The 144,179-nt window shown below is 38.1% G+C and overlaps 1 long non-coding RNA gene across 1 annotated transcript; it reads left to right on the forward strand.

Moving 5' to 3' along the window:
* The first annotated feature begins 22,639 nt into the window (after window positions 1-22,639).
* On the forward strand, window positions 22,640-107,983 carry LOC112656107 (uncharacterized). Its single transcript, XR_007404906.1, has 4 exons — window positions 22,640-22,703; window positions 25,078-25,124; window positions 46,431-46,511; window positions 107,708-107,983. It is a non-coding gene; the product is annotated as an uncharacterized LOC112656107 (long non-coding RNA).
* Window positions 107,984-144,179: the final 36,196 nt, after the last annotated feature.

Genomic DNA, 144,179 nt, shown 5'->3' on the forward strand with positions numbered 1-144,179 from the left:
TTTAAAAGATTTTATTTATTCATGAGAAACGCAGACAGAGGCAGAAACATAGGCAGAAGGAGAAGCAGGCTCCCCCACAAGGAGCCTGATGTGGGACTTGATCCCAGGACTCCGGGATCACAACCTCAGCTAAAGGCAGATGCTCAACCACTGAACCACACAAGCATCCCTGTTACCTGGACTTTAAATAAAAACTTAATGGGGCACCTGGCTCGCTCAGTCGGTGGAGAGCTTAGGACTCTTGATCTCCACGTCATGAATTCAAGCCCCATATTGGGCATATAGCTTACTTAAGACAAACAAACCCTTAAGCACACAGAATATAGTATATAATAAACAACATACAGGAAAAATTGCTCTTCAAGTGGCTGCTTAGGCTATAGGGACACCCATACTGGCTTGAGCTGTATACCTTTGATTCCATATCAGGAATCCGTGAAGCCAAATGTCTATGTCCTTTCTCTGTCTCTCATGTAAGAATAAGAATTTCTGGCCAGAATTTCTTCTTCCTTAAATTCCCATCAGAATAGGAATGACCGGCCTGAGATCTTTGCCATTAACTTCACTGAGAATCTTTCCACGATAAAAAGACACTCTTCACCTCCCACCCCCAGCCCCCACATAAGGCTAGAAATATGATAGATTCAGTTAATCTTCAACAGGCAATTTCAGACGTTTTAGATCCACTTCTACCGTGTGATTAATTGCTTCAATGTTTGGCAAGTATTAAACGGGAGAGTTTCTGGGGCGGAAGTCGGGTGCAGGCTGCAGCTGGCCCGCTGTTTGTTACTGCTCAGGCCCAGCCTCTGCTCTCCCTCAACAAAGCACAGCTGCTTCGTGTCTGTCACAATCAATGGGATGACATTTCCCAACTGGTAATTACCAAAAGGATTCCTGTTGATGCCTTTTGGAACTGCCAATCTGGAAGGTAGCTCTTGGCTCCTGCTGAGTACAGTATGTCTGCAGTTGGGCTTTTTATCTCCATTTTCATACTGGAACTGAAAGAAAGGTTTGTGTGGAGACTTGCAGCTTACTCCCTAGCACACCTCTTCCTTCCCCTCACCTGTCTACATGTTAAGAATATCACAGAAGGTTCTCAAATCCTCTGCATACGCAGGATAAGACTGGTCTAGGAGTCAACTAGGAAAAAAGGTGCTGAAGAAGCATGAACAAAAGCACTAATGTGAGTTGTAAATTAAAGTTTTTACCCCCTTTTCACCCCCCAAACAGAAAAGCATACAATTGGTTATTTTCTGGGTCCATAAATGAGAGTCTTCCTCATGGTTTGGTGTTCACTGAAGAGAAGAATTCAGAATTCACTGGATACAGGAATCTAGGAAAAACACTCTCTTCACATAATATGTACAGTCTTTCAGGCACCAGGATGCTGTTTAGTAGGTAATTTTTAAAGGAAAATAAATAAGGCTGTGGCCAGGTGGTTCTACAGGAGGGATCAATCTGTAAACATGTATCAGAGAGGATTACATTTACTCCTTCCTTCCGTTGATTCATGGCAGGGGTGCTATATGCCAGGCTTTCTGTTAGGTGCTGAGAACTGGAGCAGTGCCATGGAGGTGGGGATAGCACTGATGCTATTCAGATAGCATACCACATTGAAGTTGAGAGACTCTCTCCTTCTACCTGTACTATTCTTACCAATCCTGGGCTCATAAAGTCCTAGATTCTCAAACATATACTAGTTTCCTTACTTTTATCATATTTTGGTGAGGTAGTTATGGCCTCTGAGCCTTGGAGTTAAAAAAAAAATAAAGCACATTGAATGTAATTGGATTAGAGGACTCAGGCACATGAGTGTGGCTAAGATGGACAGGCAATGAGAAATTGAGGGCAGAGTAGAAATTTAAAATGGTAAAAAAAAAATTCATGAAAAGGAAGAAAAACAAAGACTAACTTAGTACAGATTTATTGTTCAAAGATTGAGGTAGTTTGAGAAGAGTGCCAAGACCAAAAGCAGATTGGTGGCTGCCAGGGGCTGGCGGTAGTGGAGAATGGGTACCACTGTTAATGGGTTAGAGTTTCTTTTTGAACTGAGAAAAATGTTCTAAAATTAGATAGTGATGGTTACACAACTCTGAATATACTAAAACTCACTGAATTGTATACTTGAAAGGGGTGAAATTTAAAGTATATCTATATCTATAGTATATCTATACATAAACTATATCTCAAACCTGTTATTAAAAAAAAAAAAGGCACTGATTCAAGCTTGACTAAGATCAAGTGCCATCTTTCTGTGAGGTAGGAACCTAAATAAGTGTTCCTGCAACAGACAGTCTTACTTCTGAATCCCTGGTAAACTTAGTTTCTCCACAGGAGGAACGTACCCAAGTAAATTTCACCCAAGTATATATTTTAAGGGGGAAACTTTATAGCTTAGGCAATGGTGGAAGGTGAGAGAATATCAATTATGAGAACTGTCAATATGGTAGAATTGATATTATAAATATTTGTGTATCTAAAATGAATACAAGAAACAAGCCAAAAACTGATATGTGGGAAAGCTATTTACCTTTGCTGTTCAAGATAGTAGCGTCTAGTCACACAAGGCTAAAAGTTTGAGCTAATTAAATTTAATCAAATAAATTTAAGTTCAGTTTTTTGGTCACACTAGTCATGTTTCAAGTGCTCAGTAGACTCATGTAACTAGTGGCTACAAGGTAGATATAGATGTTCCACTGGAGAGCTCTGCTCTAGGTGTTAGGTGGTGTGGTGCTGTATCTGCACAACATGCCACAGTTTGCCTTCACAGGATAACCTAGAACAAAGTCTCTTTCTCAAGAATCTGCATTGACAGTCCATTGAAACCTAGGTTCGTCCCATTGAAAATGTGAAGCCTCATTGCATCATTCATGGCTTCAATCAGCAGCAAGCCGAGCTTCCTCAGAATCCTTAGGTTAGCACTCTTGAAGCTTAGATTTTATTCTGAAATCTACATGAAATTTCTTTGTAGTGTTTCAGATATTTATTTCACTTTTTATGCCTTTTTTTTAGGTACATAGTTTAAAAAGCTGATATAGATATTTGACAAACACTCATGGCTACATCCCAAATATTTACCTCCCAGAACCTTACTTACTCTTGGGCAAATAATGTCTTTGTTTTCTTTGTCCTAATTTCCTGGCCTATCAAATGGAATTTTTACTTTCCTTCATTGTGGCATTATAAAATTAAGATTTGGGGATTATCTTTATAAGGTGCCACAAAGAAGAGAACGGTGTAAGGTAAATAATTATTATAAGATTTCTTTTAAAAATTATCTTTATTGACAGTAATATTAGGTAATACCCGAAAAAATACATAAAGGAGAAATCAAAAAGCCACCTGTTAAGATACCTCTCAGAGGGAAATGTTCTGAACATTTGGTTATAGTTGTTCATCTTCGCTTTATACTATATATACAGTTTCACAGAATTGGAAGTGTATTGCCTATACCTTTGATTTCTAGTCCTAAGCTTAGCCAGCTTCACTGTAGAATTGTGGTTAACAACATCAACCCTGGTGCCCTCACTGCCTGTCTACAATGGCCAGCTGTGCACCTTACTAGCTATATAACCTTGGTCAAATCACTTAATTGCTCTTTGTTTCAGTGCCTTGAATTCTATGATGGGGATAATAATAGTGCCTAACTCTCAAGGTAGTTGTGAGGTTCAAATGAGTTAACGTGAGTAAAGCACATGTAATGATGCATGGCAGACAGCATTTGCTATGGTTACTACAAATAGGACTGGTTTTAGCCACTATTTGAGCTTTGCAGGACTGAAGTCCCTCTTGAAAATTTCCTCTGCACTCAAGGGTTCCTGAGGTCTCCCAGGGGAAACCATCCAGTCTGTCCATTCCAGTCTGTGAGTAGAATCTACCACAGTTTTTCTCACTCTGCCTGCCTTCAGTTCTCTGCTCTTAAAATGGCTCTAGGTCTCTTGACTGTTAGTAGTGATTAGGATACATAAGAATCCAGAGCCATGCTAAATATGCTGCTTACCAATTCTTCCAAAGCCAGTACTCTTAGAGGGTACCAGACTGTTGGAGTTTTCGTGTAAAAATGGGAAGGCCCCTTCCGATTCTGTGTTGTAGAACCCAACTGTACTCCAAAGGGGCTGGCTTTTGTTTTGTTTCTATTCTATAGAGTAGATGATCATAAATCCAAAATTTCTTTCTTGCTAATACTGGTATTCTTTCAGGATTCATAGTAATAACTTATAGAAATTTAAGTCCCTCTCCTGTGAAAGGGTATGGAAGGAATGCAAAAAAGTGGGTGGAGAAGGGAGGGAGTAAAATCTTGTCTCATCTCTCACAACTCCTCACTTACGTAGAAGTTTAAGCTCCATGAAGATAGGTATTTGTCCACTGTCTCCTATAATACCATAAAATCTTAGGCCCATAAAAACTCATTAGAGATATTAAAATATATTATTTCCAATGTTAGAAGAAGAAGAAAAGAAAGTAATACTTACAAAGTAACTATATGCTAGAAACTCTGAATATGTGACCTCTTACAGCTTTATAGTGAACTCTCAGGGGGCACCTACTATTCTCATTTTCGTACAGATGAAGTAACTGAGTCTAAGAAAATTTAAGCAGTTCCCCAGGTCCCACCATGAGTAGGTGACAAAAATCTGGGTTCTCCTTCAGATCTGTGTAATAGACCCCAAGTAATTCTCAAAGGACAGAGCAATAATTTGACCATGGACAAAATTCAGTTTTACTTAATTGAATTTATTCTTAGGTTAGAATAAATTTAGGTTCATTTCTATTAGGAAGAACATCTATTACTTAGTAAAAAAAAAAAAAAGAAAAAAAAGGTTTGGTAAAAACATTTCTCATCTGCCCTTGTTATCAAATAATTCTTAAACTGCATTTAGGCAAAGCACATAAATATACCTTGAAATATGAATTTTAAAATTCAACTAAACAATTCGAGTTATAGTCAACCTATACTTACATTTTATTTTAGAAGTTTTAAAGGGATTCCCAAATGTGTATTTCCACACTTTTGGTTCTCATCTAGCAGAGGAATAGAGGTGGTGGTTGAGTTTCTCTAAGACCATTTTTCAAGCATTCTTTTGAGTTTCTCTCTTAGGCTCTTTATTAAAGCTAGTTTAACTTTAGCCAAGTCCTTATTTTCTAAGGGGCACCATTTTCTCTCCTGCTGCCACTGTGGATTACTTTGGAAAAATGTGTTTGAACAAGGAGCCATGCTATCTTTCTACTTGAGCATTTGAGCTCCCCGGTTGCTTAGGACCATTCACATCTTTCCAGGCTTCAGACTCAATGGAATCTTCATGAAAAAGTGAAACACAGTGAAATAAATCATGAGAAGGTCTGTTTACTTTAGGTCAGATATTGAACTTCTGATATGTGGTCATTAAGGTGAGTGGAAGTAAACATCCTCTTTAACTATCCAGGATAAAGAAAGTTCACAATAATTTCTTTTGTTCCTTATCTCTGTTTCTCAATGAAGTGTCACCAAATGGCAGTTGCTGGAATGCAGCCATTTCCTCTGCAAGGTATTCATCGGCAGATCTATGTCAGTTGATTTTTAGATCTAGCTTTCCTGTTGTTTCACCGTGATGAAATAACAAGTGGTAACTTATTTAATCAATAGAGTCTGCTTTCTTAATATACTTCAGGTGTAATAGAAGCTAGCCTCATATAACTGACCTGGTGTATTTGCCTTCCATTTTTTCTCATACCAGTGACCCTTTAGTCAACAGAGTTCCACTTTCCTGTGAAAATCATGAGACTGAGTTGAGATGATCTCATCGGCTTGGTTTATGACATTGCTTATTTGGTAGATTTTATTAGACTTTTTCCAAAAGCACATTGCTCCTGTCAGATCTAAATATCTTACAATATTGGTAAGGTACCTTTAATATTTCAAGATAAACTATTAACTAGTTTTAACAAATATTGACCTCGCCATAACAGGTTGACTGGTTTGCGAAACTGGTGGCAACTGCTAGAGATAAAAGGAACAGTACAAAGAATTAGAAGCCCACATACAGCAAGCCCTATATCTAGACTCAATATAATGACTAGGGAGAAAGTTTACATAAGCATTACTACGGCATGCTTGGAAGTTTCTTTGATATGACATTAATTAGACCAACCTCTGGTGATAACATGACTCTTTTTGGTTGCTGAAGGCATATTGTATGCTGCATATTAACAGAAACAACTGGCTTACAAAAATAAATATGTGGCTATTGAGTATACAATCCGATAAACTCCTCAAATAAGAACATTCTCTCTCTAGGTAAAATGTGTTGTTAATCAATGTAATTGTTCCCATAAATTCATTTCATGACATAATTACTTTTATTTATAATACTTCCATAATAGCTTTTAACAGTTTTATTAGATACATTAATTCTCTAGATCTCCACTGAACACATACCATGTGAAAGGCAGTATGCCAGGAACTATGGATAGAACAGTGTGTTAGATACAATTTTATCTTTGAGGCATTTAATCTAGTTTAGGAGAAAGACAGCAGTGCATTATGATAAACACCAAAATTGAGTTATAATCAAGGTGATATGGGAATATTAAGGAGAAAAATATTAACTCTTCTGGGCAGACTAATCTGGGTAGATTTTTCAAAGGACATTTGCTACCCTTCACCCCCAGCTGTAACCCACATGAGGTTTAAGTCAAAAATTTCCAAAGATAGCCTTCCTCTTCACTGATATATTCTTATATCCCTCCCTACTGCACTCATCAGAATCTTGAAGATAGTGATAGATTGCAGGTATACTTAAAATTTAAAAGAGGGGCACCTGAGTGGCTCAGTGATTGAGCATCTGCCTTTGGCTCAGGTTGTGATTCTGGGGTTCTGGGATCGAGTCTCATATCGGGCTCCCCAGAGGGGGCCCACATCTCTGCCTCTCTCTCTCTGTGTGTCTCTCATGGATAAATAAAATCTTTAACAAAAATAAATAAAATTTTTAAAAAAGATACCAAATCTCCTTTATTTATAGAGAATGGAACTATTTTTTTTTCTTTTTAAAAATAGTACAGCTTTGGTATCTAGCCAAGTGCACCTAGTGGGATGTCATGTCATGGAACAGGTAGTAGGGAGGGGAGAAGAGAGTTCCAAGGATTCCTGCAGAAATATTTCCAGGCACTTTTCCTTTTATCTGGTTTTTAAAAAACAGATATATTTGTCATTGTATCGGGTGAATTTAGGGCAAAAGTCTGGGAAACTCTGGTAAGAACCTCCTCAACTATTTTTGCCAAGACTTTCTGTAAGGCTTTCCAGGCCGCTGTATTGTTTTCACTAATGGTCTGTGGTTAATTCCTAAGAAAGCCAAATATAAATGTACTAAAATCCAGCAAAACAAGCCAAAGTCCTAAAATTCAACCTAATAGTGTAACAATGGTGGTTCTACTTAAGCAAATACTGAGGATAAAAAAAATTATTTATGTTAAGCCAAACCACACCAACTATCTAAGGGGTAGTAGCACAATGGAATGATCCTCATGGAATAGCTGTTCAGGATATCAGCCCCACATAGTTCTATATTCCCTACTGACCACAGGAAGTTACTGTAATGATTTCTAGGATAGTTAATGAAAGATCGTTATTTGCCTAATCTTCAGAAATATAAAGGCAATTCATTGGGTCTATGTAGTAGGACTCCTTGAAAAGAGTTAATCTGTCCATAATTTGACACAGAAGGATTTTATAATGTAAATTTCAAATATCATGAAGCCATGTGTATCAAATATCAACACATTTTAAAATCCTGAAGTGTTTCTTTGCTTCCAGAGACATCTTTAAAAAAAAAAAAAAAAAAAAAAAAAAGCTTTATTGAGGTGTATCTTACAAACAAAATTTTCACCTGTCATAAGTATAAATTGAAAAAATTTTAGTAAATTTGTAGGATTTTGCACCCATCACCACCATCCAGTTTCAGAACCATTCTGTCATGTTCAGGAGTTCCCTTGTGTCTAAGGAAGAACCCATTCCCACTTCCAGTTCTAGGCAATTACTAATCTGCATTCTCTCTAAATTTGCCTTTACCAAACCTGTCCTATAAATGGAATCCTGCAATGTATAGTTTTCTGTGTCTACTTTCTTTAACACAGTGTAATTAATGTATTGTGGTGCCATTCATGTTCTAGGCAGCATGTATTGTAGTTCATCTTTGCTGTATAGTATTCCATTTAATGGAATTGTACATGTATGGAATCTCATGCAAGGGATGTATGTACATTTTGTTTATCGTAGTATAACTGACACTAACATTGTGTTACCTTTTCCAATTCTCAGTGTCTCTTCTCTCAGAGAAACACTAGAGTGTCTTCTTAATGGCAGGAAAACAAAACAAAACAAAAACCCTGAGGGTCTCATTTACTGTTTGCATTCTTGGAAAGGTTAGGATTTATAATAGTTAAATGTATATTGGTTATTTGTGTCACTTTTCCCCTCTTCTTGGCTTTGAATCTTTGAATCATGGAGACAGTGAATCTCTTTAAATTCCATGCTTAAGGGCAGCTCCGGTAGTTCAGCGGTTTAGCGCCGCCTTCTGTCCAGGGTGTGATCCTGGAGACCTGGGATCGAGTCCCATGTTGGGTTGCCTGCTTGGAGCCTGCTTCTCTCTCTGCCTGTGTCTCTGCCTCTCTCTCTCTCTCTGTGTGTGTCTCTCATGAATAAATAAATAAAATCTTAAAAAAAATTCTATGCTTAAAATTTGTGTGAATATTTTTTTCTGGAGAGAGCGTCTAGAGCCATAATCAGATTCTTAAGTGGTCTGTTCCCTGAAACAATTTAAGAGCCAGTCTTACTCTTCCATTTGGTTTCATTCTTGACCCATTTTCCTTATTACTGTATATAAACTTTCTTTGGAAAACATTTGCTTTCACGGCTTTATGACTTCAACTACCAAAAGATAGAGCCTGGATAGTAATAAAATTTTCTCATCTAAATTATGGCAGTTTTAAGTGTATTTTGAATTATAAGGAAGCCTCCTTTTCTAAGCATAAACTGGGAGTTTGGAAGTTTGTGTTACTTATTTTGTGTCCCTTCTCAGTCTATCTTCAGCCTTAAATTTTCCCAATTCAAAAGGTTAGGCAAGCTGGAAACTCATCTTGCCATTTTCTCTCTGGGACTCTATCACCTGTCATCATTTACATCTGTCCCACTGAGGCTGGAACCCACAGCACCTTCCCCAACACTTGCCCCCATGTGTTTACAGTAAATGATACCCTTTTTAATTTTTTTCTTTTTTTAAAAAAATTTAATTACAGTATAGTTAACATAGTGTTATATTAGTTTCAGGTGTACAGTATAGTGATTCAACAATTCATTACTTGGTGCTCATCATGATAAATATACTCTTTTTTTTTTTAAGATTTATTTATTTATTCATGAGAGAGAGAGAGAGGCAGAGACACAGGCTGAGAGAGAGAGAAGGAGGCTCCACTCAGGGACCCTGATGTGAGACTGGATCCCAGGACTCTGGGATCACACCCGGAGCCAAAGGCAGATGCTCAACTGCTGAGCCACCTAGGTGTCCTGATAAGTGTACACTTAATCCCTTCACCTATTTCACCTCCCCGACCCCATCCACCTCTTCTGTAGTAACCAACAACTTGTTCTCTAGAGTTGATTCTGTTTTGTGGTTTTCTTTTAAATTCCACAGATGAATAGAATCATGGTTATTGTCTTTTTGTGGCTTATGTTGCTTAGCATTATATTCTCCAGTTCCATCCATGTTATTGCAAATGGCAAGATTTCGCTCTTTTTTATGGCTAAATAATATTCAGTGTCTGTTAGACATCTATGTTTTTTTTTTTTTTGAGACATGTCTGTTCATGTCTTTTGTTCATTCTTGATTGTTTTGTGGTATCTTGTATAAGTTCTTTATTCTATTTAGGATAATAACCCTTTATTGGATAAGTCATTTGCAAATTATCTTCTCCTAGTTACTCAGTTGTCTTTTATTCTTGTTGACTATTTCATTTGCTGTGTAGAAGCTTTTTATTTTTGCCTTTGTTTCCTTGCTCCAGGAGACCTATCTAAAAAATACTGCTATGGCTGATGTCAAGAAATTACTACTTATGCTCTCTTCAACAATTTTTATAGTTTCAGGTCTCACATTTAGGTCTTTAATCCAGTTCAAGTTTATTTTTGTGACTATGTGAGAAAGTGGTCCAGTTTCATACTTTTACATGTAGCTGTCCAGTTTTCCTAACAGCAGTTGTTGAAAATACTTTTTCTATTGTATATTCTTGCCTCCTTTGTCAAAGATTAATTGACTATATAATTGTGGGTTTATTTCTGGACTCTATTCTATTGATCTATGTGTCTATTTTTGTGCTGGTACAATATTGTTTTGATTATCTCAGCTTTATAGTATATCTTGGAATCTGGGATTGTGATATCTCCAATTTTGTTCTAATAAGATTGCTTGGCTGTCTGGGATCTCCTGTGTTTCCATACACATTTTAGGATGACTTGTTCTATGGAAAAAATGCTGTTGATATTTTGATAGGGATTGCATTAAACCTGTAGATTGCTTTGGGTAGTATGGACATCATAACAAGATTTGTTCTAATCCATGAGCATGAAATATCTTTCAATTTCTCTGTGTCATTTTCAATTTCTTTCCTGAATGTTTTATAGTTTACAGAGTACAGATCTCTTCACTTCCTTGGTTAAGTTTATTCCTAGGTATTTTATGACTTTTGGCGTGATTGTAAATGGGATAGTTTTCTTAATTTCTCTTTCTGTTGCTTCATTTAGTATATAGTAATGAAACAGATGCCTGAATCCTGATTTTTGTGTCTTGTGGCATTATTGAATTCCTTTATCAGGTCTAGTAGTTTTTTTGGTGGAGTCTTTAGGGTTTTTTATATATATTATTATATCCTCTGCTAAGAGTGAAAGTTTTAATTCTTCCCTAGCAATTCGGATGCCTTTTATTTTTTCTGGTCTGATTGCCCTGGCTAGGACTTTCAGTATTATGTTGAATAAAAGTAAGGAGAGTGGACATCCTTGTTTTATACCTGATTTTAGTGGGGGGAAAGCTCTCAGTGTTTCCTCATTGAGTTTGATGTTCTCTGTGGGTTTTCCCTTGATGGCCATTATTATGTTGGGGGATGTTCCCTCTAAATCTACTTTGTTGAGGGTTCTTATTATGAATGGATGTTATACTTTGTCATGTGTTTTTTTTTTAAATCTATTGAAATGATTATACAGTTTTTCTTTACCTTATTAATGTGATATATTCATGTTTGATTTGCTAATATTGAAACACCCTTGTATTCTCTGACTAAACCCCACTTGATTGTGGTGAATGATTTTTTAAAATGTATTGTTGGATTCACTGCACTATTTTGTTGAGGATTTTTTCGATATTGTAAAGGATTTTTGGATCTATTTTCATCAGAGATATTGGCCTGTAGATCTCTTTTTGGAGTATCTCCATCTGGCTTTGGTATTAGGGTCATGCTGACCCCATAGAATGAATTTGGAAGTTTTTCATCCTCTATTTTTTTTGGGGGGGGGGGAGGAGAATACTTTGAGAAGAATAGGTATTAACTCTTCTTTAAATATTTTTAGTAGAACTCACCTGTGAAGCCATCTGGTCCTGGACTTTTGTTTTTTGGGAGTTTTTTGCTTACTGATTCAATTTCATTGTTGGTAATTGGTCTATTTCAGTTTTCTATTTCTTCTTGATTAAATTTGGGGGGTTATGAGTTTCTATGAATTCTTTTTTGTTCAGTTTAAATGACACCATTTTTAAATGCATAGTTGGGTATTCGAGTGGAGAGATGAATCCCCACTTGCAGGTAATACATTCATTAGTATTTTTCTTGGGTCTACCAATAGCTCTAACTTTTCTCTATCTACTAGACTCTTACCTATAGATGTTTTTCTTTAAGGGTCCTAGGAAAATGGTCTTAGGGTGTGGCATTTGATAAGGATGCTTGTTTAGGAATCTTTAGTGGTGAACTTGGAAAAGAATTATTTCCCATTTCGAGCTTTGGTAACTTTCTCAGATTGCAAGAAAAAGCAGTCTTCAGTCCTATGAGTTTTCTGAGAAGTAGGAACATCATGACTACTGATTCAGTCAACCCAAAATCATTTTTAGAGGCCCTAATTTTAACAGTTCCATGCAGGGAATGTATGAAAACATTAAGGGGAGAAGAAACAAAGTCAACACACTTCTACCATCTGTATGTTATTACTGATGTCTGTATTAACACTCAAGTGTCAACCTATTTCCCAAACTCCAGACCTGACCCAGTGCCTAGCTCCATCTGCATGTTCTTTAAAAGCTTTATGCACTACATGTCTCTAGATGAACAACTTGCCTCTCCAAACTCCTCCTCCTTCTGTGTGTGCCATCTTAATGAGTGGATCTGACACCCAGATCAGCTCCCAGTTCCTTCTTCTTACTCTCTAACATTTAATCGTTAGTAAGGTCAGTTAATATCTGTCCTTTCTGGTTCCTCCTCTGCATCCCTACTGCCACTCCCTTATTTTGTGTTCTCCTTCTCTCTTGCTTAGATTTCTGTAGGAGTATTTCAGCTGATCTTGCCACTGCCAGACCCGCTGCCATCTATCCATCCCCATTCTGCTGCCAGTGTGATCCCCTGATTCAAAACCTTTGCTGCTTCCTATTGGCCAGGATAAAGCCTATATCCTGATTTATAGAGCATTCTTCACAGTGCTGACGTAGGTTCTCTTTTTGGCTTCTCTGTGCCATTTCTCACCATGCACTGAGTTCCAGCTAATCCAAATGTCTCTCCTGTTTCCCAAATGCCATTTCCTTTTCATCTATCCATACTTTTGGAAAGGCTAAGAAACTAACAGTAGATTGTCCTCTTGTCTCTTCTCTGGGTTTAGAATGCTCCCCATGCTCAGCCCTTCATCCTGCCCTTTTCTTTTGCCAGACTACTTCTTATCCCACAAGTCCCTGTCTAGCTGCTCTCCCTTTTATACCACCCTTGCTCCCATTCTGAGGAAAAGTCAGAATTTCTTCTAGCTACATACCTCCAGTTCCCTTTATCTTGTGGATATTGTGTATATTTTAATCTCAATCACTATGTGGGCTCTTGGAGCCATGGCATTTTATAGACCCAATGGTTAATACAGTGCCTGGCATACAGTAGATTTTCAATAAATGAATAAGGAAGTTTGCCAAGACTGTGGTAATCTTATAGCTTGCCTTGCTCATTCTTACTAATGAGGAAATTGAGACCCAGTGGAATTTGGAGAGTTGCATAATTTAAGGCAAATTCTGGAATAGAACCAAGGTGTTTGGCTTAGTTGAATGCTCCTTCAGCATCGGCAAAATTAATTCGACAGATCTAAGGAAAGAATCTTTAGTTTTAGTGATAAAATGTAACTCAGTAAGATAAGGAGATGTTTTGGTGGGAAAAGAAAGAAAAGTTTGTTTTATTTCAGAGGTTATCATGTTATTTGATTAACTTTTGTAGCCAATGCAGAAGAGTATGAAGATAGTTAAAAGGTAGCAAGAATTGCAAGCCCGGAGAATGATCCTAATGAAGAAATGACAGCACTTTGCCTAAACTCATCAGTTAATGCTGGTTAGCTTAGAAAGGTTTCTTCTCTTAAACTCTAAAATAAGTAAGATGTGGAAACTTCACAGACCCCTAGGGATCAGAGCTTGGCTAAGGGACTGGCAGTGAGAGGAACAGGAAAGCAGTATTTCTTTTGAAAGGGAGCCAAACACATGTTTCATTATTCTGGGTTCCCTGTTTGAGGCAAGTGATTTGATTGAAAATATTCAGTTGTAGAAAGGAGCTGTAGTTTTTGTTTATATTTTCATGAAATCTTTAAATACAATAAACTAAAAGTCTGGAAAGAAGAATCAAAATTCATGTTTTATTTTCAAAAGATGTCTAGAGTTGGGGTGCACATTGTGGAACAGAAGAGATAGAATTTAGGATGTTTCTTTTATTCATAGTAAAAACAACTACAAATGAGAGTAATTTGGTAGGGAAGTGATCACTATAATACATTTCTTTGTACAGAATGTTTTTACCTCACCGTGCTAAATTAAAAAAGATACAGATTATCTGGCTAAAATATAGACTATATTTGAGAGGTGGATTTTAGGAATTAAAAATGAAAGCACACATATTTGGGCGAATGATCAATTTCAGCACCATTAGCACATTTGCTGATAGAGAGGAGCAGGGAGATGGTGAATTTGTATTGGCAACCAGCTGCTGCTCTGAGGGCAAAAGGAAGAGAGCCACAGGGGATCCATACTGGGGCTGGAGGTGGTGGGAGGACAAAGCTGACACCACAGAAGAAGGTTGAGGCAGGTCTGTGTTACCTTGAGTGGAAAGAAGAGATGCTAATCTGCTTCCAACAAGAAGGATGACAAGATTGGAAACAGTGGAGAAATGCTTACAAAAACTATATGAAATAATTTCCAAGGTTATAGAAGAATAGACATGAAGAATAGAAACTTGCTATACTTTCTACTGTATATTTAGCAGATAGAGATAGAAGAATTAGGGTTAATTTTTTGGTCTCATATAGAGCTAAAATTCTTATTATTTATTTTCTAAGATTGTCACCTAAATTCTAGGGCAATTTCTGTCTCCATCACTTCTCAGACAGCTGCTCTTAGCAATGAAGTTGGTTCTACCGATACCTATGTCAAGTAAGCTCACTGGGTTTGGGGACCATCTCTTTCTCTTTGGTCAGTCCATTGCTTCCACTGACTTTGTTTAGCTATCTTATTGCTCATCAGTCTCATTTTTGCCCCTTTTCATGGTCTGGAACTTTCACCCTCTTTTTTTCCTGCTCTCCACCCACAATCTAAATTTATTCACTTTATTCCATTTCTTTAGGACCATATTTTTACTTTTTAAGAGACTAGCCTGGGTCTGACAAAATAATCAGTTTGTGATGTTACCCATCCCAGAAAATACATTGTTTGAAACATGGCCTTTTGGAAATAGGAGTGACTCTAGGATTGTAGGCTCAGGTATCATGGAGTTATGGAGGTGTGGGTGCTATGGGACCGGAATCTGGGGAAATGTTAGAGGAATGAGAGGCCTTACTGAACCATTTTTAAAATGCAAAATTCTAATTAAGAATTATAATATGTGTGAAGAGTTTCTGGGTACCCTGTATGGAAAGTCCTAGTCAAATCCTAAATATTAGCATTCCTGTCATTATAGAGTCCCAGAGCAGGGAGGTACTGAGGAATTTGCAACCAAATATCCTCCTCCAGGCCCTTTAGCACCTTCTAAAGATTTCATAAATCAGGGAATATGCAACGGTTTGCTGAAGGGATAAGTGTTTGAGAGGTGATGAAGTTTACTCAGAGAACTTAGAGTTCAGTTTTATTTGAACTAAAGCTGTGAATGGACCTACAGTGCTGAGGATCCTTCTGGGCCTGTTTAAATAGTAGCTCCAATTCCCTTCTTGAGCAGCTTTGCATGTTAGCCAGTGAGTGCTACAAATACTGATCTGTACTGCATGGGGCCCTGTCCTGGGTCAGGGCATGGTGCAAACGCCTTGCAACCTAATCCTTCAAGCACCAACTCAAGGCACAAGCCTGCCATGAAGTTTTTCTTGACAACTTCTGGTCCTTCCCTTCTTTGAACTCCTGTGTGTTTTTTAGTGTTGCACTATTAATTGAACCTTTCATGTCTGTATAGCAGGATGGGGAATTTTGTTCACCAGAAATTCTGGGCACTGCTACTGCTTGGGAGAATGACATTTCCAGCAGCTGCCTGGTGAGGTCAGGCATGAGGGGAGGGTGAGTGAAGGCAGGGTGTAAATTGGCTCCAGGAGGGGAGGGCAGGAAGATTGGGAATGCTGCATGGGGTGAAGGGAACTCCCTGGATGAGAAAGAGTGGGAGAGTGTGTAAGTGGGTTCTCTTACCATGGGCTTTTTGAGAAGAGAAACAAAAGGATATCTAAAATCATTCAGCAAGGTATTATTTTTTTGGCGAGGTCCTAAAAATCCATAGTTAATATCTAGCTTAGTCTTAAGAGTTGCTCTAGTCTTCTTGTTCATTTGTTGTTCATGTGCAACATTCAATACATATTTATTGAGTAACTTTTATGAGCCAGGTACTGTTCTAGGGCTAGAGATTTAGCGAATAAGACTAACATTCTGGTGAGGAGACAGACAATAAATAACAGATAAATAGAAATGGATGAGATAATATTATTAGATCTATGAGGAAAATAGAACAGGCGAATTTAGAAATTCCAGCTTTTATGTGGGTTTCATGTGTGTGGCTTATTCTTCCAAAGTAGATGTGAACTGCCCAGGACTATGCCTTCACACCTTGATATCCTCCATTATTCTCATGAACTACCTTATGCCTTTGTAGATAGTTAATATTTCAAATATATTAATCCAAGAATAGTATTCTATAATGAGATAACTGTGTTTTTATTGCAACATTGAATATATTCCCTATGCTGTACTTTTTCATCTTCATGACTTATTTATTTTACAACTGGAGGTTTGTACCTCTTAATCTCCTTTATCCATTTCATTTATCCCTTGCTTACCTCCCTCTGGAAACCACCATTTTGTTCTCTATATTTTACAGTCCTTTTTTTTGTTTCTTAGTTTGCCCATTTGTTTAGTTCAGATTCCACATATAAGTCAAATCATGTGGTATTTGTCTTTCTCTGACTTCTTTCATTTAGCATAACATTCTTTTTAGTTCCATCCATGGTGTTGCAAATGGCAAGATCTCATTTTTTCTTTTTTTTTGGGGGGGGGGACTGAATAATGTTCTGTTGTGTGTATACACATACATATGTGTACATATACATACACACACATATATATGCACACACATATAGTACATCTACTTTATCCATCTACTGATGGACACTTGGGTTGCTTCCATATCTTGGCTATTATAAATAATGCAATAAACATAGGGATGTGTATATTTTTGAATTGATGTTTTTGTTTTCTTCAGGTAAAAACTCAGTAGTGGAATTATTGAATCGTATGATTAACTTACTGTCAAACTCCCATTCAATTTTCCACAGTGACTGTGCCAATTCATAGTCCCACCAACAGTGCATAAAGGTTCCCTTTTTTCTACATCCTCACAAACACTTGTTATTTCTTGTCTTTTTGATTCTAGCCATTCTGACAAATGTAATCTCATTGTGGTTTTGATTTGTTTCCTTGATGATTAGTGATGTTGAGCCATCTGTGTCTATTGGCCATCTGTATGTCTTTGGAAAAACGTTTTAAGATCTTCTACACATTTTTCAGTCAGTTATTTTTTTTTGATAGCTACATGCAAGAAAATGAAACTGGACAACTTTATTACACCATACACAAAAAATAAGCTTAAAAATAAGCTTACGATTGAAGGCCTAAATGTAAAACCTGAAACCTTAAAACTCCTACAGGAAAACATAGGCAATAATTTATTTGACATCGCCCTGAGCAACGTTTTTCTAGGTATGTCTCCTTGAGCAAGGGAAAAAAGAGTGAGCATAAACTGAGAACACCAAAATGAAAAGCTTTGGCACAGTGAAGGCAACCATCAACAAAATGAAAAAGCAACTTACTAAATGGAGAAGATATTTGCAAATGATACATTTGATAAGGGGTTAATATTCCAAAACATATAAAGAACTTATACAACTCAACATCAAAAATACCCCCAAAATAATCCCAGACATTTGGTTTTGTTGGGTTACTTAAACTTACTTGGGTGATTTTCATACTTTGAAGTCTGTAGTTACCTCTGTAGAGTAAAAACTTAAAATATGCACAAAAAGTTGATAAGATTACAGTGGAAACTAAGTCAATGGTTCGTTGATTTCGGGCTGATAATTATTAAGAGACCCTCGTAAGTGTTCTTCATAACAAGTATTGTGAAAGGAACACTAAATTTTGTATATTATGGCTCTTTCTATTTCTACAATATTGACAAAATGAGCACAGTGATCAAAGCAAACTACCTCTGACATTTAGGGAAAAGGATTGACCATTAGTCTTTTGGATTTACCTATCAGGTAAAGTTGGACACAAAGTAACTAGTAAGACAATGGTTCAGAAAGGAAATGCAAATTCACTGGTTTGGTATTCTTCTAGTCAGGGCTATGGGATGCTAGGTTAGAGCATGAGTTTTACACCTGGGAAAGTAATCACCTTATTGGAAAATTACTATGACACAATTTGGGAAGGAAGTAAACCATGAGGCAGGATGGAGTTGCCTGGAGCTAGTCTATAGAGAGCCCACTCAAAGGGGCCAATGCTACATAAGGACACAGGTGAGCAGGAGGTACAGATAAAGGTCCAGAGTAGAGGAACAATGGTCACTGCAAGGTTCCATGGGCTGTGGTGAAGGATGCAAGGCTTTGGTCTCTAGGGTTTCCTGGAAGCCCAATTTTAGGGGGAATTCCCTGTGAGATTACAGATTATTCAGAAGCAAGTCTAATTTTTCCATAAAGGTAAGCTATTGAATAGGGTTTCCTCTTTGGATTTACTTTAGGTGACTCAACAATGTATAGGATAGCAACAAAGCCACAAACCCTGAGGCTTCTAATTCTCTGAAAGCAGTAAGAGCTTGTGGCAGATTGCCTGGCACCATCTACTCTGCTTTTTCCACCCTTTTCTGGTCTCATATGGCCTGTCTTCAACTGGATATGTCCCATAATGACCTCACACTCAACATCTCCAAGGCCGATCTTATCTTCTACCTTTCCTTTGTTGGTTTATGATAACATTCTTTTCTAAGCTACATGAATTAGAAAACAATGGAGCTTTTAAACCTTTTCTTCATGTTTTGCTACATGTGGTACACAGTGCAAACCCAACTGCTCATACATTTAAAACATCTCATATCTTCCTTATTTAAGAGCAGCAGCTGTTAAGCAGGATATTAGCTCGTTTCTACATTTCTACCTAAGCCTGATAACTAAAGTTCTTTTTTTTTTTTTTAACATCTTCTAAGTTTCTTTCATTATATTTCTTTTACTTCCCATTTCTGAACCCGACACTTTCCCATTTGGGAAATAAATACACACTATCCCAATGATACTTAAGATTCTCTTTTCTCTTCTGGTTACAGATCATAGTCCTATTCTTTGCATGCTAGATACTTTTTGACTAAGTGCCAAATATTGTGAATTTTACAATGTTGGGTGCTAGATTTTTTTTTTTTTTGTACTTTAACTATTTCTGGGTGTTGCTCTGGGGTGCAATTAAGTTGGTTGGCATCAGTTTGATCCTTTTGAGGCTTGTTTTTAAGCATTCTTAGGCAGGTCCAGAGTGGCCTGTAGTCTGTGTCTAATTTGGCACCACTACTAAGGCAATACCCTTCTGTATTCTCCTCAAGGCTCCTTGTATCATGAAGTCTTTCTACTCTGGCTGGTGGGAGTAGCAACTCCTTCTAGCCCTGTGTGAGCTCTGGGAATTATTACTCCTTCTTTAGGTGGTTCTGGCTTCAGTATTTTCCTCACATGCCATTCAATACTCAAGGAAGGAAGCCCTCCATAGACTTCTGAGCTTGCTTTCTGTATACCCCCCTCTGCATACTCTGCCCTGCTAATTCTAGTTGCCATGATTTTCAACTGTCTTCAACTCAGGGAGACTGTCAAACTCCATTTGGGTCTCTCTCTCTCTCTTTCTCTTTCTCGGTCACACTTGAAGACACTCAGCCACACTGGAAGACACTCTGTCAGTCACACTGGAAAACATTCTCTCAGCCACACTGGAAAACTCTCTCTATACCTGAAACAGAAGTGAATTGTGGGCCTTAGCCTGTTTACTTTCTCTCAAAGATCACTGTCCTATAGCCTGAAGTCAAAAAGTGTTTCATATATATTTGCCTGCTTTTCCTTTTTTTTTTTTTTTTTCCTTTTTACAAGTAGAGCAGGTGGGAAAATCTAAATCCTCTTATTGTCATGACTAGATGATGAGAGGTGGAAGTCAGTATCTCTATGATCAGGCCATACTTTACCTAGCTATCCTTATCTTCTACTGTTTTTGTTTTTTTTTTTTCCAGTTTGAATTATCTTTTAGTTGAATACTTACACCAGCATGATCAACCATCTATATCCATGGATGGTTAAAAAAGTGTCCGTTTTGTCTTGTTTATGTGCTATACTATAATATCTACAAGAGCTGTACAAATTCTAGACATAGTAGTATCCATACTTGAAAAAGCATATTTGTCCTTTAAAATGTAGAATGAAACCAATTTTCTCTTCACTTTGTAAGATGAATGATAGATGCTGAGTGAAAATGAGTCTCTATACATAGTTCTCTATTTAAAAAAAATTTTTTTTAAAGACTTTTAATTTGAGATAGAGCAAGAGAGAGTGCACATGCACGAGTGAGGGGAGGGGTAGAGGGAAGAGGGAAGGGGAGAAGCAGGCTCTTCACTAAGCAGGGAACCTGTTGCAGGGCTCAATCCCAGGACCGTGGGACCATGACCCAAGCCAAAGGTAGATGCTTAACCCAGGTGTTCCCACAGCTCTCTTTAGTATCTCTCTGTATCCTACCTATTCCTTCATTTAGCAGTAGATGCTTGCTAAACAGGGTCCAAAGGGAATGATCAGAAACCCTCTTGTGGACCTCAGAATGTTCAATATGTGTTCATTCTAGTCCTAATGGTGATTGAAGTTTCTTATAATTGGAATGTTAAACTTGCCATAATTCATATTAAGTTGTATTATAAGACTTAAGATCCATTCTCAGTTCTACAGTTAACTAAGGGCTTAGGGTGATAACAATCCAATCTCTGAGGTTTACATTTCCAGACTCAAGGAGAATTTTCTTAAAGTACAGATAAATTGAGCAGATTTTGTTCTTGCATGTTTAAACATACACTGGGGAGGGGGGGGAACCTAAGAACAATGAAAAATAACTTTTTGTAAAATTCTGAATCTTAAATTCTTTGCATGAATCATAATTGAGATCGCTTAAGATAAATTCTTTTTAGTTGACCAGAATTTTTTTTCTTGATTTTATGGTATATAAATCTTTGTGCTATAAAATATCTGTAATTATAACTTAACAAGAAACCATCAAATGTTCTTGATATAAGTAGGTCTTATTCAAACAAAAGAATAAGAAACTTTTGAAGTAGAGAAATTTGATTACATGACCTGAAAACTGTCCCACTACCAGTGTTTACCATTTTGAATGTTGACAATGAAGTTTCAAGACTGTTAGTCCTAATTTTGAGTGCAATTGAAATGTTATTTTCCTGCTTCCAAATGAATGTAGAGTTGACTCCTAACTTTTTGGTCACTTTCAATAATGCAAACTCTTCTAGACAATTTTAATTACCAAGAATCCAAGTTCAAAAATATGTATTTAATTGCACTGGGATTAGAAGGCATGGTTACCTCACTCTCTATTTTCATGCCTAGTGCCTTTACTCCATTCCCTTGGTCACTGGACTGACTTTTCTAGCATTAATTGTTGGGGGAGGGAGAGGGAAGAGGTAGAAGGGGCAGAAAGGATCTTTCTTGAATGTCTTTGACATGACAAAGGTTTACTTTGACCAAGGCAGATCTCATGATGCTTGGTTCTTTGAAGACCTCTCTTCATTCCCCATTGTCGCATTGGATCCTATTCATGAGTTTCACTGATGTGGATGAATGCATCTTCTGTCATGATCACCTAGGATTCCCCTGTCATTCCCTGAGAATTCTAGCAGTTTCTCCAGTAGCTTTCTGCTGCTGTCTTTGTTCTTGTTTTTGTTTTTTTCTCCCCTCCAGGGAGCTCTCTTATGCAAGATCTAAGATGACTTTGCCACTTGCTTGCTCATGACATTTAGTGTATGAAAAATGCACATCTGAGACTCTCTGTCCTTAGGAATGATACTATGTTTCAAATGATGGCTTGGACTCTGTTGCCCTAGTCAAACTCTTGTCCTTTAGATCACTCAGTTGAGTCAGACAACCAGTCTTCTCTGTCCCTTAAACTTCAGGGGACATAGTTCAAGCTCTCTGAATGGTCTTCTCAAAGTCCTTATAATTAGCCCTGAGGTTAGAAGACCATACCATTCTCCCATTCCATTCTCAAAGTGGGGGTGGATGAAGACTCAGCAAAACTACAATTGTCTCTAAAGAAATTCTCTTTCTAATTTCCAATTCCTTTCAGCTCTTCAATTTTACCCTTTTATAGTGGGTTTGAGGGGTCAATGTCACAATCAGTTTTTTTAAGCCACTTTCTTTGCCAATTCTGCATAAGTGATATTGAATTATATTTTTGAATGTCAGAGTAGTTGGCACTTCTATTAAGACCTCAGTTGAAACAGAGACCAAAATAGTTTTGTGTTAAAACTCTTCTATATTTATGTTTTAAGATGTGTCAGCTTGTCCAGACAAAAAGAAAAATATACTCCAAAGGAACTCTTAAGAAATGACATTAAATGTTCAGTTTTACATTTTTAATATGTATATAAGCAAATTTTGTGTTTTTTAAAAAGTTTATTTTCTGATTAATTTAGATATTTTTTAGGATTCATTCTAAGAATGGAATCTTAATTTATGGCATTGTGTTTGTAGGAAATATGGTCAGAGGACCAATTAAATTGTCATTTTTTCCCCCCAGAAAATTCCACTGTTGGTATGGTACTCAAAAGTAGAAACAATGGAGAATACACCTACCTCAAAATATGGAGTTCCAGAACTTCTAAAGGAGACATGCATGAGACTAGCATCTTCTTGGGAGGATAAGGTTATTCCTCTTGAGTGCTCTTTCCCATAAATATGGAACCAAAGACTTCTTCATACCTTCTTAAGTTCCTATATTTGGCCCTTTTTAGAATGTAAAACGGTTGTGTATCTTTCATGAAAAGCCTTTATTCTCTGTGGCCTAAGTCCTATCTGAATTCAGCACAGTGAGTCAGCAGGTGACCACCAGGGGGCAGCTATATACAGCCTTTGGGCTTAATTTTGCAGGCACTGGGGAATTATGGAAGGTTTCAGAGCAGAGGAGTGACCTAGTGAAAGTTTGTGTTGGGAAGTTTAATTTGGTAGCCAGGGTGAAGGGGAAAGGATTATCCCAGAAAGTCTGATCTGAGACCATCGCTGTAATTTGAAGTAAAGAGGGGCAGCAGTGGCATTAAGGTAGGACTAGGAATGGAAAAAAAATTCCAGAATGTTCATTCCTTTTATTATTTTTTTAAAGATTTTATTTACTTGAGAGAGAGAGAGAGAGAAAGCACGTGCACGTGCCTGACTGAGTATCCATGAAGGGGGTAGGGAAAAGGAAAGGGAGAAAACCTGAAGCTGATCCTTGGCCAATCTGGGAGCCAGAGGTAGGACTTGATCATGACTAGCAGAAAGCAAGAGTCAGGGGCTTAACCGCCACCCAGGCGCCCCCAGAATGTTCATTCTTAATTAAAGTCAGAACCACATGACTGACTGGATATGGAAGAAGAAAATAGAGAACAAGTCTGCTTAGAGGATGTTAATTTTGAAAATGGAAATAAAGCTGCTTAGCTATATTCCCTGCCCTCTCCCCACTATGTATAATCAATTTCATTTTCATATAGAATTATAAAAACTTTTCAATGAAAATTTTAAGAATAACCTCAAAAGAGGCTTTTTGGAATATTAGACATTTCAGTCCCTGGTGGTTTCTGGAGATTTTGGAGGCAATTGTCGGTTGGCCTCTTTTCTTGGAAGGGAAAAAAATTAGAGTAAGAAACCATGGTGTTACTCTTTATTGTTAGACTTTTTTTTTTTTCTTCATTAAAATGGTAGATGTTTGGAGAAATAATGCCTGACTCTATCTCTCTGAATGGAGGGCAAGCCAATGGAAAATTGTGTTGTGGGAGGATATTACCTCAGAAGAGCTTTGTATTAGTACACATGTCCACATTACTTCCCAAAGCATACAGTCTCACCTTATTAATGAGTATTAAGAGAAAAGATCTCCCCCAAATATAAATACCCCAAATGTATCTGAGGGGGAGATCCCAGTGTAGTGCATGTTATGTATATTATACACTGTATTCTTAAAGCACACTAGAGAAAAGAAAATATTATCAAAATCATAAGGAATAGAGGATACTATAATTACCAAAAAAAAAAAAAAAAAAAAAAAAGAAAAAGAAAAATCCACATACACATGGACTCATGTAGTTCAAACCTGTGTTGTTCTAGAGTCAGCTATACTCCCACAGTTTTGGTTGTAGTGAAAGTGGAAAAGACAAAATGCTCCAATAAACACAATAAGTTTTGAGGTTTGCCACTGGGGAATCCGTATCAATAGTTTTGATATAGAATTCTATGTACCATGCCAGGCCTTCTAAATTATGTAGTTAATTTCAGCAAACAGGAACTCAGGATAAAGATTCTCAAAAGTGTGATCCTGGTTTCTCTGTTTCTGCTCTCTGGAGTTCTGGGTCACCTGGTCTGGATCTTTACTACATTAGGCGACTGCACATTTGGTATCCATTGGAGTCACTCATATGGTGGCACTTACCCTCCTTGGATTGTCTAGATGGCCCTTTGGTACCTTAAAGGTGTCCATCACTTATGACTCATCCCACACAGAGATGCCTTTTCCTTTTCATAGCTTCAAAATATACTCAGACTGATTATTTCTCACCTACCCAGTGCTACTACCATTGACAAGCCACCATAGTATATTACCTGGATTTCTAGAATTGCATTTTATGCAATTCTATGCATCTACCTGTTCAGTCTGTTTTTCAACATTGGAGCTAGCAATCCTGATGATCCATTCGTGTTACTTCTTAGCTGAAAATTCTGCAGTGGCTCCTAATTTCACCCTTAATCAAAGACTGAGTCCTTATAAAGAACTGGAGTTCTCTGCTACCTCATCTCCTGTGTTTCACACTTCACTCACTGCACTTCACTCACACTTAGAATATTCCAGACATGGCAAAATGCCTTCATTTCTTCAAGTCCTCTGGAGATTTAGGAGAAAATGAGGCCAACCCTGGCTGCCCTGTTTTAATTGCAAACTTTTCTTCCCACCAATTCTGATTACCTTTTCTTGTTTCACATCCCCACCCCCCCCACACACACAATTCTCTATATAATTCTAATGTACTATGTAATTATGTTTTCTTTTTTAGATCTCTTCCTCTCTCTCTCTCTCTGCTAGAATATGTGCTCTGCAAAGGTAGGGATCTTTATCTGTTTTATTCACAAATGTATTGCATTTGTTTAAAGTGGGGTCCAGAGCAGTACCTAGAAAAGAACAGTAGATAATAAAGGAACTGTGCATTTTTCATTATTTGTGAAACTTGAGTAGGGCCTAAGAATTAAATATAGGCATGTATCTCTTATTTTTATGATATTGAGATTACATAGAAGAATGTCCTTGTTTGTAGGAGAATAAACACTAATGTATTCAAGGGTCATGAAACCTCCATTAACAAATGACTTAAATTGACTTATACAGTTTTAGCAACATTTCAGTAAGTTGAGACTATTTCAAAATAAAAAGTGCTTTTAAAAGTGTTTTTCTGGGGATCCCTGGGTGGCTCAGCAGTTTAGTGCCTGCCTTCAGCCCAGGATGTGATCCTGGAGACCTGGGACGGAGGCCCACGTCAGGCTTCCTGCATGGAGCCTGCTTCTCTCACTGCCTGTGTCTCTGCCTCTTTCTGTCTCATGAATAAATAAAAATCTTAAAAAAAAAAAAAAAAGTGTTTTTCTGAGGTGATGTGGAGGTAAAGATGAGTGGTATGCAGGAAGGGAAAGGAGATTCCACACAGAATTGCTTGGGTTCCTAGCAATAGGTCTTTAAAAAAAAAAAAATCATTTATTATTTATTTATTTATTTATTCATTCATTCATTCATTCATTCATTCATTCATTCATTCATGAGAGACAGAGATGTGGAGACACAGGCAGAGGGAGTAGCAGGCTCTATGCAAGGAGCCCGATGTAGGACTCCATCCCAGACCCTGGGATCAGGCCCTGAGCTGAAGGCAGATGCTCAACTGCTGAGCCACCCAGGTATCCTGCAATATGTCTTTATTTGGGATTTAGCACCTAGTTCTCTGGGTTGGGGAGTGTCTCCTCGAACTGCTTAGGTTAAGAGTTTTTAGTTCACCACAGAACTTTCACCTTTCTGTAGTGCATAGGACACAGGAGGCTGGGCCAGCATAGGTTCAAGTACAACCTGCCCTTGTGTCTGGAATCAGCACTTTTGTGCTTCTCATCCCCCTGGTATTGAGTCTGAGCCACTCTGATTATTTTAGGTCCCTGGTTACTCTCTGACTTTCACCAAGATTCTCCATGTACCTCTCCATCTATCATATATGCTGGAAAACACCATGCAAACTCCTTCCTTCTAGTCCTTGCACACTGGAATGCTTCCCTCTTCCTGCCAGATATCCAAAGAGCTCACCTCTTATCTTTCACATGTTTTGCCATCTTCTCATATTTAAAATTCCTCCTCCCTGGTTCTCCTATCTTCCTTTCTTTGATTATCACTAACACATGATCTTATTCACTTGTTTATTTTCTCTCTCCTGAAGAAAATGTCAGGTGTAGGAAAACAGGGTTTTTTTTTTTTTTTTTTTTTTTTTAAATTGATGTTATTTTGTTACTGATGTAAGCTCAGGTTATGGAATAGTACTTAGCACACCCCCAGGTACTTGGTAAATTTTCTGCAGATGAATTAAACAAATATATCCCCCATTGTGGATAGGATTCAATGAGTTGTAGAGTGTATGGGGAATGGTTTGGGACTGACCTCACCCTGTGGCCACTTAGCCAGAACCCCCTGTTTATATTTAATAAATGGGAAGCATCTGTTTTCCAAAACAACAATATTCTTTTCAGTTCCGTCAAGGATAGTGAGATTGTCTGGAGTAGGTTATCCCCACAGAAAATTTTCATTTTTATTCAAGTGTGCAAATAGTTTCTGTAAACATAGGTTGTAACAGGGATATTTGTGTTTCTGGAAGGGGAGGAAGAAACATTTTCTTTTTGATAGGATCCAAAGTCAGTTATTTCTCAAAACGTAGTGACTCGAAACACAACATTTATTTTGTTTATGAATCTGCAATTCGGTAGAGCTCAATGGAGACAATTTGTGTCTCTCCTCTTGGTATCAGCTGGGGCAGGTTCATAGTTTTCTGAAATTTTATCTGTTTTATGCTTTATCAAAAAGGAAAGGGACCAAGTGGTACTTACCGGCTAATGGGTAACATCAGCATATGCTGCAGTTAAGAAGCAGAGCCCTCTGGAATTACCAGTTTAGATTTGGCAGCATGTTTTGAAAGAATAAAATAATAAGGAGTACTCATGTTTGTGGTAAACTGTTCTATAAGTGGGTATCTAATATGAAAGGAGAAATATATAAAAGGAGGTCTACAGTTAGAAAATTCTAGAAGTTTGTTATTCTATTGTAGCCTAAAAGTTTAAACCCCTTGGAAAGATTCTAAAATAGGAAGATTTCAAGTTGGGAGGAAACATGGCAGGGGAAAATAAGCAAGGAAAATGTTCTGGTCATCTATCCATGCATAGTAAACTCTCAAAACTTAGTGACTTAAAGGAACCATTTCCTACACCCTCCTCCAATAATGTAGATTGGTAATTTGGGAATGGATCCAGACAGTGTAATCAAGGCCAACTCAGGCTGCAAAATCCACTTCCAAGATGGCCTCTTTAGGCACATTTTTGGCACCTCTGTGATCCTTGTCCTTTCTCTCCCCACGGTGTCCCAACTGGTAGGGCCTCTGCTGATGACTTATGCTTCTCACAACTTTTCACAACTTCTCATAACAATTTCTTACAAATTTTAAGATGCTCAGATATTTTACTTGGTGGCTTAGGGCCCTCAGAGAACATGTTCCAATGGACCCTGACAGAAGCTTCAAGAAGAAGTCACAGTATGTCACCTATGCTGTATTCTATAGATCAGGCAAGTCACTAACACCAGTCAAGACTCAGTGGGAAAAGTAGCTAAGAATTTGTAGACTCCTCTAACCTTACAGTCTGCCTTTTGGCCACAAGTTACTTACATTTCCCTGAAACACACAAAGCATTCATGTGTCCCAAAGCCCCCCAATTTCATTTTTTTTTTCCTTTTTCAGCATTGAAGCATTTTCTTTTTCAGCATTTTCTTTTTCAGCTTGAAGTCTGGGATCTGATCAGTTAAATCAGGTCCAGATGTAAGTTTCTCAGATGAAGTTTGAGTACAATTCTGAAGACTTACGAGCCAGAGATGAATTTTTCCCTCTCCCCAACACACAACATAAAATGGTAGAACTAGGTGGGAGAACCCCAATAAACACTAGTTCAAAAAAGACGAAAGCAGAATCCTATAAACACTTACTGGTTTGTAGCAATGATGAAATCCATTGGGGCATGTGTTGTCACCTCCTTGATTAGGGCCCCTTGATTGGTCTTGCCCCTTGAGAATGATTCTCTCTGGCTACTTGCTCTGCCCTCTGGACTCTTGGTTCTGCCACTGAGTCATGCTTCCTTTTCTATGAGAAATGGTCCTTGCTTCCAGCTGACTAGTTTACTTAGCCGGCTCTTCCCCCAAAGAAATTCAAAGGTTCAAAGGCCTCTTTTCATTTTGTAATTTCAGTTCAAACTAATATGATTCCTTTAAAAAGTTTGTGGGTTTGTGTGTATCAAATTATAATCCACTCTATTGGTTCAAAGCCAGACCACACTTTCTGAAATAGGTGTTTTGTTTGTTTTTAAACCTCGGATGAGGAGTCTGGATGCTTGGAGAAAACATCCTTAATATTTTTAGAGTACATTTGTCTAGGAGAGAGGATCTGAGAAACAGGACCTTATGATTTTTAGAAGCCCGAGTATACACATCTTTCAGTAATTCTTAGCCATATTCTGATATGATTATCATTAAGGTGATGCTTTACTGGTAGTGTTTGAGATTTAGTATTTACCTGGAGACCATTTCTTATTTTGAGAGCATATTGCTAACGAGAAAAACTAAGATTGGGCAGCCCCCGTGGCCGAGTGGTTTAGCGCCACCTTCAGCCCAGGGTGTGATCCTGGAGACACTGGATCGAGTCCCACGTCAGGCTCCCTGCATGGAGCCTGCTTCTCTCTCTGCCTGTGCCTCTGCCTGTGTGTGTGTGTGTGTGTGTGTGTGTGTGTGTGAGAATAAGTGAATAAATAAACAAAATTAAAAAAAAAAAAACCTAGGACTTAAAAACTCTTATTTTTAAATCCAGTGAGTCCTGGTTTCTTTCTTCTCAGTTCTGTTTGAAAGCTGAACAATTTTTTTAAAAAATTCTCTTGAGTGTTATCCCCACAGCTATAATGAGCTGATTGTCACTTTTAGCATTTTATCTGGAAATCTCTTTAGATAAATCCTTCAGTTCATTAGGGTTTTTTTTTTTTTTTTGCTTGTTGCAAATTAGAGGGGAGGAGACCCGTATTACCAAATCTTCAACCACTACACAATAGAGTGTACTCTTTTCTCCAGCCTCTGGTCACAATTTCCTCATAGTCCTTCAAGCCCAATAAACCCTTTCCAACTTTCTGCTCAACGCTGGGTCCACCAGCCAATGTTCCAGGTTTTAGGTTTTTGTTTATGACATCCCATTTCAGGTACCAAATTCTATTTTGTTTAATGCTACAAAACTACACTGACGCCTGATGACTTAGAACAACCGTTTCATTTTCCTAAGTATTTTCTGATCTAGGAATCCAAACATGGCTCAGTGGCCAGTTTGTTTCTGATCCATTTGCAGCATTAGCTGAGGCATTTAGAGCCAGTGAATCCACTTAAGTGGGTTCTTCACTCACATATTCAAGTGCTTCTTGGCCTCTTTCTCTTTCCATGTGCTGTCTCCAGGATTTCTCCATGTGGCTTGATCTTCTTATATCGTAATGATCTCAAGGTAGTCAGACTTTTTATATGGTGGCTCAGGGCTCCCACATAGTGTTCAAAGAGATCTGGGAAGAAGTTTCAAGTTTACATTTTCATCTAGTCTCTGAAGTGCCAGAATAACCTATCTACTATGTTCTACTGATCAATCAACACACCAAGCCCAGCCCAGACTCCAAGAGAGGGGAGTTAGACTGGAACTCTCAATGGGAAGAATAGTAGCGAATTTGCTGCCTCAAGAATTTAGGTGTTGAGAGGTGTTGGTGGTCAATTAGATTTTAGGATTTTATTCATGTTAAAAGTATTCAGGCATTATTTACCTTTTATCACCTGTCCTTGAATATGTTTTTATGTTGTGTTGAAAAACCTACTTTCAGGAATTTGAGGGGTCAATGAGGGACTAGAGTCTGCTATAGAGTTTTTAAAGCTATCAGAATTTATGTATGTATTCATTAGTTTTGCTCTAACACTAAATTTAAACGAAGGGAAATTGGGTCATCAAAATATCCAAATCAATTACCACATTTGTTGAATATTCCCAGGCACTGAGACACTGGATATTTGCTTAGCTGACTGATGAATCTTATGGAGTGTCTGGCTTTTCTTGAATTTCAGAGAAATAAAGGATTTATATCTTAACCCACAGATACTGTGTATGTAGGGAAATGAAGCCAAAAAGAGCAGAAATAACCACAATCTTATATGGCTCTGGTTTAATAGAGAAAAATGCATGGAGAGCTTACACTTTGGTCTTTGTTCCCACAGTCTGGCTAGTGTCATTTCTGCAACTCCCTGCTGATATAGGAGGAAATAGGATCTAGGACCCCTGATAATGAAGACCCTTTGGGAAAGCAAGAAAACTCCTATTCAAAATCCCCATTCTACATATTTCTGACATTGTTTTGATCTTAAAAATTTTCCTAAAATAAAAAGGAAATAAGATAAAGTTACTTTTCCAGAACTTCAAGACACACTTAAAATTATATATTTAAAGGGAACTTTCAAGACACATTTCTAATTATAATGAGAATTATGAGATACATTTCTAACTGTCATCAATAATTAGAATTACACAAAATTTTTTTTCTAGTGGGCTTGTGAGATGTCAGATCTTTCTGAAAAAAATTGATATACTTGTGTATGCATATTAAAACTTCTAAACATGTTAAAGAAGCATAAAAGCAACTTGTTCACCAGGCCAATTTTTTTTTTCTGCCTTAACATCTTGCATAGCCAGTTGGATCTTAATCTTACCACAGTCTAGCTTTTGCCATTTCCCCAGAAGCCTGATGACTATTGGCACTAAGGTTTGGTTCTCAGGCTTAGAGTAGACAGACACACCACTGCCCGCACACACACAACTGATGGGCTAATAAGACAATGACTTGATAACATGCATATGCTCCTTGCTCTCTGGATACGAGCTCGGGCAAGTATCAGTTATGACAGATTTGGCCCCTTATCCAAGTTAGGTTAAATCAAGCCAAATATCGCTGGCAATTTTCTCCTATGAGTAAGATATTTCTTATGAAGTAGCTAGCTTCTGATTTGGAAATAATGATTTTAAAAACCAATGAATTTCTGTATACATACTGAGTAGTAATGATCAGCGAATTGTCAAAGCCTTTGAAGGTGCTGTTAGTTTGGAAGCTGGACAGTAATCCAGACAAAAAAAAAATATGGTCATAAAAATATAGTTTAGAGAAGGAAATCAAGAAGTTTATTTTACTAAGGAGAAAAGAGGATAGTTGATAAAATTCTGATTAATAACGTATTGCTACTAATGTGTGAGAAAGTAAGGTGGTCACAGACCATACCAAACTCTAAAGAAGTTCTGTGCAGGGTCCAGTGTTGTCCATGTTAAATTGTTTTATGTGTTCCATCTCCCACCACTTCTGGTATGGGAAGAATATATCTGGGTGATATCTAGAATTTGAAGTTGGAAAATCCTTACTGATCTAGTAAGTATAAAATGCCTTGTTGATTGCGCTTGGAAATAGCTACTGAGTTCTATCATTTCACCCAGCTTAGTTTTTGACTAATCCATGTTGCCAAGCTGAAACCTACTGTTTTTGTTCTTCAAGTACATTTTGGGTGTCAGTGATTTTATGGTTAATCAATAAACCCCTGCCTTATGCTAGGAGTCAGGGCTACATGAATAGAAAGGTCTTCCCTCAGGGATCTTACTCTCTAGAGGCGAACAGTAAACAAAATGTTAAAGTATAATGAAATTAGTAGTAAAATAAGGGTATTAAGGTGCTATGGGAGTATGGAAAAGAGAAGATAAAACTCCACTTTGAGGATCAAGGACAATTTCACAGAGGAGGTAATATTTGAATTGGAATTTAAACATTACTTGGAATCTCCAGGCAAAATAGAAGGTCATACTCTAAATAGAGTAAATATGGACATTGGAATGGAAGTTTAAAGAATCCTGTGTTCCAATCTTGTTTTCAATACCAGATAAGACCTCCATTGTGTGTGGGGGGGGTAGATGAGGGGGGCGAGGAGAAATGTTGTAGGTTTGATTTTCCTGGGAAGTAGCAGAGAGAATAGATGCTGGTCAGTGGAGAGAATTATCCCAAAAGACATCAGTGGGAATGTATAATTGAAGGATGAGGTCAAGTGGAGTCAGACTAGTGTGAGAGGAAAATAGGATTAGTCTCTATTCTAAATATAAGTGTAAAATTAGATATTAAGAGAAAATGGACCAAGGAAGAAGGCCAAAGATTCAGCAATGAACAGAGGGAAGTTGGGGTATTGGATGAAGAGTTAGAGGTAAGGAATAAGGAAACCAGTGGATAAAGCTTGAGTGTTTCAGAGTAACACAATGAGAGCAGGAATCTGCTTTCTGTTCACACCCTAAGCAGGCAGCCAGGCTCTAGGTAGTTACCTACAGGAGCTACATATTTGGAAGACCTAAAGGATACCTTTTTGTATGGATGAAATTTGAGAGCATGTAGTAGAGAAATGTGGCCAGAGAGGTAGACAGTAACAAAACTGTGAAGTCCTTCTAGTTCATAAGGAGTTTGAAATTTCTCTGAAGGTACTTAGAAGACACTGAAAGATTTTGAGCAGGGAGATTTGCATTTAAGAAAATTTTCTGGTAGCAGTGTCCAGGATGAATTAGGGTATAGGCAGTGAAGTGGAATGTAAGGGGATTAAATAGAAGACTATATCAATAATTCTGATGCAAGATTATAAGGACCTAAAAGGCAATGGCAATAGGGACAGTGAGAAAGAGGAGTATTTGAAAGATATTTAGGTACCAAAATAGACCTATTATATAAATGATCTTATGTAAGAAGGGAGAGAAAATGGAAGATTGACACTAATTTTCAGTATTCAGCCTGAGAGGCATTTTAGTCAAAGTGTATTAACTACTTATAACAACTTCAGAATTTCAGTGTGGGTAACCTAATAAGTGTTTATTTTTTACCATGCATTTTTATAAGGTGCGGGTGTCACTGTTCCATACAGTCACTCAGGGAACCAAACTACTTCCATTTCATGGCTACACACTCCCACAGGGCCTCAGAATCCTTCTCTAATACTTGGTCCAGCTTGTGGATACAGAAAAACAGTGTGGAAGATTGTAAGGAGATTGTTAGTATCTAGACAAGGAAATTATATGTATCATTTCTGTTCTATTCCTATTAGTCCAGACTGATTCATATGGCTACACTTAAGTGCAAAGGATCCTGGGAAATATAGCTTGGGTGTCCGGGAGAAGAAATTGAACTTTGCTGAAGATACCAGCACAGTCTGCCTTTCTAACCACCAACTGTATTTTTCACTATTCCTTTCTTGCATAGGAGACCTCTCTTTTGCAAGTGAGTCAACCTAAAGTTCCATCTAGTAATTCATTCTGATCAAAGCGCACTCTCCCAGGTGATTTACAGTGAGAGATGTAATGCCTCATTAGTTTGGTGACTTATGATCTAAAATAGCAAATTTTCTACCCTCCCTCTCCCATACACTGGTGCAACATAGGCACCATAAACATTTCCATTAAGAAATAGACAAATGGTTAATACATAGTCACTGGTGTATAGCAACTCAAATTCACTGGGTAGATATTATGAAATGTTTCCCATTCTGGAGATAGAGGCATTTCCTTAATAAGTCCCAGTTCTGTTCTCTTGGAGAAATTCCCTGGTTCTGTCCTCTGCGAGATGGTTGCCTGTCCATATCTTCCTTAACCACATCTGAAGTAGATGTTGGAGAGTATGTCTTGAAGGAGACATGGCTTTCACTGCTCATTCTTACTTGAGGGATGTCTTAGAACAGATTTGCAATTTCTTTTTTTTTTATTTTTATTATTTTTTTAATTTATTTTTTATTGGTGTTCAATTTACTAACATATAGAATAACCCCCAATGCCGTCACCCATTCACTCCCACCAGATTTGCAATTTCTTTGTCAGTATAGTTCCCTCAGAGTAGTAGGCTACTGATCTTAGTATTTCCAGTCAGTTTCATATGCCAATAACCATACCCTTTCTTAGTTCTTTTCTACACTAGTTCTCATATTTGCTTTTATTTTTCCTTTTAAAATGATTTTCTCTCACATTTCTCACTGAACATAACAGAGGCAACCTGAGGCTGAGACAGTAAACATGGGTTGGAGTTTAGGACCCTTAACCAATCTTTGCTATAAAGTTGAGTTATTTTGTTTGGGTAGTATTACTGGATTTTTTTTTTCTTGAAGCGTTTCTCAATATTTTATTATTAAAGGTTTAGTAGCCATAAATTTTTCTAAACTTCTATGCTATCTTCTATTTTTGCTTGAAACAAGCCAATTCTTTTTAAAGTGCATCACTTTCTTATAATACCTTGCCTAACGAAGACAGTAGCAGGTAACACAGGATATTCTGATTCTTTCTAGCTACTTCTAGATCTTGAGATTTTGTTGTCATGTGGAAGATAGGCAACAGTTTTATTGTTTTGCAATTGTGTGATCCAATATGTCACTATCTTTTTTTTTTTTTTTTTGAACTTATGTCAGCTGTTTCTTTACTGCTTGGTTTCCAATCAGTAAGCCAATGCCATGCCTTTTTGGTGTTTATCAGAATTCCTCACTTAAGATAACATTTTAATTGGGCAGGCAACCCTGTGTAAAATCTCTCAACTCAATGCCTCAAAACAGAAGTTTAGTTCTTGCTCATGTGTCAGTTTAGTAAGAGCCTGCCATAGGGAAGGACTCTATTTAAAGCAGTCATTCAGGTATCCATGCTGCTTCCTTTTAGTGCTTCTGCCTTCCTAGAGCTTGAATCTTTCATGGGGTTCTATGCATCTGGCTGTCAGACTAAGGAAGAGCAAGAATATATAAGATTAAAATCTGGAAGTGACATAAATCATTTTAGTTCAGATACTATTGATAGTCAGTCATATGGCCATACCTAACTGGAAGGAGAAAAAGAAAACAGGATTTGCTGCATCAGACTAGAAGATGACTAGGGGATACTATATACTCTGATAAGAAATACTGGGTGCATCAGGTTTAGATATATATTTGGGGGAGAAGAGTGAGTTAGGGAGTGAGTTAGGTTTGATTAAGAGAGACCTCTGATTCTTCCAGTGGGACCATATAAAAAGTATTATAAACCTCAATATGGAGCTCACATTAAAGGTATAATTTTTAGAAGTAGATGTGGTAGTGATTTACATATAGATTACTAATCTATACACCTAACATAATTTAGCCATGTCTGTTGCTTCTAAACTTCCCACTTTTTCTTACTTTGATACTACTTCTCTGCCCACAATGCTTTTTTTTTTCCATTTTATGTTTTCTCTTCTTTTTCTTTCACATTTTTACTCTTTTTTTTTCTCACTTTCCCCTTTACTCTTTATATTCTGCTAATACTCTTTATTTGAAGTGCCTAAAGGTCTACATTTTAACAACTAGAATTTTAAACAACAGAAGTTTTAAATTAAGTACACCAATAAAAATAAATGCATTAATTTTAGAATGAGTATTTAATAGTAATCTAGAAAAGCCATAGGCATTGATTATTACCACATGTATTTATATTTGAATTGACAAAACATTTTCTCAAGGAAGCTGGGTAGCAACTCAGAATTTCATTTTTCTAAACATCTCATATTGATATTTTTCCAAGTTGGTATCTAATACAGTTAATCTCTAGAGGTTTTCAGTTTGCTCTGACTGTAGCAGATGTTTGTGTATTTTCCTTCTCTCTCATTGCAAGAGAGATACAAGAAGCTTGCATTTGATTTTGTCTACTTAGTAAGCAGTTACAGACATTAATTCCAACTAGAATACTTGGTTTTTAGAAGTGACTCATGGTAAGCTATAAGTAGTTATATGTATTGTACTCCTGTGCCTATGAAAGGAACAAAAAGGACAATTAGAATGGGGAAGAAAGATATTTAAGGGGGTCATTGGTAATGCCAAGAATTTGTATCTAAATGAGCTATGGCATGGATATTAAATCATCATGTGCAGTTTATAATAGCAGTGAGGAAAGAACAATTTGGCCGGCAAATGGAAAGAAATTCTATTAGAAATTTCACTCATGAAGTTGATGTGAGGAATTGGTGTGTATGTTGTTTCACCAGCTGAAGGACCTGAGATGGAAGCCCTAGAAATAGTCCATTTTGGAGTGTTTAGAATTATGAGAATCTTCAGATTATGAAAATCCTTTTTTGGTGTACTTTTTGTCCCCCCTTACTTTATGTTAGGGCCTTTATGGTATTACTTGGAAGAGTTGAAGCTGGATTCCTCTCATAGTGTTCTAAGTCTAACCTAAAAGACCAACAGATTTTTCTTACTCCATTGCATTTTCTGAAGCACCAGTAAAAAGAGATGAACCAAGTTAAAACTTTTGTCATGTGATGAAATTTTAAGAAAGTTACTTGATATATGTGACTCCTTTTAGCAGTATGGATGGATTACAGGTTCTAAAAAATCCTCACACTGAGAAATATGTAGATAAACAGCACTAACAGCAAAAATACTTTTACACCTATTGCTTACATCATAAAGAAGAGAAACCCCCAAGGTGCCCACATAAAAGGAAAGCAAATATAGTAAGCATAAATTAGCTGAAACAAGAATGGTAGGTAGAAGAAACAGCTTGAACTGCCTTGGAAGAAAAGTCAAAATCAAGGAATTAGAGTTTGAATATTAATGGACATGAGAGAAAAGGGGAGAAACCATGTGGATCTGGAAGGGGATCAGCTGAATTTAAGACCTTAACATAATCCTGGGCCTCTTGAAGGGACTACATCCTCAGTGAAAAATGTGGCCATTTAAAAAATAAAAAAAAAAATTAAAATCTACTTGCTCAAAGCAAAAAATTTATGTCTCCAACTAGGCTCTCAAGAGAATTATGTTATATTTCCAGTGTAATTCACAAACTCTAAGCTCTAAAGATCATTTCAGATAGAAAGGGTAATCTTTCTATCCAGTAGACAAATACAAGCCTCTTTACTGAAAAGTATCCTAGACTCAGACTTCTATAGATTTCTACAAATTAAAATAAAAAAATAAATTACCAAAACAAGAGGAGGAAACAAGTGACAAGAGTTAGGAAAAATAGTATATTTATGCCTTCAAGGACTTTAGATACTGGAATGATCTGAAAGATAATATAAAACAATTATGTATGACATTAAGTAAATAAAAGATGAAATTGGAAAAAAATCTGATACTATTAAAATAAAATATGGAAATAAGATCATTGAAATTATGATTAATTTCTATTTTTTGGTAATGACTAAGATAATTTTACCAATAGTCACTGGGTGCAAAGGAGCAACAATAACACTTCAGTGTTCTTAGAACGTAAGTAATCGAAGGCAGAAATAGAAGGCAGAAAACAATAGAATGACATATTCTGAGTGCTGAAAGAAAATATAATGCCATCTAGAATTCTATATTTAATGGAAATATTCTGTAAAAAAAAAAAAAAAAAGGTGGATTAAAGAAATTTTCAGACAAAATCTGAGGGAATTCTTCACCATATCTTGAACGCCAAAGAAATAATAAAGGATATTCTTTGGGAAGAAAAAAAAATAGGGGTGTATAAAATTAAAAAAGGTTAAACATTTGATAAATGTAAACAAATGTTACTGTGAAAGAACAAATACTGTCTTAAGGGGTTAGGATGTATCTAGAATTATAAAATGAAAAAGTACAGAAGTCAGGAGAAGGTGAATGTAATGAAAGAATCTTAAGGTTCTTCCATCATAAAAATACTAATTTATAGACATTGACAAGGGAAGTTTGAATTTTGTAATCTCTAGGACAACTGGAAACTAAGATTCATAAAAGTGTGTAAAGTATAAAGCTGATGGAAGAAAAAATGGGATTAAAATATAAACTACCACCAGGGGCACATGGGGGGGTAGGGGGGTGTGTGTTCAAATATACCTCTTATCCACCAGGGGGCACCTGGCATCCTGGCTTATAGAATTCCTTTCTACTCCATGAGGCAGTACCACCAGATCCTGGTGAATGCTCCAGTAGTATCAGACAAACCAAGAAAACCAACTAACGCTGAAAAGGCCCTTAAAATCAAACTAGTGTTGGAATCACAGTACATAAAAATAGGCCAAGACTCATATGCTAAACCTGGATGGGGTGACTACTTTCTAAAATAAATGCTGTAAGCAATATTCAGTCTAGTGCATTAGACAAAATGTCCATTATACAATAAAAAAAATTACCTGTTCTTGCAAGAACCAAAAAACAAAAAAACCCACCCAACAACCACAACTTGAAAAAGTCAATCAATTAATGCTGACACTAAGATGAATTAGAGACCTTCCAGACAATGACAAAGACCCAATATTTGTATCCTTGCAATCTCAGAAAAGGACAGCATGTGGCTGAAAGACTATTTGAAAAAATAATAGCTAAAATTTTCAAAATTTGGTGAAAGATACAGACTTGTAGATCCAAGAAGCTGAGCAAATCTCAAACAGTAAAATCCCAAAGAAATTTATCCCAAGACACTTCATACTTAAACTTCTGAAAACTAAAAACAAATTTTAAAACCGCCAAAAGGAAATAGTGCATTACCTATAAGATAATACCAATTTGAACAATGGCCGATTTCTTTTTTGCAACCATAGAAGTTTTTTGTTTTTTTTTTTTTAAGATTTTATTTATTTATCCATAAGAGACACAGAGGCAGAGACATAGGCAGAGGGAGAAGCAGACTCCATGCAGGAAACCCAATGTGGGACTCGATCCCCGGACCCGGGATCACTCCCTGAGCCAAAGGCAGATGCTCAACTGTTGAGTCACCCAGGCAGCCCCATGGAGGTCTTAAGGGGCATGACATTTTTTTCTTTTTTATATTTTATATTTAAATTGTCACAAATAAGTTTCACTGAAGATTTAAAATAAGTTATTTCCTATCCTTCCAGACCAAGGTCTAAACCAGTATTTATTGAATACCTAAGTGCTGTGTCTTTAGACAAAAGCCAGGAGGGAAAGGAGGCTCTGGAAGAAGAGACTTGCAGGGGTCACCCAACTGGGAGTTGGGGACTGTCCCAGTCAGGGCTGACCCTGGGTCTTCTGGACTCCAGAGGTGGCTCTCTGTACCTGAGCACTTCCATGGGAGGAACTCAGGTATGAAGTCAGGGATCTAGACTCCCTCCCAGCTTCATACAGCATCAACTGTGACCCAGGTGAAGTCCCCTCTCCCTGAGCCTGTTTCCCCATGTGTGCAATGAGGATGGGGCTGGCCAGATCTTGAGGGTGTTGCAGTTCAATTCCTCTAGTCCCTATCTAGTCTAGTCCTCTGGCACACACCTACCTGAGTGGTCTGTTTCACCCACCTGCTGGACTTCAGAAATGACTCTGGCTTGGCTCTCAGACCCACAACAGTCCCTATCTAGTCTAGTCCTCTGGCACACACCTACCTGAGTGGTCTGTTTCACCCACCTGCTGGACTTCAGAAATGACTCTGGCTTGGCTCTCAGACCCACAACATTTTTCAATTGCTGAAAGAAAAGAACTGTCAATTATGAGTTCTATATCTAGTAAAATTATCTTTTAGGAAGAAAAAGAAATAAAAATACTTTCAGAAGGAAAGCTAAATGAATCTGTTGTTATAGACTTGCCCCTAAGGATTAGCTAAAGGAAGTTCTTCAAATAGAAAGGAAATGATAAAAGAAGAAATCTTGGAACACCATGAATGAAGACGGAATAACAAAAACAGAAATGTGTAATATAGACTGTCCTTTCTCTCATGAATTTTATGAATTCTACTTGGTTAAACCAAAAATTCTAATATCATCCAATACCAAGGATGATACTTAAAAGCAAGTAAAGTGGAGCCCTAAATAGAAGTTGCCACACTTCACACAAAGTAGTAAAATGTTGGTATCAGTATACTGTTACATGTGAATATTATAGTATCCAGAGCAACCACTTCAAAAGCTACACAATGTAATACGTTTATAAACACCAAAAATAGTCTTAACATGTAAACATGTCTACTACTTAACATGTAGTAAAGATGTCAATTCTTTCTATATTGATCTATAGGTTTGGTGTAGTTCCTATTGAAGCTCCATCAAATGTTTTGTGTAGATACAAACTAAAGTTCATATGGAAAGGGATAGAAGAATAAAGAGTGTGTGTGTGTGGGCGGGGGGGGGCAGGCCGGGGTGGGGAGAGGGGGGCGGGAAACTACCCAATATTAAAGCTTGTTATATGGTTACTGTGGTCAAAGACTGTGATATTGGTGGAAGGACCTGATCCACAGATCATTGGAACAGACTAGAAAAGCCAGAAATAAAGCAATACAAAGGTGCAAAATGAAGCATTAGAAGAAGGATAGCCATTTTATTTTTAAAGTGGCAAAAGTTTAGAAATGGAGAGCAGATTAATGGTGGCTAGGAATTAAGGATGGAGGTAGGGGCAATGTGGATGATCTTTGTAGTGCTGAACTGTTCATTATTTTGATTATAGTGAACATATAAGTTGATATGAGTGATAAAATTATATAGAACTTAATACACATACACACAAGCACAAATGTGGAAATTTGAATAAAATTGGATCATATCAATGTCAATATGCTGGTTGTGATATTTATACTATAGTTTTGCAATATAGTCTTTAGAGAATATATAGTCTTTAGAGAAAACTGGGAAAAGTGTAGGACCTTTTACATTTTTACATTTCTTACAACTGCAGGTGAATGTATGATTATCTCAATAAATACCTGAACTGAAAAAAATCAAAAAGAAGAATAGGAAAAGAAATAAAGAAGATATAGGTCAAATAAAAAGTCTAACAATGTAGGTTTAACCCCAAGACATGAGCGATTGTGTTAAATGTAAACAGACAAAATACTTCAGTAAGAAGACAAAGATTATTATGCTAGATTTTAAAAATCTGTGGCTAAATGGAGACATACTTCAGAATATGAAAAATTTGAAAGTAAAAAAAGAAAGTGACATGTCATTAGAAGACAACTTATTTTTTAAAACTAATATCTGTATTGTATAGTAGTATACATATGTTAGGTGTGAAACATTCTCAGAGCCAAAAAGGAATTTTATAAAGCTTATCAGGAAGATACAAAAATTTCAAATTTACTTAATCTTCATCATTTCTGGCTTTTTAAATATATCTTGAAGAACAAAGTGAGAGGATTTCCTTTGTCAAGACTATAATAATTAAGACAGTATGTCATTTTCTTAAATATACACAGACAGATGAATGGTACAGATAGATTTGAGACCCAAACATATAGATAACTCGATTTTATAAAGATGGCATCCTTATAGGGATATTTCCTGTAGGGAACAATGGACTTATTAATAAATTATATTGGGCTTGCTGATGTCTATATAAAAACATACTTGGCACTAACAGGATATACAAATATCAGTCCTGAATGGATTAATAAACCTAAGTATGGATAAGGCATAAAATTTCTATTAGCTGATTTGGAAAATCTCTTCAAGTCATTCAAGTTGTATTGCTGCAACTTAACAAATACCCTAAATAACAAATAACAAAAGTTGTCAAGTTTAGTGTGTGTGAAATTAACATAGAAAAATGAATTCCATTTCTGTGCACTAGCAACATATAGAAAGGTGTAACTTAAAATCATCTACACAAATTTATTTGTAGAATCAAAATTCAAGAACTAATAAGATTTTTCATAGAAGTTGACACAGTAATCTTAGATAAATATGAAATAAAACAAAAATAGCCAAGACTGAACAATAATGGGAGATGATTTAAAGATATCAAGGTTATTATGAAGCTATACCAACTTATAAATGTAATATTAAAACAGATATTAGAAAGTGACCCATTTATATCTAGAAATTTGTTATATAATGAGCAAAACACTAGAGCAGCAGAGAAAGATAAACTTTTCAATAAACTGTACTGGGATTTTTGGTTACCCATATGGAAAAAAATGAAATTAAATTGATATTTCACACTATACTAAAAACTTTATTCCAGATGTTTTAAATACATTAATGTAAAAAACAAAACTAAAAAATTTTAGAAGGAAATATAGGAGAATAGTTTTATGACCTCACGATAGGGAAATATTTCTTAAACATGACACAGAAAGGAAAAACCATAAAGGAAAAGATCTATAATTCACCTCTACTTAAATTAAAAACATCTGTTCATCAAAGGATATCATTAAAAAAGGACAAAAATACCACAATCTGGGGAAAGTATTTGCAAGCATAAAGCCAACAAAGGATTTGGGTCCAGAAAAGATAATCACCTGTAAGTTAACTCATTAGAAAATGTGGGTAAGACACAGATAAACTTTACTTACAAGAAGAAACACAAGTGACCGACAAATATATGAATATATACCTCATCGGTAATATGAAATGCAAAATTAAAACTACAATGAAGTATTTTCCATCCTCTAGATTGGCAAACATTAAGACATTGGACAATGTCATGTTTGTTAATCTCTTATATGCAACTGATGGATGTGTAAATTGGTACAATCACTTTGGACAACAATTTGGTATTATGAACTATTGGCTCATGGCCTGGGAATGAGCTTCTATGAAACATTCTCAAAACTCTTGCACATTTTCACTGTTATAGCAGCCTTAGTTGTATTCACAAACTGGAAGCAACACAAGTAATTCCTTTGCAGAGAATGGATAAAGTGCAATAGCATAGAATTATTTATGGCAGTAAATATTAACGAGTTATAGCTAGCTACTCATGTCAACATGAATTCAATTCAGGGACATAATGTTGGATAAAAGACAGTAAATTATAGAAGATAGTACCAATTAAGTGCAGAAACATATTCACCAACATATGGTTTAAGATGCATACTATGTTGTGGATAGTTAACACACAATTCAGTATTTACTTTGGAATGATGAGTTAAATATCATAGGAAGGAGAACCCAGGAGCTTCACTAGTGAAATATCATTGGATTTCTTAAGCAGAGTAGTAGATAATGGGTGTTCATTTTTTTATTGTTCATAATACATGTATACATTTTATGTAGTATGTATTGTACATAAAATGAATAAAAGAAGTGATTGGTAATTTCAAATCTGAGGTAATACAGTGTCCCTTGCCCCATAACATTTCATCTTCCGTTTGCTCTACAAACGTAATGTGAAGAAAACTCAATGTGTGGTAATGCCTCCTATGTTGACTTGATGATATTTATATTGCAAGGCCATATAAAGGTCCCATTCTGTAGACCATGAATATGGTATTTGATGATATAAGAATTGAAGATGGTGAATGGGCTGGGCCACCATTCATCACTGTTCCCTGTTTGCCTGATAGTGTTAATAATTCAAAGCCATTAATCTCCAATTTCTCATAGGGATTGGACACAGACTCAGGTTCTTTCTGTAGGTAGCCATTGCCAACAGACCCAAATTAGCTCTCAAGTTGAAACTCACTTTCACATTACTAGACCACTGAGTCTAGTATATCATTGTGAATGAAGTTACAGGAAGGAAAAATCTGAAAGAAAGAAAAAAAAAACATTTTATGTAAAAGTAAACAAACTTGCATATGGTATAGTATATTTGTGCTTTTGACAAATACATAAATGGATGCATCGCCCATAACACGTACAGATTACAACCTTTCCATCACCCTGGAGAGCTCCTCTATGCCACTTTAGTCAATTTACTCACTTTTCTGGTGTTTTGTTGTTGTTGTTGTTATTTTCATAGAACAGCTTTATTTGTGGGAGAACTTCATATATATGGAATCTCATAAGACATATTCCTTTGTGACTGGCTTCTTCCACTTAGGGTGTTGGACATGAGATCCACCCATGCTGTTATTTATCACAAGCTCACTCTTTTTTCTTGCAGAGTAATATTCATAAAAATACCACACATGGTTTATTTTTTTGTTGATAGACATTTGAGTCAATTCCAGTTTGAGCTTTTTATAAATAAAGCTATTATGTTCATTCATACAAAGAAAACCAGTACTGAATGTTCATATGTTTTCACTCTAAGGTAATTATCTAGAATGGGGATGGGTGGGTAGAAGGTACATATGTGCTTAACGTTATGGGACACTGACAATTTTCTAAACTGGTTCCATTATATGTGCATCCCCTCACCCCCATCTCCCCAACACAAACTACGAAAATTCTCATGTTTCACAATCTCATTCACAGTTGATATTGTCAGAGTTTCTAATTTAACCATTTTAGTGTTGTGTAATGGTAGCTCCTCCCTCAATTTAATATTCAGTAGCTCATTTAATATGCATTTCCCTGATGAGAAATTATGTTGAGTACCTTTTTATGTGCCTGTTGGTCAATTGTATATCTTCTTTTGTGAAGAGTCTAAGTCCTTTGACAATTTTTATTGACAAGTCTTTTGTCAAGATATGTTTTGTGAATATTTTCTCTCAGTGGTTGGCTATCCATTTTCTTGATGACTTTTTTTTAAAATTTTTTATTTATTTATGATAATCACACAGAGAGAGAGAGAGAGAGAGAGAGGCAGAGACATAGGCAGAGCGAGAAGCAGGCCGGGAGCCCAAAGTGGGATTCGATCCTGGGTCTCCAGGATCGGGCCCTGGGCCAAAGGCAGGCACCAAACCGCTGCGCCACCCAGGGATCCCTTCTTGATGACTTTTGATAGAGTTTTTAACTTTGAGGTTTAATGTACTCATACTTTCTTTTATGATTATTTTATTCTATCTAGGAAAAGTAGTCTATGACAAAGTTATGAAAAATCAAATATTTTATTTTGGAAGATTTACAGTTTTGTCTTTGTCTATTGTCCATCTAAATTAATTTTTGCATTGTGAAGTGATGGTCAAGATTTATTTTTCCCATATGAGTAGTCAGAAAAGATTCTTTTCCCCCATTGAATCACCTTGACCTTTTGTTGAAAAGCACTTGACTGTATAATTGAGTCTACTTCTAAAGCCTCCATTCTGCTTCAGGGAGATCTGTGTGTCCTATCCCCAAACCCACATCTTTATTATCGTAGCTGTAGCATAAGCCCTTCTCCTCTGTTCTTCTACTTGAAAATTATTTTTGGTATTTTAGGGTCTTTGTATTCCCATTTAAGTTTTGAATTACCTTGTAACATTCTACTTAAAAAGGCTGTCAGAATTTTTATTTGAATAGGCATAAATGTATAGATAAACTTAGGGAAATTGGCACCATGCTAATATTGAATTTTGCAATCCATGAACATGGTTTATCTTTGCATTTATGTTCACTTTCTCCAATTTCTCTGAGAAATGCTTTTTATATTTTTAGTGTAGAGGTCTTGAAGTTTTTAGTAAATTTATTCCTAAGTATTGTTTTTAAAGTACACTTATGAATAGCATAGTTTTTAAAGTTTATATCTTCCAATTGTTTTTAGAATAGAGAAATGCAATTGATTTTTTTTAATGTCCTTGTATCTTGTGACCTTGCTAAATTTAATTTTGGGGTATGATATATGTTTTGTAGACCTCTTAGGATTTTCTACATAAGTAATTATTGTCAATAAATACAGGGTTTTTGTTCTTGTTTTTTATTTGACTTATTACATTTTAAACTTTAATGTTGAAAAGAAGTGGTGATGGCAGATATTTCTCCATATCTCAGGGGGGAAGGCATTTAATGTATACCTGCTAACTATGATGTTAACTATAGGTTTTCTGTGAGAGTTCTTTATCATATCGAGAAAGCTTCTATTGAAGGTTGCTGAGACTTTTTGTCAAGAATGGATTTTGAATTTTGTCAGATGCTTACTCTGTATATTTCTGATCATATTTTTTTTTCATGTTTAGTCTGTTGATACAGTAAAATACAGTGATTATATACTGAATGTTGAACCAACCTTACATTACTGTAATGAATCTCCACTTGCTCATGATGTATTATCCATTTTATATATTCATGGATTTCATTTACTAATATTTTGTGAATATTCAGACTGGCCTACACAAGTTGTGAAGTGTTTTCTTTCTTTTCTGAAGGATTTTGTGTGGGATTACTATTATTGTGTCCTCAGATGTTTGACAGCCTTCACCAGTAAATCCATGAAGATCTTTCTATTCCTTTTCTTTTGCTCAATTATTTATGAGGTTTTTTTCCTCCCTTCCTCTACTCCCTTTCTGACAATCAGACTTTGAAGTTCTCAAGATAATAAGATTACAGCTTTCTACTTGAGTTCTAGCCTCCCCAGGACAAATGGGCAAGAGACAACGTAAGTGAAAAGCCATATAAAGGTACATTTTACCTTGTGTACTTCTCTTTGAGTTTCCAATCCTCTCCCATCATTTTATTCTGCTTTCACTCTTCACTGTCTCCAAATAGTGTTTTTTATATTTATATATTATTGAGAGTTTACAATTATCTGGGAAAAGCTTAGTCCATTATAAACTACTCCCTTTTTGAAAGTTGAACCAATTTGTATCATAAAAATCCTCCTAAAGCTTACCTATCATCAGGAGTAGCTTGTTTCACGAAGTAGTGAGCTAACTGAATCTGAAATATCCAAACCTATCACATGGTTATTTAGACATAGAGTACACAGTACATAGTGCTAATAAAAATGAGTTTCAGATCAGATGAAACTGGACTGGAGGTACTTATCACTTCAAATTGTGTCTGAAGGTCTGAATATTTCATTCTTACAATCAGCAAAATACTTAAGTTCTCGTCAGAGAATGTAACCTTGACCTCACTGCCACTAAAAGTTATTTTAGAAGTTGTATTTATGTATTTTTTTTAAATGGTACACAGTCCACACATACCTTCATGGGTCATTTGAAAGTACACCAGGGACAGTATAGTGTTGAGTACAGGTTATGGGATTTCATTACCCAGGTTTGAACATGAACTCTACTGCTTTCTGCCTAGGTAATCTGGGGCAAAGTACTTAAACTCCCTGTACTTCAGTTCTCTAATTTATAAAGTAAGGATGAGAATAATAATCCTCAGAATTGTTATACTCAATGTGTAATACATGGTAAATGCTGGGAAAGTCTCTGGCACATAGAAATGATTAAAAATGTCGCCTATTATAACCAGAGACCTCAGCTCCTGAACCCAATTATGTTCTTGTTTCATAGATGTGGTTTCCATTATGGTATTGCTATGCAGTAAGGCTCACTAAAGAAAGTCTTATAAACTTCTTATGAGTGGGTAGTGATATTATCTCCATTTTATAGATGAAGAAACAGATGCTTAGAGAGGTTTGTCGTTTGTCCAGGGCTGTTTTATCAGTAATAAGCCCTCATACCCAAACCTGCATACCCAGACCTGTTAACCACTCGGCTCTGTTTTATTTGGCCTGATCAACCTCAAGCATGAGCGAGCATAGACTGGCTTGTTATGCAACTACAAGTAATAGTTATACTCCATTTTTGTGGTTCACATTTATGTCCTTATGACTTTGGGGGATGTGCTTAGCTCTTATGCTCAGCTTTTTTTAATGGGATTTAATGGGGTTTCAGTGAGCTAATGTTAGCATAAACTCACTTTGACAGGTAGAAAATAAAATTATTATTACTTTTATCACTATCATTACTGCTCCTGATAATTAATAACTGCGGTGATTGTGATACTAGTAGAATCATATGGCTGGAAAGCCTCATGAAAGGACATTTAATTTATCTCTTCCATTCAGATGGGATTTATCTAACTTCTCCCAGTCTTCCCCATCTCCTGTCTTAAGCATTCATGATGTCAGATGACCTACTGCTCCGGTTTTCCCAGGAGTTATGAGTTTCTCTAGTTGGGATTTTCATTGCTAAACCTTGGAACAAGTTGGTGACCCTATAAATGAACCCTAACCTATCCTGAAGAGTTTTTGCCTTCTTCCTTTGCTCTATCTACTGGGTGGTGACAACTGGTTACCATTTTTAAAAATAACAACCCTTGGGGTGACCTGGGTGGCTCAGTTGGTTAAGTGTCTGACTCTTGATTTTGGCTCAGGTCATGATCTCAGGGTTGTGAGATCAAGCCCTGCATTGGGCTCTGTGCTGGGCATGGAGATTGCTTAAGATTCTCTCCCCCTCTCCCTCTGCCCTTCCACTGCTTTTTCTATCTCAAAAAAGAAAAAAAAATAAATGAAAGGTGGTAGTTTTATTACTATTTTATTATCTGAACACTGTTGCCATATCATTTTCCTCCCTCTTTCCCCATTTGGCCAACCAACAGGTTTTTACAGAGGACTTATTTCACCTGGTATATTGTACTCATTTCTGAGTGATGTAAATGATACAGGGTGCTACTCTACTGCCCTGCAGGAGGCAAATAAGTTGGTTCCAGTTTCTTTTACCTTTGCCCATAGGCCTTGTTTCCTACCTCTTTAATTATATGTATTGATTTGCTTTGAATATTGTGCAAATTGACCATGCCTCTTGTAATTGGTGGAAACCAGAAATATGCACAATACTTAACTTTTAGGTGCTATTCCATTCTGGATAGAATAAGATCTCATAGGAGCCATGAGGACCCTACTTCTATTTTCATATTCATGTGTCATCTCTGCTTTGAAGTCATCTTAAATCATCACCACACCATAGCAGATTCTGGTTTGTCTAGAAGCTCTTGATGTCACTGCCAGTGGAGCTAATCTAATAATTTTTCATCACAAGGAGCAGGATTGCCCATCGACTACTCTGCTTTGTATTAATCTCAGTGGTTTGAAATACAAAAATTATACTTGACCTGGTGTTTACAAATCATTTTCACAATAAAAATGAACTGCATATTTTTCATAATTCTAACCATCAACTAACTTTCTCCAAATGCCATCTGCCTTTTATTAAATTGCATTTGGACTACTTTCTCTAGAAAAAAAAAATTCTTCCCTTGCCAATTACCCTACTACACATATTAGTGGAGGAATTCAAGCCCATGTCATAGTGACCTTATTTCTTGACTTGAATCTTTTCACATTTAAACAGAGAAAATATTTCCTTAAAACAGGTGTTTAGAAATATCTGGGGAACTCTAATAGCTTACAAAGAAATGAGTTCACTTTGTGCCTCTTTCTTAGGCCCTGGAAATACTTAACCATTTAGCATTTTGTTTTTGAAAAACAGTATCATTTATGGTCTAGACACCACAGACAGCTGTTCAAATTTAATTTAAATGGGCCCTGTTTCTGCCATATTTTTTTTAGCACATCTAGCTAAATCTCTGAATAATCTTGGCTTGAGTCATTAAACAGGAATTAGAAACTCCAATTGTTGATTTTCTTTTAAGGTACATACCAATGAGAAATTTTCTACAAATTTTGATTATTAGTTTTAAGCCAATAACTTTCAATTGTTCTTTCTATGGCAGCTAGTCAGCATGCCAGTATTTAGGGAAAATTACTAATAAATGTGTTAAATGAAGTTTATTTTTTAAAGGTATTAATTAATTAATTAATTTATGATAGTCACACAGAGAGAGAGAGAGAGAGGGGCAGAGACATAGGCAGAGGGAGAAGCAGGCTCCATGCACCGGGAGCCTGACGTGGGATTCGATCCCGGGTCTCTAGGATCGCGCCCGGGGCCAAAGGCAGGCGCCAAACCGCTGCGCCATCCAGGGATCCCTAAATGGAAGTATATCTTGAAATATAATCTCTTTTAAAAATAAAGATTTGGATTTCTCTCCTCTCTGTTGACCACATTGTATATTGCCACATCAGAAAGTATAGCTGCTTTCATGTTTGAGGAAACTAGATCATTTGAACTATGAACACATATAAACACATTGTTTTTTATTCTGTTCTCATTCATGCATATTTGTGTAAGTTTCATTAGGCTCGTCAATATTATTAAAGTCTAGAAGTTTTATGGGATCCCTGGGTGGCGCAGCGGTTTGGCGCCTGCCTTTGGCCCAGGGCGCGATCCTGGAGACCCGGGATCGAATCCCACATCGGGCTCCCGGTGCATGGAGCCTGCTTCTCCCTCTGCCTGTGTCTCTGCCTCTCTCTCTCTGTGTGTGTGTGTGTGTGTGACTATCATAAATAAATAAAAATTTAAAAAAAAAGTCTAGAAGTTTTTCCTAACTGTGGGTCACTAGTTAATTCATCAAAGGTATAGTAAAAATTTGGATGTATTGCTTTAGCATATAACCATGAATGTTTGAATGATATTACATTTCAGAACTATTTTTAGATTAATTTATATTTGCCTCCAAAGCATTGGGAACTGTAACATTATACATGTATTTTATATATTTGGGTCAAGGCTTAAAACTGCCACCTTTTTCCTTAGTATAAGAGATGAGAGGCAATGCATTGCTTTGCAATGCTAGCACATGTTTTGTTTTGAAATAGTTGTTTTTACCAGGAATGAGGTGTTTTGTATCTTCTATGCATTGACGGGGAAATTCTCTACCTCTGATGTCACTAGATTTTTCCCCCTCATGGTTTTTGCTCCTCATTGTGGGGAGCCAAGTAATTAATTCTAACCATTGTGATCAGTTTCATGCATTTGCAGTAATACTCCCCTTTTTATTTTGAAATGTCAAAACTTACAGTGAAATTTACCCTTTTCATTGTATAGTTCTGAGTTTTGATAGATGCATACAGTAATATAACCACCACCACAGTAAAAATATAGAACAGTTCTAATACCCTACCATTTATTTTAAAGGTGTAATCTGAAAGAAGTTTAGCACCTCATACATTCAGTTCAGGTATACTTGGGCTGACTGGGTCAGGTGAGTAAACAAGGAAAAACCCAAAGGATTAATCTATCCATTTTCTTACTATAATAATCATGTGGTTATAATGATGTTATGTAATGATGGTTACAAATCACTATGTTAAGCACTTATAAGCATACTGCATTCAACCTTTTTGATAATCCAAGAGCTATCACCTATTTTTCTGTGTGTGATACAGAATACAGGGAGATTGCATAACATTCCCTCTCCAATGTGGCCAGAAGGTGGTGGAGGTGGTGTTGCCACCTATCTGATTATTAAATGTATGTTCTCAAGCCAGGATGTTATCTTCCTGACTTTCACAGTATCAGTGGCATTTAAAGGACCTGATCTTTCTTTGTTGTTTCTGATCTATTGTCATGAACAATTGATAACATACTGAATTACACTGAAATTAATACTAATTCATTGATTCAAACTCTATTTATTGGATGCTTACAATATAGTAAGCACTGAGTATATAGCAATGAATAAAAGACAAAATCTCTGCCCATTTAGAACTTTATTCTAGACAATAAACATATGGTATGTATATGAAATATATACTGCTATGGAGAAAGAAAGATGGAGAAGAAATATTGAAGAGATGTGTCCAATTTTATCATGTTGGTCACCAAAAAGCTTACATCAGAGTAAATACTCAGAGGAAGAGGGGCATCTTAAACTATTTGGATATCTGGGGGCAAGAAAGTTTCATATAGTGGGATTGACGAGTGTAAAGGCCCTGAGTCATGTTTGTGTTTGACTTGCCTAGAGAACAGAATGTGGGAGAGAAGGAGTCTTATCACAATTGCTCTAGCTCTTCTGAAAATTGATTAAAAGGGGGCAGCATAGGAGCAGGCCTATGAAGGCTTTGCAATTGTTGAGAGATGATGGTGGCTCAGATAAGGTGTTGGTGGAGGGGGTGGTGAGAAGTGTCAGGATTTGGGATATATTTTGAAAGTAGAATCCTTCTGCTAATGGATTGGATATGCAACAAATCTAGAAATTAATGATGAATCCAAGGGTTTGCGTCTAAGTAAAAAATTCAACAATTGTGTTAGTTTGAATTCTAGGAAAAAAGCAGTTTGTATTTTAGAAGCAGCTAAAAGGAATGAAAATTTTGATATTCTATTTTATTGGCATGGTTTTAAAATATTTAAAATCTTAATATTCAGGGCAGCCTGGGTGGCTCAGCAATTTAGCACCGCCTTCAGTCCAGGGCATGATCCTGGAGACCCAGGATCAAGTCCCATGTCAGGCTCCCTACATGGAGCCTGCTTCTCCCTCTGCCTATGTCTCTGCCTCTTTCTCTCTGTGTGTCTCTCATGAATAAATAAAATCTTAAAAAATAAAATCTTAATCTTCATAACTAGTGCTAATCTATAATAAATACATCATTTGATATCACCTTTCTCTGTTATGGATAGACATATATAAAAAACTTCATGTAAGTAGATTGCAAGCTGAAAAACACTTTTTGGTGCTTGAAGATTTTACCTCCAGATTCTCTTAACACAATACATGTTTCTCCTGGTCAGGCCTGACTACTTATTCAGTGGTTTAATTTCTCAACTAAATGGAGTTTTTTTGTATCTGAAGCTATGAAAAGGTTTTTTGACCATAACCAAAGAAATGGACAATTTAGAGAGCTTCATTGTCCTAACAGATTAGGGCATATCTTACTTAATTTATAAGCACTCGGAAATGATAGTACATATGAATAACACTCTGGCTTTGAAATAAAATTTAATGGAATTGAGTTATCATTTAAAGTAATGAAATATTTTACATCTGGACTCTATCTCAACACATGCTTTAGAATTTCTGAAAGAGCATGCTCTTGACTTCGCTTATCACTGCAACTCCTTTACCAAGTTGCCCTGCGAATGCCAAAATCTTCCTAAAACATCATTCTCATTATTCCCTTCCCTTCCCTTAAGAACCAAGATTCAAGTCCAAACTTATTTTTTTGGCATTTATGATCATGAATTATTTGTTTCCTTCAAATTTTTATTTAAATTCTAGTTGGCTCATTATTTTTATTAATCTATTTTCTCTATCCCACTCTTTCTACTTTCTAATACTTCATCCACTCTAGTCAAGACAAGCTCACTCTAGTTGGCCTCATACATACATGCACCATGGCTTTTGCCTTGCTCAGTGTTCTCTCTCATGGCCTATGCACTCTAAGCTATTCAAATAATGTGTGCTTTTTTTTTATTCAGTCAACAGTTATTTATCAAATACTCGTCAGGTGCAGGGAGCAACATGAGCTTCTATATGATGTGTGTGTCTTTTGGCAAGTTTTGTTTCTGGAACCATTCTCATTATGTGTCCTCCACCCCATAGCAATTCTCTCAGTAATGCCACCTCCCCTTCAGGCTGAATGATACTGTGCTCAGGGAACTGCAACTATGGTACCTATGAAATTTATTATGATCTTTTACAGCCACCTACACTTGTGAATGTAAAGCCAGGTCTTTTTAAGCTAGCTCTAATAACAATAACAATTTAGTAACAAGCACATTTCAAACACAAATTATGTACGAAGTTCTATTCTAATCACTTTACGTATATTAACCTGGTGAATGCTCATGACATAATATATTAGCCCAAATACAGTGATGAAGCATTGAAAAGCTATTATAAAGTTATAACCTCCAAACTTGGTTAGTATAGTTCACTGGGGGCAATCTACTTGCTTAACCCATTGTTGGATGCCATGGGGACTGACTCGTTTATAAGCATTATTGCTATAGTGATCTTAGCTCTCTTCTGTGTGTCATCCAGAAGTTTCATCAGCAGGCCTTCAGTATCTCACCTCTATCAGATAAAACCCTTAAAAGACCAGCAATGGGGATCCTGGGTGGTTCAGTGGATTAGCCCCTGCCTTCAGCCCAGGGCGTGATCCTGGAGTCCCAGGATTGAGTCCCACGTCGGGCTCCCTGCATGGAGCCTGCTTCTCCCTCTGCCTGTGTCTCTGCCTCTCTCTCTCTGTCTCTCCCCGTGTCTCTCATGAATGAATAAATAAAATCTTAAAAAAAAAAAAAAAAAAAAAGACCAGCAATGGAATAAGCCTAGTGGCAAACCTCTAGAGACTTCTCTTCAGTTGCAATGAGGGAATCACTTAAGCCTTGTGGAATTAATATTTTAGCTTGTGAAGATTTTCTAAGTGCTCTGTATTAGGCTTCTCTAGAGAAATATGTTTCTATACACACACACACATATATACTTGTGCATATACATGTATATACATATACATATATATGGAGATTTATTATAGGAGTTGGCTTATGAGGTTATTAATGCTGAGTAGGCCCTCAGTCTTGCTATCTGCAAGCTGGAAAACCAGGAAAGATCATCGTATAATTCAGTTCAAATCTGAAGGCCCTGGAACTAGAGGCTTGCCCAAGGTTGTGAGAAGTTGGATGTCCCAATTTAGGCAGAGTGCAAATTCTCCCTTCCTCTGCCTTTTTGTTTTATTCAGGCTCTCTGGGGCTGGGGTGGGGGCTGGGTAGGATCATGTGCACCTGCATTGGTGAAAGTGATCTTCTTCACTCAGGCTGGTGATTGAAATGCTACTCTCTTCCAGAAACACCTTCACAGACACATCCAGAAATGGTTTACTACCTATCTGACTACCCCCTATTCTGGTCAAGTTGACACATGGAATTCACCATCACTAGTCCATCCCTTGTCAGGTTGGCACTCATACCCACCTCCTTAAGCCGCACTTAATCTCTAAGAAAAGACATTAAGGTGGTCATAGTTCCACCTAACATAATACAACTATCCTGTGCACAACCCAAAACACACTAATTCCTTCCTTAGGAGAGGAAGTAAGGTCCCTGAGTGAAATTTACTCCTTTCCTAAACTTTTGCAGGGTCCAATTTTAATTTCTAGAGACCCCCTTTTCAGAGTCATTCACCAGACTCTGATCTTTCTGTACCCTTCCAACTCCCTGTGACTCCTGTTGTTCCTTTTCACAGTTCTATGATCACAATTGCACATTCTTATCACATAGAACCATATTTCTTCTGGACATAGATTAAGGCAGGATTCAGGATGGTGGGAGAGATACCAATAATATTAAGACACTGCAGGACACCAGTCAGGTTCTTAGTGGTAAGCAACGAGACACTTATTAAGGATCTTGGTTAGCTCATAAAGTCACTGGAAGGGCTGCAAAACCATCCATGAGGAGGTGGCTGCTCTCACTCCTCTAATCACCAGACGTGACAGTTTGCAGTACAGCTGCTTCGGCATCAGGAATTTGCTACTATAGGCATTGCCAGGGAGAGAGAATGTGAACTCCCCAGACCTTTGCTCTCCTGTGTCCCAGTTCCGGAATCTAAGTCTGGTGCTTTGATTGGCAGAGTCAAGGTTACATACTTCACCCTGGGGGCAAAGGAGGAGGAGGCTGGGGAAATAAGTATCCAACATATTCAGCTCCTTGTGATCTTGGATCTCAGCCAAGACTGAAGAAACGGGGCATTCTTTCCCCAAACATATAAAAGAGTTGGGATTCATCTATTTTACGTGACAGATGTCCACTACAGACAGTAAAAAGACAGAAAAAAAGAAATCCCAGCTACAACATCTCCTTTGTTTGGGATCATCTATGTAAGTGAAAGCAGTCAGCCCATAAACCTTGATACCCTCTGCAGTTATCACTGAGCTTGAGCACCACCCATGGTATTCAAATGTAGAATGTGAAATGTGGAAAATCTGTTACCTGTCTGAAGTTACACATTTGGGGGATTGCAGAATCAAGACTCTGCACTCAAGTCTCTGTTAAAAAAATCTGTGATTTTTCCAGTGTACTCTTCTGAGAGATGCTTTCATATATAGACAGATACATATGTGGATATTGGCACTGTTAACCTAACAGTTTTGAACATCTACAAAGCACTAATAATTTCATTTAAATCATTTAATTTTGCCAACCTTTACAGATTGGCTCATTTTATAGGATTTTTAAAAAATATATTTATTTATTCATGAGAGACACAGAGGCAGAGACATAGGCCGAGGGAGAAGCAGGCTCCATGCAGGAAGCCTGATGTGGGACTCGATCCCTGAACCAAAGGCAGATGCTCAACCACTGAGCTACCCAGGTGTCCCTCATTTTATAGGATTATGAGAAAACTGAGAGTCAGTGGTAAATCACTCATGGGCACACTAAGTAAGTGAAAGATGCAGCATATACTTTTATGCTTCTGTGCTTTTTAAAATTAATACTTTTACAACTTTTTCCATCTGATCAGTTATATCTTGAAGTGTTATTTCATCCTAAAAGGAATGTGTCAAAATTCTAAAATTTTAAATTTTTTTCCAAACATTTTAACATGTGGTTGTACATGAAATTTGAAAACTATTTTAGAAGATAATCTCTACTCTTATTTAAAAGTATAAGTTTATTATTTGATACATATATTTAATTGCAAAAAGAATAAATGCATGGAATAAAAAACCAAATATATAGAGTAGAGAGTGAAAATTCCTGCTCTCTGGAAAGATAATGACAAAATCATTCTGGGTTCAAATAATCTGGGGATTATTTGATTTATTTAATTATATGTTTATAAAGGCCCTATTTCTCTATATGTAAACTTTAGGCATTACATCCCTTCATAAAATAGGGAGAATTTGGCTATTTTCTCCCACCTTTTCCTCTTCACTATGTTTTTGTTATATTTGCTCCAAATTAGATTTCCTTTATAACTTAGCATAATAACCTTTGAAACTTCTACTTCTCAGTCCTTTAACTTCAATTTGCTCATTCTCTTACATTTTACCCAGATTTTCCAGATCTTTATGTCTCATAGCTGTATCTTTTTACATTGCTAATGTTTACAAATGCTCCATTTTCCTCTTACTTATTTAATAGGTCTTAAGTAATCCTTACTCCCAAGGTGGAGCTTGAACTCATGGCCAAGATCAAAAGTCACACACTCCTCTGACTGAGCCAGCCAGGCACCCTGCTCTGTATTATTTAGTGTTCTGTGCCTGGATAGTAGGTTTATTTTTAAAATTGAAAAACAATAAATGTTTGCTATTGTTGTTCAGACTATAAAGAAAGGAACAAATTGTTACAGAACTTGTACCACTCAAAGGTCAATGTTAAATGGCTTCTCTCCTACTTCACTAAATGCTCTAAATCATTTCACAGTTAAGTTTGCCTTGGAGATAGAGCATGATTTTCTTGTTTTAGCTGGTTTCCTTTCTTTCCCCTCTTGTGGAGCCTCTGAATTTTTTTTTTCTGTGCTAAGAAACAACTCTTTCACCTCTTTACTACTTCTACATATTAATTATTTCAATGAATTGACTTTCCTTCTGAAGACCCACCTCTTGGTTGTAACTGACTTGCTGTGAGGGAGAAAGCAACAAGATGGAGCTTCTCCCCACCCTAAATATCAACCTGAGAGGAATTTTACCCCTGGGGATGACCTCCACACTAGCATTCCCCTGGGGATGATACAATTTCTGTAGTAAACTCACCTCTGTTTTAGTGCCAGCGCAAACACTCCTGCTCTCAGGTTCCTGCACGCATGGAGAGGAGGTGAGCACAGAGGTGAGCTGGCCCAGCTGTTTCTAGACTCCTCTGTTAGTAGCACATTGATTACGGCCTCCCATTCTTGCTTTCTAAATTGGCCCCACCTGCACTGACAAGAGGAAAGATTCTCACATCTGCTTGGTCTTTTTCTGGACTTTAGCTTCTACTCTGGCTAACTAGAAATAAGATTCCCATATGTTATCTCTTTTCTGGTAATTTGTGATTTCTCTGGTATGCCAATGAGATTTCCGCCCTCTTTCAGTACTGTGATGAATATATTCCCTTTTATACATCTTTACTAACATTTCCCTGGGATTTTGAGAAAATAGTTAACTTATCTAGCAGGTTTGTTATCTTGAACCAAAAAAATCCTCTACTTCTGTTTTTTTGTTTTGTTTTGTTTTGTTTTGTTTTTTTAATTAAGGCACACTCTTTGAGACTTAAAGAAAAAGTTATAGTAAGTATGCTTTGAATATGGATTCAGGAATGGGCATAAGTATTTTACAAAGGGTTTCAAATATTATTTAGCCAAAATGTAAACCTAAAGGGATAATTTCAATAACTTGAATGTTTGCTCAACTCAACTACCTCATTCTTCAAAGATTCCAGGTATATGTAGCATCGTTGAATTTTATGATGATTTATTTTGTCTTAGAATTTGGAAGGTATTTTGTCTTTCTGGATTTTAATTGTCATGTCTGCGTAATCATCTGTCTTTCTTGGATCCCTGGGGTGGATTTATTTATATGTATCCTGCTTGGGATTAAATATGATCTTGAAATCTTATGATTCATGTCTTTTCATAAATCCTGAAAGATTCTATTTCTGTCTCATTATTGCCTGACATTCTTTTTTCTTTTTTATTTATTTATTTATTCATTCATTCATGGGAGACACACACACAGAGGCAGAGACACAGGCAGAGGGAGAAGCAGGCTCCCTGCAGGGAGCTGGATGTGGGACTTGATCCTGGGTCTCCAGGATCAAGCCCTGGGCTGAAGGTGGCGCTAAACCGCTGAACCACCCGGGCTGCCCCTTTCTTGTTTTGAAAATAACATAAGACATATTTTGGATTTTCTCATTCTGTCTCTGGGTCTCCTACTTTTCATCTACTGTCTGTGCAAGAAGAGTAATTTCTTAAGCTATATCTATCACCACTAATGTTCTCTTAAGCTGGGTCACATCTATGTTAAACCCATTCATTTGGTTTTACCTTTCAACAGAGTTGGTGTTTTTTTTTTTGTTTGTTTGTTTGTTTCTGCAACTTCCATTTGGTTCTTTTACACCATTATACACCATTACTCTGTCTAAGTCTGTCATTTTTAATGTTTTTGAGTCTCTCTATTATGTGTTTAATCAACTTCAACATACTCCTTTCCTAGTGTATATCAGAGTTCTATTTGGATTTTATGAGAGTGATATTCCTGGTAATGCTGCTGGGTTTGCTGTTTCTTGTTCACATGAATTGTTCTGCATTCTGTAATTGTGGATTGTGACTTCATAATAAGCAGGGCTTCATCTGTGAGAATCCCTGTCTGAAGGCCTGTCCTTCTAGAAGAGTTTTGAGTTTGCTTTCACCAGGCATCTCAAGTTTATTACTGACTTTGTGTTAATAATTTTTTATGTTAATTTCTCATTCTAGGATTCCCAAACACCATGAATATTATAATTTCAAATCCCACACCCATGGGAGTTATTACCCCATAATGAGGAATTCTCAGGGGAGATTATTTTTCTAATCCAGAGTCTGGATGGAGATAGCCATGGTTTCTTGTGGTCTTCTTGTGTTATTGGGTGGATTATTATTTTCTAGCTGCGAGAAGGATCATAGTCTTTTGGGTGTCCTGAGGTTATGAGGTTCTTACAAATTCTTGCTCCTTGTAAGCCCAGGCCGTACTTTCTGTCGGCAAAGTAGGCATTAGAATTCAGACTCTAAAAAATGGAGATGAACATGAGGGTAGTTTCAGTTTGAAAAGTTACCACTTTGGTTTTCAACTCTTTCTCCAGGCTTTTGGGTATGTCAAAGCTCCACCTGTTTCCTTACAAATTTGCCTTGTGTTTTTAAGGATGCAGGTAGTTTTTAGTCAGAATTTCTAGGTGTTTTGCAATTGGAGATTTTCTCTCTTTTTTGAAGATTGTCTTTTCTGGCATTTTTTAGGAAAAGGAAGTTAGTTACTTTTTTAAAAATTACATAAAAATCATAGTTTCAAAAGAATAGTTTTCCTTCTAAAGCTGTTTTAGTCTTGTCATTTTCATGTCCTCTCTTTTTTTGAATGAAAATTGTATTCTGAAGAAGAAATGAACAGCAAAATATCAAATTTGGAATCATGACTGTTTCAGTAGTTTTAATGGTGATGCATTCTTGGCAAAATGTCCTGTTATTTCAATTGTGAATTGCTTTAATAAATACCTTCCCTATAGAAGAAGACAACCACATTTTTTAAAAACAAGGCATATTTTCTTACAGTAATTTTTAAAGATTTTATTTATTTATTTATTTATTTATTTATTTATTCATTCATTCATTCATTCATTCATGAGAGACACAGAGAGGCAGAGACATAGGCAGAGGGAGAAGCAGGCTCCTCACAAGCAGCCCGATGCAGGAGACTTGATCCCAGAACCCTGGGATCATGACCTGAGCCAAAATCAGACACTCCACCATTGAGCCATCCAGATGCCCCTACAATAACATTTTTAACAACTTTATTGAGCTATAACCAACACACAAGAAGCTACACATGCCTAAAATATATATAATTTAATATGTTTTTGACATATACATGCACTGCAACCATCATCTTAAGATAGTGAACATTTTCATCATCCCTAGAGTTTTCTTGCCTGCCTTTGTAATCTCTCCTTGCAACCCCTTCCTATGACACCCCTCTGTGTCCAGGCAACTCTTGATCTGCTTATTGGTACTATAGATTAGTATGGATTTTCTAAGGTTAAATAAGTGGATGCAGTTAATACTCTTTTATGTCTCTCTGTCTTTCATTCAGTACAGTTATTTTGAGATTTGTCTGTGTCCTTCTGTGTATCAATAGTTTATTCTTTATATTGACGAGTGCTATAATATACTAACGTATCACAATTTCTTACCCATGTACCTGTTGATGAGCATTGGAGGTGTTTGCAGTTTGGGGTTCCAAAAATAAGAGAGCTATAGACATTTATGTATAAATCTTTGTAAGAATATACAGAGATAACAAGCATGTCCATTGGTTGTAAAGTGTGGAAAAAAAGGAGTCAAGGATGGCTTGAAGATTTTTGGTCTGAGTAACAGCAATGATGTATTTCCCATGGACTGAAAAGAAAAAAGTTGCAGGAAGGACAAGTTTTACTGTGGATGGGTTTGATTTTTTTTTCTTTTCTTTTTTCTTTTTTTCTATAGAATCCAGTAGTTTGGATTTTGACATACTGAGTTCAAGAAGTAAATTACAAATCTAGATAGAGATAAGGAATAAGTTCTTGGATAATTGAATCTGATCAGTGTTAGCATGGTCTATTTTTCTTTACTTTTAATCCATCTGTGTCTTTATATTTAAGGGGAATTTCTTGTAGACAAAATATAGTTGTATCCTGTGTTCTTTTTATGATACACTTTGATAATCTGTATTGTAGTTGGTGCATTTTAGAGCATTGATGTTCAAAGTGCTTCTTAATATAGTTCGGTTAACACTACCATGTTCACTACTGTTTTCTATTTGTTGCTGTTGTTCTTTTTTTCTGTTCTTCCATTCTTTTTCTACTTTTTGTGGTTTTAATTGTGCATTTTATGATTCCATTTTCTCTCCTTCCTTCACATATCAATTATACTTTTTATAGTGGTTGCCCTTAGCATTTGCAATACATATTAGAGCTAATCTAAGTGAACTTTTAAATAACGTTGAGCAGTGTGAATACTTTATAATTATAAAAAAATCTTAATTCCTCTCTTATTCTTTGCATCATTGCTATTACTTATTTCACTTATATATAAGCACACATTAATGTATACACATGAGATATATACATAAGCATGTATAATCAAATACATTGTTGGTATTGTAGCAGACTTCTATCTGTTAGAACAATTAATAAGTTTTTATTTTATCTCACTTATTCCTTCTTTGATGCTTTTATTACTTTATGTAGATCTGAGTTTCTGGCCTAGATAACTTTCTTTCTCTCTAAAGAACTTTAACATTTCCTGTAAGTCGGGTCAGCTGGTAACAAATTCTCTCAATTTTTGTCTGAAAAAGTCTTTATTTCTCCTTTCCATTTGAAGAAAAATTTCACAGGGTACAGGATTCTAGGTTGGTGGGGTTTTTTTTTTTTTAATTTTCTCTCAATATTTTAACACTTTATCTCAATATTTTAACATTTAATATGTTAAACATATTTAACTTCCCACTCTCTTGCTTATATGGTTTATGAAGAGAAGTTGGATATACTTTTTTGATCCTCTCTACATGTGTTTTTTAAATCCTGGCTTCTTTTAGGATTTCTTTTTTTTTATCTTTGATTTTCTGTAGCTTGAAAACAAGATGGCTAGGAATAAGAGTTTTTTTGGTTGTTTTGTTTGGAGTTTTTTTTTTTTTTTTTCAAATATTATGTTTGGTATCCAGGTACTCATGTATTTATGGTTTGTTATCTGACATTGACTTGAGGGAATTTTCAGTCATTGTTTTAAATACTGCTTCTCTCCCTTTCTTGCCTCCCCTTCTGGTATTCCCTTTATATAACAGCTTTTGTAGTTGTCCCTTAGGGTTTGCATATACTTTTTCTTTTCTTTTTTTCCCCCAGTCTTTACTATTATTTCAGTTTTTGAAAATTCTATTGATGTATCCTCCAGCTCAGATTCCTTTCTTAGTGTGTCTGGTCTCCTAATAAGCCCACTAAAGGCACTCATTTCTTTTACAGTGTTTATTTCTAACATATCTTTTGGGTTCCTTCTTAGGATTTCCTTCTCTCTGCTTACATTGCCCATCTGTCCTCTCATGCTGTTTACCCATTAGAGACCTCAGTGTATTAATCAGAGTTGTTTTTAAATTCCTGGTCTTGATAATTCTAGCATCCCTACCATGTCTGGTTCTGATGTTTGCTCTGTCTGCAGATTGTGTGTGTGTGTGTGTGTGTGTGTGTTTCTCTTTTGGTATGCTTTGTAATTTCTTCTTGATAGCTAGACATGATGTAGTGGGTAAAACGAACTGTTGCAAATAGGCTTTAGAAATGTGGTGGTGGGGTGTAGCAGGCAGGGAAGCATTTCCAGAATCCCATGATTAGTTCTCAGTGTTCTGTAAGCCTGTGTCTCTGGACTGTAAGCTTCATGAGTGTTTCTCACTTTTTAAAAATCTCCTCTCAGGCAGGAAAGAATGGCTACAGTGGGTTAAAGTTTGGTATTACCCTTTCTCCAGCTCACTTAGATTCTGATAACACCCCAGCTGATTAGGCTCTGGTTAAATAGTTTCCTCTGAGGGTAGGCCTTGTTAAGAACAAAGTACTCTAGCAGTAGTTTAAAAATTGTTTCTCCCTCTCCCCTGCTGGATGCCTGAAGGGATTTTTGTCTGATATTTACTGTATCAGCCTGGTTGAGCTCCAGTTGGTAAATCTCACAATGCTGTAGGCTCCCTCATCCTCATGATTGGATCCTCTCCGAGGTTTTAACACTCAGTGTTCTCCATACTGAGCTCTAGCAGTTTGTCAATTATGGTTTAGGTGTCCATACCCTCTACCAGTTCCTGGAGATGAACCCTGGTCTAGTAAGAAGTAAGTCTCTGTATTTGCCTGTTTCTCCAATCTTCAGGGGAGTGGCTCTGCCTTTTATCCTGTCCTGTCACAGATTTGAGATAGTTGTTGATTTTTTAGTCTGCCCAACTTTTTACTTATTGTTAGGATGGAGTGGTGACTTCCAAGCTCCTTAGATGCAGAATCAGTAAATGGAAGTCTGATGACTGAGTCTGAAGCTCACGAGTGAGGTCTAATCTTGAAATATGAAGTTGAAATGTCAGAATGTTATTTAAATGGTGGTAGGTGGAATAATGTCCCTCAAAGATGTCCACATCCTAATCCCCTATGAATATATTAGCTTGTGTGGAAAAGGGAACTTTGCAGGTGTTATTAAGTTAGGGATCTTGAGATTGGGCTCACAAGGACAATTCAGGGCAATCTGCCATTGTAATCACATGTATCCTTATAAAAGGCCAGAGTCAGAGAGAGGAAGAGTTGGAAAGGGAAAAACTGGAAGATGCGATGCTGCCAGCTTTGCAGATGGAGGAAGGAACCATGAAGCAAGGAATGCTGACAGCCTCTAGAAGATAGAAAAGGCAAGGAAATAGATTTTTGCCTGGAACCTCCAGAGGGAATACAGCTCTGCTGACACCTTGATTTTTGGCCAGTGAGCCTTCTGATCTCCACAATGGTTAAGATAACTGTTAATTTATGCTAGTAAGTTTGTGGTACTTTGTTAGGATACTAATAGGAAACTGTTGGCTGGATGATATCACCTGGAGAGTGCGTGACAGCTGCTAAATATCATTAGAATGTTCCTGTTCTTACCTTTTATCTAGACTGCTTTGTTCCTTTTGATCTCACTGGATATAGAAACTACATAGGCCCAATTCAATTCTCACTTCAAATCACTTTCTGCCCTGTCAGGATGGAATGGATGCAGGATTTGCTCCCTATGACCTTCTGGCCTTAGATCCAAAGGCTTTTCTTTACTTAATCTCCAGGATTTTGAATTGTGTGTCTTGATCATCAAGTCTACCACTTGATCTCCAGCTGTGTGGGTACTTTTAAGACTTCTAGCAACTTCGACCTTGTTTTTGTCACTGTAGTTCCTCAACTTCTTGCTTGTTAGTTTTTGAGTTCTTTTGGAGACTGGATATGGTCCTCTTTGCTTCCCTTTCTGGTTTTGAGACTCTTGCCTATACTCAACTATATATGGCTTTCAGGGATTTGCTCTTTCATTTAGTCAACATAGCATGCCCACAGATAGTGTAAAATGCGGGAAATAAAATTAGTCCCCTAGGCACACCTAGGTTTGAAGGAAGAGTCTATGCTTTTTGTTAGGATATTACCCGGACTCTTGATTTCTCAGCCTCGTGAAAGTCGATTTGCCTCCCATGAAAGTTGACAACAACTCTCCCCAGCTAAACTGAGGAAGAGTTAATGCCTTACCTGCCAGTCCCAACCCAGATCTCCCACTGCCACTGTTCTGGCAAGTGAACCTGTTTTAGCTGCTACCCATGTCTGTCTACCTTTGTAAACCTTTCACCTATATTGAAACACTTTAGCTAAATGTGTTTTAGAACATTTACATTTATATTATCATTTTGATGATCAGCAGAAGAGTAAAACTTCAATTCTTTCTCTTGTCAATGGAATTGAAAAGTGTACATCAAGACATTAAAAAAAGAAAAACCCTTCAATCCTTTGCTGGGAAGCTCTAGCATCTTCCATCAAACCAAGCAGTCAATGAACAAAAAAGTATGCCAATAAGAATGCTATGGTTTCAAAATGTTGCCATTGTGCCTGAGAAAATTATTTCTGCAAACTGCTCCATTCATTAGTTCTGATTTCATTCCGGATCAAAGTCCTGGCTTTCCACTGAAGACAGAAACCCAAGAGGAGCCCAAGCCAGTGAATCAGCAATACAGCCCCCTCACATCCCCAGGAGTTTAGTGGCAGGAGGCTAAATGTGAAACTTCTATAATGAAAAGTAGCAGCAGAATTGTTATTTTTATTCAACCTTTACATAACTGGAGAATTCTCAGCCCCCAGATCCAGGCTGTTTCTGAGTATGGCAGGCCTCCAAGGAGAACTTTCACACGTCCGTGGTTCTGGTAAGGCTGGATAATGTCCCTCAAGGTTGTCTCTGATTTCCTCAATGGGCCACTGCTGACCTCACCATGAATCCTGGGGAGAAGTCCGGCCCAGTAGAAGGCAGGTAAATGCTCAGGGCTTTGGGGGACAGCCTAGCTTTACTGCGGTCTCCACAGCAGGTTGAAAGTGATCTCTGAGTTTGGTCCCATGTCAGTAGTTCCTCTAACACAGCTGGTGAGGTGCTGGAGACCACAGAGCCCCCAGAAGCGCAACCACTCATGTTTTAGGGGGGAGTATACTGCTCCTCAGACCACCTCTGCCATAAGGACACACAAAGATGAATGGCCAGCCCGAATGACAGGGCCACTTCTCTCTGCAAGCTGCATACAGAGCGCTTTGTGTTCCTGACGATTGCAATACTTCCCTTCTGGCAGAGGCAAGCTGGCTTCTCTGGGGCTGCGGAAAGTAACGCTTGTTTCTGAATTGGTTAGAGTTCAATCTCAATTATGTCTGGGAACAGCACACGTTCCTTTCCCCCTTCTCTATGACTGCAGTGTTAATTTTCAAGTAAACTTGTGCAAGTTACTTTCAAGTTGAGATCGCCACACAACATTGACATTCATTGGGCACTGCCTTCGGAGCCTTCCTGGCAGCGGAGCCACAGAGGTGTCACCCCTAGGCCGGGGGCTCGGGGGCTCGGAGGCTCACTCTTTCCAGACTTCACGTACCACCCTCGACTGAGGCTGGAAGACGTTATTTGAACAGGATCACATTCAAATCTGCCTCTCCTCCTCCCACACCAAGCCTGATTTCCCTTTTTCCCTACGTGGGATAAAACCGGAACCCCAGACCAAGTCCAAGAAGGAGAAGAAAGCTGATATAATTGCATTCGTTTGCCATTTAATATATGTGCTGCCGAAGCGAGCACCATTTGTTTGCCATTTCAAAGTGACTTTTATTAGGCGCACAGCCGGCTCCGGAGATTTCCACCAGGTAGCATGCCCACCAGCCGCAAAGCAAGAGTAATCTCTCTTGTACAATTTCAAGTTCTACTCTTGTGGCTTTTTTTTAAAGCCTCGGTATTTCAGCTGACCCTGTTTCTGAATTCCTTTACGTGGCTCCAATGTCTTATGTGGATCTTGATGAAGAAATGAATGCTGTGCACTTTTTTTTTTTCCTCCCTCCCCAGTGGCACACAACAGCTTCCGACGTGAGGTGCACCTGTTTCTACTATCTGCACATACTCAGCCGGGGCGTATTGCCGAGGCTGCCCATGCAGCTGTTGTTTTGTCATTAAAAAATACAACTGTATTCATGTAGGTTTAAGCCTCGTGAACTCTGTAACTTGGACTTGTTAAAGGGAGGCAATAAGACTCTGTCTGGACTGCTGATAATAGGTTAGATAAAGATCCCACACTGACCCTCAAGCAGCAGTGTTTATAATAATGGAAGGAAAAAAAAAATAATGGAAGGAAGTCTCCCCAGCAATATACAGTCCGGCAGACAGCAGATGCGGACCATGCGAAATTAATGATTAACTGCATGCCAGGGTGTTTGTCAGGGAACAGTACTGCTCTTTAAGGGGCTTACATAGTCTATGAAAGAAATTAGCTCATGAGAGGGACTCATAAGGATAAAAGAGAAAACTTAAGTAGAGGCTTGACATATCCTGCTTTTCTCACAGGGCAAAAAGTTAAACATAATGGTCTCCTTTTTACAGTGTGAAGTTCTGACTCTGAAGTTGGGGCAGATCATCCACTTGTTAAAACAAGACAAGAACATTCCTGTTGCTCCTTCAAGGGGGAGAGGGACGGTGTGCACTCGCATTGAACTCTAAGTGTAACCAGAAAGAAGGGGGGAAATTATCCAACAATTATCTCAGACACAGAAGACCGTGAAACCAAAAATATTAGGAAAGTGACAGCAAAGTAGTAAATATGACTAGACCTTCATAATTCATGATCCCTTGGGATTAAAGGGGCTTGAAAATGCCCAGAAATTCTCGTCAACATTTACAGGTAAAAGTAAAGGTAAATATTAGGTAAGTATTAGCAGCCTTGGAATTCACTGAAGACATGTTGCAAGGAATATAATCTCCCAAGATATCTAATTAAAATGAATTTCATAATGTCAGTTTCTTCACACTACTTGAATTTTCATATGGAATCCCAGTGATGGTTCAGCAGATTAAAGATAATAGGAACCCAAGAACTTCTGTGACCAATATCAATCTTGGAATGTTTGTTTGGCTGAAGGACCCTTGGCGTCCCTGTGCCTCAGCCAGCCCCGAGGTCCCTCCACAATGTCTCTTCTCTGCTCCAGCAGCACATCTTTGCAAAGACAAAATTTTATCCCAAAGTTTTGAATGACTCGCTCGTAGAATTTAGTGTCTGGTACCTTTTGTTTCCTTTTGAGTTAGGGCTAAGGCCAGTGGAATTCTGTATAGAGAAATTGGGAGTAGGAGTAGGAAAACATGTTAAAAGTAGCTCATAAAAGAGGAGGAGGAGGAAACTCCAGGTTTTGTCTTTGCAAAGTCCTCCTGTAGACTGACTTAGGTTTCCTTCTTGGACTTTGTTTCCTCCTGCCTGCACCCCTATCCTGCCTCTTCCATCCAGAAACCCTGGTTTATTTGCTGTTTCTTTATATGTTTTCTACTTCACGAAGTTCCTGACATTAATCATTCCAACACAGTTCTCTCTCTTTTCTGAGTTTGATTTTTCTTCTCTTTATTATGTCATTTAATTAGTTCATTCTCACATAGTGTCTTTTGTTTTTAAAACATTTTAAGGTCCTTGAGAACAGGGAATATATACACATAAATCACCACACACACGCACATACATGTGTTTAATATATATACATATATACGTGTGCTTAATATATATTCTCAAATTGTTCCCTAATATGCCAATTGTATTTCAACAAATTTGTGTTATGTATGTTTATAACACAAATCCATTGCAAATTATTTTTTACACATACACACTGATATATCAGGCATAGACCTGGACGTGATGAAACAGATGATTGCTTAAACCTGAAGAACACATGTTTATTATTTTTAATCCAGTTTACTTCCTCTTTGCATTTTAGATGGTATAGTTCTCTTCATATAAGAATGAAATAGCCACATTGTAGCTCCCGAGACCACTTCCTTTCCTACCAAGTGTCATTTGCCCTGGCTAAGCCACTTTGGTCCTCGAATTTTTTTTTTTTTTTTCCTCCCAGGTCTGGTGCAATTCCTCACTATCTATGCTAGTGTGGAAGGACATGGGACTGGACACTTTTTAAATGTTATGTACATTGAATTTCCTTTCTTTGTGTCTACAACTGACAGCTGTCCTCATACTATTTGAATGTGAAAGTGGCAGATTAACTTTAGATATATATCTATATCTGTAGATATAGATATAGATATCTTATTTACTTATATTAGAGAGTGAGAGAGTGCAAGCAGGGGGAGGGACAGGGAAAAAAGGGAGAGAATCCCCAAGCAGCCTCCTTGCTAAGTGAAGCCCAGTGACTCTTGTGGCTCCATTCCAGGACCCAAGATCATGACCTGAACCAAAATCAAGAGTCAGACACTTAAGCAACTGAGCCACTTGGGTGCCCCAATGTAAAATTTTTATTCTGACAGATGCCTGGGTGGCTCAGTGGTTGAGTGTCTGCCTTGGGCTCAGGGAGTGATCCTGGGGTACTGGGATTAAGTCTTGCATTGAGCTCCCGCAGGAAGCCTGCTTCTCCCTCTGCCTATGTCTCTGCCTCTCTCTCTGTCTCTCATGAATAAATAAGCAAAATCTTTAAAAAAAAAAAAAAAAAAAGAAAAGTTTTTATCCTGAGCATTTCAATAAAGAGTCCAGGTTGTCTCTTCAGGGACAGTTATGGGGTCTGGGCTCTTGATAGTGTATCTGCCAAAATGCCACTATCAGGAAAATAGTAGCAGGCCAGCATGTCTACAGAGGAGTTGGCAAACCAGAAACGTATGTCTGAAGATAATAGGAACTGGATTATATAAAATTCCTAGATGTTCGAATTTTATATAATCCAGTAAACTTATTAGAAGTTGGGGCACAAACTTCAAACTGTAAGTAAGGATGTTAAAAAATAAAAAGTAATGACAATTTCACATAAAAATGTCCAAAATAAAGGATAATCCTTAAAATTCAACACATCTCAGTGTATGAAAAAAATATTCATGTTATTTTTAGTTTCCTTATTTTCCTAAAACCTCTACGAACTTCAATACTGGCCATCACTAGTTGATGGTTTGGTATTAGGAATCTCTAGCTTAGACCAAGTGGAAGAGGTTTAAAACCAAATTTCTTCTCGTTACCTCTCCGGTTGGGAGAGTGGGCTCTGTTTTCTTTTGGTATTTTTGTTCATGGCCTAGTAAACATTTGAGGAGAAAAGCCCTCAGGATAGATTTGGGAAGAGAAAGGGCTCAAACATGTGCAAGGAAAAGTAGGAGACTCTTTAAGAGTGGCCATGGTGGGCAGCCCGGGTGGCTCAGTGGTTTAGCATTGCCTTCAGCCCAGGACCTAATCCTGGAGTCCCACATCAGGCTCCCAGCATGGAGCCTGCTTCTCCCTCTGCTTCTCCTTCTGTTTCTCCCTCTGCTTATGTCTCTGCCTCTCTCTCTGTGTCTCTCATGAATAAATAAATAAAATCTTAAAAAAAAAAGAAGAGTGGCCATGGTATAGTTTGAATGTACTCAATTTTGCTAACTAAATCTATGCTTTCTCAGGAGTGTCTGTGCTATACAAACTCATGCATGTTCATAGAAAGTTATAATATCAGATTTGCATGGGTTTGGCTCATACACACAATGAACAGAGATAGTTGATAGATATTTAATGTATGTATTTTGTATATTCCTATGTTCAGATTGTTCAGATTTCTATATTTGCTATAATGTTTTTGCTGGACAAAATTATGTATGTGCAAACATGGGATTTCTGTTATACTCAAGGTATTCCCTAATTTATCAATAATGTGGCAAAAAAAATTGTGTTTTCACAACATAGTGTAGCAGAACTGTATATGTAGATTTCAGAACAATGACAAGTTCAACAAACATTGGATATAACTTTAAGTGAACTCTACCTCTATGCAAACTAGATATCAAACGGAGTGAGTGTCTCCAATTCTTCACTTCTATACACAATAGTCTTAAACCCCTAATTGTATAACTTGGAGAAAGGCTAAGCCTCCTTGATATTTCCACGTCCTTGGTCTGGTGGGCCTCTTAGGTTCTAGGGTTTTGAATTCTCAATTTCTGTGCTGTACTCATTCACTCAGGTGCAAGACTCAAAAAGCCCTCAGCAATATCACAAAAAGCATTGGCTTTATATCTAGTCAGTGCAGGGTACCAGCAGAAAGAGGGATGGGTGTATGGTCAGAGTACTGAACCAATTAGCTCCCTCTCTGCAGTAACCAGGGCTGGCTATGTCCTTGGGAGAAGTCATAGTTCCTAAAGGACAGTCCTCTCCAAACAATGTGCTGTTAAGACCCACCTCATCTGCGCTTTGAGCCAGAATTGTGATGGCTACACTAGAACTAGCCCTGAGTAATTTCTTGGTCTCCTACACCTTCCTTGTTCATTTGTTAAACTTCCCAGGTTCCAATTTGTGTAAGTGCCATCTATTTCTTACTGCAACCATGACTTGTATACCTGGGTACAAATTCTGCATGTTTAACTTTAAGCAATTTCCTTAATCTGCCTGGCTTCAGTTACCACTTACAGTTGCTGTGAGAATTAGATTGGAATAGAATGATGGAGAAATCAGTACAGTGAAAAGAACATAATAGTCCGTGATTGAAAACTATTATTGTGATTGTTACTTTTTTTAATCACTTCTTTCTCATTCCTTTGTATTAAATCTGAGCAACAAATAACCTTGTTTGGGCAACGATCTGAAGGTTGAATTCAAGATAACAGAAGTAGGGTTTTTCCTTTCAGATTAAATAGCTTCACAAAGTTTACTCCTTGCTACCATTTCATTAACGGAAGTTAAACACTGATTGTGAAGAATTACGTAGAATCCTCTCCCACTGAGAGATTCCTCAATGGGCCACCTGTCATGAATCTTAGGGCATCTCCCTCAGAGAGGCCTTTCTTATTCGGGAGGGCAAATAGTACTATAATTTTACAGGAGAGAAGTTGGAATTAATATTTACATTGAGCATTACATGTAGAACAACTTTTAAATTTGAATGCGACCTTTCTGTTTTTATGACCTTCTTTTAGGCCACTTCTTTGAATTTGATAGTTTTTTTTTTTTTTTCATTCAGAATTTTTCCTCTCGCAGTATCTAGCTTCTATCTTTCCTCTTTTTTTCTACTCAGATTCTCTTCATTTCCCTGACTTCCTAGTTTCAACTCTTTGCCTCTTTATATTTCTGGATCTTACTCCTAAACTTACAACCCAAAACACAGTCAACACAAGGCAGAGGACCCATCTCTGTTGAGCAGCCGGCAGAGTTTCAGGTGGCAAACTGTTTTGCTGACATACATTCCTCTCCCTACCTCCTGCGGACTTTAATCACTTTTCACAGCAACCCGTTCGCCTGTGAGGGATCATTGCACAGGGCAGGTAGTGGAGTCCGTATAGCTTTGGGCAGGCTCTCTCACTGGTTAGTATTTGAGATAATCTCAGGCAGCTACAGTGGCTGGGGAAGATCAAAGGTATTTTGACTGCCTGAGGTCAAGATCACTCTTGCTTTGGTTCTAAAGCTATGCCTGCAGATACTGCTTTCTCTCCCAGAAACTTTTAGCAAAAGATACGGTGTGGAAACAAAATGTTAAAGGCAGCTTCTAAGTCCCACAAATTCAGTTCCCTATACTCTTCTTCTGAGATAATTTGTATGTCATGGCTTGAGGTTTACAGTACCTCTTGACCAGTCCTTCCCTTCCACCTGTGAACCACTTTATTTGTACCTTTCTGGATAGAGGAAATGAGCAAGTCACCCTCTAATTAATCCTATACCTGACTCCTCACTTTAACCCACCCAAGCTTTACCCGCAGGTGGCATGGATTAGCTTGGACTATGTTTAAAAATTAAAAATTAAAAATTAATACCTCCTGCTCAGTAAGTTCTTGGACTTTTCACCACAGGTAAATACAAAAGAAACCCCCTTCATATTGTAGACAAAAACTAAGGGAGAAATAGCACTGTCCATGTAGTTCAGTGCTACAGTGTGCTGGAAAAGAAGATGGGGAGAACTAAAATGATTCAGGTTGTCTTAAGCATCTTTGAATTGTAAGTAAAACATTCTAAACAAAGTAGCTTAAGCGAGAAAGGAGAATTACAGGGATAACGGCACACATATTAATGGAGTTTCAAGGCAAGGAACAGTTGAGTCCTAATGGAGACAGAACAAGGACCTACGAAAGAGAGCCAATGAATTTTCTACCTTTAGTTTCTTGGTTCTACTTCTGTGTACAAATCTACTCCCTGCTCCTGTCTCTGCCCATGGGCTTTCTCTCCTCCTCCAAGACGTGGTAAATCAATGTTATTCAACAAATTACTGCGGTGATAAATATAGTCTATATCTGCATTGTTTAATATGGTAGCCACTAGCTAGAGGTGGCTGATGAGCACTTGAAATAAGTCTGGGGTGAAAAAGAATCTGAATTTTTAATTTCAATGAATTTAAACATTAAAGGTTTACATGTGGCTAGTCTCTACCATTTTAGGCAGCAACACAGTGAAAGATAACTCTCCAGTAGTGTCTGCATTTGCATATCCTCAATATGAGCCACTAGCAAAGACTAACAATCTTAAATCCCAATTCCAGCTTCCCAAGAGAGAAACATTGACTGGCCAAACTTGTATTAGCTACCATCCCTGGTTCAACCAGCTTTCCCAGAGGGATAGGCATATATACTACCAATATGTAGCCAGGGCCAACCGTGATATAGGGAGAAGAGGATATAATTCTTAGAGGAAGATGATCATGTTAACTTTCTACACTGATTAATTTTCAAATCCCCTTTACTGACCAATGCAAAATAGACTTAAGATTCTTGTTTCTGCAAAAACAAATTTGTGCTTTCAGTAACATCAGGGAGGTAGGTAAGTGGGAACAAATAAAAACTTGAGAATAATTCAGAAATCAGAAATCCATTTCTGGAGGCATTGCCCTCTCTTTAGTTTTCTCTTTTACAGGCAATTTAGTTTGAGAGAGTAATAGAATACTTGACTAGCACCTATCTAGGAGCACAGGAATATTATGGACTATTATTTTCCTTTTATTTTTTTCTGCTGTCAAAATTTATCTCTAGTCTTTAACCAGTGGAACAGATAGAAGAGGCCACATAGCTTTGCAACACTTGACCCTGAGATGGAGCCTTCTGCCCTGAGGTTAAGCAACCTTTCTAGTAGGGATAGATGAGGAGTGCCAAGTATAGTCTAAGGTCAAATCTCTAACATTTCTTCGGTGGTGCCCTTTGTTTAGTCTAAGTACTTTGGCCCTGTCTATCTGACCACCTCATCTGTCCTGATCTTTGAGAACTGTTGGTTCACTAAAGTCTTAGTTATTGACATCTGACTTATTATAGCCTCGAGCTTTGCTCTATCGCTTTCCAACCTTGCATGCTCCTTGATCCCAGTTTTTAAATCCCTTTCCCAAACTCTAGCATACTGTGGTCCATATCAGGCATGGTTCCTGATTACTCAGATTTTCTGTCTTCATGATCTTCCTTGAAGGTACCAGCCTGATGAGTTCCATTGTCTGGCATGACAGGTGTGCTCTTTAGCAAATGTTTTCAGTTGAGCGTGTTTCCTACCTTTTTGTTAAAAAGCACATGTATGTGGTGCACTGGTACTTCAACTAGTGAAAAAAAACCTATGTTCTAACAACCTTCCTTAAATATTGCCAGAAACTTTATACACTGGATTGGAATAATAATAAAGCAATAGGACTTGCATTCCTATTTTCAAGAAAAATTTTTCCAAAATAGGGCCCAGAGGATGGCTGCATTTTCTTTTAATGTCTATTTTAGACCCATTTTCTGATTATTTTTATTTCATAGGCCAATGTACTATTTGACCCTGAAATTATTATTGATTTGTGCCCAGACATGTGGCATTACATGTTTGTATGTAGTTTTTATCCTACAGAGATGCAACTGATTTGGGTCTGGTAAAAAGATATATAATGGTTTATTGCCTTGTAGGACATTAATCAGTTTTATGTCACACTAGTTTACACTGATACTCATTTTTGTATTTAAGGAAATAATAGTTCCTTAAAATGTTTTTGGAAACAACTTTACCACCTACTGGTGTCCTCATTAATTAATGAGTTGAATAAATTGTGCCCATGTTCATTGCATATTTGAGTCAATTCTCAAGTTATGAAAATTTTGCCAATGCACATGAGATAAAAAGTTTCAGAGTACTAAAATAGTATTAGAAGCAAAATCAAATGCGAATCTTGTAGGGGGAGGAAGAGGAGCTGCGCTGAAAATAGTGAGGTTGAAAGGAGAGAACGGATAGGCATTGAGTCAGGGAAGAACATACCAGAAAGAAAACTTTAGACAGAACCTGGAGCTCCAATAAGTACACAAGAGTTTCCTGGGCCAATTCTCCTCCTCACCCTGCCACCAAGAAGTCATGGAGGAATAGTCTTATGATTTGCAGAAATATATATATTGTATATACATATATATAATAAAAAATAGAAAACTATCTCTTATGTCTGAAGTTTTCTTTATAGGAAGCATAAACTTCAATACATTAAAAAACATGACATTTCCCCCCCATTGTTGCTTAGGGCAATACCCTGAAACTAGTTACACTAAGGTTTTCTTTGACTAGCTGATGTAAAGTGATAGTTTTAGAGGAAACTAGAGTGGGATGAGGAGGGGTGGGCATCAAAGAGAAGAAGAGGCAGAAGTTGGAGGAACAGAAGGCAGTCTGTGTAATGATTTATCTTCAAATATTTATTTTCAAAAGTATTTTCATTTCTTTTTAAAATAGAGACTTCATTATTGAAAGTTTATACCTAAATAATTCATTAAATGAGGTGTTGTTACAACTTTTTCCCTTCTCTCAAAGATAATAATGCTAGTGCCAGGGGATCCAACATCTAGTCACATCAACCATTTGCAAACTGTGTGGTTGGCCAGAGTCAGTATATTCTTTCTTTATCCAGCTATTTTTAAGAATGAGTATAACCATCTATTTTAACTTCTGAGTCAGATTCTATTTAAACATCACACTTTTAATTCTGGTTTTTATCTAACTTGTGAAGGAGAATGCCATATTAATAAAACAAGATAAGTGATCTCACTTTGAAAAAAGAGTTTTCACTTTGTAAATTCCTAATGTGAATTCTCTTAGTAGGGATTTTCCCCAAAATATTTAAAATATGAATTTATTAAGGGAGGAGAGGAGAGTTCTAGATACATACCTGCTATGTAATTTGAAGTACTACAGAAACCTTTCTACCTCTATCAGGATAATAAGATGAAGAGCCCCTATTTCATGTTAGCTGGCATCTTCAGTTTCTGGAATGGCACCAAGAAATAGCTATAATGAAAAGAGTAGACTTTTTGCTTTTTTTCCTCCCCTGCATTCCTCTCTCTTTTTTTTCTTTTCTTTTCAGGATGTGTTATTGCATAGACAGGTCCAGTGCTCTGTGTTGGGGCAAAAATGATTTATTCCTGTTTGGGAGAGGACTCTTCTGGGGATTGACTACTCACCCCCAGCCAAGGTAGAAATTGTAAAGTAGTATCTATCTTGCTTCAGTCCAGGTGCTGAGATAATGGCCAGGAGTCTGTCACTTAAATTATTATTCAGATTTATGTTCCTAAGAGGCTCTGGGCAGATACCCTAGAAGGCTAGTCTGTGAACTTTGGATGGCAGCTACTTTGAGAGGGTTCTGAGGGACTCTGGAGCATGCATGGGAAGACCACTCTGCTTGGTCTTTTCCCTCAGAACTATGAAAAATGGGACTCACAGATGCCTGGAGAAACTGCTTAGAAACCACTAGAAACTGTTCACATGGAGTGTGGAGATTGTTGACTGTTGTTATATCCCTCAATGAGGAGAAGCAATAAATTTCTCGTCCAGAAATCTAGTTGCATGGGGTCTCCAAATTACAACAAAGATTTTTCCTTCTCCCAGTGTAACCGGAAACTTAGCCATCAGATTCTTGGCAGGAAAGAAGTCGAGTTAAGTGTGACGACAGACTGAGAAGCTTCAAGCTCCGTTGGTAAAGCAAGTAGGGGGAAAGGCAAGAAAAGCACTTCCTTAACCTCCACCCAGATTGTAAATGTATTTTTGTGACTTTGAAATAGGTTGTGTTCAAGCTTTTTGGCAAAATGACAAAAATGAGATTTTTCAAATCTTTCTTTACATTTCACAGATATGAATGGTACCAGACCTACCATTTAAAACAAAACAAAACCCCAAAACACAGTTGAGCTACTAGCCTGTAGTGTTTTTTTTTTTTTTTTTTTTAATCATTAATAGGTTCTTTCCAAGACAGGAAATCAACAAGAGAGAAAATTTATAGCTAGTCTAAGTAAAAGAATGCTGTTCTGAGCCCTGGATTTTCTTTTCTGCTTTTAAATATCCCCATTTGTCTTCACATTTTCTTTTCCAAACCCCTCCCCATCCCATTCCATGCGGTAGATGCTTAATATGCTAACACTTAGGAGAACAGAAGGCTTTCTCCAGGGAGAGTCACAGAGCTGTTCTGTGTGACTGCCAGAACCACCGACCTGAACTCTCTCTGCACTGCCAGGATGCAGTCTGTCTCCAGTCCCTCAGCAGACGAGAGGCCCAGGGGCACCTAGGATTAGCTTTCTCCTTCCAGAATTGGAAGATGGCTTCAAAGATTGAGGGAATTCTCCAGAGAGATTTTTTTAATAAGGTTATCTATAGAGGTGACCATTTGAAAAAGACACTGTCTAGAGACATACATTTTTGTTAGCAGTTCCTCTATTCACTCTAGACCCTCATTCTGTTAAAGCATTTTTCTTCGAAAAAGTTGTTTCTTCTAATATGCCTTTTAGTAGTATGCACTGAGATGATTAAAATAGGGCTCTGGTCTTATAATTATATGAGTCATGATACATAATTATGTGAGAAAACTTTAAAAAGGAAAGATAAAATATTTGTCTATTCTGGTCACAGAGACAGAAGGGGATATTATGGACCTCAAGAACTTTTTTTATTCATTCTTTTTAATTTAAAAATAAAAGAATTGAGATTTTTCAAGCAATGAAATTGGCAAAGATTACTTTTATATCATATCTGCTAGTATGAGCAGGGGACAAGGCAATTGGCATTTTAAACATTACTCCTAGTATAAATTTTTGGAAGACAATTAAAATACACAATTTACAGATGAGATGACAGGATATCTGGGGTTTGGTTTAAAACTGACTAATAGGATGTGGTTAGAGGGAAGTCGAGTAGGAAGAATAAAACAAGGTCAACTTGTATTAATAATCGTGGAAGTTCACTAATGAATAAATGTGAATACGTTACACTATTCCCTCTAATTTGTATATGTTTAAATTTTCATAATTTAAAAAGAAAAAAACACCCATGTCTTTTCATTTATCTGTTTATTCGTTAAATGCATTTCTCTGTACCAGGCATAGTTCTAAGTGCTGGGGATACAGTAAGGAACAAATTTATCTCTGCTCTCAATGAACTTAATTCTAGAGGCAAGGAAAAGGGCTATAAAGACATAAAAAATGAACATAAAATATAGCAAGTGGTGATCACTGCTATAAAAACAGGAGCAAGTTAAGGGAGTGTTGAGGTGAGACTAGTGTGCTTTTCAAGACAAGGTCCTTATGGGAAGCTTAAGCAAAGAAATAGAGAAACCCAGGAAGCAATCTCCATGAATATCTGGCAGAAAAGTATTTCAGCAACGTTCTGGGAAGAAGAAACAGTAAATGAAAAGGCTGTGAGGTGAGAGCATGCTCGGTGTGCTTAAGAACTACCAACGACAATCTGTGATGGTGAGAGGGGTGTGAGATTAGAGAGATAACCAGAGACAAGATGATTTAGGGCCTTGCAAATCATTGGAAAGCTATTGGCATCATTCTGAATGAGATGGAAAGCCATTAGAGTTTTGAGCTGTTGGGGGACAGCATCTAGCTGTTCTAGGAGTCTGTTGGAGATGGGGCAAGCAAGAGTGAAAATAGACCAGAGGCAATCTCTCATCAAGGTGAGAAATTATGCTGAAGAGAGCTGTTGAGAAGCCATTTAATTTCTGGACATTTTGATGGCAGAGTCAGTGGATTTCCTGATAGATTGAATATGTAGTATGGGAGAGAAAAAGATGACTCCAAAGTATTTTGGCCTGAGAAATCAGACCCCATCACTTCTGTTAGGGAGTCGAAAATCAGAGTATAGCTTTTGACTCCCTGAAACATTTAAGAGCCTACTGTTGAATGGAAGCCTTACCAATGATGGTTGATTAACACATATTTTATATGTTATATGTATTATATACTTACTATTATAATAATGTAAGTTAGAGAAAATGTTTGAAAAAAAGCCTAGGAGAAAATACCTTTACAGTATTGTACTGTATTTATTGCAATATATCTGCATGTAAGTGGACCACAATTAAAACTCCTGGTGTTCAAGAGTGAGCTGATTGAATGTGGAGGTAGTTGCTATAGAGAAGATAGTTAAGGCCATGGAACTAAAGGAAATCACCAGAAGCAAGTGTCAACAGAAGAGAAAAGGTCCTTCAAAGACTGGGATACTTACAATTTCAGTGTTAAATGTTAAGGAAAGTGAGGAAGAAGCAGCACAGGAGGGTGGAGAACCACAAATAATGTCCCTAAGGTGAAGTGACCAGATTGCTTCAAGAAGTAAGGACAGATTCATTGGGCCAAGTGCTGCTCCTGAGGCAAGGAAAATGAGGACTGAAGTCTGCCTCGGCTTTGGCCCTGTGGGAGGCCACTGTGAACATGGCTGTTCACAACAGTGGTGGAACAGAAGTGTGATTGGAGTTTTTTAAGATAGAAAAGGAGACAGCGGTGACAAGAAGTAATGACAACTCATGTAAGGAATTTTGCAGTAAAAGAGGTGGCCCAGCAGTGTGGCAGGGAACTCATGGCATGTCCGGTTCAGGAAACTTGGGCTTTTAATAAATGGACTGCTTACAACAGTTTGGATAGGGAGTAGGGAAACCACAAAGGCTAGTGCATTATTGTAGGGCTATTTCTTCCCTGTCACTTCTGATGAGGTAAGAGGAGGGAGCCATTACCAGAACCTGGAGAGAGAAAGGGAGAAGAGCTCTATGGGGTGGGCTGACCGACCAGAGTTGAGATACTCAGCTGAGAGATGCAGCTAGTCTGAGGCCAACCTTCCAGGTAAAGGAGAAGTCAAAGGAGTAAGTATGCCAACTTCTCCCTCCTCTCTTTCCCTCCATTCGTTCTCTTGCTCTATGCCTCAGTGCTGGAACCAAACCCAAAGCAATAAGCCCTAGGAATTTGTCAAGGAAGTCCATGCAGATCCCTTTGCTGAGATGAGAGAGTCAGGGAATGGGTCTGGAGAATTAAAAGGAAGATATCCAGCATAAAGATCAGAAATGAACCAGTAACTGGAGGGAAAACCTAGAGTTAAGAGAATTAGAATTGATAATACCAGAAATTCCACTCCCAGGAATTTCTCCTAAAGATATAATAAAGGACAGACAAAAGCTTTAACTATAAATTTAAAAGCTAGGATCACCAATAGCATAAAACGGAAATCCTGTAAAAATTAATCTACTCAATGGAATACTATGTGTAGTTAAAAGTAATCTTGTAGATTATAGATTAACATAAAAATAGTGATAATTGAAATAAATATAGTTATTTCCAAAATGCATTAGGTACATTATTATCCCAATTTTTTTTCAAAGAAAAATACATCTGTTTACCTGGAAACAAAACTAGAAGCATTAATTTATACTGAAAATTTTTTCTCATGTTCTTCACTGCATAGACTTCATTATGTCTGACTTTTCATCAATTTGAATGTACTTCCCTCCTTAAGAAACACTTAGTTCTCATCCCACATTGACCTACTCCTGCTTCTTGCTCCTACGAATTCTGCAGATGTGTTGTATTTTTTGAAGTTGATCTCCAAAGCATCTATGTGGGGCCCTGATAACACGTTCCGCTTTGGCTCCATTTCTTACACTAAACTTCATGTACTCAAATGTCTGGTTGCCACACATCCTTCCCACAAGAGTTGTGAAATTCCAGTTCTATGCTGAGAAAGTAGAAACATGCTTTAGTCACATGCATTATTGCTGATGCTAGGATACTAGTAGATATTAATGATAGGTCAAAGGTTGAGCTTGAGAGAGCCTAGCACCCGAGCAGAATATTGTTGCAGTCGAACCCATTTGTGGACACTGGGTAGATGGTGGATGTATAGGTAGATGGTAATTGTGATGAAACTGCATCAATTATTAATAATTATCAGTTCACTAGACAGCATTTATTGAGCAGCTACTCTGAGCTGAAAGCTAGTTTGGCAATTGTGTGGAAAGAATACAGGAAGTGGTCTTTGTACTTAAAGAACTTATTTAGTTGGTGGTACAATGAATCCATGAGCCAATAAGAATAATAAGATAAAATTAAATGTAAAATTATTTCTTACAGTCCATAAATTCTATGCATTTTAGAGGAAATGGAGAGGGTGGTATTGATGAGGAGTGTGCTACAAAGATTTTGATCTAAACTTGGAGGGAGGAGTGGGGTTTGAAAAAGTGTTGGGAAGGATTCAGGGTGGGGGAGAACTAAACAACCAAGGACTTTGGGGACTGAACTAAAAGGTTCAAGGAGCAAATAAGGGCAGAGATGATGGCAGATAAAAATTTTTTTTCTTTTTTTTTTTTAATAAACTCAAACTTTCCCAAGTTAAGGAAAAAAAAAAAAACAACTTTACATTCTTGAGCCAATTGACTGTAACATGACATGAGGATTAACTTCTTTAAAAATCTTTGGAGAAAGGCAACCACTTGGTAGGGAGGTGATTTAGTTTAACAGGTCATTAAACAGGTTAGGAAACATGAATTTTAGTCTCTGTAATGACTCTCTTTTGATATCAAGACCTTCAGCCACTCTGACCTTACATAAGGGAAGGCGTACGTATCAACTGTTTCCTGTCTGCTGGGCCTCTTCTCTATCTTCTATCATTTTGTTCTCATACAAACCCTCAGAGTTATTTTGGCTTTTGTTTTGTTTTTTGATCTATGTTATGCAAATGAGGAAACTGAGACTCAGAGAAATCAAGAAACTTACTCAAGCTTATGTCACTAGAAGTGGTAGGGTTGTGATTCCAACTGAAGCTACCTGACTCGGTGACACCACAATGTCTCAGACTGCTCTGGTTTCAGAACGTCAAGGCATCCCATAGCCATGCAAGGAAAACACATCCAGGGAGGTTTACATAAATTCCACTCTTCTAACCTTGTCGATTTCTGTTTTTCCATCTTGTGATAAGGCAAGATTTAATCATAACATAACTGCATGTTTCACAAGAACACGCCTTGAAAACTGAAGTATCTGTTTTCAAATAGCACTGAAATTCTAGAGGCCAATATGTTTTCTAAGAGTGAAAAGTTCTTGGCCCAGTACCCAAGCACAAGAGTCTCCTGCTATGTGCCTCCATGGAAACAGGCCAGAGATGTCCACAGCTACGCAGCAGAGGAATGTAGCCCTTGGAGAGATAGTCGGGGATGGTGCTCAGCAACAGGAGGAAATGGCTACATTTCAGTAACCTGCAGGACTTGGAATTCACAGGAAATGATTTCTTCCCTTGTGGGAGCTAAGGAATCCAGTAAATCTGAGTGCCTGTCAGAGAAGCAGCCACCACTAGGCTTGCTGATTACATTTGCAGTTAAAACCAAAAAAACCCCACTCGTGATATTTCTGACTTTGAAAATTATATCTTACAGGGATCTTTGCTAATGCCTCCTCTACAGGGCAGATTTACTCTTCACTGAAAATCCCTGTAGCCCACAGAGATAAGCCTCTTGTGTAGATGCAAAGCAATGACTTTTCCCCCAAAACGTGGGTAGAATGGGACTTTGGTGTGTTAATCAATTTCTACAAAGTCCAATCTGCCTGGAAGCTTGGGTAATTCCTAACAATGCTACCCTTTACCTCTGATTCACAGAAAACCATTCACGTTACTTTTGAGGTTTTAAGCCTAGTGTCTGATTGGTTTCCCCGATGGGGCTATGGTTTGGTTAAGAGCACTGCATTCTTAAGTCAACTGAAAGGCTGACTATTTAGCGACCCAGGAGATGTGGGTGCAGATTCTTGAAAGTTCTTCATGAACCAATGCTGGTTCCTCAGGAGGCGCATTCAGCTGGGAAGTCACTGTGGCCCTTTCTTTTTCCTTTGCCGGACCTGGAATTTTAGAAGTCTCTGATGTGTGGAACAGGGGAAAAAGCACTTGGTAAAAGTCTTTAAAAAACATATGTCTGTTGTACACACACCCACCTCCAAAGAGGCCCTGCAAAAAAGTCAGACTAGAAATGATGATTTAATGCAGCTCCTTTAGTCTGCAGATCCATCCTCTTCTATTCCACAATGGGAATCTCCACCAAATAAGAACGGTAATATAATTGAATATTTGGCCAAATTTCAGATTTCAGAGTGAAACCCTCTACGTTATTCCCATGCTTCCTGTTAACGTTTAATAGGAAAAGTAAGCAGGTAAGCAGGCTGCACATTTGGACTCAGACGGAGCTTGCTCTATAGCTTCGGAACCACGCTAGGCTTCTCTTTTTATCTCCCCTTCAACCGACTCCATGTGAAGCACCTTTCTCTCCATCGTCCTCTCCATCTTTCTTTGCTCTGCTCTCACCTTCTACTTTATTCCTCCTTCCCTTCCTTCTTTCTTCCCTTGTATCTCTTTCTACTTCTTCTCTTTCCATCCCTCCTCCCTTCTCTCAAAAACAAATGACAAACACAGATAGACTCAAAACCCTAGAATATTCATTGTACTGAGGGACACAATGGCCTCCAACCAGTTTGACATCAAGTTTAGTTCAGCCTTCTTTGGTTATCTGCCTTCTGAGCAGGGCAGGGCCCAGCCCATTTCCAGTAGGTTCTTGCCTTTAGACTGCTTTTCTAAAATTACTTACATAGCAATGGAATTAGAAACAATTTAAACTACTGTCATGGACTATTATCTCCATGCACAGTTTTTTGTTTTGTATTTTTTATACCAAAGTATAGTTGACACACAATATTACATTAATTTCAGGTGTACAGTCTAGTGATTGGACGAGTCTGTACATTATGCTATGCTCACCACAAGTGTAGCTACCATCTGTCATTACACAATGCTCTTATGATACTATTGATTATATTCCCTACATTGTACTTTTTATACTTATGATTTATTCATTCTGTAACTAGAAGCTTGTATCTTCCACTCCCCTTCACCCATTTTGCTTATCTCCCTTTACCTTCTTCCCCTCTGGCAACTATCAGTTTGTTCTCCATATTTATGGGTCTATTTTTATTCATTTGTTTTAGATTTCACATATACGTGAAATGATATTTGTCTTTCTCAGTCTGACTTCTTTCACCTAGCATAAAACCCTCTAGGTCCATCCATGTTGTTGCAAATGATAAAATCTCATTCCTTTTTATGGTTGGGTAATATTCCATTGTGTGTTGCATCTGCAACATATATCTGTATATATGTGCACATATATACACATGCCACATCTACCTTAACCATTCATCTCTTGATGGACACTTGGATTGCTTCCATATCTTGGCTATCGTCAATAATGTCACAATAAACATAGAAGTGTGCATATCTTTTTGAATTGGTGTTTTTGTTTTCTTTGATAAATAGCTGGTAGTAGAATTACTAGACATATGATGTTTCTGATTGTAAGTTTTTGAGGAACTACATACTTTTTTTCTGTAGTAGCTGCTCCAATTTGTGTTCTTACCAACACTGCAAGAGGGTTCCTTTCTCTCCACATCTTGAGCAATTTATTTCTTTTTGATTCTAGCCATTCTGACAGGTATAAGGTGATAGCTCACTGTGGTTTGGGTTTGCAATTCCCTTTCATTTGCATCACATGATTAGTGATATTGAGCATCTTTTCAGTGTCTATTGGCTCTCTGTGTCCTCTTTGAGAAAATGTCTATTGAAGTATTCTGCCCATTTTTAGATCAGATTCTTTTCTGGCATTGAGTTCTGCAAGCTCTTTATATATTTTGGATATTAACCCCTTATTGGCTATATCATTTGTGAATATTTTCATTCATTCATCCATTGCTTTATTGTTTTATTGATGGTTTCCTTCACTGCACAAAATCTTTTTATTTTAGTGCAGTCCCAATAGCTTATTCTTACTCTTATTTCCCTTGCCCAAGGAGATCTAGAAAAATATTTCCAGGCCTATCTAGAAGAAGGCCAATATCAAATAAATTATTGCCTATCTTTTTTTTTTTTCTAGGAGTTTTATGGTTTCAAATCTTACACTTAGGTCTTTAATCCATTTTGGGTTTATTTTTGTATATGGTGTAAGGAAGTGGTCCCATTTCATTCTTTTGCAAATAGCTGTCCAGTTTTCCTAACTCAATTTATTGAAGAGACAGCCTTTTCCCCCCATGGTATATTATAGCCTCCTTTGACATAGATTAATTAACCATATAAGCATGATTTGTTCCTGGCTCTTTATTCTATCAATTTTGTTGATCTCTGTGTCTTTTTTTGTGCCACTACCATACCATTTTGATTACTAGAGCTAGGTGGTATATCTTGAAATCTGGGCTTGTGATACCTCTAGTTTTCTTCTCTTTCCAGATTACTTTGGGGTCTATTGTGATTCTCTACAAATTTTAGTATCATTTTATTCTTGTTTTGTAAAAAAAAGCTGTTGCATTTTGATAGAAATTGCATTGAATCTGTAGATTGCTTTGGGTAGTATGAACCTTTTATTAATTCTTCCTATCCACAAACATGAAATATATTTCCATTTGTGTCATCTTTAATTTCTCTCATCAATGTTTTATAGTTTTCAGAGTACAGGTCTTGTACTTCCTTGGCTAAATTTTCTCCTAGGTATTTTATTCTTTTTGCTACAATTATAAATGGGATTTATTCTTAATTTCTCTTTCTGCTACTTCATTATTATTGTTTAGAAACACAACCAATTTCTGGGCATTAATTTTATATCCTGTACAGAATTCTTCTTATAATTTTTTGGTAGGCTTCATACAGTTTTAAGAGTTGAATTAGCAGAATTCATATCTTCATATATAGAAAAACAACACATAGTAATGACTGAGAATCAGACACAAGTAAGAACTATCAAGAAATCAACAAAACACTGTTGAATTCCTATTTTTAGACCATTAGAATGAGCGAGATAAACATACAGACATCATGCATCCTCAGTCTCACGGAGCTTATGATCATGTTTGGGATGACAGGGAACTTACACATTAAAAAATAGCTAGAAGCAGCACTAGCTGAAAGTCATTGAGCACGTATTGTTAGCCACCATGGTGCATTCTTTGTGTTCTGTCCTGAAATCCCTGAAACGACTCTACAGTGTATGCTGGACCCTCCACAATCAGCATTTTATGGGTGAGAAAACTGAAGCTTAGGGAGTAAGTAACTTGCTCAGATCCCTTGGCTAGCGTGTGGTAGAGCTTGGAGTTAAGCTGGCATAATCCATAAATGTTTTGTATGGGTGAACAGGACAGAAGAACATTCTTGAAGTTCAGAGCTGGCAAGTCTGTGTTCTGGGGAGGTTGCAAAGAGACAGCATTGGGGTGCCTGAGTGGCTCAGTTGTTCGGTGACTGCCTTCAGCTCAGGTCATGATCCCAGGGTCCCAGGATCGAGTCCCATGTCAGGCTCCCTGCTGGGTCTGGAGCCTGCTGCTCCCTCTCCCTCTGTCCCTTCCCGTGCTTGTGTCTGCGCGCTCTCTCTTCTCTCTCTCTCTCTCTCTCTCTCTCTCTCCATCTGATGAATAAATAAAATCATTAAAACAAAAAAACAAAAAGCATTTCAGGACTTGCAGACACCTTTGGAAGTTGAATCTTTTCCATTAATGTCACAATTGGGGGAAATTGGGACACAGAGACCGAGATAACCTGCTTGAAAGCAGTGGCCTCTGAATGCCATTTGTAGGATGAATGAGTAGGGTTTTGACTACCTAGATGGAGGGAGGTAGATGGCATTCTGTGGGGGAGGAAATAGGAATGATGGTCTTGGGGTGCCTGTATGGCTCAGTCAGTTAAGTGTCTGCCTTTGCTTCAGGTCATGATCTCAGAGTCCTGGAACTGAGCCCCACATTGGGCTCCCTGCTCAATGAGGAGTCTGCTTCTCCCTCTGCCTCTGCCCCTTCGCCATTTGTACTCTCTCTCATGCCGTGTCTCTCTCAAATAAATAAAATCTTAAAAAAAATAGTCTCCCAAATCATATTCCAATTGTTTTTGGTGGTGTTTCTTTTTCACTAAGAACATTTCATCAATATCTGGTGTGTTTAAAATGGTTTCAGGGAGAGAAGTTTGGGAAAGGAGGGCTAAGGGGACCTTTTATAAGTGTTAGCACTTGCTGCAGTCTGAGGGTTCTTACCCCCATGGGACTTCCAGTCAAAGCTGCATATTGCTCCTGTCTGTTGAAGTCTCATGGATGTCAAAAGGTATAGCCCAGGACTTGTGAGCAAGACTGGAATAAGGCTACGGTAGTGACAGAAATGCAATAGAAAACACAGTCAGCATACAGTCTAGAGCTCTGAAGATGAGAAAGTCAAGCTTGTAGGGAAGCATGCTGTAGTCTCTTTCCTCTGTGTTATCCTCGAACAGAGAACAGTTTTATATAGAATGTTTGCTGCAAAACTAGACACAAATAGTTCCGAGGATTAACTTTGAATTTCCTGGATTTGGTGGGCATAAATCAGGGCCTTCATGCTATTTTAACACTTTTTGAAAACAAGGTCCTTATGAATAAATGGCAAAACTGGGTCAAGAAATGCTTATTCATTAATAAGTAAAATCTAGAACTTGGAGTAATGCTCCCTAATTATGAAATGGGCAGCGCTCTGTACTGTTTTCTGATTGGCTGACATCAGTTTGAATGCAAAGCTTTATTTCACTGCAGAGTCCTGGCATACTTCACACATTAACATTCTAAGCTGTCTAAGTAGGTGTGAAACTAATTTTGTGTTTATTTTTTAAAACCCACCTATGATCATTTAGGACCATCCACTTCACTTTGGGAGGGCAGCACCCGGTTGTAGGTGGGCCCTGGGAGACAATAAAGGAGAGGATAATTTCTTAAATGGCTTAAACCAGAATATTTATAGTTTCCTGGAATAGTTGTAACTACTTATCCATTTTTCCAGCCACAACTTTTCCTAATAAGAAGGGCTTTGAAAAACCTGCTAAATCTGGGCATAAAAGGAAACAGAAGTTTTCCTAGAGCAGTGGAATTTTTTAAAGTCACATAGTAACCTTATTGATGAAATCAGGAAGAGAGCACTTTCAGATCAGACTTGAGGGAGGTTATTTACAAAACATGGGATTTTCTCAGCACACCAGGCACATTCTGCAAGGTTTCCTGCAATATGAAGACACATACTGTCACTGGTTTCTAATCGTGTCAGACCATCTTGGAGACTCGTCTTCAATGGGGAATGTTAAATGGCATTACTAGCCACTGATTCATTCAGAATTAGCAGGAAGACTTTGCAGAGGTCATGTGGCACTTAAAAAAAAAAAAAGCAAATAAAAAACTCAGATTCATTAGCGGTTAAAGTGGGAAAGAAAAGTGTATTTTCTACTTGGATAGAATGTATCTATCTTGGATTAGTCTCATAAGAGCACTTCTTATTTATGAATATCTAATAAAATTTCATTAAAAATTTAGTGCCCTTTGAACCATGGACAATCTGATCAAATATACATTTTGGAAAAGCCCAATTCACATTGACCATCATTATAAACAGTTGGTTTGGTACCTTCACCCCTGGAGATTTTAACTTGGTTGCAAAGGAAGCGTCACTAACTCAAAATAAGTTCCTTGGAAGATCTATGACCAAGAATTTTTCCCCCCTCCTCTTTCTTATTGATCCTCTTCCTCCTCTTCCTCTAAAAAAATAAGTACCAAGTAAAATAATTCTGACTGTGGTGAGATGTTGCTAAAATAACGTCTCCCTCTCAGACTGGTGGTCTTCTACTTCTGAAGTCACCATCCCCTCTCAGTTGGGTCCCTTGAACAGAAAACTGATGAGGGGAAGGTGGAGTGAGTCCCATGCCTTGCTGCCATGTTTTCCTTAGGCCACTCAGCCTGACCAGGGTTCTGCAGCTTTGTTTCATTAATCCTAAAGCATAGTGGTTAAGCTGGGAGACCATCACTGTGCTGCAGATTCTGTGGAACACAGTCTGTTATAGACAGGTCGGAGGCATCAACTTTGAATGTAAAGGGCACGTATCATAGCTAAATAATAAGATCAGTCTTATGGTGAAGACATGATATTAAATGCAAATCCCTTTTATCTTTCAACAAATTTTATGGGGTCTTTATGCAAATTGTAGAGTATTAAGAAAAGCGCAAATGTATATAAGATGAAAAGTCTTCCTTCAAGAAGTTTCAAGAGTAGTAGATAGCACATAAACATCAATAACTGAGATAAAGGGCTGGAAAATAATTACGCTTATGCTAAAAAATAATGCTACATTTTTTCTTCATTAAACACCTACTATCAGACTTGTGGAATCATTTTACACATTATCTCATTTAATCTCATAGCAATGAGAGGGAGAAGGCTTTTTGTTGTTGTTGGCTCATCAAGTAAAGCTGTAGGAGTAGAAAAAGGAACAAAGAAATCTGTAACTGGCTGTGATCAATTAATTGTAAACACCCCTGCATTTGGACCATCTTGAAGCAGGCACTATTTCCCCATGTTGACAAATGAGCAAGCTGATACTTGGCCAATTTAAGAGACATATGCAAATTATATGTGTGGCAGAGCTAGGACTTGAATATTTGAACATCCATATCTCTGTCCCAAAGGCTATATCCTTAATCACAAATTAATCCTGTTTCACATCCCAGTTATTAACCAATCCCTCATGTTTAGATAGTCTAGTTCCTCTTGTCTCCTACAGAATCTTCTCCTTATAGAATCCTGCCAAAAAGCAGCCTATAAGAGCTCCCAAGTAAAAGGCCAGACCAATCAGAGCCCAGGAGAATAGAGAAGAAAAGAGAGGGCTGAAACATGAGAGGAGAAAAGGAGGAGGAGGTTTGGATGAAGTGGCCTAGGAGAAAGAGATTGATAAAGACATGAGGATGCTTAATAACAAAGGAACCAAGTAGGAGTTTAGACAAATATGCATATAACAAAAAGCATATTAAAGGGTGGCTCCATTGTAGTGGCGCTTGATCTGCCAATTACAGACCTTTGGGACCTGTATCCTGCTTTTCATAACCAAAGAAACATTACTGATAGTTCAATGTTATTGGGTTAGTCAGGAATTAGTTAATTTAGTTTCTTTCTCTGATGCTCATCTGTGGGAATGAAGGCATCAGTACTTTACCCATTCTAATATCCACTTCTATATATTTTGGTGAGTTAAATCTCTACTTTGTGTTGCCAGTTAAGGTCACAGAAGTGATGGGGATGATATAAGGAAGGCAATGCTATTTATCTAAATATCAGGGGGAAAGGGGCCCCCTAAAGGGCAGCCACTTAAAACACTTTCCTGGAAAGATGTCAGGTTCTCATCAGACCTCATCTCTGAATGGACTACCAGGGCACATACCACACTCAGGGCACTGACCCTTGGCTTCATATTTGTTGGGCAAAGGAAATGTAAAAAACAAAAATGCATTTGGAGTCCAATGATCTACATGGAAACCTCAGCCTTGCCCTTTAGCATCTACCTACATCTGAACATATTTCAATCATAAGTAGCAATAATACTTTACCAAAATGTCAGGGCTATTGCAAAGAGTAAAGGAAATAATAGACGTGAAAATACTCTGCAAATTTCAAAAGCTACTCTAGAGTTTCCTACTGCAGTTCTGAATTCTCAGGTGTGTGCTCATCTACCCTTCCGGGTTCTGACTAGTAAAGAAGAAACACTGAAATTGAGGGTAGGGGGCGATAATCAACAATATTAATGGAGGTCCAATTTTTTAAGATGTGGTTCCCAAATTAAAGTTGAATTAAAGAATGTGGCAAGACCCTAAAGCCAAACCAGGGAGCCTTCTAATATGGGTCCTTAGAACATGACCTTGCAATCCTTGTGCAGGAAGAGTTGGATCTGTGAATCAGACTCCGGCCTATGGCATGAAGCATCATCTCTCCTCTCTCCAACCCCATGGAAGGCAGATTCAATGTTCTCTGGGCCCTGACTCAAATGTGTTTTTTTTCCAAGAAAGGAATAAAAGAAGAGGTCATGCTTACTCATTATTATTTGTTCTGTGTGGCTGACAGTCATGAGAGAGAGACAGGGTGGCATCTCTCCCTACTTTTGAGACAAAGAAGTGCCCCCCACTGGAGAAAGGAAGGCGATCTGATGGGAATGGCTAAGAGAGGGTCTCTAGTGTGGTCTATTCCAATATAGTAGAAGTTGCCTCCTCTGGGGACTGCTGCTAGATTTTTTTTTTTTTAATGAAAATTTTGTTTTCTTTTTTTTTTTTAATTTTTTATTTATTTATGATAGTCACACACAGAGAGAGAGAGAGGCAGAGACACAGGCAGAGGGAGAAGCAGGCTCCATGCCCCGGGAGCCTGACGTGGGATTCGATCCTGGGTCTCCAGGATCGCGCCCTGGGCCAAAGGCAGGCGCCAAACCGCTGCGCCACCCAGGGATCCCTGCTGCTAGATTTTAATCGTTTTGGCAATACTGGATACCTTTGAGAATCAATAAACTGGTGAATATTCTCTCAGAAAAAGAATTTATTAAAATGCATTTAAGGGGCAGCCTGGGCGGCTCAGCGGTTTAGTACTGCCTTTGGCCCAGGGCGTGATCTTGGAGACCTGGGATCGAGTCCCACATCAGGCTCCCTGCATGGAGACTGCTTCTCCCTCTGCCTATGTTTCTGCCTCTCTCTCTCTGTGTCTCTCTTGAATAAGTAAAATCTTAAAAAAAAATAAAAAAGTAAAATGCATTTAAGGCTAATGTTTTTATATAAGTCCAGAAAGTTTAGAGACACCATCCATGGACTCTCACTGGAAGCTAGATTTAGAGTTCCAAGGCTGTACAAAAGTTACCTATTAAGAATTTTCCTTATCTTGAAGGAATACCAAAGCCTACTATTAAAAATACTGTTTCTCAGAAAGTGAAGGCAGAAAAAAAGGTTGTATGTATGTATTTGAGAGAGAGCAAGCCTATGTGCATACATGTGAAAATGGAGTGAGGGCTGGAGAGGGAGAGAGAGCGACAGAGAATTCTTAAGTAGACTCCCCACTGAGCGCAGAGCCTGTGGTGGGGCTCGATTCCAGAACCCCTAAATCATGACCTTAGCCAAAACCAAGAGTTGGCTGCTTAACCAACAACCACCCAGGTACCTCAAAAAGGTTGTTTTGAAAATGATTGCTGATGTATCAATTAATTTGCATTTTTATTTAATTAATCAAGGGTTTGTTTTGTATATCCTACCAAACCGGCCTACACAGCACAACACTATGCTTATTTATTTTAAAGTTATTATTATTTTATTTGAATTATGGAATATAATATCTTAGGAAATAAATTGCTGTCCACATTAGTCAATTGAACATTGAAACAGAAACTTATTTTGGTGACAAGTTTTAATCTGAGTCTTTATTTTCTTCAAACTGAGTGGTACACAGCAACTAACTTGATGGAACTTTGGAAGATGATGATTATGCTCTCCCCTTCAGCCCTGCTCCATTTTTCTCTCCTCTGCCCTGGGGCTGTCTGTATCCAGGATGCAGCCTCCAGCAATGGTGACATGTATGGACCTTAAAAAAAAAAAAAAATGATGAAACAAAGTTAGTCTTCCCTACCCCAGCCAACTCTCCATCTGTCGATTTCTCCCCAAATGTGCTTCTGCACCCTCACCTCCACCCAGCCTGTTCATGGCCTTGCTCACTTCCCTTGTAGAACCCCTTCACCTAGATTTCAGGCCCCCTAAGGCCACTTTCCAGTGACAAGAAGACAGTTGCCTTCATGGCTGAGTTCCTCCATCTTTTAAAATTTTGCAATTCCAGAAGAGATCTTGATTTTTGCATTGAATAATCCAAAGGTCTACATCTCAAAAAAAGAATGGGGCAGGGGAGCTTTTTAACACAGAATATAAGGCTCTACCTCTATAGAAACAGTCTGTTTGCCCTTTAAAATAAGAGCTTATTGGGGATGCCTGGGTGGCTCAGTGGTTGAGCCTCTGCCTTCAGCTCAGGGTGTGATCCTGGGGTGCTTCAGCTCTTCACATCAAGCTCCCGCAGGGAGCGTGTTTCTCCCTCTGCCTATGTCTCTGCCTCTCTCTGTCTCATGAATAAATAAATAAAATCTTTAAAAACAAATTAGAGCTTACTCAGTAATTCCAGAGAATAAAGTTTTATAAGGAAGCAAAACCTTGGGAGAACAATACTCCCCATTACAAAAAACATTTCTGGGGGCACCTGGATGGCTCAGTTGGTAAAGCATGCAATCTTGATCTTGGGATTATGAGTTCAGCCCCACATTGGGCATAGAGCTCACTAAAAAACCCCAACAACAAAATGCATTTCTGTGCACATCAATTTCTAAGTCTAATTTCTGTTCTAATTAAAGAACAGTAGGGTTCATAGATGAATCCTAAGATATAAATTAAATGTTAAAATATCAGTAATACATTGATGCTTTTTTCCCCTTTATTGTTGATTTAGATCAAAGACCATTTTCATGTTGGATTATTTTCTGTACAAAATTCTTGAAATCAAGATAGGCAAAATACTTTAGGGTCTAGTTCAGCTAGTGGCTGCCTCACAGTGGCTGGCTGCACCTCATTTAGACATCCATCCATCACATTTTTAATGACATCTGATAATCAATTTAAGCTGCATAGGCACCAAACTCATGAATTGTGAGGAATTTCCAAGGTAATGTATAATCATGTCCAACATTTTAAATAAATACAAAATTGACTTTATAAATTGTTAGCTTTAGAGTTGAAACCAATGACAAATCTTAAAATAATTTTCTTTGGCAACCATCTAAAACAAATTTATATTGCACTACAAAATGTTTAGTGAATATGATTTTTATATTCTGGCATTACTTTATTATATTTTAAACATATAATAGTGACATAGTCTTGATGGAATAAAGAATTGATATTAGTGAAAGTTACTTAAGACAGACTATTTCCTGCACTGGCTTAAACTTATTTGGAAGAGAAAATCTTCTGTCTATATCGGCAATTTTTATTTTCCTCACTTTCTCTTTCTGCTCATCAGACAACAACACATCTAGTAGAAAGATGAAATTTTGGACTAGTCCATTTTTTTTTTTGCATCTTTATATAATCCATGTTTGTTTGATTACTCCTCACACGGATTTCCTAAATATTAGATGACAATAAAATGATATTAATTGCTTCATTTTATGTTTCATTTTATAAAGATTTTCAAACCCTGGAGTAGATATTATTTTCATATTTATATAGATAAGGAAATAAATATTTGTCTTTTACCCTTTTTTAATATTACTTTGTCAATATTTCCCTCATGGGAGTACTTTATGTATTTTATATCTATACATATATATAAATTTAAAAATTAAGATTTTGTGTATATCTTGATATTAAATAAAAAATTAATATATCTAAGAAGATAATATATACTTTTCATTGAAAATCATTTGCCTATAAAACCTTAAATATATTGCTAAGTTATCTAAGAGCATCTTTTGATGATGACAGTCTGATGACAATTTCTTCATAGTTAAAAAAACTTTACTATCTGGAAGTTTTAGATCCATTCAATATTAGAATTCTGAAACTTATCTATAAAGTGCTAAGACATAGTATTTTTCCCATTCATTTTGACACTTGGAGTGGTTTCTTTCATTTTGGCACTTTTACTGTATTTCAGTTTAGGGGAAAATTAATTTCTCTCAATTTTTAAAAATTTTATCCTCTCATTCGTTTTACCTTTTCCCTCTGGAGATCTTATAAGGCCAGGTTTCATGCTCACTGGATTTATCTGCCATTTCTATGAACTGTTATATTTATATTTCTATTTTTTTGTTTTGTAATCAGAGAAAGTTATTTTACCTCTGTCCTCTCCTATTTTTAAAAATTTGCCAGTCTTATGTTGCAATCACAAGAATTCTTTCGAGTTATCTGGTTCTTCCCTTTTCACAGCAACTTGTTTTGTGGATGAATTTCTTTATGAATCTCTTTGAGGATATTGTATCAGTTATAAGTGCATTTGATCATGAGCAATAGAAAATCTATAGTATAGTATATAGTATACTATAGTATAGTAGCTTAATAAACCTATAGTAGCTTAATAAACAAGGAGCTTTATTTGTGCCTTGAGGCAAGAATCTGGGGCTAGGCAGACTGAATTTGGTCTAGTAAAGAGGATCTTTCTGGGAACCCTGGGTGGTGCAGCAGTTTGGCGCCTGCCTTTGGCCCAGGTCGTGATCCTGGGGACCCGGGATCGAGTTCCACGTCAGGCTCCTGGTGCATGGAGCCTGCTTCTCCCTCTGCCTGTGTCTCTGCCTCTCTCTCTCTCTCTCTCTCTCTGTGACTATCATAAGTAAATAAAAAAAAAAGAAAAAAAGAGGATCTTTCCATTTTGGGCTCTGCCATGTTTAACATGTAGACCTCTTTCCTCATGCTTATCTCTAAATGGTCATAAGAGAACTTCTCTTTTAGACATATTTTCAGGTTCTAAACAAGAAAAGATAAAGACAAAAGACTGAACCGAATCTATAGCTTTTCTTTATAGATAATTATTTTTTAAAATGCTCCTTAAGGCTAAATGGGCAGGAGAAGAACCAAGAGACAAAAACTCTACTAAAGTGATTTCTTTTTATAGGTCACTATCTAGAATTGCGCCACATGGCTACCATAGACCAATCATTGGAAGGTTTTTAAAAGAAGGAATTGCAAATGGGATTGAGTCAACTAACCAGTATTGTCTACGAAAGATACTAATAGGAATTTTAATAAATGTTCTATTCTTTGAATCGTCTCTTTTATACTACTGCTCTTTCTCAAATACTTGAGAAAAAGTCATAGTTCATGCTACTTGTAGCTAAAGACCCAGATGAAGTTTTGTCTCTTTATTTCAAGTTATTTTTCTTAGTTATGTATTTACCATTTATACTAAAGTTAAGATTTTTCAAATCTTGTTATGTTTATTCTAGCATTTGTTAATTTGAAAAGTTTACTATATTACTTTACTATTTTAGATGGTGTGGCTGGAATAGTCACAATTCCTTGAGGTCCTATATGAGGAAAGCTTCTGATTTTGCTTGATTACTAAAGCTAGCTCTCTAATTAAATGGAAATTGGTCAGCTCTCCACCAGGTACCCTCTTTACTCTTCACTGTGGATATGTGATCTTGGTTCTTATTTGATTCTGGATCTTTGCCAAAAAATTTGAAATGAACCAGAACAGCTCATTTTCCAAAGTTTGCAAAAAGTTTAACTTAACATTTGTTTTCATTATTTTTCTTTCTTCATGGACTTCTGGGAAGAATCTGCCTTGGGTTTTGAATTTTGAGGGAGAGGGAGGAAAGAGAAATAAAAACATTATGGAATTGACCCAAAAGAATCAAAAAGGTAAGGGTGTTCTTATTGAAAGCTTTGCCTCCTTGAATTAGTATAGTTTTACAAGTATGGGTATTGATTTTGTTTTGATTATCCTTAACCTTTACTAATTCACAAAATCTGGAGAAGTAAATTTTTTAAAAAGATTTATTTATTTATTCATGAGAAACACAGATTTATTAATTTATTTATTTATGAGAAACACAGAGAGAGGCAGAGACAGAGGCAGAGGGAGAAGCAGGCTTCATGCAGGGAGCCGGACGTGGGACTTGATCCCAGGTCTCCAGGTTCACGCCCTGGGCCGAAGGTGGCGCTAAACCGCCAAGCCACCAGGGCTGCCCTGGAGAAGTAAAAATTTAAAAACATATTAGGAAGATACTGAATTAACCCTACACTAACATAACAAAACAGGGCCTGGGATATAATTGAAGGTGGATTGTGGGAGGAGAGAAGATGGTAGATACGTGAGAAGCAAGCTCCAACATTTTTGAGCCTTTGCTAGAAGGTGAGAAAAAAAGACATCTTAAGATGATCTTGATCACATATTAGGCTTTTAGGAGCTCAGCAAACATGTATGCCCAAGGTAAGATTTGAACGAACATTTATTTAGACTTTGAAGTGTTTGTCTGGGTGGTGAAATCCATATGAAGAATTCACCCAGATATGCTATCTATACAGTCTGGATTGCTTAGAGTAGTTTTGATTTCATATATATTTCTTCCCACAAGATATACTGTTAAATATAACTAGTTACATTTAATATATATTCACAAATGATATTTTATCAATATTTATTTTAAAATATTTTATCAAGTTATGTACACATAGACCAAGTGACTACCGGAAGAACAAAAAACAAATGTGAAATTACATTCCAAAGATTATTCAAGTTCACTTGACAGTAGAGGGGGAATTCAGGAAGGGGAAAAATTAATGTTTGAGCAACTATTTGTGTTAGCAACATAGGAGGCCATTTATATACATCATCACTTTTAATCTTAAAACTTTCAAAATATTATCTGTATTTTAAGTATAAGAAATCTGAGAACATGAGTAATTTGCTCAAAGTCAGAGTTAGGTCAAGAGGTATATGGACTTGCTAGGGCCACCATACAAAATACCACAGACTGAAGGGCTTAAACAATGGAATTTTTTTTTTCTTGAGTTCTGGAGGTTGAGTCCAAGATCAAGGTGTTGGTAGGATTAGTTTGTTTGTTTGAGACCTCCTTTCTTGGCTTGCAAATGTTGCCTTTATCTGGGCCCTTCTCACCATATTCACATATGGTCTTTCCTCTATGGGTGCATTCCCCCATGTCTGTGTATGTGTCTGAATTTCCTCTTATATGGACATCAGTCAGAGTGGATTAGGGCCCACCCTAATGAATGGCTTCATTTTAACTTGATCAACTCTTCAAAAGCCCTATCTCCACAGTTACTTTTGAGATACTAGGGATCAGGACTTCAATATGTGAATTTTGGGGGCATGCAATTATCTCATAACAAGGAGACAATTGTATTAGGAATAGTGAAATGAACATCAGCCATGAAGGCTTTCCTCCTCTTCTGGTCTCTGAGTGTCCTGGAGGGCATTGATTCTCAACCATTTATCAAGCGTAAGTGTACCCCAAATACAGAAATGGGTCCAGCTGGTATGAGTAGAGAGGATGTCAGACTCAAAAGCCTTATGTTAGAACATTTAACCCAGGAGGAATCTGGAAAATACTTAAAGTATCACGTTACAAATAAAGAAGCAAAAGTCCAATTATGAAATGACTTGAAGATATCATAAAATTGGTGTAACAGAACTAACATTTTTATAAGCTGTTGTATGCTTGCTATTCATTGAGAATATATTCAGAGAATAAATATATACATTTATGTGTATGGATATATAAATATATATAAAAATGTCTTCTAATCTTTAAAATGATATTTGAAGGTAGTCTTTACTATCTCCAATTTACTGATGGAAAAAAAAAGTCCTGCAGCTGAGATTTAACTTTTTTTTTTTTTAATTTATTTATTTTAAAGAGAGAGAGCCGGAGGGGAGAGAGAATCTCAAGCAGACTCTCTGCTGAGTGCATAGCCCCAGGTGGGGCTTTATCTCACGAGCCTGAGATCATGACCTGAGCTGAAATCAAGAGTTGGTTAGTTAATCGACTAAGCCACCTAGGTGCCCTGAATTTGTTTTATGAATACAGTTTTTTCCTTCTCTCTTAGCCTTAGTATTTTTTAAAGATTTTTTTAAAGATTTATGTATTTACTTGAGAGAGAGCATGCATGAACAGGGGAAGGGGCAGAAGGAGAGAGAGACAATACCAAGCCAGCTCTGTGCTGAGTGTGGAGCCTGACATGGGGCTTAATCTAATGACCCTAGATCATGACCTGAGCTGAAATCAAGAGTTGGAGGCTTAACCAACTGAGTCACCCAAGTACCCTATCTTTAGGATTTTTTTAAATCAGTAAAATGGAGACAATAATGGCTACCTTCACATGTCATTTTAAAGATTAGAAGATAATTTTGAAATATAATAATATATATAATATAATCTATATAGTCATATACACACACATATCTATAGATATAGGTAGAGATATATAGATGTATAGTGTCATGGAGAAGAGTTCACAAAATCTCCAGAGGGGAGAGAATCTATCCAAAACAATTCAAACTCTCACATGTGATAACATGCTAACTGACATAAAGGAAAATCTCTCCTTGTCACTTATTTTCACATGACTGTATAGCCATGACAATTACAATTAGATGTGACTAAAGACCTGGGTAACTTGATTTCATTTTGTTTCATTTGTTTGTTTGTGAGCAGAGGGGCTGCTACTTTAAAGTTCTGCACCCCCTACCCTCAAGGTGGTTTAAAGAGATTGTGGTTGATGGAGCTAATAAAATTTGTCATACCTAAATCTATTTTTCTCAGGGCACTTGATCAACAGTCTATGGGTACCAACTGTGTCTTTCCATGAAAAGGAAAAAGAACTTGCTTTGTCGAACTATGTAAGCCTCTGCTCAAGTCCCAGCTCCTTCTCTTGAAATTGAGCCTATAGGTGGCAGCAACTGTTAGCTATTGAGCTTGGGTGACATGTGCCAAAAGTTCTCTTGAAATACTTTGAATACTTTAAATATTCTTAGATACTTGAAAATGCAATTTTCTCTAGATAAGAAAGTGAAAGGTCAAACTTGAGTTGTGATTGTTGAATGATTCATACAATATAGTCAACATTAAATAGATTAAAAAGTTGTAGAGGCTAAAACATTCTGTATTTTAGAAGTTTAAGATGTGATCATGGTTGGGTTCAGTCTCCACATTTGTGGCTGCTGTGGTCAGATTCCTTATCCTTTGCTCTCCATGGTTTTGTGTAAGATGGATTTTTTTTTTTAAGATGGATTTTTGAACCTTGATTATTCTTCCATCAATTCCTCTGTGCTTATCATTCCATAAAAGTTGAGATTTAAATTCATGTACTGTTTTACACAATAAATATATCACAGAAACATTGAATTCAATTCAAGTTTTTGCAAATCAAACAATGTTTACATGCATAAAGCAGCCTAAACCTTAAGGGTAACTCTCAAGGAAAATCCTACTGCAGTTTGAATTATTTCGTAAGAACTTTTTTTTGAGAGTTTGGAATTTTGTTAATTTGTTTTCCTGGATGAGAGACACCTGTATTCAATACACCTTCCAAGAATCCATTAGGCTCTGGGAGAGTGGAGGCAATATGGAGTTTAGTTGGAGGTCTGTAGGTGACTGCTACACCATATTTTGGCATGACTAATCTGAACACATTAATCATCCTTATGGTTTATATAGCTTGTGGCTCAGTCTACTGGGGAGACAGAGGGTTACATCAGCCACATTTCAATCAGCTGGACCTAGCCTTTGTGTTTCCTTATTCTCAAGAGCACTGAAAATGATGCTGCTCCACCCACTACGCCTCTCTAACCCCTGAGACATCACACAGAGAGACTAGCTACTTCTAACACAGATCTTTGACTATTCAGCAAAAACATATTTCTTCATAATTTCCAAAAGAAATTTTTTTGTGAATTATTAGTTATTAGGCTATTTCTAGTGTATAAAGAAAATGTCCAGTTTTCCTTTGCTATCCTGACCAATTTGAAGGAAAAAAGAAGTGGCATCACTTTGGGAACACAAGTTTTAATGCGTGCCATCAGTGAGACTCACTGAACCAGAGCAGAAGGTAAAAAATAATTTAGAATAGATGTGTCTATATTATACATGTCAAATGATTTTAGAAATATAAGGGAGAGCCTTTTTATGTTACAACTTGTAATATTCGTAAATTTTTATTTTAAAATAAGATGGCTGAAACTGAATATCGTACTGCAGATTCCCTGAGATAAAAATCAAAGTGTTAACGTCCTCCCTTGGGATTAGCCTGCAGTGACTTCACTAGAGTTTTTTGTTTTGTTTTGTGTTTTGAGGGAGATTGTTGGTTTTTGTTTTTGTTTTTGTTTTGAGTGCGCTGTATGGAGATAAAGAGGATATAGAACAGTTACATAGACAGTGACCTGTAAAAGCAATGTTTTATGTATCCAAATCAGCTATAACCTCTCTAGAATCCTGAGCAAAAGTTACTAGGTGCCCCAAGAGAATGTGCTGGAAAACAAAAGTATCATATACCTTTTAGGGCACTGCTGAAGGAAGAGTCTAATACAAGGCAAAGGTGGAGAAATGAAAGAAAGTGCTTCAAACAGATGGTCATTTTCTACAAAGAACTTCCTTGTTGTCCTTGCACTTGAAAATACAGTATACTGTGTTTAATCCTTTAATCCTTATCTTTAAAGATAAGAATTTGTCCCAATGATTATTTTATTATTGTTCCAACGCTTATATAAAATGTAACAAGGCAGGGTTTATATACACATATTTTTAAAGGATACTACCTTTCTACTTTTTGACTTCAAGTTTTATCATCACTAGATAATACCTGTCTCCCCAACAAACTTGGTCTGTTTCTATGCACAAAACAATACTTAGCAGAAGCAGTATTTAATAAACAGTTAAATTTCAGATCCTTTCTTTCCTTTGTAACACATAGGCTTCTCTTATATCCTTAGGCTTGGTCCTCATTATAAATTCCCTACAATCAGTGAATATTCTTGATTCTGTTCTCCTTTGCCTTGAGTTGGGTAAACTGTAACCACTTGGTCCTGAAGGAAGTATCTTAGGGGATTCTAGAAAATAATTTCCCTTCAGCAATTATTTTGAAGGGAAAAAAATAGAGTGATTTTGTGGAAAAAAAATAGAGTGCCTCCAGGAAGGCCAACCCCCTTTACTCAAAATGACTCCCTTCTCTGTAACATTTTCTGAAGTCCACATTTTAAAATTCCATCTTCTCCCCCGCCCCACCACACTGTCAAATTAAACTGTGATTAATAGTATTATGTCTCATAAAAGGGATCTTTTCTCCATGGATTGGATTAATCAGAAGGCTTCAGCATTATGTATTAAATGTCAGTTTTTAGAGAAAAATGGCCAAGATGATTAAGGCCCATCTTTGCAGTCTCCACATGGCTGTAGTGATTGTGTAGCAAAATGCTAGTAATTTCTAGGACAAAAGCTCTATGATGGCAAGATTCTCACCGATTTTGTTCTGTGCAATTTTGCCAGCACCTTAACAGAGTGTGGCAGCTAAAAGTTGCTCAATAAATATTTGTTGAATGAATGAATCATTAAGACAGTTACTGGAGTAAATTGAATGGTTTGCTGGGATACAATGTCTAACTTTTTCCAGCACTGAATTAAATTGTTTCATCCAAACACTCTATTATTGTAACTTCTAATTAAGTTCTTTAGTTTTCCAGGGACGACTTCTGTGCCTATTCACTCATCAGTACTTTGGCACCATGACTAGATTACCAGCCATTTTTCTCTTAAACATGCAACAAGCTTACCTCCAACCCAAGAAAGAATTCTTTCATAGTCGCCTCACTCTTGAGTGCTCTAAGGCATTGCGAGTTTTTGCTGTCTACTTGAACAATTGATAGTAGTCCTTTGAAGTAGAGCTTTGAACAAGAGATAAGAAATAGTAATCTAACCATAGCCTATGCTGATAGTCAACAGGACCATCTTGCTATTCAAGCCATTGAAGATTATTAATCTCAAAATTATGTTTGAAGTCATAGAATATACTTTCTAATTCTCAACTTCTTTTCCTCTCCTTCCCTTTGGTATCCTTTATTTGTGTTAAGTTGTGCTGGCAGGATATAAATATAAATGATAGTGGTATTCTATATCCACCCTCCTTCTCATGGGCAGAAACAAAGTAAGGTCTCAGTGTAAATGTATGTGTCTTTTATTCTGATTAAACAGTTTCAAACAAGAATCTCACAACAGATGTGTTCTTTTTAAGAAGTGTCAATAACAGATATTAGGAACTTTTTTTTGAGTGGGAGGGACATTGAACAAAATGCACTGCTGTCCATACTAGGACCGATATTATGCTTACCTACCAATTCAACCCAGATCCTGGAGGTGACAGATCCAGTGCTATTGAGTGTCTATTCTTGCATTCTTCTTCAAAGAGTCTTGAGACAAATTCTCAGAAATGGGCTAAATAGCCAGAGTAAAGTTTGTTACTCTTAAAAGGCTTATCCATCCCTCCAGCCTCCCCTCATTTGGTCTTTACATTGTCCAGGAGAAAACTAGTCATAGAGCTTATTTAGAAACATTTTCATGCTGTCGAGACTGGTTCAAACATTTTCCCAAAACTTCTTTCTGGACTGATCTGGTTTTTCTGCCAAGAAACTTATTCTCACTGCTACTCTGTTTCCTGGGATTTGGACATGAGCTATTGATGGCTTTCTGTGGTTTTCTCTCTTCGTGTCCCCATGTTGAGGTTACTCACCTTAATATATCTAAGTTATCTCACTCTATGAAACGTCTTTGTCCTCAAGTTGAAAAGCAGAGCCAGGGGGAAAAGAAGCTCATGTCCTCTTACTGTGTGGCAGAGACAGAGGCTTGGGACACCCCCAGTGGCTCCCTCCAACTCCCCCCACCCCTTCCCAGGGGGTATGGCAGCAGGTTCCTGGAGTCAGACAAGGTATTGTCATGAGGATTACACTGATTAGCTCTAAGTCAGTTAGGTAACAGGAGCCCTTTCAATGGTGTCCTAGGATTCTGTCAAATTGACTATTCAAGTGCTGGTTTTTGGGATCCCCTCCAGCATTCCTGAATGTAATCCAGGCACGTTATTGCAGGTTTTATTTGAGAAGGGGCTACTTACTTGTCACTTAGAATATTTTCAGTTTTAAGTCAAAACCTTCTTAGCCAAAGGGGGAAAAAAAGAAGAAGTAGAAAGTAAAAGAAATGAGGGAATATGGTGTAAATTGGAGCTGGTTGGGGGAGGCAGAAAGGCACAGAACAAAATGCAGTAGTGTATCAAATGCCAAACTTACATTAAGTGCACGTGTGCTCTGGGGAATGCAGTTTCTGCTTTGTTTTACATAGTAACTGTAGTGATTTTGTGCTGTTTAGTGTTTTGCTTCTTTAAGGAACTACTAACATCCATGAAGTCAAAAGCCAAGGAATATAGGCAAGAGTGCAAGTCTGAGCTGTTTACAGGACTTGTGTGTCTCTGTTCCACCCCTCGCCTGGAGGGAGTGCTATAGACTACCGGTGGATACATGGTTTACCATCTTAGGGGGTTGAACTGGATGCTATTAAGAAGATAGCTTGGGTGCCAGGGTAGAGGCAGTGGCTCCAAATGAGTCAGATCCTGGAGGTGACAGATCCAGTGCTATTGAAGGGAAAAAAATAGAGTAATTTTGTGGAAAAAAAATAGTTATTGTTGTTATTGTTGCCAGAAGGACAAGACTCAGCAGCCCTTTGGAGGTATTCAAAACTTAGGGTACAAGCAGAGGAGATGAGGTCTTAAAAAAACAGCCACTGGGATCCCTGGGTGGCACAGCGGTTTAGCACCTGCCATTGGCCCAGGGCGTAATCCTGGAGACCCGGGATCGAATCCCACGTTGGGATCCCAGTGCATGGAGCCTGCTTCTCCCTCTGCCTATGTCTCTGCTCTCTCTCTCTCTCTATCATAAATAAATTTAAAAAATTAAAAAAAAACAGCCACTGAAGAGTGTCTTTTAAGTAAATATGAATTGTTGAGTTTTCACAGAATTTTACTACGCTTCCCCTTTGTATGTGCATTTTTCTATACACAATTTTTTTAAAAGTGTCTACCTAGCTTGATGCTTGACACATTCTTATAAAGATCTAACAACTGGGATTTTCATTTCTCTTTTCCTATGGCTTAAAGGTCTTCTCAAAAGACTAGAAATCTAAAATAAGTCAATTTGTGAATATTCTAGAAACTGAAGTACTTTGAAGAATGCATCTCTCCCATCTGTTTTCCTGGATAGTCTTCTTTGCAGTTAAAAATGTCTTTAGGATAAAACATAGGTACTGCCTTTGCTTTGTAGTGCTTAGTTAGCCCTGGTGAATTATTAGGTAAATAAGATCGTTGAAAAAATGCAGACAGTGAGAGGCAAGAATATCTCTCTCAGTTGGTCCACATTACATAACCCTGCTTCTAAAATTGTCATTCATTCTGAATTCTCTCAAATGACCCCAAAATAGATAATCCATCTCTGATGCTATTTACTGTGGCTATTTTCATTCTCTGAGTGCAACTTTCTAGCACTTAAACATAATAATACTTCCCTCAACACTATCTTCAGGACTTCCTGCCAGTTAGAGACTTTTCTATATCCTCCCCCGCTCCTCCCTTCTGGCTTCTCCCAGCTGTTGGAGCCGGCTGGTGATGCTGCCAGCTTCCACACACTCCCTGGAGAAGTGGCCTCCTCTCCAGGTCGGGATGGGGCAGGGGGTTGCAGGTGCGCAGCTCTGTTCCCTCCAAGACAGAGACAATACCGGCCCCCGTCCACATCTCGGTATTTCCTTTCCTCACATGTGATTGTTAAGTTGTTAATTCTGTTTCTGAAAGTCAGGTTTTGAAAGACCAGGGAAGAAAAGAAGTGCTCTGGCCAAAAGACTCTGGAGAAGGGAGCAGGAGCGGTTGCTATGAGCTTTGAAACATGCACGCGTGCGTGTGTGTGTGCGCAAGCACACACACACACACACGCATACACAAATACACGGACAAAAGGATAAATTGAAAAAGAATGCAGCAACCCCTGCTTGGTTTAGCAGTCTGGTCAGCCCCACAGATGAGGAAGTAGAGCTTTGTTCCAAGCTAAAGTCTTGTTTTCTCGTTCATTGTCTTTCAGGGTAAAATCGGGGGGGAAATTCACCTGTCTGAAGCAAAGTTAAACTGCCAGCTTGAATGTGACTGCATGGGAACTTGGGTTTATTAATGAATACAACATACCCTCTTTGATTTGAAAGCTTTCACCCTGCTGAAAAGATTCAAAAGGCATCGCTTCCTGCACCAGCGCAATTCCTTTATCCGACTCAGTGGTTTACCCCTACCCAGCTGCTATATCTCATTAACAAGCATTTGACCACTGCAGCCGGCCTGGGAGTGTTGACACTTGAAAGGCCCAGGCAGGCGTGGGCAGGCCATCAGCTATGGCAACAGGAAACTGCCCCGGAGACAACACTGAGAAAACAGCAGCTGCAAAAGCCAAAGTCAGAACAGACATAAAGGGTTGCCTATATCCACGTCAGGCTGGACTATCAGTGCGTGCCTGTGGGTCTGAAGTCACACATCCATTTACTATATTTATGGGACAGGCAGGTCGCTATCAACATTTTTCAGAATCTGGACTTGTTGACAACCCAGAATAATTTTTTTGACTTACAGTGTTCTCAAACCTTAGGTTTCAAAAAATCTTAGTCTCCTTCTAATGCATGTTCTCGCCAATGTACATAAGAATGTTCACTAGAGGCTTAAACTTGATATACACATTCACTCTGGTGGAAGTCCAAAGTATAGATACCTGAATCCTCATCCATTTTCATGCCATCACACTTTTTTAAAAAACAAATCAACTAGTAAAGCTGTCATATAAATATGTAAGATTTCTTAGAGTTTGGCTCAGGGATCAAATTGTGATAATTTTGTGTAAGAATATCTAAGAATGAAACAGTTGTGTAAAGATAGCTCATAAAGTGGGATAATCCACATATATAATTGTAATAATTTTAAATACTCATTCTAATGAAATTTATGTACTAGTCATTGAATTGTTGGCAATAAAGTACCATACCCCTGAATCTGCTCCCAAGTGGTGTGTCCTTAGTCATCAGAGGAGCTCAAAGTACAGATACAAATTAGACGGTCTCATGCAATGTTTGAAGCAAGTATTTATCCAAATCTGTGTGTCCATGTTCAAGCCTATAAAAGCATTTTGAGAGGATAGGTAAGCAATAGTTCAAAATCTCAAAGTTTTTTATTCATAACGAAAATGACCCTTTTCAAAACAGGAAAATGAAAGCTAAATGAAAACAGATACTAATGCAACATGTAATAAGTGAAGTTCATTGTCGTTCAAACAGTGGTACATTGTTTTCCTTTTATCATTAGGTCAATAGACTATTAGTAATTATTACACTGATGTGTACTAATACTTTATTTTTAAAATAATTTAGATTTACTTATCCCATTATGTGTATATCACTCATAAAAACTACTCTAAATTATGTTGCTACTCTAAAATGATTAGAGAAAAAAATGTATGAATTTAACATTGCTGATTAACTTTTTTGTTGTTAGAAAGTGTTAGATTTAGACATGTCTTCCTCATGGTTATTAAGATATTTCCATTTGACTTCAGTTTTTCCATGGCAATCATATTGGGTTAAATTTATGTTCAATAGGCAGGGAGATAACAAGGCTCTGGAAACAGACATCTTGGGAGCAACTTCCAGTCCTGCCACCTACCAGCAAAGCAGACTTTAACTAACTTTGTTGTGTTACACTCAGACCCCTAGTTTGTTAAATAGGAATAAGATCAATAATACTTATTCATAGGGTATTGTAAGTGCCAGATAAGTATGGATCCACACATATAGTGCCTATCACCGACTAAGCACTCAATAAATGTTAACTATTAATATCAACCCTTTCCCCACTAAATCATGCTCTCTCTCTACACTATTTTATGTTTTCATAGAAATTATTGTATCTTATGTTGTCATATGTATGTTAACTTGCTTATTTTATAAGAAAACCTCTCCCCTATCTTTTCCTACTCTGTGATATATATACTCATAAATATAAGCTCTAAGAAATAAAGGACCTTATCTTTTTTGTTTACAATTGATTTGCTTGAGTCTACTATACTATTGGCATATACTCATTGAGCCATTGCTCAATAGATTTGTTGAATCTTAAATAGTGAATGGATGAATTTGCGTAGCTCTAGGCTCAGAGGTAATAAAAAAAATAACCAAGGATGAGTTTTGTAGATTAATCCCAAAATGGAAAAATGCCTGATGTATACAGTTCTAGGGATAGGGTGAATACTATTTCAAGGAATGTATATATTCTTCTATTATAAAATTGATGCCAGTGCCCTGGAAAATGCCTCAGTAATGTGACATTTTCAGCTCTATTAGACAGATTCAAAGTTTCTGTCCTATTTTAAAGATTTATTTATTTGTTTATTCAGGATAGACATAGAGAGAGAGGCACAGAGACACAGGCAGAGGGAGAAGAAGCAGGCTCCATGTCGGGAGCCTGACGCAGAACTCCATCCCGGAACTCCAGGATCGTGACCTGGGCCAAAGGCAAGTGCTAAACTGCTGAGCCACCAAGGGATCCCCAGTTTCTGTCCTATTTAACTTGCATTCTACTCTTATCCAAAGAATACGTTGTTTATATTTCAGGGCCCATGGTTAAATCCCCCATAATATATATACAACATTCTTATTATCCACTAACATGATTTCACAGTGTTGTTTGGAGTTTTTGTGAATTGAACTTTTTAGTTTTTGGTAAAATGTTTATTTTCTGGTAAAGAATTAGAGGATTTGAGGATAGGGGAAATGATGGCACCAAAAAGGAGAAGACTGACACCTGAAGGACCGTGGGGAGAAAGTAGGGGCTCTAGCAGTGAAGTAGAGGATGATCTCAAAGTCTTAACCACATGGAAACCTGACGGTAATAACCTCAACTCCGCAAATGTTGGGCTACAGTCTGCCAGCCCCCCAGGGTAGGGACAAACTATGGATTATTTGGGAGACGGGTGGGGAGATCAGATTTTTCAGAGTTGAAAAATGTCCAAAATCCAAAAAGCACTGTGATGAGCTCCCATCTGAAGCTTCCCATCAGTCCAGCTTAACTCTGACTCGGTGATCTACAACAGAATTGACTCCATCTTAGCATTAATTGACTTAAATTCTGTCTTTTTATAGCTTTGCTCACACCTAAAATCTTCTCCATCCCCAAGTCACCCTTTGTGATTTGGGACTAGCATGTATGCTGGACACTGTTCTGGGATGCCACACACTGTCTTATGTAATCCTTGCCACAATCAGTATTTATGTTCCCATCTTGAAGATGATGGTAAGGAGCTAGAGGCCAGTTTGGCCATTCTCCTAAGGTAAGTAGTAAGTATGCCATTTGAACTCAAGTAACATGCTGAACTTTAAATTTTCTTTCTATTACATCCCATTGCTTGTAGGATGTCTAACATTGCTTTAAATAATACAGAGAAATTGAGTCATTCTGATATCTTATATTTCAGAGATACTTTTCAAAAATGTTTCAAAGGTGCTGGTTCCTTTGAGAAACCAAGTGGCCATTAAGGCACTGACCCTGGGGTAGCAATTGAGAGTATGTGTCAGAAACAGGCACAAAGTTGCATGTCACCCCATGAAGAGGACAGAAAAGAGAGGAAGAAAACGGGCAAAGGGAGGAATGGAAAAGATGGAGTTGCTCTACATTTGCAGGCACATTTTGGATCTGATGAATGTGAGGTCTGTGGTGGGAGAGCAAAGTATTGTGGCAATAGCCTCCTGTATCATTTCTCCTGCAGAACCCTCTAAGTGCTTCCCCATGGAACTCATCCCCATGGTTTGTATTCTCATCCTTTCATGTCCCTTTCTGATTCCCTGCACTAGTCACCCTCTCTAAAATTTCCTTTATACTTCAACTCCCATCTCCTCCTTCCCTTTTCTGTATGAATTCACTCCTTGACCCTTATCACTATTAACAAGTGATATAGTTGACTTTCTTTTTTACTTATTACCTGCCCCTGCAATTTAAGCTCTTTAAGGAAAGAATTTTTGTTGGTATTGCTTACTATTATATCCCCGGCATGTGAAATAGGATATAGCATATTATAAATGCTTTTTTTAATGTGTTAATTATTAAAACTGTAGTTGCTGGGCAGCCCTGGTGGCTTAGCAACTGCTGCCTTCAGCCCAGGGCATGATCCTGGGGATCCGGGATTGAGTCCCACATCGGGTTCCCTGCATGGAGCCTGCTTTTCCCTCTGCCTCTCTCTCTCTCTCTCTCTCTCTCTCTCTCTCTCTCTCTCTCGATCTCTCTGTGTGTGTGTGTGTAATAAATAAAAATTTTAAAAAAAATCTTAAAAAAACAAAAAAAAAACTGTAGTTGCCCAGGATGTGGTAGATTGAAAAAGTGAGCCAGTTAGTGGCTTCCCTGTATCTATGCCCTTTACAATATGACTTTGCAGCAACTCCTGTTATATTTGGAGTCTATTTTCCCACTCTTAGAATTTGGGCTCTATTGGTTTTGGTTGGAACAAAAATGGTGTTGTGCTTATTCCCAGTCCAGGCCTCAAGAGGCCATGCATACCTCTTAATTCTTTTGAAACTCTGCTTCTACCATGAGGACATGTCCAAAGAAGCCTGCTGAAAGATAAGTTATTTCTGTTACCTTTTTCTTATCTCAGCTGAGGTCATCTCAGAGTTACCAGCTGTAGCCAACCCACCACTGATCACAGATGCATGAGCAATCCCAGCTAGGATCAGCCAAGCTGACCTAAACCAACAGAACTACTAGTAAACTCAGACCATAAACAAAAAAATATTGATGCATGCTACTGACAATTTGTGGTTGCTTGTTATGCAGCATTGTGTGTAGTAATAGCTGATATATAAAATCAGATAGTGAGTAGCAGGAGGTAAAATTTGACCCCACATTCTGTTTCTAGTGTCTATGTTCTCAACCACTATGTAGGTTCCACCCTTAGGCGCATTCACAGTCTAGTAGAAAAAAACAATATCTAAGCAAATGAAGTACCTTGTGATAACCAAAATAATACAGGCACTATTCATTAATACCAAGAGAAGAAAGTACTTAATTTTGTCTGGAGAGGAGAAGGCAAAGAAAATTACATGACCAAATACAGTATCACAGGGGAATCATCATCAGAGCTGAATGTAGATAGAGCTATCCAGGTACATAGGAAAGAAAAGGACTTGGGGAGGAGACAGTAACAACCCAACAGCTTGTTTGGAAATAGTTATGAGGCTCAGTGTTGCTGAAGGGTAAAGTATGAAACAGAAATGCCAGACTTAAGTTTGGAGAGTTGGATGGTATATCCAGATTATTGTTTGTAATATTGAGGAGTTTGAGTTGAATCCTATGCAAAATAATATCATTGAAAGCTTTGTAGGTAGGAAATGCTGTGATGAGACTCATGTTTGGAAAAGTCAGCCTGGAAGCAACCTGGTAAGTGCATTTGGTGGTGGCTATGACTGAAAGGAGGAGGAGACTCCAGTGTCCATTATAATATAGAGTTCTGATGGTGGTAGTGGAAGATTGAGAGGAGGGAACAACACTACTTATTGGGAAGAGAAAGAAAGAAAGGCTTTCTGAAGAAGTGAATTTGAATAGGTCCTTGAAGAATAGACAGGCTAAAACAGTAGAAACAGGTAGGAGGCCAGCCATTCCAGTCTCAAGAAATAGTACAGATGAGGTCATAGAGGTAAGGAATTACAGATTATTCTCAGAAATGGAATATTCCCTGTCTTGTAGGCAAATTCACCTGAAGACTAGAATATGAGGTTGATTACTATTGAGAAGGAGGCATATGTAGAATCATAAAGTCCCAGGGTATTGGAGCTGAAAAAGATCATCAAATTGGGTCGAAGCTATAGTATTTAAGATCTTGAAAGCCAGTCTAAAGGAGTTTTAATTAATTTAGTGGTCCTTTGGAATCACTACTAATTTTTGAGCAGCTGTAAGTATTTTGTAATATCGAGAGAGAGGAGATTAGGGCTGAAGGTGCTTCTATTGAGGGTGGGAAGTAAATGGGTTTGGAACATGTTCATCCAAATGAATTTATGGGGAGTGACATATGATCCTATTGGCAAGTTGACTTTACAATATTGGGTTTCATTAGCTTTCTTTAACAGAAATAATGATACCAGAGAAAAACTGGTCTGAAAAAGAGGGACAACTTTATTATTTGTTGAGTCTAAGTTCTAGAAGGACTCTCATATAGACATACGTAGAACAGAAATGGAACTGTCTGGAGTTTGGAAGGGAGAAAAGAGCTAGGAGAGTAATTTGGTACATAGTCATATTGACATGGTATTTTGATACAGAAATAGGTATTACCGATATAATAGAAGGAGGGAGGGAAAAAGGCAAGATATCAAGAGGGCAACTATATAATTTTTCCTCCAAGATGGAGCACTCTTGAGAGTGAAAGGCAGTGGTATTAATACTTATTGAAAGACAACAGACTCTACCAAGATGTTCCCAAGCAAGCCTGGATGTGTAGACACCTTAGAGGAGAGAGCAGGCTGTAGAGACTTTGGGGTTCGTGATCAGCAAGGAGGAAACCAGGGAATGGCTCGCGGAAAGCTTCTGCATTAGGGAAGGGTTGCCTACAGAGTTCATCCTGCATGGGGAGACCTGGTAACCAGGAAGGGGTCTGTTGAATTATATGAGGAACTGTGGGGCCTAAAGAAACCCACTATCACTACAGCTCTGGAATATTTAAAAATTTCTATCCACAAAATAGCAACTGCTTTTGAGGGGTTAAAACTGGCTATCCCTCAGCTCTGCCACCTACATTTTCCTCATGTTAGGGACTAACTCACATTGTCCTCTCAAACACCACTGGCCACCTCTTCAGCATGTCCCAGGACAGTTTTACAGTCCTGAACGGAGGGCAGATGAATGGCTGCCTGTTTCCATTTTATGCTTTGGATTTACAGGTGCAGGTTGTATAGCTTCCCATTGTTACTTAACTTGGAAAACATTTTAAAAGCTTCCAGCATGTCAAGCTCTGTGATTTTGGATAAAATTGGATTTTGAGTTTGTTGTGTGCCTTTAATATTTCCTGTGCTGAGAAAATTATAATGATAATGCCAAACAAAGCACCTGCTCTGCATGAAATGTCTTCTGACTCTTCATTTGGTGACGTTTGAATTGGGAAGGTGAAATTGCTATAAGCATAAATTATCATGAAAATATTAATTCTTAAGTTGATTTAGGGGTGTTGTGGTAGATCTATGTTCAGTTCCTCAGGAGGTGAATGTGACTCTTTTGTTTGGGTGGTAGCTTTTAAACCGGAGCTGCTGCTTGGGCAGGGGCAACTTGACCCTGGAGGGATCATTTTTGGCTGAGGTGGTAAATTATCTTGACCCAGGATGTTCTGAGAGGCTGCAGAAAATTTCCTTTGCAGCTCCTGTGTGCCTCTGCTTCTTGCCAGTTGTCCTAGTTGGGTAATGAATCGCACTCACTCCAACAAAGTGCTCCAAGCAGACAAAATAGTCATTTTCTACTTTTCTCCAGTTCTATGTTACTATAAAATAAATTCCTCTGGTCTTTTTGTCCTAGCTTATATCTATTAAGAATCTGCTGAACCAAGTTTGCAAAATTGAGTATGCTTAAATGTAAAACCGTTGTGCTCTGGCTAATGGAGGGCTTATTTTTGTAAAAAGGTCCATTATACTTTATGATGTCCATAATATCTCACAGATTTGTTGGAGGGTGAATATAGGCTCGATTTCTTTTTTAAAGCAAACCTATACAAAATAATTTTCTACAAAGTGCTATCCTCTAAGGCATCTAATAACCATCAGCTCCAAAGAAGCTCTTAGAAGAGAGTGAAATAAGTTAGCATTGCCTTGTTGGGTTATAAAATCGTATAATCACAGGTGTCTTAAAGCTCGTGTAATCACGCGTCAAGTGAGGAAGTGGTGGCCTAGAGATGATGGAACTAACCCACACCCACACATTCCTGATGGCCAAGTCAGGCCCAGAACCCGGTGGTTGGCATCCCAGCTCCATGCTTTTCCCACAGCGTGACCAGCATGACAGGTGTCTCATGATCACAAAACCAGAGCACTTCAGAGAGCAGTTGCCTGACACCACGGGTGATATGTGAGCCAGCTGCATGGCATATGCTTTGTGTTCCTTAGAGAAAATTTCAGAAGTTCAACTGCTTGTAGACGTAGGGCACATTTTTGGATGCATAGGTCATTCCGAAGTGGCAAAGATGGTCTCCAGGGTCACCGACCTGGCTTCAACACCTGCAATTTGTGCAGGTGACAAGTGGATCTTTGATGAAAGGTAGACATTTATGGGAAAGGAAGAATGTAAATTGTTCGCCATGCAAATATTTACTTGAATTGTGTTTCCTTAGCAAAGGAAGTATTTATATTAGCTTCTATGGTGTGAATTCCCTCGTAGTCTGATCAATCTCATCCTGCTTCCTCAAGAACACCGTGCAATACCATCACACAGTATTCCACTGATGCAGCTCACTCGTTCCGTACATGTCCTGTGGCCATGCTTTCAAATCTCAAACTGGGACACATAGTCTGATGTGCCTGAATATGTTGATGTGGCCTGTGAAGGATATTAAAAACCATGCTGTCCAGAAAACTCTGCAATGGATGATTACCTAGCCTTAGGTACTAAAGAAACATTATGAGAGAAAATCGGAATGGCTTTGAGGGAATTTGGTAAAAAAGACTTTAAAAAGCCACGGTCCCTGATTCTACTTCTATTCACAAGTACAGATGTTGCCTAAGATGTCCCAAGGAACCCTCTATTGTGAGCCTGTGGTATTCCAATTATTAAGTGAGAGTCATTTTAGCTGTGACTGTAGAAATTTTAAGTGTGCAATTTGTGTTCAAATTATTTGGACAGTTAGTTGTAGTAACTGTGAAGGTTCAAGTTCCAGTTGATTACCAACATCAGAGGTGTTGGTAACCCTACTGTGTGAAAAAAAATACATGAGCTAATATGTAGCTCTAAAAGAATATTTGTACTAATCTTCCTTTCGGCTTTCACTGGGAAGAACAAGGTATACTGTCATGATACACAGAGAAATATATCCGTTCTTTTTCTCTTGGTGCTCTGGCCATGTGAGATTTGGGAAAGACATTTTTGATTCACAATCATTGGCTGATGTGCTCTTTTCAATGGCACAATGCTACACCCTCATACAAACATTAAAATACATTAGCATGCCTTGGGAAGTACTCTACAAAACAGGTCTTAAAAGCTTCTTCCCTAGGATAAATTCCTAGTGGAAAATTCCTAAATATTCTATAGAACTGAAGCAATGATACTCCATTGCAAAAGATTTGAAGAGGCCCCTAAGGTTGCTAATTAGGTACAATAATTTTTCTGAGGATTGCTCAGGCATTTGGAAATGGACATGGTATTTTCATTACTCTTGTCTCTGTTCTTGACTGCAATCCATTCTCCAGAATCAGAGGCCACCATCCCCACCTCTTCTATTTTATAGTCTATGTATATGGGATCATTAACAATTTGCTAGAGCAATTTAATATGATTGAATTAACTCCGAGTAGAGGAGGAAGCTATAAGTGAAATCATACTGCTCCAACAAAAATAGTGTTAAGCCTTCCAACAAAATCTCATGAAATGACAATGTACTCCCTGAGTTGAAATAGCTTGGTGGTTACAAGCAGATAATTTGGATTCTGTATTACTACCTATTTGTCCTTAGGCACATTATTTAACCTCCTCACATCCAATTCCCTAATCTATAATCTGGGGAATAACAAGTTCCCTCTCATAGCATCGTTGTCAGGATTAAAAAGATGGAGTATTTAGTTCAAAGCCCATTTTCATTAGTGTCTGGACTTTGTAAAAGTTCAACTAATGGTAGCTATATTATTTTTAGTAGTAATAGTATTACTAGTGCTACTGCCACTATAAAATTACTCACTGGATGGCTATTTATGTAAACCATATAAGTGCCTACTCATTCATTCATTCAACATTTATTAGAATTGTGTCAGACTGAGGGCTAGAGAGACAAAGGAAGACATATATAATATATAAAATATGTGCATTTGTACACACACACACACACACACTTTATTAAATGTATATAAATATGTAAATGTCCTGTGCCTGCCTCAAGATTATCTAGTATGCCCCTTATTTTTGTCACACGGCAAAATAAACTTTGGCATAGAGCATTGGCATTGCTGACACAAAGATTGATAGGGCCATGGCCAGATGTCACATTTTAAAAATTTGGTCCTGTGACCCCGTGTTAAGGATTCAAACAAGCTCCAAATCAATCAGGTCATCATCAGCTAATGACAGGTATTTTGACTTTATTGTTAGAACCAACCCAGGGAGGACAATAAAGAGAGTGAACTCAATTTGGTTTTGGTTTTGTTGCAGCTGGATTACTATCATCTAGGAGCCATTTAGCAAACAGACGAGAGACACATGGCTTTATTTATAGCAGTCTGTAGGGAAGGAATGCAGTCGATTGCGCCATCCCTTCCGCAGTAGTTTAGCTACACAATTATCTCTATCAGGTGGAGGATGCATTAGGCAAACATAGGCTCATGCTGGAATGGAGGCAAATTGATCTCTAAATGGATGGTGCAGGTTAATTAGGCAACGCAGTTTCACCTGGAGAGTGACAGTTTTACAAGTGGGGAGATTTAGTACGAGCTGTGTTTTTAATTTCTTGAAATAAACATCACAATTGCTCCCAGTTTTCTTTAAAAATATATTTTTACATTGTTCTGCCAATTCAGAGACTTTGAGTTAAAATTATCCTAATGATTTATATCATTGATACTTCCGACCATGTGTGGGTACTATTTCAAGTGCACTGCTCTGATGGTATAGCACTTATACCCTTCACTCTGAAATAAACATTCCCCAAAGCTCTCAAACAGATAGTGCTCAGAGCTTTCCCCTGGGTCCTCTTTTGAATTAAATCAATTAGGAGAAGGCCATATGTTCACCATATGTATGTCAACTTGCCAGGGATTCTTGAAAGGAGAAAGACATTTGAAAAAATTACAGATCACTTGGAAGCACACAAACTGAAAAAGGATTAATCAACCAACCAGTTAAATCTCTATTTCTATCATTCAAAAGTTGATTAAAATTAGACAAGATAACGTACGTACCTTCTGATGATTATTATATATTGCACTTCCAATTTTTTTTTCCATTCTCATATGTAATTAATTTCTCAGGCAGTATAGAGAATCAATCACTCTTTATCAAGTTTTCTTCACCTGTTCACCTGGAAAAAGTAAAATGATTGCCAGGCCAGTGGTAGTAGATCTTAACAAAACTCTTCAGAGTTCAATAGTCTACAGACTGTATGCAACAACATTTGGTGAATATTTTGGCTGTCCTTCATTAACTGGGTTGGGAATCTAGTTGGCTGGAGCCTGATTGTCATATCAGATATATTAGAGTTGGGATGTGTAGAATAGGTCTTTCAGTCCAGCTTTTAATTGCATAGATGCTGTTGTTCCATTGTGAATCCTTTAGAGGCCTCACATGGTGTTTGGCACATTGCAGAAGTTCCATACATATTTTAAAAATTGAAACAATAAGGAGACTGAGGGCTAGAGAAGCTAAGGGGCATGAGCAAGGCTATCTAGTTAGTGAACAGGTCTTCTGACTCCTAAACCTTTTGCTTCTACACTATGAACACCATCAAGTATTTTCCACAGATCCCCACATCCTCTGGTATTGCCCCCCAGGTTAAGTGACTCTCACCTTGGCATTCACCATGTCTGTCCAGTCCCATCTCCCTTGCTCCTTCACACTACATGGGTACTTGTGTGCTAGTTCACATGTTCTCTGGATTTACTCTCGTTTCCTTTTTGTTGTTGTTGTTCCTTTGCTTAGGCTCTCCTTATCACAGCGACAACATTTTCTATCCATTTCTACTTTTCAAAATCTTAGCTCCTTCTAGATTAGGGGAAACCTTAAGTAGAGGTTTGAGGGCTGGGACCTAATCTGTTTTTTTAAAAAAAGTTTTATTACAGATAGCAAATACCTTAGGTGGTTTCCAGGAGGGTGGCCGAAGCACATCCTTGAATGTGTGCAGTGACTTGAATATTTAGTCCCCATTACAGGGAGTTGAGGTGTTAAAAAATGTGGGGATAAAGGGTCTGGTTGGATGGAGCTCTGGAAAAAATTTAAACCATACAGAAATTATTTTTAATATATCCCCATGCTTCCCTTCTCCTTTTGGCTCTTCTCTCCTTTTCCATCCCACAAATGCAGTTAAAGTTGTCCAAAGTTTTATTGCTATCCCTAAGCCAGTGGATTTTACAAAGGTAAAAATAGTTATAGTGTTTTCTTGCTTCTTAGTTCTGTCCAATAGTAACACTGACTCAACAGCAAATTCTTGCATGGTACTTCCTGTGTGTCAGGAACACTTTAGAATACACACATATTTAGTTCTCATAATCAATTTTTGGGGTAGATACTACTACTATCACCATTTTACAGATAAGGAAACTGAGCCATGGAGAAGGCCAGTAAGTTGTCCACATTGCTCAGCTAGTAAATGGCAGAGCCAGGATTTAAATTCATCAGTATGGCTTTAGTCTGCTTTTAATGGTAACTTCTCTCCATCCTCCTCTTCTCTGACACCAGATATAAGAGTATGGTCAGTGGGGAATAACTCCTTAATTACACTTTTATTTGTCTATACTGTCTGGAGTCTCTAGTTGGATTTCCAAGGGTATAAACTATTTTTCTCTCTTTATGTCCTTTCTGGCCTGAATGTAATTCCTTTTATGATGAACTCATGAGTTCCTTATATGATTTCCATTAAATCAACAAATATTTCAATTTCATTAACAATAGTCTTCTCACTTTCTTTTTGCATTTTTAGTTTTGTGGTTTATTCAGGTTATTATCTATGCCTTTGGTATTAAATGGCTGTTTTCCTGCTCCTTCAAAACTCTTTGTTTACTAAAAGTATCTGCAACTCTGCACAGCTCTACCTTTGGGCAACACTTAATCCATGAAGTCCAACTGAAGGGATCTTGGTCTTCTCCAGGCTGGCAATTATTTTCCTTTGCTATGTCACCTTTTGAAGATCCGTGATTACTTTTTTATCTAAAATTTAACTCACCAATTTTTAGATAGCATCTCCTAAATACCTTAGGTTTACCATTTACATCTTGAATAAGATATTTTGTCTCCTAAGTTCGGTACTCAGATATGGGGGAAAGGTACATGAGTTTATTTGCTTGCTGATATTGGGACAAAACTGTAAGTAGTGAACAATGATCCCGTATACTTATATTTTGGCAAAGATCCCTGAATTAGAGAGATGGGAAAAATACTCAGTCACCATGAAAGTTCTGGAATTGCTTATAGTAAACAAGAATGAGGATAATGACCAAAATCCTATGTAAGGAAAATATGACAGTTCAGACAAAAAACAAGGAACAGCTGTATGAAGAAAGATTTACAGTAAGAAATGTGAAACCATTTTGAGAAGAGTTACATATTTTAGGGAGAGAACCACTTAATATTTGAAGAGGACATAGATTCAAAGAAAAAGTAATAAATGGAATGGGAGTATTTCATTGCATCTTATCTCTTGCTATAATAGGAAGTAAACAGACAAAATGAAATTAACCCTTGGCACCCAATGCCCTGGTGGTTTTCTTGGAACCTTGCAAAAAGGATGGGCCATATGGTAAGGACTGCCTCTGTGACAACACAGGCTCAGATGAAATTTCAAGGATTATAAATCCTCTTGTTTCATCTCATAATTTGATCACCAGCTGGCATTGGGAAGTATAACATTGCACAATTAAGTGTCTATGGGTTTTTTATATCCTCCTCGGTAGCATCCGGATTTGGCCTCCACATTCTGGAAAACAGAATGTGGCACTACTCCAGAAGGATCATTAATCTGCCTCAGTAGGGCAGCCTTCCACACGGGAGCCCATCCATAATGGTCTGTTGTAGTGATCTGTCACACCATATGGGGGAAGACGAAACAAGAGATTGAGCAATAGAAGGACACACATAACTTGGAATCCTGGCAAAAACGGAAAAGAAGGAAGGAAGCATTGCATATCATCTGTCCACATAGCTGAGCAGAGGTCAAGTAGTTAATTACATGTGCATTGTTGGTCTTTGAGTCTGTCATATAGACATGGAAGGGAAAGAGAATCAGCAGAGATTGTAAATCAGTGTTTTTGGAGAAGTACCAAATTAAATATCCTTTCTGTGGTATCTTTCAGGGGCCACTTGGATGTGGGGGAATGGAGTCCCTGGAAGGCACTGCCATACTGTGTACACAATGACCGCCCATGTGGTATGGGTTATACAGAGAAGTTCTAAGGGAAATACAGGATATAAGCCACAGCGTGGATCCCACATTTCTTCAGGATGAACGGTGGATGAACACTACATCCTTTTTCCAGTCTAGTGTTCACCTACCCTTTGTTCCCCCTTATATGAGCCATACTGCACTATTATTCATGGTAGTTCACATTTGTTCACTTTCTGGAGTTTGGGACTGCCCAGAAGAGGAAGAAATGGATGGTCGAATGGATATATTGGGTAGATTACACAAATGTGTGAGCAAATGAATGTTCACACACAGCACCACTTCTTATAACCAGTAAGCTGTTTAACACAAATACCGGTGGCAGTTACAGTGTTGATCTGCCGGAAGCAATCTTGTAGGATGTGGGAGTAGTGCAATAGCAGGGGAGGGAAAGAGTGGGCATATAGGAAAATCCTATGAGGGAAATTGTGTGACTTTCTTATTTAAAATAGAACCTTCTGGACAAACATTATATGGTCTCATTCATTTGGGGAATATAAATAATAGTGAAAGGGAATAAAGGTAAAAGGAGAAAAAATAAGTGGGAAATATCAGAAAGGGAGACAGAACATGGAAGACTCCTAACTCTGGGAAACGAACTAGGGGTGGTGGAAGGGGAGGTGAGCGGGGGGTAGGGGTGACTGGGTGATGGGCACTGAGGGGGGCACTTGACGGGATGAGCACTGGGTGTTATTCTGTATGTTGGCAAATTGAACACCAATAAAAAATAAATTTATTATTAAGAAAATAATAAAATAAAATAGAACCTTCCCTATTTCGTCTGTTTCGGTGGTACTTTGGTTATTTATTTATTTATTTATTTATTTATTTATTTATTTATTTATAAGATTTTATTTATTTATTCATGAGAGACAGAAAGAGAGAGGCAGAAACACAGGCAGAGGGAGAAGCAGGCTCCATACAGGGAACCTGACGTGGGACTCGATCCTGGGTCTCTAGGATCACACCCTGGGCTGAAGGAGGCGCTAAACCGCTGAGCCACCTGGGTTGCCCAGCTTCAGTTATTTAATATGTGGTTTCCCATTAGTTTGAAACACTGAAAAATAGCAATCCAAAGTATTTTGCAATGCAACTTTCAGGGTTCATGGACCAATAGATGTTAGGAAATGCAAACTGGGGAACTGTTGAAACCAAAGAGAATAATCTCTGTCATAGTACCTATTTCTCCCACCTTCTTCAGGTAGGACTGGGCTGATGTCAGCTCAGCTACAGCAAAGACAAGAGGACTTGGTGATGGGAAGGAAGAAGGGAAACCTTAACCTTTTTTTTTTTTTTAATTTCTTTTTTAACCTAACTTTCAGGGGAAGGAGCTCACTCAGCAGGTGGGATCCCAGGGCTCTGGGAGAGCAATTACATTGTGCAGGCACAGACAACAGGAAGTGAGTGCAAACAGGGCCTCTCCTCAACATAAACACACACAGACTTAACCTACGGCTGAACTTCTGCCCTTGAGTGACCAGTGCCATTAGGACACAGGTCAAAAGGTTGTAGGGTGACAGAAAGTGGAGCCTTATTGAATGAAAGAGAAAATGAAAAATTCTTTTGTTTGCTTAGAGCTGTGGTTTGTATAGCTACCGTGATGGCAGAATGGAGTCCGGAATGGGAAAAAGAAGTTCTTGATTTATCACAGCCTGAGAAAGGCAGTTGGGGCCTTCAGTGCAGGCTTAAAAAAAATATGTGGGAGATCTGCATAAAATGAAAGCAAAGGGCATCTCACTATTTTTTTTTAAGATTTTATTTATTCACGATAGACGGCAGGGGGTGGGCAGGCTCCATGCCAAGAGCCCCACGCAGGACTCGATCTGGGGACCCCAGGATCGCACCCTGGGCCAAAGGCAGGTGCCAAACTGCTGAACCACCAGGGATCCCGCATCTCACCATTCTTAAGGGGGAATGCAAACTTGATCCATCTCGGGATTGTAAGGAGGTACAGAGAGCATCTGGACATTTTGCTTTCCCTACTGTGCAGGCTAGAGGAACTAGGAACGCAGGTGCACAGCTGGCTGGCCCATGCTCTTCTCTCCCATCCTCCATGGCAGGCAAAACCGCCACAGCCCATTAGGAGAAACTTCCTGGTGCTAACAGCTGTAGGCTCTGGGAGCACATTCCATAGCAACACACGAATGACTATAGATATATATGTTCACCTACAAAAAGGCATGACAACATGAAGCTCACCCGGCAAGTTGTTTAACCTCATAGACAAGTATAGAAACGAAATTTCCTGTTGAGCTTGGCTATTTCCACCCATTCAAACTCTGACACATTTGCAAGTTCTGGATGATTCTATGTCTTCCGGAACATTTCGTCAGGGTACAACATTAACCGCTTAAATGAAGATGCAAAAGATTATCCTGTGTTCCAGTTCAGGCTATTATTCTGTTGGTAAAAATTATATAAAGAAAGAAATATTACATTGCTTTGGGGAGGGGGCTGTTGAACTCCAAAATGTCTGGTATTCTAGAACCTCTTAGGTTGGACTTGAGCTATGTAACTTTGCTCCTAATAGCTGAACAAATAATGAACTACCGCTTTTCAAAATGACTTTTATATTTGCAATAATTGAGCAGGTTCAAACATGTTATCTTTTTAATGCCATTTTCAACAACTTGCCTCCGAGTATTCATGACTTTTGTCTCTTAGGGTATCCCCACGTTACAACCATGACAGGCCCTCAGAAATGAGGCTTTAGCTCCTTGCAAATGCTGAGCAGACGTGAACACCCTCCTGGGAGATTGATGAGTCCTATTAACCTTGTTGAATAGATAGAAACTCAGAAACAAAGTGACCGTGAGGATTAGGAGGAAGTCAGTGTCAGCACCGGGATTAGAATTCACACTTGCCTGCTTTCTCAGCCCACGACCAGCTCCCCCATGGATCCCAGCTTTGTCTCCCGCCCCGACTGAGGGGGCAGGGTGTTTCCAAACGTTGACAGAATCCTGTTATCCTCAGGCCTCCACATTGTAGGAAGGCCCTTCCTTTTAATAAACGGCAGAGCTGGAAAGTAACTTTGAGGTGAACCTTTTCCAATCTCCAAACTTTATAAGTGAGAAAAAGGTCATAAAAGTGCTAGAAACAGAGCAAGAAAACCCAGCTTGCAGTAATTCCATGGGGTGGGGGTGGTGGTGGTGGCAAATCAGTGTGGTGGAAAGTACCAGAAAGGATCTGGAATCCAGCATTTGAAGCCTGGCTTTGACTTTCAGTGAGCCTGCTCCTTGTCTGGAAAATGTAGAAAACAGCTCCAACTGTAATGTTTTACGCAGATTAAATATTCCAAGTACCTGAGACATTGTAGGCACTTCTTAAAATTTTTGTCCATCCCGATTTCCATCATTTCTCCCATCAGAGTAACACAGTTTCTCTATGTGAGAAAAACAGTACCCAAATGTGTTCTCCTAAAGGTTCAATCTCAAATCAGCAGGACTTTGTAGGACTCTAATCTTGGAGCTATATTGAGCCCCGTGTCAGGAGTTAGGACCCAAGGGCAGTATGTGGCAGTTTAATTTACTGAGGCCAGGGTTGCTGAGAGTCCTCAGCCCTCAGCAGTATTTTGCTCCAAAGGTAGGAATTGCCAGGGTCCAGGGGTCAAGTGGAGAGTCAAGTCTGGGGAATGAAGATCATTTGAACATCAGTGTTCTAGAAGGTGTTGCCTCGATGGACCAACACTGGTGCAGATTCACACTCCCATGCTTTCTCTCCAGACTGGTAGGCCTGCTCTTCCTTTATCTCATTTCTCCCTCCCCAATTCTCTCCACTCCTCCAAAAGAACATCTACCTTTTCCAATTTGACAAGCTGGGTCTTTATCCTTTAAGTAACATAATTTGCCTTTTTTCCCTCTGAGAAGAGATCTGTAATTCATCTTCATGAGTCTGAAAAGGAAGGGAAAGATACCTTTTACTCTTTCCTTCAAATCTGAACGGGGATTTCAGAACATAAGCCTTGAGTGGATGGTTGAAACAATCACAAGAAAGAGACCTCTGTCCAGTGAGAAGGACTCCCATCTCCCAGAGAAGACTTTATATACTTTTTATGTTAAAACTATTCAAAATCAGAATGTGCTACAGGAGGTGAGGCTTCAAACAGGAAAGATTGGGAGAATTGTTTTGAATAATGCCCCCCTTATCATGTAATAGGAACATTAGGGCAATAACAATTACTGAGAATCTATCAGAGTAATGCCCTGTGCTGTGCTCTTATGTACACTATCCTGTTTAGTCCTCAAAAAAGGACCTTTGAGGGGTATTTTCTATTATTTCCATCTGTACATGAGGGACTATGGTACAGAGAAGCTGAGTATGGGAGCTCTGGGCCCAGATTTTATGGAGTACCCAGCAGAGATTCAAACGGAGAAGGATCTATCTGGAACAAGAGTCATACTCTTGACTACCATGTTTTACTAGCTGTCCTGCTGAATCTTGGATTAAGTAAACTCAAACACTCTTCTTTACTCCCCTAATCTTGGCTTTAGGAAATGTAGGACTCTTCTCCTCTGATCCAACAGGGATCTACTTCTTGGTCTACTCTCCTTACTTGGTCATCAAAGGCCTGGGCCTGGGTCAGCAGTGTGCAAACACATCACAAAGTACACATTTGGTTTCCAGGTTTTGGTGGAAGGGGAGCCCACTTACCCTGGTTGATGGCCCAGTGTGACTGGTATTTCTGAGAGTTAGAAGCACCAGACTGTGGTACTGGGGAGCTTATGAATAAGCCTGCCACAATACTGTCTCCCACATTTGATCTTGGAATGAAGGGCAGCTTTCATGGGGCCAAAAGATGTCTATCATTTTCTACTTCTTAAAGACTGGAAGAGTAGGGTCTGAGACCACTCTCTTGGATGCTGTTTTTACTCCTTGTGATCCTTTCAAATTCTTTCCATATAGATTATTTTATGTTTTAAGGAAGCCTGAGATTGTTAGTGACTTGATAGTGTCTTATTTACAGGTGTTTCACATAGTCTCCTTGAGTTTTCTAAAACACTACCTGGCAGAGCCTTCAAAACCTCTAGCCTTTTCTGCAAAGCCTTTTCTGCAAAGCTTGCCTATTGCTTTGAGAGCATTTTTTTAAATGTGAAAGCTCTGGATTCACTTTTCTCCTTTCTCTGCTATGACTTCTGCCCGCCCCCCTCCACCCCCCCCCCCCCCCCGCAGAGAGTCCGTGCCCTGATCATCAGACTAGAATTGACCTCTCCATGGAGAATTGAGATAAAAAATGACATGGAAATCCTTTTTAACATTGTCCATTATCACTCACCCTATTTAATAAAAGGGCAGACCTTTCTTTGGTCTTCCCCCTGAACCTGATATATTTAAAATGTAAGGAATGTAAAGAATGCTTATAAGAGTGATGTTTAGGCACCTATGTCCTTCTCTTGGCTTCTGGGCAAAGACACACTTGCCCAGAGGAAGGTGGGCAGAAGTTTGGGGGGTGTGGGTGTGGTATGTTAATGAAGTTTGTTCTGTTTATCCTCAGACAGGCTGCTATCATTTTTTTTACCTTGGAAAATAACTAAGTAACATTTAGAATTAAACACTCCCTGGGAAAGTGGTATGAATATTGAGGGATTCAGGTGAAAATCACTTTCAGCCTCTGCGTTATTTAATTCTTTTTCTCCTTTTTCCTGAATATTGTGTGTTCAGAAAAACATTGGGTTTAACTACAGTGCTAAATAACTATGGTTAATCATAGAAAAAAGATAGCTTTTTCTTTGATTAAAACAAGTGACTTCTCATGCTGAGCCTCAGCTCAGGGGCTAAGACTGGTGAAGTGGCTGCTCTGCCCTCTGTTTCTAGAAAGACAAAGCTTTCCTGAGGCTACAGGAAGCCAAAGCCACAATTCTGAAAGGGAAAACATTTTCTTTTTTTTTTTTTTCTTTTTTAAAGATTTTATTTATTTATTCATGAGAGACACAGAGAGAGGCAGAGACACAGGCAGAGACATGAAGCAGGCTCCATGCAGGGAGCCTGACGTGGGACTCAATTCCGGGTCTCCAGGATCAGGCCCTGGGCCGAAGGCAGCGCTAAACCCCTGAACCACCTGGGCTGCCTGGGAAAAATGTTTTCTGATTGTTGATTAAGACTTCGTTAACTTTACCAGGGAAATAATGAGTTTGGTTCTTTCTTTTAGCCTCAGGAAGACTTAAGCTATACCCTCCCACCCCTTTCTTCTTCAAGGAGTTGCCTATACTGATGCTGAAGTGAGAAGAATTGGTTTCTTAACAACCCAGAAAGCCAGTTGGAAAGTATTATTCTTTGCCTCTGCAAAACCAAAAATAACTGGTATTTCTTCCTGGTGAGAAGGCATGAGTGCCACACAGAAATAGTGTCCCAACTAATCACAATGGGATGCTTGCCATCTTAGAATGTCTTGTTGGAATTCAAAATAGATGAAACTGAGCCCAGAGCTGGTCACAACTATGAAATAATCTTACCGTTAGGGTTTTACCTGACTTATTTTATGCCATATAGTTCAGATTTGTTCTTTTCCTTTTTTTTTTTTTTTTTTTAACCTATTCTTGGCACCATACAGTTGGCCATAGGCACACAGATATATTTCTGGATTCTCAATTCTATTCCATTGATCTATGTTTGTCCTTATGCCAGCACCATACTTTCTTGATTATTGTCGCTTTGCACAGTGAGTTTTAACATTAAGAAGTGTGAGCCCCATTGGTTTAGCGCCACCTTTGGCCCAGGGCCTGATCCTGGAGACCTAGGATCGAGTCCCATGTCAGGTTCCCTGCATGGAGCCTGCTTCTCCCTCTCCCTCTGTCTCTGCCCTCCCCCTTCTCTCATGAATAAATAAAATCTTTAAAGAAGTGTGAGCCCTCCCACAATATTCTTCTGTGTCAAAATTGTTTTGGCTATTCTGCATTCATTACAAATGCATAAAAATTTCAGAATCAGCTTGTCAATTTCTAAAAGTCAATCAAGCCAGCCAGCCAGCCAGCATCCTGACAGGACTGCACTGAATCTACAACTTGGGGAATACTGCCACATTAACACTATTAAGGTTTCTGATCCATGAACAAGGGGTGTTTTCCATTTATTTAGATCTTTTAAAATTTCAACAATATTTTGTAATGCAGAGTATATGTTTTGAGCTTCTGTTGCTAAATTTATTATTTTATTCTACTTGGTATTATAAGTGGAATTGTTTTTTAGTTTCATTTTCAGATTGTTTCATTGCTAGTGTATGGAAATAGAATTGATTTTTGTTTACTGATCTTGTATTCTGAAAACTTCCCAACCTCTTTGGTTGGTTGTACTAGTTTTTAGTGTATTCTTTGGGATTTTCTATGTACAAGATCATGTCGTCTGCCAAATAGAGATAGTTATACTTCTTTCTTTTCAATCTGGGTACTTAGATTTTTTTTTTTTTTTTGTCCTTCCGAAATTGCCCTGCTAGAACCACTAGTACAAAGTTGAATAAAAATGGTGAAAGTAGATATCCTGTGTATTGTTCATAATCTTAGGAAAAAGCATACAATATTTCACTGTTAAGTATGGTGTCAGCTCTGGATTTTTTGTACATGCCCTTTATCAGATTGAGTATTTTGTTGAGTGTTTTCATCACAAAAGGGTATAGATTTTGTCAAATGCCTTTTCTTCATCTATAGAGAGAATTGTTTTTGGTTTTTCATTCTCATAATACAGTATATTATATTACTTGATTTTGGGGTGTTAAACCAATCTTGCATTCCTGATATAAATCCAATTTGGTTGTGATGTATAATTTTTTTTACTGTTGTCAGGTTTGCCTTGCTAGTATTTTATTTCATATTTCTGTGATTTTCATAAAAGATATTGGTCTATAGTTTTCTTTTAGTGTCTTCACTTGTATCAGGTGTTAACCTTAAAAGTAAAACTTAAGGTTATTTAAAAATGATTAATAAAACAAAAACAAAACACACACAAAAAAACCCCACAAAAAAACAAAACCAATCAAAAACAAAAACAAAACCCTGCCACCTATTTTACCAGCAAAAGATGGCTTTATTCAGGAATAACAAGAGAATTACAATCTAGGAGGAGCAAAGTCACAGACAAGTTGGGGAACATGGAGAAGTTCATTCTTCTTTAGAGAAAAGTAAGTTGGGAAGTCTATTCTAAACAAAGGTGGAGCCTTATGCATCCATATCCAGAAGAGGAAATGGCCTGTCATAAAACAAACAAAAAAGCCCAGGAGAATCTGGAAAAAAATATATAGATACAAGTAAAAGATCACCTGATAAATTCACAAATAATCAGAGAATAGTATGAGATAATTAGTTATCTTCTCTGCCATCCCTCCCAAAATCACTTTTGAAATTAGTTTTAATGAGAGACTTAATTGATGACCTTAATAAGAAAAGTGACCAAAATTAGCCATTACTTCACAAGGAAAGATTCAGCATGGAACCAGTGACTGGAGATCTTTCCCTACATTAGCCTTTTGATGCAAGTGTTGTAGGGACTTCCTTATAGTATAGGAGTAAGAGAGTTTAGTATCATGGAGAGCTACCCAGGGCAGCCATCTGAACCACAAGAGTGATCTTAAAAATGTTTTTTAAAAACCCAAAACAAATAAGTAAACTTATTGTTCTAAGCCAGTGAAATTTAGAATTTTTTTCTTTACATTTGTATTGCAACCTAACTTAGATAACCCTCAGTAATACAGGTCCTCAATGAATACTGAAACCTAAAGTAAAGAGAACAAAGCTTTTTTCTTTTTCTTTTCTTTTCTTTCTTTTTTTTTTTTTTTTTTTGATAATTCCCAATCAGCTTAAACAACTGATTAAGTTTCTCCATTTTTATACAAGCATAAAAGTCTTGGCTTTGTATTCCTCACGTATGTAATATATATTATTCTTAAAGACAGCTGTATATTACAGTAGGTGACAGGATTTGAAAGACGCCCTATTTTCATTTGTTTACTTTAAACATTGGTCCATTGCAAATTCATATGGAGGAAAGACCAAATTAAAAGCACAACAGAAAAAGCGGATGTCAAAGACTCAAAGAGTGTCACATTATGTTTCTTCATCTTCTGAGTTTATTTCTATGTTTCTGAACCTAGAGAAGTCTGAGCATATGCTCCAAAAAGGAGTAAAAAATAAAAAAATAAAAATAAAGAGCCAGACATCTCAGCAAAGTAAAAAGCCAAGAAATAAAGACAAGCCATTAGCCTTCTGATAAATGGGAAAAAGCTGATCCCCACTGGCTGTAAGAAACTCTGTGTAGCCTCTGACCTGAAGCCCCCTGGCAGCACAGGTGATGAGCATAGCACTAAGGCAAGATGTGGTAAGATGTGGCCTTTGAGGTGGGTACTTTACAGAGGCTAGGTTGTAAATTTATCCGTTTATGACCATCCTGCCTGAATTCTCACCAGTTTTGTAGACAAAGCGAAAGCTGGAAGGAACCAAAACTATCCCTAAAAGCCCATCTTATTACCACTGTTTATTAAAGATCAGCAACAAACACATTTGTTGTGTGCTGTTTCCTACTGAGTGCTCGTCTACTTTTTTGAGCAGAAATGTGCACACGTGTTGTACAGCAATGATGGTACAGCCTTTTTTTCTCCAGAGCTTCTTGATTTTTGTTTTGTCGTTGTTCTAGTGACACTCTGACCATTGGAGTCCAACAGGCCCCTGGATTCTCTCCCAGCTCTCACAGATCATTCTGTGATTAGAAGAGAGACCTCAAGACTTTTCCCCCAGGAACATATTCAAAGCAGATGTTGCTCGTTACTCTTTTTCCGCAATAAGGAGATGGAGCAGTGACATTTGGATTACCTTTCTACACCAGCAGGTATTAGCTGAACAGGAGAAATTATTTATTCCTCATTAAAATTGGCTACCCAGAAAACCTAAATGTCGTAACCATGACTTTGCACTACATTAGGGAGACTGATGGCAATATGTGGCACTAAATGACCTGAGTGACAAATTGTGGCTTCATTGGCCCGGAAAAAAAATCTCATGTTTCAGATTAGATGGCTTATTTTAGGTCAAAAAAAGGGGGCCAGTGAATTAACCAAGGCATCAAGGGATTTGAATGCCCCTAATTAAGTGGTCACTTTGCAGAGCTCTTCATTTTAAGAAGGGCTTGTTTGCTCATAACTTAACACTGTAATTGCTGGGAGGAAATATTGCCATGGCATGAAGTTCACTTACCCTGCCACCTGCTACCAACTGTGAAACACTATTCTAGGAATTCAAGAATGCTCTTTAAAAAGAGCTGGATTAAAATGCAGAGGGACTCTGGATGCAAAGGAATCCATTCCATCTAGGAGTTAGGGCTCTAACTTCCCTATCAATACTCCTGGAAATTACAGGGTGTGAGTTGACAACATTATAGAGAGGAGTAATAGCAAAAGGGACAATTCGTATTTCTCATTCAGGCGAATGCAGCTCATTCCCTTTTTATTTGGGAAAAGTATATCTTGCCAAAATGTGTCTTGTTGGTAAAAGCTTATCATCAAAAGACAAATAATTTGGGAAAAGAGGAAAGTTTCCTTTTCTGCCATCTCTCTAGCTGAGGATATATACACGTCCCACTCATTCAGTATTATTATGCCTGTATCGCAGATGAAGACAATATTAAATGTTAAGTGAATCTTCTGTGTTTTGAGAAGGAGAAAAGAATGTGACTCTTTCAGTCTGCCAGACCTATATCTTTAGTTTCCTTTCCTTTGCATGTTCTGGTTTGTACAGTGATGTTGTGGTTCTTAGCCTTGGATCCAGGATTCTCATTTACTTAAGTTGATAGTTATGTTGCTCTGCATTTTATTCTCATTGGTCACAAAAATAGATGATGGGAGAGTCATATTATTTTATAGCTATTCAGAAATATAATTAATATTTTCAAAGTGCTTTAAAGACTTTGGGTGAAAGGAAATGCAATGGAAAGCAGAATATTGTTTGTTCTCTTGCATTTTTTATCAACTTTTAATAAAGCCTCCTCTTACAAAAGTATTAGCATCTGGAGTGACAAGAAATTTTCCTTAGGAATCTAGAGAATTCAAAATTGATTATGTGGTATTAAAATGCAGAAAAGAATGGATTTTTAAAGTACATTTCAGCAGCGTTTCAGATGACACGATTTTGCGAGCATACTTCCTACAAAACGGAAGAGACATTCCAGGTCTTAGAATTGAGTCTGTCTTCAGATGGAAAATCACCAACCCTAGGTTTAGTTCTATACACAATCTCTGATGTATCCTCCTCAAGTCTTCCCACATACACCTTCTTCTTGCAACTTCCCCACCGTGACATGCCCCCCAGCTTCATTCTGCGCACATAAACATCCCTCTACGGAGCTCAGATTCTTTTCTTGGTTGGCATCCCCCTCTGGAATTCTTGGATGCTCAGCCGGCTTTCCTCCCAGAAGCAATTATTTCCTGAGAGTCCTTTCTTAATCCTCATCAATTTTGTCCTTTCCTCTTTTTTTTCTGGTTTAATTCTATCTCCCTATGTCATCAGATGCTCACTGAGGCAAAGAGCATATTTTATTCTGCTTCTGGTTGCTTAATGAGATGATATTTTTCAGCATATAGAATAACACTGAAATTTAGCCACCGATAACATTCTCTATATCCAGTAGAATGGGACTAAAGACAAAGAGTAAAGAGGAGAAAAAAAGTCTTCTCATAACATAACATGAAAAACTCATCCCCATTTCAGTAAGAATAGATCATTGCAATTTAGGGGCTCAGGAGGACCTGCCCCTAGTTGGTTTCTAGCTGGTTTCCTTGAACTATGGCATGGGATCTCAATCACTTTACTAATGTCAAATTGGGTACTTGACTGTAGAAGTAGCCTAGTCAGCTGTGGGGATGGGATATATATATATATATATATATGCTACAGGCCACTGTGGCCTTCTTCCTGGTGGCTCTATTGAGAAAGCACCAGGCTTTCTGGAGAAGGAAGATGGTTGATATCGATCAAATGGATCTTGTCACACTGAGAAACTAGGGACATGACTGCAGGGTGTGTCCAAGTCCCAGTACACCTACTATAAGGACTAAAGAAGTCAGAACATTAACATCTGGCTATTCTCTCATAGACACCTTCTGCAGGGAGTGGGCTCAGAAGAGACTTGCCATAACATATTTTCAAGACTCAATCCATTCTGTGAAGTCCATTCACATACTTCTTTCTTAGAGTTTCTTATCACCAACCCCCAACACTCCTTTTTCCAAGTTCTTGGCTATGGGACAAGATCAATAGCCACTTCCAAAGAATCAAAGGAGTTCATGACCTTGGACCTGTTTTCTTACACAAAGTAAAGAATACAATGTCCACTTAAGATTATTCCATAGCCTATAATATCATTTCTAATTTGCCTCCGAGAAAGACTTCCATTCCCTAGTGCTCTTTCACTTAGTGTCTGCCTGTATCACGTCTGAGCCAGGCCACAGTGGATAATCCAGGGACAACCTCAAAAGCAAATATCTGCCACTTGGAGAATTTTTAACTGTACCAGACTCTTCAGGTTCCCCCAGGAAGTGGCCTTGCTGCATTACTCTCTGGGTGGGAAAGAGTTGAACCAATGAATCCCACCAAGCTGTTACTTCAAGGGCAAAAGGCCAGTGTGAGGATTCTGGCGGTTACTGAGAATATCCATGACAACTGTTCACTGACAAATTGGGGACATGTCCACAGGATGTGTTTGAGTTTCATTATACCCACTGCAAAAACAAAGGAAGTCAAAGCATCCCTACCTGGCCAAAAAAAGTCTGGCAAGTGAACCGTGACAAGTTTCATTCTGAGACTCCAGATCTGAGTGTTCCCTCAGAGACCAAAAGAAATCACAGTTTTCACAGTTGCTTTTCACCTGGGTAATGTGCAGGAACAAGATTCACAGTATGGCTGTGTGGTAGTCATGGAGCATGGGTCCTCAGGACAACCCAGCCTTTCTTTTGGTCTCTGGCTGTTCTGGCCCTGAGAACTGAGTTGAGTCCAGGGTCTGAGGAGATGTCATGACCCTCTAGTGGAGGCTGGGGTCAGCCTCTGTTGGTCACAGCTGGAGGTTCTTCCTATCACATAAGGCCATCAGCTTAATACCTACATCCCTGAGATTAAATAGGACAAATCTGCTAGTCAGATCATTTTCTCAGATCTGATTTCCAAATTAGGCACTCCACCTATTATGATTATATCCACTTTTCTTCCTACTTCCTCCCTTCTCCATTTCAATTGAATCACCTATAACCAACAGTCCCAGCCTACTAAACCTAGTTGTTAAGCACATTTGAAACACTAGATTGCTTCTTTCCCCAATATTTCCCTTATGGTAAAGGAAAAGATGGCCTTTTAGACCCACTTGAGGGACCGGTGAAGAAGGAGGTTGACATTCCAATCTCTTTTTTTTTTTTTTTTTTTTTTGACATTCCAATCTCGTTCACTGTTCCCAAAGTCTTAAGTATCTTCTACATAAAATAATGATTTTTTTTTGGCTTTTTGGTATCACCTAGTGTGATTCTGTGTTTGGTTTTAGTTTCAGTTGGCTAGTGTAGCAACCGGCTTGAACTCTCTAGCCAGCTGCCTCGGCAAAGCACACTGAGTGCTGCCACTGCGGTGATTACACCTGCTTCAATCGTGGTTGCCACCCAGTCCAGAATGATGCTCTCTCCTCTTTGTTTTAATATATTCAGAATATATGACATGATTCAGATCATGATTCTCAAAAAATAGAAATCTCTGTCTGGGAATAGCTTTCTTCCTTATTCAGATGTTAAACTTTACCCTCGGATGACTTTGAGGTCCAGGGCTGGCCCTACAGTCAGCAGTAATGAGGAGATGGTATCGCAGGAAATGAACAAATAAGATTTAAATGAGGTTGGGGGTTCTGTAAATCTTCTGAACTTTTGCAGATAGCCAGTCCTATTCCAATAGTAAAGATGCCTCACTTTTCCTTTTTAAAAAAAATAATAATTTAATTAATTTATTTATTTTTAAGATGCCTCACTTTTCCAATCAATGGCTTAGCTTTTTCACAAGAGACCTGGTGGGCTTGTTATTTTTTATTGGAATTTTAATTTAGCAACTTAGAGGGTGAATTTCTAAGTTTGGCTTCTGGAGGTCCCAGCCCAGTGTCTAAAAGCAGAAAGGGGCAGCACCTGGCTGGCTCAGTGGTTGAACATCTGCCTTGATCCTCTCCCATGATCCTAGGGTCCTGGGATCGTGTCCCACATCAGGATCCCTGCTTGGTGGAAAGCCTGCTCCTGCTTGCTGCTCTCCTTGCTTGTGCTCTCAATCCTTCTTTCTGTTAAATGAGTAAATAAAATCTTAAAAAAAAAAAAATAAAAGCTATAAGGAATTCTTTTTGAATGGTCATATTTTCTCAGACTCATGCTAACCCTGACAGAAAATGTGAATTGAGGGTGGGAGTGGTAAAGGGTTAAGACAAAAGACAGAGAGAGCCGCTGAAGACTATGTCAGTGATCAGAACTGGGAGGTATCTCTATTTAAACCAGAGAGTGAGAATGGAAAGGAAAAGTATGGATAGTTCAAGAGGCATTTGAGAAATAGAGTTAATAGGACTTGGTGAGAACTGGGTACAATTTCTTCAGGAGGAAAGAGGTTTCCAGCTTGGATGAACTAAGTCAGTCTCTACAGAGTCAGAGAACATAAGAGCAACAAGATTGTCAGGAAAGGTGATAAAGTTAACTTTAGACACATTCTGTTTGAGATGCTAGCTTTTCTTAAGGAGGAGCTCCAGGCAAGTTCAGTATTGCATTTTTGTGTATACAAGCTCCTTATAGTGTCTGGAGAGGGCTGAGAAGGCATGGGTCCTCTGTGCCCAAGCAGGGTGGATCACTCAGCCCGTTGACCCTGTTTTTCCTTCTGTTTAGACATGGAGGGGTTTCCTGCAGAAAATCAGGACTTTTCTACTGATTTTGGTCCAGCATTGTACATGACCTGGAATTTCCCCACAGGGGAACCTGTCTGTTACAGCTGGTCATTTTTATTGGCTTGATCACATGTCCCAGGCACCAGTAACTGGCAGAAACTTGATAAATTGAGGCATGTTGGATATTCATGCATATGACCCAATTCTTCACAGATTCTGTGTTTCTAACTTTCTGTTTTTGATTAGCGGACATGAAAACTCAGCTTTACCCTTTAGGGATCTCAAATGCATTTCTTTCCCTCTGCCTACTTGCATTGATTTTGAAGCTCACAAAACTTTCCCGAAGCACAATGTACTTCTAAATATTTTCTCCTAGATGCTGAAAAAAAAATCGTCTTGCTGTTCCCTCAGTAACTCTACAATGTTGTCAGTGAGAATGGCCTTGAATTCTGTTTTGGCTTCTGGTCCTCCATCACTAGTCTTTAGCATTCACAATCCTTCACAGAGGAAGCATGAGAAAAAAATGTGGTGTATTGTGAAAACTTGTGTTTCATTCATCATATTCTACCTTGGTGCATAAAGAAGCTTGGCCTGTAAATGTCATGCAAAACAACTGTCAGGCTTTATGAATGTTTCACACAAAATATTTCTGGTCGTTGGACTCGTTTGGCTAATAAAAGAGGTTTGTAATTGATTTCTTTAAAAAGTCTATGCAGTACAATTCTTTTGGTGTCAATGCCTGGCAACAGTTTTGGGGAGAGAGACTGAATCTGGCTTGGCTGGAATTTATAGATTACAAGCACAATCTGAGAGGGGGCTGTTCACATGTTCTCCACCTCAAAAAGATTGTCACGTGATGCTCCCCCCACCAGGCCAGGATGCTGAGAGCCAGCCACAAGACAAGTGGCCAGGAAAAACATTCCCTCTCTTTATTTCTTTTGGATGCAACTTGTCCTGAAACCTCTAGAGACAAAAACGACTTCTGTTGTTTTAGTAGCAGTATGTGAACAACGCTCTTCTCAGTACTTTTCTTTAAACCATGAGCTATGCATTCTCTCCTTGCCTGATCTTCAAGAGGTCAAACCCAAGGCACAACTTGTATTGCTAGGTTCCCGCCAATTTAGCTATTTTTCAAAAGTGCTTGCTTTAAAAAGATAAAAATACATTTTTATGAATTTTTGTTGGAAATTTTCTTTGAAAATGTATGGGGGAACCATGGCAGCAGAAGGGGCTCCTTGAGTCCATAATTAACACTACATTCTGGATCAAATGTGTGTGTGTGTGGTTTCATAAAAAAAAAAAAAAAAAGTTTGTAGACAGTGATTCATAGAGGAATATTATGGGGGTGCATATATTAAGCTTGAAATAAGTGTTGAGAGGCTTTAGCCAGACCATCTGAATCAGTTTTGTCCATGTGTTCATACCACTGCTCATGGTCATCCCAAGGTCAATCTTGGACTTTCACAGGCCAGCCATTTTCTGCAAGGCTCTTCAAGCAGGTTTGTATCTAAAACAAAAGTGAGATTTTCCTTCTGTAAAGTGTCACTGAATCACAGAGAAAATGATAATGAAGACCACACAACTACTCTGTTCTAGGCACAACACCAAACATTCTACTTGCTTACTTTTTAATTATGAACAAATGCAAAGGGTCATGATGTCATGACATGCTGCCCAGGATGCTTAGCTAGGGGTAACATTTCAGTATGAGTGTATACTGAGGTCATGGGAGGAAAGTGTTGGGAGTTGAAGCTGGAAAGGTAAGCTAGCTGACCGTTGAAAGATCCCCATGACCCATGCTAATTACCTTAGCCCATAGGGATCTCTTTCTCCCTATTTCTTCTCCTCTTTTCTTTGGTCCTTATCTTCTCATATTTCGTTCGTTCTTTGGCTCCTGTTGTTTCCTCTGCCAGTAACTGTGAACCCTCAGCTTCCCTGATTCCCTTGGGCTCTGTATCACTGTCCATTGATTTTGACTGCCTTGGCCATTCCCTCTCTGGTCCACCAGTTGGTGTAAACTGTGTCAGTGTGGCTGAACTACACACAGCATCATTTTCTCCTGCAAGGATTGTCCAAAGAGATATTTGGTTAGAACTATGTTCTGTCCATGAAACGTCTTTGCATGCTATATGCTTTGATAAAGAATCTTTCCTTGCACCACATTTTGAACAGGAAAGTAAATACCCTTCCACACTGGCATTCTTCATTGTAATCCCTAGGAAAACAGAAAAGCTTACCATGAGGAAAAGATGCTATAAGCTTTTCAGATGAAAACAAGATGCTAGAAATACTTCTGTTTCTCTCTCTTTCTCTTTCTCTCTCTAAAACCGGGGGATGTTAGTTAGCTGGGGATCACAGGTGTCAAGATTAAGAGAATTGAGGCTCAACAAAGATGGGTTGATTAAAAGAGTATTAGGTGAAATATTTAAATTTCTGAGGGTATTTAAATTGGTTTATTACTTCTGAGGGTAGCCAAGGAACTTGCAAAAATATGGTCTCTGAATCATTGCCAATAAGCTGTGAGGGTAGCAAATGTCATGTGGAACATATGGAGAAGGAGTAAGTGCACATCGTGAGGTCATACAGGTGAGAACTTGGCTCCTCCTGACTGAGAGCTATGGATTACTGAAGATGTGGTTTGTGAGGACCTAGAAAGAGGTTGTGATCGCTAAAAGCTCACTTTCACTTAGAATCAACATTAAGCTAGCTGCATTTCTTAGTTTGAAAAGCACTAGTTTGGTTAATCAGGAGAGTCAAAAATTTTTCTATTTCTGCATGTCATTTTACAGAATCTCAATATGGGACTAGGAGTACAAGCTCTGGACTCTTCAAGAACTAAGTTGAACTCCCTTGTGCCACCACTATCTGACCAAGCATCTTAATTGCTCTGTGTCCTAGTTTCTTTATGCGTGAAGTGGGAATAATAACATGGCCTATTTCATAGAGTTATTACAAAGACTAAATGAGCTAATGCATGCAAACCTCTTAGAAAAACACCTAACATAACAGACCCATAATACATGTTAGCTATAATCATAATCATGATGTGGATGCTATCTTTGAATACCACTTAAAGAAATGTGGGCAGTGCTGTGTGTTTCAGAGAGTGACAGCTCCTAGACATGGTGAACGTCAGGAGTGCTGATTATTTCATTGATATCAACTCTGAGTGTGGCTCCCTGGATTGTGTCCTTGGCCCTCACTCTGTCAAGATTTTTGCTAATGATTTGTATTATGATACAGGAGAAGTACATACCAAACCTACAGGTGAAGCAAAGTGGAGGCAGAATGACAATGTTAAATGCTAGAGTGGGAATTTAAAATAACTTGAGAAGTTGAAAAGATGGCTCAAGATTCACAAAATGCAGTTTAATAAGGTTGAGTGCAAAGCCTTATATTTGGATTCCAAACGTTAGTGGTGCTATTCTGGGGTAGAGGACATCTGATTTGAGAATAACTCATATAAAAATTAGGAACAAAACAATTTGAGTGACTAGAAAGTAAGGATGTCTGAAAGCTAATGGAGTTTTAGGCTACTTAATGTAACAAAATGGTCCTCCTTGCACCATACTCTGAGCTGGTCAGATCCTTGGGAAACATTGCACTTTGTGCCAGGTCAGAGGGGATCAGAAGGGATGTTGGCATGTTAAGAACTCTATAGGTGAGTGTAAGGGTGGTAGAGGCCAAGAAATTTGATTGGTAGTTGAAGGAAATTGGGATAATTGGCCTGGAAAAGAGTAGTAGCCAAGGATTTAGGATACCTATTGTGAAACATCTGAAATACTTAATGGGGAGTGGCAAGCCAATGTGTTGCATAGAACTCCCAAAGGCAGGAGTGGTATGTGTGTGTGAAAATTACAGTGAGGTGGACCTCATTTAATGATATGGTAGTGCTTTGTAGAACATGTGTCTAAAAGTGGAAAGTATTGCCTTGTGGGGCGGTGGGCTTGTTGTCACTTGAAGTACCTAAATGCAGGCAGGAAGACATCCATGGTAGAGAGGAGATTGGGCCAGAGAGTGCCTAGTGTTCTTTCCATCCTAAGAGTCTTTAGCTCTCAACCTAGTACCCACTTTCTCCACAGAACTGGTTGTAATTAAGGAGACACATTTAAACAGTATCAATTCTGAGTCAAGATATCAACTAAACTGAACACCCAGAAGTGAAGGCAGAAAAGCAGCCAAAGAAAACCCAGAGCCCTGGAAATGGAACCTTCCATGGTAACCACCCCTAGAGAAGTACAAGTAGGAGTTAAAAACAAAACAAGATAAAATAAAAGCACATAAAAACACATTTCAAACAAACAAAAGCCCAAGGAGCTTGTTTAAGAATTATATAAAGAAATCCAAGAGGTTGTGGGGGGTAGGTAGGGAGATGAATAGTTCGCAATGAGCCATGAAACTAGGTCCAGAATAAGGAGATAGAATCAGTGTTACGAGTAGAATTAAGAAGAAGAACAATCAACCTATACAGCATTAGGATATGGAAGGTGAGGAATGCCAGTGGGGCATAAAAATTGGAGAAGGTGGAATTAATCCTCCTGAAGGAAACCAGCCCATGTTTAGAAGCACCTACAGGGAGAGAACTGGGTGGGCTTTTACTTGATTCCGTTTGGAAGAGTGCCTGGGAGATGTAGCTATTCTCTCATTTATCTGCCAGAGGTATAGACAATGTGCAATTCTAGCTGGAAGACGCATGTTATGAGACATTCAAAGGGAGGAGAAAAGAAAGCCCACTCAAAAGAAAGAGCAGTTAAAAAAATTGTTTGGAGGAATAATTCCCTCCTGCGCTTTGTAAGAAAGGGATGTTTTCAGAGACAAGAGTTGCTTAACAAAGGTGAATTAGCAAGGAGGGTGCCAAAAGCAATCACCTAAGCAGCAAAGAATTTGGAGACTGGTTTAAGAAACCTGGGTTGAAGGATAACTCTTCAACTGATGCCAGGGCTAGGAAGTTCATTAATAAGGGAAAGGGGACAAGCAGAATAGATACAATCTACTTACAAGAAAACAAAGTTAATAGACAAAATAAAGCAAGGCAGGTGTGTAATGGAAGTAGAAGCAATTAACTTTGAAATTCAGGCAGGATTTGTCGGGGGCGGGGGAGGGGGGGAGGTAAGCAGACTGAATAATTTTGTTTGGAACAGGAAAAGAGGAAGCTGATGGAAAGGCTGATAATTACAGGGTGAGAAGAATGTTCCCTTTCAGGATACAAAAGATGTTAGGAGACCTGGGGAGAAAGGATGGCCCCGAAACAAACATGCTGAAAGGAAATCCTCAAATTCGGGGGTGACGGATTAGGGTGCGAAGTCAACAGCATGGGTTTATTGAGTTCGTAATAGGTCCCAGGCCCTATCTTCTAATAGACTGCTTTTCCCTGAGAAGCTCGCCACCTAGGTGAGGTTAATAATCATGTTTATTAACATATCTAATCCTTATGATAATCCTCTGAGCTAAGCATTCATACTATTAATATTCCTACTTTACACAGGAAGAAATGGAGACAGGGCTGAGATAGCATCGTGCTTGAACACAATGAGTAGTTGGTTACCTGTGAGATGAATTTGGTCAATTTGACTCCAGAACCTTCTGATCTTAACCCCTATTCTGCTCTGCCTCTTGGATGAAGGAACCTCTAATGGGGTCTCATTGAAGAGGTTAAAAGTTGCCCTCACTCTCAAATACCTCCTCTGAGAAAGTGACACAGTACCCGAAATTCTCCCACTAGGCCTCTCTCACAGGAATATTCATATTGCAAGAGGAAACCTGGTAAACCATTACTGACCACTGACTTTATAGAATTGATCTCCATTTATTCAACAGCCATTTCCTGAGTATTTGTTGGGTGCCAGGATTTTGCCATACAGTCTGTATTCAGAAAGGAATTAAATATTTTCCCCTACCTGAAGCCCCGTATGCTTAGGATACTATACAGCCCCCTTGTCCAAGCTGTCACCACCTCTCCCCTGGATTCCTTCAGAAGCTTCTGGACTGGGCTTTCCATTCTAAACCCTTCCCATTAATTCCCACATGACAGTCACAGCTGTCGGTTTAAATACACATCTCAGCTGGTCTCTTCCTATTGGAATCCTTTGATGGCTTCCCACTGCTCTTGGGATTAAGACTCAAATCATTAAAATGGCCTACAAGGCCTGGTATGATCTGGCCTCTATCTAACTTTCTAGATTGACCTTGCTCTCCTCTGCCCCGTATTTTTCCAATGTCTCCATGATATCATGGTTCTTCTCAAATTACTTTTGCCCACTTAATTGCTATTTATTTTTTCAGATCTCCTTGCCAATGTCACCACCCCAGGAAGTCTGCCCTGAGTACCATCTTGTAGCTCCCTGTGGTTTAATCATCCAAGCTTTGACCAGTTAGTGTGATTATTTGATTAATGTCTGGCTCTTTCAGTAGACTCCATTAGGACATGGATTTTGTTTTGCTCTCATTTGTGTCTTTACACATGGAAAAATGTGCAATAAACCTTTATTAAATTGATGAATCTTTTTCTCTTGGAAAAGATGCTTATTTTTTAAAAAAGATTTTATTTATTTGAAAGAGAGAGAGAACACATGAGCAAGAAGGAGGGGCAAAGGGAGAGGGACATGCCCTGCTGAGCAGAGAGCTGGACACAGGGCTTTATCCCAGGACCCTGAGATCATGACCTGAGCCAAAGGCAGACGCTTAACCAACTGAGCCACCCAGGTGCTCCCAGAACTGATATCAGTGCTCCAGTTCCTCCACTGTGTTCAGTTGACACTTAGGCATAATGTCTGTCACCTCACAGCGTGTACACATATGGCTGTATCTCTCTTTTCCTTTATATTGTACTCTACTCCCCATTGCCTTCTTTTATATTTGACATTTAACACCCCGAGAGATTCTTTTAATGGTTCAGTGATTTATTATCCAGAGAAGCATTTTGGACATTTCTTATCAGCTATCTTATAAACTCCTGGAAGGCCAATAGATGGTAGTGTTTGGGTCAGCTGCCCATTCCCAATCCAAACAGATGTGGTCATGGTGGCAAGGTCATAGAGTACAAATCACTGAAATTACTATGCAAGAAACTGCCTGTATGCCTTCTTTGAAGGCCATCTTGAACATAGCAGGCTTTCAGAGCCGACATTGAGCTTAGCATTTGGAAAATATTATACATGTAATAAGTAATCGTTGAGTGGTCAGTGATGAAAGAAATAAGAAATGACCGGGCTGAGGATACCTAATAGTAATGGCAGAGCTTGGTGCTACAGTTAGAACTCAGATCTCCAGATCAACTTTCCAGGGTCCGTTTGATTCTACTGTTTCACATCTAATGAGAATGTGAAATAAGTAAAACAGTTACGAGAATGACATCTAGAAAAAATAGTCAGAGTATTGTGTTAGTGTACTGTAAACGACCATTGATTTTGGCTTTTGGGTTCGTTTGTCTTTCCTGCTTGCCTTGTTTAATACCATTCCCCTCTAACTCTGAAAGTCCCTTGCGACAAGTGCAGTGAGAGGCTTTCTCTGGATGGAGAAGGTCATCTCTCCACCATCTAGCATCCCCTGGAATGCTTACCTATCCGCATTACTTGGCCTTGGTTTTCTGTACACTGTATTCCCTGGCACAAATTATGGTGTTTTTCTGGATTATAAAACTTAGGAGTGTAAGAATACCATATTCTATGGGAATAAAACTTTAAAAATTTAACCGAGGGAAAGGAAAAGCTTGCTTGATATTGCATTTTTAAAGATATTTTGGAGTGGGCAAGTTAAAAAAAAATTAAGTTTCCCCACACTCATGGATAGTAAGAACCAGGGAGGGCATTAGGAAGTGACACACAAATCAGACTCACCTGCAATTGGAATGCTGAGACCATTCTTTCAGTAATTGATTATTTACAATGATTTTGTTGACATTTAAGAGAAATGAGGTTGTTGGGGTATTCTTCTGGGGACAGGTTACCCTGGATTATGCAACCACTTGTCTCTACCCTTTTTGTAACTGTAGAGCCACAGAAGCAATACACTTAGTTTATCTTTTCAAACTCTTCTCCCTTGAGCTTTGTTTGGTGGGAAATCTGAAGTTGCTCTTGACAGTTAGCCTAACTTTTTTTCTTTTTTTTTTCTTTGCATAAGGGAATAAACCCAAGCACAGCCTTTGGGATGATAGTGGACTTTTTGTTCTCCCATTGAAAGCCTCTGGGATTGGTAGCTGATGAATCACCCCTGGTCAGATTTACAGACAAAAGCTTTTCTGATTGGCTGTCACTGGGTCAGTTTCCCACCCTGTCTTATCTCTGTCTCATCCTTGTAGCTTGACAATAGGACTGGGTGTAGGGCCGTGTTAGTTTAGGGAGAGATAGGGTGGCTTCGTCTGAGCCTTTGCCTGGTACTAGTGATATTGAGGGAGACAAGAGATGGAAAAGCATTTTGTTAGGACCAAAGTGTTACAGTGAGGGATAGAGCAGACAAGACATAATGCTGCCAGTGGATAAGGCCAGTATGATCCTGAGAAGCTCATGTGTTGTAGGCTGAGGAATTCTGAGGAAATTCTTTGTCCGCCAACTTTAACTGAAGTGCCTTGCAAACACAAACTTTATATTTAGTGAGCATTTAAAAAAAGTGTGTTGCTATAGCTAAGAAGTAAGTTATAGTAAGGTAAAAGGCACAACTGGGTTAACAAATGACTGGGAAGGATGATTAGCTAATAAACATGTAATTCTTGTGTTTACGAAGAGACAGTGCAGGCTGCAAGAAGAGCATGCTCGAGAAGATGTGCCCCAGCCATTTCGTTTAAGAGGTTAAGGGACTTGGTCAGCGCCACCTACCAAGTAACGGCAGAGCAGAGCTCAGATCTTCTGACCCTTAGTGCTTGTTACGACAGGGATACCAACCTAGGTGTCTGACACCCGGATTCAAGTCCTGGGTGTCCTACTTACTGCGTTTCCTTCAGTTTCTAATCCTGTAGTATGGCAGGAAATACTCCTACTCTGCTTGCCTCCCAGGCTGGCTGTAAGAGTAATATATGCAGAAGTATTTTGCCAAGAGTTATGTAAGTGCAGGGTTATATTGCAGTTGTTTGCCTAATTCAAAGTATTACCACTTGATACTATCTGTTTGATAAATCCAACTTTGTAAGTAATAAAATAATGGAGACAAAAACCTGTTTTCATTTTCTTTTACCCTTTAGAGTCTGGCAATGGTGCCAAACACACACGATGTAGAATAGGACTCAATAATCATTGATTTACGGAAGAGCAAGATTTGTGAAATTCAAATGTACTTGTGACAACAGCGCTTACTTTAGAAGTATCTTGCGTTCAGGGAATGTGTGTAAATAGACCATAATCCAAACTTAATATTGCTCATTATTGTTTTCCATACCATGGATACTAATGAGTTTCCTTTTAAAATGATCAAGGAGGGAAGTTATTTCTTATTTGCCTGAGACATTCTCCCTTGCCAAGTCACAAAATTCTCCCTAAGTTCAGGCCCAGACTCTGATCAGTATAACTTTATCAGGATATCCTCACATTCATCACCGATATCCACTGCGGTTCTTCGTAGACTTACTATGTGTTTATTGAAAAACTATGATGGGACTATCGTCCTTTTCAAACATGTAGATAGACAACATTCACCACACATCTCTTTTCACAGACTTAGCAGAGACATGGTTTAGAACTATAAATATTATGACAGACATTTT

This window comes from Canis lupus, chromosome 22 (assembly GCF_003254725.2).
Source record: "Canis lupus dingo isolate Sandy chromosome 22, ASM325472v2, whole genome shotgun sequence".
NCBI lineage: Eukaryota > Metazoa > Chordata > Mammalia > Carnivora > Canidae > Canis > Canis lupus.